The 144179-nt window shown below is 38.2% G+C and overlaps 3 protein-coding genes, 2 long non-coding RNA genes and 1 pseudogene across 6 annotated transcripts; 4 read left to right on the plus strand and 2 right to left on the minus strand.

Moving 5' to 3' along the window:
* Positions 1–21153: 21153 nt before the first annotated feature.
* LOC311279440 (adhesion G protein-coupled receptor E3-like) lies at positions 21154–100597 on the plus strand (annotated as a pseudogene). The gene is made up of 12 exons (XR_014630265.1): positions 21154–21174; positions 26403–26474; positions 26639–26828; positions 31182–31301; positions 98039–98220; positions 98330–98491; positions 98567–98773; positions 98851–99083; positions 99298–99364; positions 99448–99514; positions 99725–99887; positions 100465–100597. The product of XR_014630265.1 is annotated as an adhesion G protein-coupled receptor E3-like (transcript).
* LOC311286481 (adhesion G protein-coupled receptor E1-like) lies at positions 31780–39539 on the plus strand (the record flags this gene model as incomplete). Its single annotated transcript, XM_084402695.1, has 4 exons — positions 31780–32158; positions 32236–32468; positions 36623–36785; positions 39483–39539. Exons 1-4 carry the CDS (start codon positions 31928–31930, stop codon positions 39537–39539), a joined length of 684 nt encoding a protein of 227 aa, XP_084258821.1. The 5' UTR covers positions 31780–31927.
* Positions 44183–47476, minus strand: LOC311280779. Its single transcript, XR_014625727.1, has 6 exons — positions 47203–47476; positions 46341–46394; positions 45843–45921; positions 45550–45705; positions 44901–44993; positions 44183–44787 (listed from the first exon to the last, which is right to left on the minus strand). It is a non-coding gene; the product is annotated as an uncharacterized lncRNA (long non-coding RNA).
* On the minus strand, positions 52391–57967 carry LOC311286483 (putative adhesion G protein-coupled receptor E4P; the record flags this gene model as incomplete). The annotated part of the gene is made up of 9 exons (XM_084402697.1): positions 52391–52549; positions 52813–52975; positions 53053–53144; positions 53242–53308; positions 53390–53600; positions 54409–54415; positions 54493–54628; positions 56156–56414; positions 57964–57967. 9 exons carry the CDS (start codon positions 57965–57967, stop codon positions 52391–52393), a joined length of 1098 nt encoding a protein of 365 aa, XP_084258823.1.
* LOC311286114 lies at positions 94284–95280 on the plus strand. The gene is made up of 3 exons (XR_014626490.1): positions 94284–94362; positions 94851–94925; positions 95176–95280. It is a non-coding gene; the product is annotated as an uncharacterized lncRNA (long non-coding RNA).
* A 26522-nt stretch (positions 100598–127119) lies between the features above and the next one.
* Positions 127120–130057, plus strand: LOC311285376 (uncharacterized protein). Its single transcript, XM_084401009.1, has 9 exons — positions 127120–128161; positions 128658–128718; positions 128788–128838; positions 128920–128964; positions 129049–129113; positions 129194–129302; positions 129394–129432; positions 129547–129600; positions 129736–130057. The coding sequence occupies exons 5-9, from the start codon at positions 129055–129057 to the stop codon at positions 130024–130026; spliced, it is 552 nt and encodes a 183-aa protein (XP_084257135.1). The 5' UTR covers positions 127120–128161; positions 128658–128718; positions 128788–128838; positions 128920–128964; positions 129049–129054; the 3' UTR covers positions 130027–130057.
* Positions 130058–144179: the final 14122 nt, after the last annotated feature.

Consider the following 144179-nt stretch of genomic DNA (forward strand, 5'->3'; position numbering starts at 1 on the left):
ATCAGAACAACTTTTAAGAATTTTTGGATTATATTGAAAATGCTGAAAATCTTTTGCTGTAGAATCACAGTGATGCTGTAGTCAACAATATACATTTAAGTCTGAGATTAGATTCTAAATGAGGTCAGTGATTCAGGTTAAATTATGATTATGTCAAAACATAACCAACACCACCTGATCAACTATTCTCTTTGTTCATCTGGCAGTTATAACTCAAATACAACAGCCAAACAAATTCTAAAGTTAATGATTTAAGGGTCAAGAGCCCAACTAAAGCAAACACTGATCTCCATAACGGTGTCTTAAAAAATTCAATTTTCTCCTTCCGTGATTCTGCTTGTTAATATCAGGTGTCTTCAATAATGGTCAATCATCACTCAATGAATCACTTAATTATATCATTAACTTCAACACTCTTGAGTCTGGAGTCATATAAACTTCCAGGAGAGTTCAATTAACACGGGAGTTTTTGCTGTTGGACCTCAAGGTACATATATGTAACTTTTTGAGGATCAAAAAGCATTAAAAGTTACATATATGTACCGTTTCTTTTAAAGGTTAAGGTACAATATTGTACCCTTGAGGGTACAGCCCCAGTGACAAGCCATTGTACCCCTAAAGGTACAATTATGTACTTTATTTTCTGAGAGTGTATGTAGAGCCAGCCCTGATTGGCTGCTTGAATCTCAATTTAAAAGAATGTCCAGTTTACGGTCTTTCTTTCTTTTGGCCATCGGTGGAGAAGAAGTCATAGCACGGTTACTCATGGTTCTTACAGGACTTTCAACCGAGAAGGTGCTTCAGAAAATATCAGAAGCAGGCATAGAAGTAACCGTTGTCGAGATGAAAGGACATGAAATGGACTTTCAGGCAAATGACATTTACTCAGATGATAATAATTTATATGTCACAGTTAGACATTGAGTTTAAAATGAAATGTTGGAAAATGTGAAAATGAAAAGGATTTAATAAATTCTGATTTTAATTCAGTGTGTGTGTAATATATATATATATATATATATATATATATATATATATATATATATCATTGTTGTCAACGATTGTACCCTGTCAAAGCCAATTTTGTACCATTTTTGAAGGGTCCATTTTTGTATTGTTAAATAAAGGTACAAAATTGTCACCACAGGTACAAGATTGGTCTCTTAAGGTACAAATCACAAGGGTACAAATATGTACCCTATGCCAAGGGTACAATATTGTACCCTTGAGGGTACAGCCCCAGTGACAAGCCATTGTACCCCTAAAAGTACAATTATGTACTTTATTTTCTGAGAGTGTACGTGTAATCACAATAATTTATTTATTGTGAAAATGTCAAAACCGGTACCAAAAGTCGTTCACATGACGATGTGTTGCAGTCACGGTCCTCTCTTTCAGTATATAATAGTTTTGAATGAGGTACAGAGCAGAATTTAAGTTATTAATCCATGAAAATGTTAATCCGGCTTCGCTCTGTGTGAAGGCGCTCGCGCTTCTCCATTTCCAGGGTGGCCGCGGGTCCTTAAAAAGTCTTAAAATGTCTTAAATAAAGTTTTCCTAATAAAAGGCCTTAAAAAGTATTAAAATGTCTTAAATTCAGATTCGATAGGTCTTAAATATTTCTGGTCACGTAACCGCAAAAATTTCTCCAGTCTGACGGACCTAATGTCCGTCAAATAACCAGTGAAGCATCGAATCGCGAGAATGATTCAGATTTTATTACATAAACAGCTATTGATAATGATAATGTAGGCTTTTTCTGGTAACGCTGTTTCGTTATTTCAAATGTAGGCGCGTTGCGCGTGGCAAGCGCGCTCATAATGTAAGAGACGCCGGCGCGACCACAACATTGCCCAACATCAAATGGCAAACGTAATGCAAGCGGAATGAAACTGCTCGTTATTGTGTGGTTGAAGGACCGTTTATCAGTTTGGACCAGTGCAGCGCGAGCCGATCGTGATCATGCGACACTGTTACTACACAGCGCTAATAAGAGATGCAGTAAAGAAATCATTTGAATTCGCCACTGAAGTAATAACATCGCTGCAAGATCTAGTGAGAAACATTCATATTTCTCCGTTATTAACGGATCAAACAGCGCTGACGTGGAAACCAGGAAGAAACATTGTGCCGTGAATGAACTACCAGTGTCCACAGATCAGCAACGTTCACCATGGCTTTACTGTAGTAACACTAACTGCAACCATGGACGTTTGGCAGGAATAGTAAGCTATAATGCCTTCAAGTAACACGTCGGTTTTATTTTGACATTATGAATACAATTGCTGCCCTCAAATGTTAATCTGAACTAAAATACCGGTAAACCTTTGTTTATAACTACTACAATATGACATTTCATTTTTTCCAAGGAGCTGTTTTGTTTTATATGCTCCTAAGAAGAGTCAATTATAGCTCTAGAATTGCTCAAAGTAAAAAAAAAAAAAAATCATACTTTATGATGTTAGTTTTAATATAAAAAAAGAATAAAAAATTTAAATCAAGGAAATTTCTCTGCCATTTATTTCTTTATGCTGTATCAAAAACGTACCGAACCGAACTGTGACACAAGTGTATCGTATCGAACTGAACCGTGAATTTTGTGAACCGTTACACCCCTAATATATATGCATGTAATATAATGTGTATTTCCATCACAGGTTTGGTCTTAAATTTCATTCAAAGTGGCATTAAAAAGGTCTTAAAAAGTCTTAAATTTAACTTGTTCATATCTGTAGACACCCTGATTTCAAATATAGTTTACCGACTGAAATACGACATGTCGCAATCTGTGACGAACATAGACGAACAGGCGAGAGCCAATGAGCGTTTGATATCACTGCCGTAAAACATGTCGTAATGCTTCTTGAGGGCGCAATTTTTGAATTTGAATTCATCATCACGACCCAGCCAGCACAGCCATGTGGGGCCCAAATGGGTTTGACCTGGGCTATCTAACTGGGACCCAGCCAGTTTTGTCCTCGGTTTCCATGTAGGCCCCACATGGGTTTGCCCAGATGAAATGAACACTGCTTAGTGTGCACAGTACAGGCTGTTTAATGTAACACTGAATCAGTGTTGGAGGTAATGAGATAATTAAGTGATTGAATAATGATTGTGTATTATTGACGAACACCTGCTGTTAACAAGCATAATCACTGAAGGAAAGAGAAACACAAGAACTACTTCCAGCCACAACCTTGGATGAAATCAACTGAAGATAAAATACATTACATCTCTCAAGATCTGATTAAACAACTCCACAAACAGCATTACCAGCTTCACTTATTACTAACCAGACTGACTTTATTTATGTCAGACATCTACAGAAAATAATTAAGAAGAGGTTTAGATGTTGATTACTTATTTGAAAGTAATAGTTTGATTTGATGTTACCACTGTGGCGATCAGTGTGTGCTTTAGTCAGGCTCTTGACTTTTTAACATTAGTTTTTCTCAGGCAGCTGTGTCTGTTTGTTATGGCGAGAACAGCAAGAGAAAATATAATCAGATGCTGTAAGCTGATTGATGATAAGAGTATAATCATCATATAGTGGCTTAGCTCATTGATTATGTGTGAGGTTTATATGTTATATGGTAGTATGTCATTCATTTTGTTTATTGTTGTGATTCTACAGCAAAAAAATAATAGAATTTAATCAGAACATCAAATGATTTTTAAAACCCCATTTACACATGTTGGAATACTGAAAGTTCTACTTGCACACAGACATCAAGAATCAGCATATGAATCTCAACAATGGTGACATGCTTCATGCTGCAGCATGCTGCAATGCATTCTGAGTGCATCATACGAAACTTATCCATGGCTCCCAGAATGCATTGCACCATGAAGCATGTCACCATTGTTGAGATTCATATGCTGATTCTTGATGTCTGTGTGCAAGTAGAACTTTCAGTAGTCCAACATGTGTAAATGGGGTTTTAAAAATCATTTGATGTTCTGATTAAATTCTATTATTTTTTTGCTGTAGAATCACAACAATAAATAAAATGAATAACATACTACCCGTATAATCCTCACACATAATATCAGTGAGTTAAGCCAATATATGATGATTATATTCTTATCATCAATCAGCTTACAGCATTTGATTATATTTTCTCTTGCTGTTCTCGCCATAACAAACAGACACAGCTGCCTGAGAAAAACTAATGTTAAAAAGTCAAGAGCCTGACTAAAGCACACACTGATCGCCACAGTGGTAACATCAAATCAAACTATTACTTTCAAATAAGTAATCAACATCTAAACCTCTTCTTAATTATTTTCTGTAGATGTCTGACATAAATAAAGTCAGTCTGGTTAGTAATAAGTGAAGCTGGTAATGCTGTTTGTGGAGTTGTTTAATCAGATCTTGAGAGATGTAATGTATTTTATCTTCAGTTGATTTCATCCAAGGTTGTGGCTGGAAGTAGTTCTTGTGTTTCTCTTTCCTTCAGTGATTCTGCTTGTTAACAGCAGGTGTTCGTCAATAATACACAATCATTATTCAATCACTTAATTATCTCATTACCTCCAACACTGATTCAGTGTTACATTAAACAGCCTGTACTGTGCACACTAAGCAGTGTTCATTTCATCTGGGCAAACCCATGTGGGGCCTACATGGAAACCGAGGACAAAACTGGCTGGGTCCCAGTTAGATAGCCCAGGTCAAACCCATTTGGGCCCCACATGGCTGTGCTGGCTGGGGAGCGCGGATCCGCGGGATTTGACAGTTACAGACTGCGCTGTTGTTAAAGCCTGTGAAATGGAGATGAAGATCACTCACTGGATAAAGGGCTGAATTTGGATCTCTTTCTTGCAAACGTATGGATTCTAAAGATTTGGATTATATCAAGTAGGCTATAATAAAATTGATGTCTTTTGTGAATTTATGTTGGGTTTTGGTGTATTATTGTTCTATTGGAGAAAACGCATTTTGTGTCTCACTGTAAATAAACTAAATATTAAAATGGTTAAACGATTAAATAAGCAGGGGTGCAAACAGCGCGCTTTTCGGCGCCTCCCGCTTTTTTCACGTCAGTTTGGGTGACTTGTGTGAATCGTGCAGATCCGAAGAGTTTTTTTTTTAGGGGGGGGTTTGAGAGAGTCTGATTATAATTTAACCAACAGTAATTCTGGATTGCGTCCACCGACAAGTAAATAGGAAATAAGCGAATCAGAACACTGCGCGCCAAACCAGCAGTATGTGCGCAAGCGTGAACCACTAGTGTTTCTGTCTCACTCTGGATCTGCCACTGCATCACATTTCTCTCTGCGTGGCGTGGAGTGTCCGTTTTTATGTCGGCTCTCATGTTAACTGGTTAGAGCTTGTGTTAGAGCACAATGTCTGCGTGACACACACACACACTTATCGAGCCGCGGCGAAACCGCGTGCTAGAAATAGAACCGCAACCGACGCCTATTTTTCACGCGACACGCAAGAGTGTTGGAAGTTTTCAGACAAAATAGAAGGCGCAAATACATATTAATAAATTACATTTTGATGCTTGAAAATCTCTCGGTTTTGACAAATGCATAATTGTAATTTAACAAATAGGCCTAATTATCGATTTTCAAATATTGCCCCTGTCAATAGGCCTACAGAACGAAATATTCTGTAGCCTATTTTGCCGTCAATACTGCCGACGTTGTCTTTGCTGTATCAGGCTATATATATTATGTTTAACATCCAAATGTAGATGGTCTGTCGGCGCACAGAGCCACGCAGTCGCAGACAGCACGTGAAGTTCGTGAACACCGAATTCCCTTTTCTTTCTTTTCTATTTGTGTTTGAACCATAGACTGTAAAAAAATAGGCTTGAACAGACATGTGCACGAAAAAATAAGCCAGTGTCCGTCTCAACGAGTTTCCCCGTAAACGCAGTCAAAATAAAACGGATGCGTGTCATTACCGGTATTAGATATGTGCATTCGTCTTAAAGGGACAGCACCCAATATACCTGCAGCTGTTTGTGTCACCAAAGTTAATCAAACAACAAAAGAGAAAGAGAAAAATCACGTTTTGTCAAAAGATAAACTGTATTAATACTTAATACAGTTAATTTACCTGAAAAACATAAAGCACTGCTTTATTTCTCGTGTATTTGTGTTTTATTGTATTTATATTTGTATTTTGTTTATTAGTTTCTATGCAGATGCACTAGGCCTACCCTACACAATTACCCCAATCATCCTAGAATTATTAATTCTTTACAAAAAGAGCTATTCAAATCATCAGGTGAAATTGTTTTCAGGAAGTAGCAGTAAAGCAAGAAGAAGTAGTGCAAGATAGTTTTTCTAAATTTAATTTGACTCTATGTGCCTATAGGGGTGGGTTGGGGATGGTGGCAATGTAGTATCTGGATATTTGCCGCGGGACGAGGGCTTCGATTACCTCTCTCTTTTTTGACCATACATGTGTTTGCACCCCTGATAAGGTACTTTAAAGGTTTTAAAGTGTATTCTTGTTTAACTGCATGCTAATCCTCCGAAACGAGTTTGCAGCAGAAGGCACGAACAGAGCGAAATGTTATTAGTCTATTTCTTGAGTAAACTGCATAAATGCGACTGAAAATGTAATTGATAAGACATTTGAATGCAATAGAGTCAAAACATTAATGCCACGATTTTAATATGAATAAATAAGAATGCGTATATGTACGTCGGTATAGAGTTGTTCATACGTAAATAATTTCTGTTTTTGTGCTGTTATGCAAACATTTTACGTTTTAGTGCTGTAAATACTATACGTTTCTCTGTGTATAAAACGTAAGTAAATGTACGTATGGTAGAATTACACTTTACGTAAAAATACACACGTATTCTCATGAGATCACGTTGAACATTCTCAGTAAGTAAAGTGAAACTGGAACGTTACTGTAAAAGGAAACCTTTTTTTTTTTCATGGAATTACTGGGATCTTACCCTATAATCTGTAATAGCTACTGTTACGTAGCTATAACAGATTATAGTGTAAAATCCCAGTAATTCCATGGAAATAAAAAGGCTTCCTTTTACAGTACAGTTTCACATACTTACTGAGTAAATTGTCATGTTTTCCTTGGTAACGTTGCAGGACATACGAGGTAAAAAATTGTGACTATATGGAAAAGGGGAATGATCAGGTTATATGGTACAATTCTGGTAATACCATGGAAATAAACAAGGCTTCATTTTACAGTACAGCTGCACTTTACTTACTGAGTAAATTGTCATGTTTTCCTTGGTAACGTTGCAGGACATACTAGAAAAAAAAAAAAAAAAAATGGAAAAGGGAATGATATGGTACAATTCCGGTAATACCATGTAAATAAACAAGGCTTCATTTTACAGTACAGTTTCACTTTACTTACTGAGTAAATTGTCATGTTTTCCTTGGTAACGTTGCAGGACATATGAGGTAAAAGAAATTGTGACTATATGGAAAAGGGGAATGATCAGGTTATATGGTACAATTCCGGTAATACCATGGAAATAAACAAGGCTTCATTGTACAGTACAGCTGCACTTTACTTACTGAGTAAATTGTCATGTTTTCCTTGGTAACGTTGCAGGACATATGAGGTAAAAGAAATTGTGACTATATGGAAAAGGGGAATGATCAGATTATATGGTACAATTCCGGTAATACCATGGAAATAAACAAGGCTTCATTTTACAGTACAGCTACACTTTACTTACCAAGTAAATTGTCATGTTTTCCTTGGTAACGTTGCAGGACATACTAGGAAAACAAATAAATAAAAATGTGACTATGGAAAAGGGAATGATATATTCCGGTAATACCATGGAAATAAACAAGGCTTCATTTTACAGTACAGTTTCACTTTACTTACTGAGTAAATTGTCATGTTTTCCTTGGTAACGTTGCAGGACAAATGAGGTAAAAAATTGTGACTATATGGAAAAGTGAATGATCAAGTTACATGGTACAATTCCAATAATACCATGGAAATAAACAAGGCTTCATTTTACAGTACAGTTTCACTTTACTTACTGAGTAAATTGTCATGTTTTCCTTGGTAACGTTGCAGGACATATGAGGTAAAAAATTGTGACTATATGGAAAAGGGAATGATCAAGTTATATGGTACAATTCCGGTAATACCATGGAAATAAACAAGGCTTAATTTTACAGTACAGTTACACTTTACTTACTGAGTAAATTGTAAAAACATCTGCAAGAACATACCCAGTATTTAAGATGTGCCATGACATTAGGGAAAACTGTTCCTGCGGGGTATAGTTACCAGGTAAGTGTAAGGTAAATTATTTGACAAATCCTCTATAAATGGGTGTAGCAATGAACAACAACTATGTAAGACAAGGTAATTTATTGGAAACTAACTACGTCTTAATTTCAAGATAGTAATAAATAAACATGGACTGTTACCAACATAACCCTACACAGCAAAATCCCCAGTGTTAAATTAACACTCCTCAGTGTTTATATGTGTCCACACTACAGGGTGTTAAAAATTAACACTGAAGCAGTGTTGAAGTTAATGAGATAATTAAGTTAACACTGGAAGCAGTGTTGAAGTTAATGCGATAATTAAGTGATTAATTAAGTGATGATTGGCCATTAGTGGTGACACCTGATGATAACAAGCAGACTCACTGAAGGAAAGAGAAACAAGAACAGAAAAGAGAAACACAAGAACTACTGACTTCGAGCCATTATTGCACTTATTATTTTACCAGTTTGACTTTATTTCTGTCATACATCTACACACGTTCTTATTTACATTTAACAGTAGTTTAGATGGTAATGTTTTATGGAATGTTTCGTTTCATGTCACCATTATGGTGGTCAGTGGTTGCTTTAGTTGGGCTCTTGACACTTTATTATTTAACATTAGTATTTCTCTGTCTGCTCCATCTCTGTGTTTATAAAGCATATGTGTTGTGGCAAGAGAAACTATGATTTGGGCTGTGTTTCCTGAAAACATTGCAAGCCTAATTTGATCGTATAGACCATTTATTGCAGTTGGTCTGCGATCAAGTTAAGTTTAAGATGCTTTTGGAAACTCAGCCCTGGTTATGTTTCAATGATGAAATTACTAGTGACCTGATTCATTAATGTCACCCAGCATTATAAACTGATTATCTAATTGTTTTATAAATTTTTCACTACAGTAGTTACTTCCAGCAATGTTTTAAAGAGCTGAAGGATTTAAAATCACACACAGACATCAAGAATCTACATATGAATCTCAACAATGGTGACAATCAAACAAATGCTTAATGTTGCAATGCATGATGGGAGCCACCAATCAGAACGCATCAATGGCTGACATCATGCATTGCAGCATGAATAAATTATGCAGCTGAATTGTCCTGTAATTTTCATTGTTTGCTTTTATTTTGCTGTTGTTTTGTTATGACTTTAGTAGCTTGTTTTGTGATGTTCAGAGTTGATCTGTTTGTCACTAGTTTGTTTATTGTCACCATTGTTGAGATTCATATGCTGATTCTTGATGTCTGTGTGTTTAAACAGTAACTTCTTTGCACAAAGTATTTTCAAAATTTTTGATATTGCTGTTGGATCTCAAACTGTAGAATCTCAGAGCTGTAATCACCAATACTAAAACAAGACATCAAGCATATAGTCAAAAATTTAGACTCTGAATGACATCAGTGAATCAGGACACTACATGATAACGTTTTTATCATCAAAACATATTGTGAGCAGGTCATGTTTTCTCTTGCAGTAACAAATGTGCTTTATAAACACAGAGTTGTAGCAACCAGAGAAAAACATATATTAAAAAATAAAAAGGGTCAAGAGCCCAACTAAAGCAAACACTGATCACCATAATGGTAACTTGAAAAGAAAAATTCCATAAAATATTACCGTCTAAACTTCTGTTGAATCTCAAGAACTTTTGTCGATGTATGACAGAAATAAAGTCAAACTGGTAATAATAAGTGCAACAATGTGTAATGACTCGAAGTCAGTTGTAGTTCTTGTGTTTCTCTTTTTTCTGTTATTGTTTTTTCTCTTTCCGTCAATGATTCTGCTTGTTATCATCAGGTGTCACCACTAATGGCCAATCATCACTTAATTAATCACTTAATTATCTCATTAACTTCAACACTGCTTCAGTGTTAACTTAATTATCTCATTAACTTCAACACTGCTTCGGTGTTAATTTTTAACACCCTGTAGTGTGGACACATATAAACACTGAGGAGTGTTAATTTAACACTGGGGATTTTGCTGTGTAGGATAACTACAAACCTAACTTGAATTGATGGGTAATACTGGAGGTGTTTCTAAAAATAGTCTGCCTACATTCTGAGGAAGTACACAATTAAATCGGAGTTATTACCAACCTAAACAGGTAACAAGTACACAGTACTTTGTTGAGTTGATATTTAACAGTGGTGGTTTTTTATGGGGGTAAATTGATGCCAAAACCATTGAAAATGGACAGACTAAAAGTCACAAATAGATATTACAACTTGTAAACACAAAAGACAATCTACAAATAGATTAAAAATCCGCAAACAAAGTCCTCATGATCCACAAATGTAAAACAAGATCTACAAATAGATACAAAGTCCTCAAACAAACTCTTTGTGATCCACAAATATAAAGCATGATCTACAAAAAGATTAAAAATCCACAAATAAACACATCCTGATTCACAAATAGAAATCAGTGACTTGAACTTGAAAACCAGAATTTGAATGAATGTAAAGTGACTTGTTTGCAGGTGAAGATCATGTTCTGTTTGTAGATTGTGTCACATTTGTTTTCAGAATTCTGACACTATTGTTTCGCTGTTGTGACAAAATAATGCCATAATCATTGAAAATGAAGAGACTATGAGTCAAAAATGCATATTACAATTTGTAAACACAAAACAAGATCTACAAATCAATTTAAAATCTGCAAACAAACTCCTCAAAATCTGCAAATGTAAAACACAATCTGTAAATAGATTCCAAATCTGCAAACAAACTCCTCATGATCCGCAAATGTAAAACAAGATCTACAAATAGATAAAAAATCCACAAACAGACTCTTCATGACATACAAATATAAAATGCGATCTACAAATAGATTTAAAATCCACAAACAGACTCTTCATGACATACAAATATAAAATGCGATCTACAAATAGATTTAACCTCCTGAGACCCGAGAGCTTGCCTGGTGTGCATTTTATAATTGTTCTTGCTATTTGGGATAAGTTGGACCTAATAAGTATAATAACTAAAATTTGTTTTTGTACTGGAAGTAGTTTTTGCAGAAAATGATGTCCTCATGCGAGGACAGTGGGTCTATGTTTTACCATTAAGATGTCCTCATGCAAGGACAGTGGGTCTATAATTTACCATTTTACTAGCAATTATGTGAAGTGTCAGTACAAATGAAGTGATAAACACTTGACAAAATCTTTACTATTATATATTATTATTTACTATTATAAAATTTTATAATAGTACTGGTAATGGCCAGCAGGGAGCAGTAGAAGGCCACTTATTGGCTCACTTTCATTTTGAAATTCTTGATTTTTACCAGTTTTCTGCACTACAGCAAACCAGTTTTTCCATGTTAACTCAATAATTCATGCTTACACACACACACACACACACACACACACACACACACACACACACACACACACACACATACACACACAGACAAATGTTGTTTTTTCAATGCTATTGTGATCCGTCTAAAAATTCCCAAGTTTAGCTAACCACATGGTAGAATAAATAACGTAATATAGTCCCAATGTCCTCAAACGAGTACTTCACATTTACTGATGTCCTGGAGTGCTACTATTACTAAAATATGTCAATTTTAATCCCCATATGATGATGGAGACAGTATTGTACATAAATACATTTGTTTCATTCATATAATTTGAATAGATTTTTTACCTGGGTCATTTTTCTTTCGGGAAGTGTTTTGCTGATATTTTGCTGATTTTCCAGCCATTTTCTTCTCACTGACATTGGTGTAATGTTGTTATATCACCACAAGATGGTGTGGGCAGTGTCCCTAAATGTGGCCAACATGTCTAAGATTTACAAATTTGACTATCATTGTGTCAAGAGGCAAAAATGTAATGTCCTCATATGAGGACGCAGGGACTCAGGAGGATAAAATCCGCAAACAAACTCTTTATGATTCACAAATAGAAATCAGTGACTTGTACTTGACAACCAGAATTTGAATGAATGCAAAGTGATTTGTCTGCGCATGAGGGTCATTATTTGTTTGTAGATTGTGTTGCATTTGTTTTCAGAATTTTGGCACAACTGTTTCGCTGTTTTTCCCATTAAAAAATCTACAAATGCCCTCCTCACAATTTGCAAACAAAAACAGTCTAACTTGTATTTTCAAACCACTGTAAAAAGACATTCTTACACATTCTGTGCAAAGCTCAGCATGCAAGTGTTGAATCTGTGTTTGCAGATCACAGGGCATTCACAGATCCCTCTGCACACGTCTACAGATCTTTTTGGCACTATCTTTCCGCAGAGTGTGTGACTACGATCCACACGTGTAGTCAGCCAATCAGGGGTATTGCTTCAATGTGATGTCACGCCCCCTCAATACGCCCTTTTCAAAATAAGAGTCGACACTTCTCGGATGGGTGGGCTGGGCTCACTGCCATTTACTGTTGCCGGTGTTGCAGCCTACCGAAATCGACTCCCCGGACAAATCGCACTCCCCCTCGCCTGCACGCGCAATCGAGTTTATGCACTTCCTTTGCTATATCCGTTTATTGATCGATTTTTCACACAGCAAGCACCCAGATCCTGCATGGAAGCATAGACGTTGGAATAGGGGGGGGCTGTTGACATAAAAGCAGACATAAAAAAAATGACATAAAAGCAGATCATCATTCATTCATTCAGCGCTGTTGTTGGTGCGATGTGTCACGTGACAAGCAATGACGCGTCACCAGTTCAAAACTGAGTCCCAAAAGTCCGCTTAAGAAGCATAACACGTAGGCTACAGACTCCATGATTCGCTCTTTTGTTGTTCTGTTTTCTTTCAGGATCAAAAATACAACAAATGAAAGCGTTTATCTGTATTTCCGACTGATGAGAACTATGCATATACATTCATAAATCAGTCAATTTTGTATTTTATTATGAGATATTTTATTCTAATGTGATCAGTGACTCAAGCACTGATGGACCAAAGAGCGCGCATTTTGACATTTGCTGTAAAAACTTGACATATAAATTCTCAGAAAATGCATTTAATACCAATATATTGAAACGTCTGTTTATATACTCCATTAATAAAGGAGTCCAGACATTGGAAAAATATCAGTCCACATGCGTTTTATATTTAATTTGAGGGAAATAGACATGCATGCACTTTTAGGAAGCAAAATATTTTTTAGTAATTCTGTCAATTACATTAAGGTTATTACATTGTCTGCTATATATTTGCTTCTTATTTATTAAATACGAGCAATTGATTGATAAAACATTGATCAAAATTAAGATAAAATTTATACAAAACGAAAATCTTTTAAAAAGAGTTTTCTATAAAACAAAACTTAATCAAGTCGTCAAAATCATGTTTTACCAAAAACAGCGCCGTTGCTAGGAGGGCGCCAGCGCCTCTGCCTCGCGAGTGTATGATAGCCCTGAAGACGCCTAGCAATGATATACCTTTAGTGGTAGTATACATTTAGTTAAGTTATACCTTAAGAGTCTTTGTAGCGCGCTAATGTTATCGGAAATGCAGCCCAGGTATGATGCGTATGATGCGTAATGGAGATTCCAAAGCGCTCTTCTTTGGTCAGAACCACGGAGAGCGATCGCGGATAGGTCCGTCCTATGCACTGAAACTTTTAACAATGCAACAAAATATTTAAAAAGCATCAAGCTATTAAAATGATGTATACGCACAGATAATATAACAGTAGGCTATATAAGTCAATATTTTTTATTAGGTTAAGCAGTGATTGGATAATTATTATTATAATTTTTTTTATTTAACGTTTTTAATTTAAGGCCCACCCTTAAGAGTCTTAAGAGAGACAGAGGCTGTCCGGTACTGTCTGAAATTGTTAACTCTGTGGCGATGCATGTGCAAAAAAGATTTAACTAATCATAAAGTCAATCAGGATACATAACACAGACATACACTAACACACACCCCCCACCCCACCCCAAGAATTATTACTATTTTATAACTATTTTAGACACATTCATAATCATTACTTTTACCGGTTCTTTGTGGCAAGCTTTATGCGTGCGGTCGTGCGCTTGAGTGCGGCTATATTAGGCCTACGTAAATGCTCATTATCCTTTAAATTAATATAAAGGGGCGATTTGTCCACGAATAGCTAGTCAACTAGAAAAAAATGTAGTCGGAGGCAGCCCTTATTCCACATATTTTCGAACCAGCAGGCCATTCTGGGTTGAGCGAGCGACCCTGCGGAATGAGCGAGCGGAGGGAATATTCAGAAATGCGCTCTCCACTCAAGAGCTCTGATTGGAACAAACCCGAACCTCACTGTCTACTGAACTTGCGCAGAAACATCAAAATAGACCTAATCAGCTTTTTAAAATTGTTTTTAAAACTAAACATTTAGACGATTTTAGCACAAATTATGATCTTATTGCCGATTTTTTATAATTCTTGACAAAATTAGAATATAGGCTATTAAAAGATTGCAGTTGCCTACTGAAATTTAAACAAAATATAATTGAAAAATATTTTGTTGTGTTTATTAGAAGTAAAACTAGTAAAATTATGTATTCTTTATTATAGCTTAATTCGGTTATTCTGTTCTATTAAATCATACTAAATCCTGATAACGCGGTGTGTATGAGCTGTAAAGTGTATGGTATAGGCCTATATTGAATTGGTGAAGCCAACGTAAATTTATATAAAACATTTTATGATATATCAATTACTATATATATATATATATATATACAGTATATATATAAATCACATCACATTACAAGTTAAAATTTCAATAAAAATATTAGGCTACCTTCAATCTCAAAGTTGTGCGCTTTTTTTCGCAGTGTGTTTTTTTCTGTCTTGCTCAACCCATCAGGGTATGTTCCATGGGACTTGTAGGAAAAAAATCTTCGTAAATCCCAGGATCCATTGGAAAAACAACGTGATAATTAAGTGTGCAAACAAGGTAAAATTAGCTATGCCTGGAATGAATTAGCGCTCGCGATTTTCACAAGTGCACATCCGCCCTGTTGATGAATTCGACATTCAGCCAATTTCTAAGTAAAACTATATGTATATTTTTAATTATTCGTAAATTAATATATAAGAGTATAGGCTATTATATGAACTATTATTAAAATATATATATATAAAAAAAAAATCTATCATAATACTAATATAGCCTAAAATTTATTTTTATCATAAAACCAATTTCCAAGTAAACCATATTTTTTTAATTATTATTATATTTATTATATTAATATAATAATATTAATATAATATATCATAAAACTAATTTCTAAGTAAAACTATATATAGGCTACATATATTTTAATTATTATAAAATTATTATATGAATTATTATTAAAATATTTTAAAATAAAAAAATATATCGGATATTAAAAATATATATATATAATCATAAAATTATTAAATACATTTTATTTGGATGTAGTAACATGTACAGTACACTCACATAAAATGAGTTACAATCAACTGATTTCACCAGTCCGCTTTTTAATGCTGTCAAAATCCCACTCCCCCTGCTAAACCTGTCACCACACAATCTCTAAACCAAGATGTGACAGCGGCAGTAGTGTGGTGAGTCTATGACCTTATACACCTGTGCTGGTGATGAGGGGAGTGTGATTTCACCAGTCCTGTATTTTAATGGTGTGAAAATCCCACTCCCCCTGCTAAACCCATCTTGTTTTATAGCAGGTTTTTTTAAAGGGCCCCTGACCGCAAAGTAACTGCTCCAGCTATTTTAATTGTATATCCATAAGATGTAAAATTGAAAGAATGAAATAAATAAATAATGCTTTTTGGGGCCCTAATGTGCTGGAAAATAACTAGGCCTATTAATAAAAAATAAAAAAAAAATGTCTAAGGTTTCTTTACATTCTTAGCTTTAAGTGTCAATTATCACTAATAATTTGTTTCATTTCTATTTTTAAGACACAGTTAAGCAAAAAACAAACAAACAAAAAGACAGGTATTTGCCTCATATATATAGCCTACAATATGTATTTCATGAACTCTTAAAGCCTATCTTCGTGAAAAAAGGTTAAATATTATTATTTTTAATGACATTCCAATGACATGGGGAGAGTAATACAATATGTTCCTATGAACCACAGCGTGTTTAACACACAAACGATAAATTCAGTTAAATTAAGTGAAATTAACAGTTTTGTTTTGATAGCTGGTAGCTTTATTTCTTACCCGTCGAAGTTTATAGTTTGAATCGATCTGCCATGTTTTTTTGTTTGTTTGTGTTTGTTTTTTGCATCTTTTATTAACACTAGTTCACTTTCTGATAATTTATTTAAGTGTAGACAAAGCTTCCATGCAGGATCTGGGTGCTTGCTTTGTGAAAAATCGATCGATAAACGGATATAGCAAAGGAAGTGCATAAACTCGCTTGCGCGTGCAGGCGAGGGGGAGTGCGATTTGTCCGGGGAGACGGATTTCGGTAGGCTACAACACCGGCAACGGTAAATGGCAGTGAGCCCAGCCCACCCATCCGAGAAGTGTCGACTCTTATTTTGAAAAGGGCGTATTGAGGGGGCGTGACATCACATTGAAGCAATACCCCTGATTGGCTGACTACACGTGTGGATCGTAGTCACACACTCTGCGGAAAGATAGTGCCAAAAAGATCTGTAGACGTGTGCAGAGGGATCTGTGAATGCCCTGTGATCTGAAAACACAGATTCAACACTTGCATGCTGAGCTTTGCACAGAATGTGTAAGAATGTCTTTTTACAGTGGTTTGAAAATACAAGTTAGACTGTGTTTGTTTGCAAATTGTGAGGAGGGCATTTGTAGATTTTTTAATGGGAAAAACAGCGAAACAGTTGTGCCAAAATTCTGAAAACAAATGCAACACAATCTACAAACAAATAATGACCCTCATGCGCAGACAAATCACTTTGCATTCATTCAAATTCTGGTTGTCAAGTACAAGTCACTGATTTCTATTTGTGAATCATAAAGAGTTTGTTTGCGGATTTTAAATCTATTTGTAGATCGCATTTTATATTTGTATGTCATGAAGAGTCTGTTTGTGGATTTTTTATCTATTTGTAGATCTTGTTTTACATTTGCGGATCATGAGTTTGTTTGCAGATTTGGAATCTATTTACAGATTGTGTTTTACATTTGCAGATTATGAGGAGTTTGTTTGCAGATTTTAAATTGATTTGTAGATCTTGTTTTGTGTTTACAAATTGTAATATGCATTTTTGACTCATAGTCTCTTCATTTTCAATGATTATGGCATTATTTTGTCACAACAGCGAAACAATAGTGTCAGAATTCTGAAAACAAATGCGACACAATCTACAAAGAGAACATGATCTTCACCTGCAAACAAGTCACTTTACATTCATTCAAATTCTGGTTTTCAAGTTCAAGTCACTGATTTCTATTTGTGAATCAGGATGTGTTTATTTGTGGATTTTTTATCTTTTTGTAGATCATGCTTTATATTTGTGGATCACAAAGAGTTTGTTTGAGGACTTTGTATCTATTTGTAGATCTTGTTTTACATTTGTGGATCATGAGGACTTTGTTTGCGGATTTTTAATCTATTTGTAGATTGTCTTTTGTGTTTACAAGTTGTAATATCTATTTGTGACTTTTAGTCTGTCCATTTTCAATGGTTTTGGCATCAATTTACCCCCATAGTTTTTTCCCTGGTAGTTTCTCTGTAATTGCATACTAATCACCTTAAGTAATTACACACTAAAATACTATAATTTACCATATGCTTACCAGGTAAATACTTAGTAGTTTCTCTGCATTTACATACTTGTTACCTGTGGTAATTACCAATAACCAACTAAAACTTACCATATATTTACCAGGTAAATACCTAGTAATTAGTTTGTAGTTTCTCTGCATTTACATACTTGTTACCTGTGGTAATTACCAGAGGTGGAGAGTCCAGGGGTCAGAAAGTAAAAGTCCTGCCATATATTTATTCCACCCATGAACTCACACAGCAAACACTCCAGTGTTAAATGAATTCTCCTGTGAGTTTATTTGGCTCCAGACTCAAGAGTGTTAAAGTTAATGAGATAATTAAGTGATTGTTTGAGTGATGATTGAGCATTATTGAAGACACCTGATGTTAACAAGCAGAATTACTGAAGGAGAAAATCTCTTTTTTAAGTTGCCATTATGGTGATCAGTGTTTGCTTTAGTTGGGCTCTTGACCCTTAAACTAATAACTTTAGATTTTGTTTGGCTGTTGTATCTGGGTTATAACTCTCAGATGAACAAAGAGAAACGTTGATCAGGTGGTGTTGGTTATGTTTTGACATAATCATAATTTGACCTGAATCACAAAACTCATTTAGAGAGTTAAGTTTACCTTGTTGATTATAGCTGCCTGTGATTCTAATATTATGCCATGTTAATCATTTTCAATGTAATCGGAAAGATTTCTTGAAAGTTGTTCTGATCAAAAAACTTTGAAAAATTATATTATTTGGACACACTGACACCAAGAATCAGCCTGTGATTCTCAACAATGGTGACAATAATAAAGCATGTTGCAGTGCATTCTGGGTGCCACCAATCAAAACTCATCCATGGCTCCCATCATGCATTGCGGTATGAATAAATTATGATCTGAATTGTCTTGTTTTCCTAATTGAATATTCTTTATAGAAAGCAGAGGCGCGCGAACCAATGAGAGCGATTGGCGCCCTGCCAGACTCGAGCGCGCCAACTTGGGCGTGACAGGAGAGTATAAATACCGAGAAAACTCGCCATATGACAGGTCTAATCGACTGAAGCGAAAAACACCTGATGTAGAAAAATAGCACGGCAAGGCAACGCAGTACTCGTTCCCTTATCTCTAAGGGAACCGAGGTTACGTAAGTAACCAAGTACGTTCCCTTACGAGAACGTTCTCTCGTACTGCGTTGCAAACGCTGTGGGAACACATTTTAAAACGCTGTGCTATTAGTCTAGTGGCTACCCTGAGAGTCCAGGGAGAGCCGGGACTATGACAGAGTAGCCAAATACCACAGACCAGAACATCGGGCCAAAAGATATTCATAATGTGTCCTTAGAGCTGGACCGAGGGGCCAGACACCTAAGTATAAGACCCACGTGACTCGGGGTGACAACCATGTGTCAGAGTCAACACTAGCCTGGATCCACAGAGCCAGGGCCTAGATGGAGAGAACTTGTGCCTGCAAAGCAGGGACCTCTAAGTTATAAAATCGAACAAATGTGGACTGAGCGGACCAGCCGGCCGCCGCACAAATGTCTTCGATAGGGATACCACTGGACCAAGCCCACGAGGAGGCCATGCCTCTAGTAGAGTGAGCTCTAACACCTAAGGGACAAGGGAGGCCCAGTGAGCTATATGCCAGAGCAATGGCGTCGACTATCCATCTGGATAGCGTGAGTTTCGTGACCGGAAGACCCTTGGTCCGGCCCCCGAAACATATAAAGAGCTGTTCAGACTGTCTGAAAGAGGCCGAACGCTCCAGATAAACTCTCAGAGCTCTGATGGGGCAGAGTGTGTGAGCATCACTGTCATCTCCCGTGACTGGGAGAGCCGACAGAGAAATAACCTGGGCTCTGAACGGAGTTGAGAGCACCTTAGGTACATATCCGTGTCTTGGTCTAAGGATGACCTTAGAGTCGTTAGGGCCAAACTCAAGACAGGAAGGGCTTGTAGAAAGCGCTTGTAAGTCCCCTACTCTTTTAACTGACGCCAGTGCTAACAGCAGGGCGGTTTTCAGGGAGAGGGTTTTTAGATCAGCCGATCGAAGTGGTTCAAAGGGAGGTCCTTTAAGAGCCCGTAGAACCAGGGAAAGGTCCCAAATCGGCACTGAAGGTGGTCGAGACGGGTTAAGCCTTCTGGCTCCTTTAAGGAAGCGAACTACAAGGTCGTTTTTACCCAAAGAAGACCCGGCTACTAGTACATGAAATGCCGCAATGGCTGCCACGTACACCTTGAGCGTGGAGGGGGAGCGTCCCGCGTCCAGCATCTCCTGGAGGAAGGATAGTACCGTGGGTACTTCACAAGTGTGTGGGTCGAGGTTCCGAGCTAAACACCAGCTGGAGAACACTGACCATTTGAGGTGGTAGAGACGTGTCCATAATCGTGTTTAGGACACCCTCTGGGAGGCCCTGGGGTACCCGTTGAGTGGCCAAACATGTAGGGCCCACAAGTCGGGACGGGGGTGCCAGATCGTCCTGTTCGCCTGAGTCAGGAGGTCGCTCCTCAGAGGAACTGGCCATGGGTCCACTACAGACAGTTGCATCAGCTCTGGGAACCAAGTCTGGGTTCTCCAGAGGGGGGCTACTAAGAGGACTGCACACTTCGTGTTCCTGATCCGTTCGATGACCTTAGGTAGCATCGAGACCGGAGGAAACGCATAAAGAGGAAGGTTGGGCCATTCGTCATTCATTTCGAGGCAGTTTATGTGTAGGCGTTTCTCCGAGCTCGACCAGAGACCGGAGGCAGGCCTGCCCTCGTACAGGGCTCCCCAACCGGAGTTGGAAGCATCTGTCAAAATGACCCTCCTTTCTGAAACCACACCCATGCTTATGCCCTGTTGATACCAGCTGGCAACTTTCCAGGGGGCCAGAGCTTGAATACAGCGCTGGTCCACCCTGATATTCAAAAGGCCTGAGCGCCAGGCATGGGGTGGTACCTGAGGTGCTAGCCACAGCTGAAGAGGATGCATACGCAGTAGGCCTAATTGGAGTACTGATGATGCCGAGGCCATCAGGCCCAAAATCCTCTGAAACGTTCGGAGGGGAACAAAGGAGCCCTCTGTGAACGACGCGGCGAGCTGCTGAATTGATAGAGCACGGGCCGAGGTGGGCCATGCTCTCATAAGTACGGAGTCGAGAACTGTTCCCAGGAACGTGATACGTTGGCTGGGCAACAGAATACTCTTGGAAAAATTCACTCTGAGCCCTAGGCATTCCAGATGGCTGTGGAGCCAGGCTTTGTGAGTATGGGACTCCGCCTCTGACTGAGTCAGTACCCACATAGCAACATTGTGTCGGCCCAGATCCGGCCCACATCTGGCACACGTGGAAAGATGATCTGGCCCACATGCAGCGTGGAATTACGGCACTTGGGTGGACCACTCCTGTTTGCCAGATCTGGGCCACAACCAGGCCATAGCAATGCCACATGTCAGCCAAGAGCAAAGAAATAAACCAGAACTGGACCTTATCTGAGCCACACAATCTGTCTATATTAAATATGAAGTTATCTCAGCCTTAATAAGCCTGTTAACAAAAAGAATCACTGAAAGAAAGAAGAGAACAGAAAAAAGAGACGAGCAGAAACACAAGAACTACAACTGACTTCAGACACAGTCTAAGATGAAATCAACTGAAGAGAAAAGAAGACATTAAATCTGTAAAGATCTCAGCAGAGGAGGATTAAACAACTCCACAAACAGCATTACCAGCTTCACTTATTACTAACCAGACTGACTTTATTTCTGTCAGACTTCTACAGAAGTTTTTATTGAGAATTAACAGAGCTTTAACTCTAATGTGTTTCATTTGAAGTCACCATAACAGTGATTAGTGTTTCCATTAGTTGGGCTCGTAACTCTTATTATATATTTTGTCTTCTTTGGCTGCTGTGACAGTGTGTTTGTCAAACACTTTTGAAGCAGCAAAGAAAGCTAAAGTGAAACGAGATCAGGTGATGATGATTACCTGATTATGGTTTTATAATCATCATGAAGTAACCTGTTTCACGGATCTCTTTGGAATCTAACAATTATGTTGTTCTATTAACATCTTCACATCACAAACCCTGTGTTACTGCAGCATGAGGTCCAGCAATATTATAACAATCAGTTAAAAGACTTTAACAAACATGAGCATGAAAAATTACTGTTCGATGACAAACACAGACATCAATAATCAGTGTATGAATCTCAACAATGGTGACAATCAAAAGTACCTTGCTGCAATGCATGCTGGGTACCATCATTGTACAAAACTCCCAGCATGCATTGCAACATGAATAAATTATGCAGCTGAAATGTCCTATTATTTTAATTCTAAATATGTGCTTTTATTTTTTTGCTGTTGTTTTTGTTGTGACATTTAGTAGCTTTTCAGTGATGTTCTGAATTAATCTAAAAAATATATATATATTGTCACCCTTGCTGAGATTCATGTGCTGATTTTTGATATCTCTGTGTGTCACCGTGGACTTTTTTTTGTGCTCATGTTTGTTAAAATCTTCGAACTGATTGTTATAATATTGCTGGACCTCACGCTGCAGTAACACAGGGTTTGTGATGAGAATATATTATTGGTACAACACAATTGTTAGATTGAAATTACCTCAGTGAAACAGGTTATTTCATGATGATTATAAAACCATCAACAGGTAATCATCAGCACCTGATCTAATTTCACTTTAGCTTTCTTTGCTGCTGCAAATGTGTTTGACAAACACACTGTCACAGCGGCCAAAGAAGACAAAAGGTATAATAAAAGTTAAGAGCCCAACTAATGGAAACACTATTCACTGTTATGGTGACTTCAAATGAAACACATTAGAGTTAAAGCTCTGTTAATTCTCAATAAAAACTTCTGTAGAAGTCTGACAGAAATAAAGTCAGTCTGGTTAGTAATAAGTGAAGCTGGTAATGCTGTTTGTGGAGTTGTTTAATCCTCCTCTGCTGAGATCTTCACAGATTTAATGTCTTCTTTTCTCTTCAGTTGATTTCATCTTAGACTGTGTCTGAAGTCAGTTGTAGTTCTTGTGTTTCTGCTCGTCTCTTTTTTCTGTTCTCTTCTTTCTTTCAGTGATTCTTTTTGTTAACAGGCTTATTCAGGCTGAGATGACTTCATATTTAATATAGACAGATTGTGTGGCTCAGATAAGGTCCAGTTCTGGTTTATTTCTTTGCTCTTGGTTGACATGTGGCATTGCTATGGCCTGCTTGTGGCCCAGATTTGGCAAACAGGAGTGGCCCACCCAAGTGCCGTCATTCCACGCTGCATGTGGGCCAGATCATCTTTCCATGTGTGCCAGATGTGGGCCGGATCTGGGCCGACACCATGTTGCTATGTGGGTATCAGGCTTGTGCAAAATTCAGAATTTGAGAATTGGCCTCCATTCAATTCATGAATTTGAATTTGAATTGAATTTACTCCGCCCCACAGGACATTGAATTGAATTTGAATTGGAATGACAGGAAGTGGAATTAAATTCATGGCAATTCAAAGAAATTCCACTCAGTCACACAACAGAAAGAATGTGTTGAGTCTCACATGCATTCAGTGTTAGGAAGGTTATTTTGGAAATGTTTTTGCTTATTACTGTTATTAGTTACCCATTATAAATGTGGTTTGGATTACTTTATTTGGATAACTTCATCAATGCAAAGCAATTTCGTTTTAAGTTAACTAATTGAATTAAACATTTTACCTCAGTAATACAACTAAATACAATTACATTAATTTTGTAATTTATTAACAGAAATTTCATTTCACGTAACTATTTACTCCTCAAAAAAAATTTCCTCAAAAATACATTTTGTTCTAAAATAGATATTGATCAAATTCTTGAAATAAATTACCCCCTCAATGTTGTTTAATTCGTTTTTTTTTTTTTTACATTGCTTTTAACATTCATCGCTGGGGGAAAACATATCCTTTTAATGTAATCTGTACAAGTAGTTCAAACTAATATCATTTATAATGCAATCATATCTGACGTAAAGCTTCATTGTTAAACACTTCACTTAAAATATGTATATGAATTTCTTTGAATTTTTATTGAATTGCAATTCTGCTTCCTTTAATTCAAATTCGAATTGTAATTCTAGATCCTGTTTTTGACATCAATTCAAATTCAATTCAAATTCAAGAATTGAATTGGAATTAAGGAGTCATTCTCAATTCAATTCTGAATTGTGCACAAGCCTGATTTCAGCCACCACTTTCTTGGGAACAGATACAAGTGTTGGTGTATTATGTAAAAGTGCACAAAAGAGGAAAACACAATGTCATTACAATGAACTACACTCGGGAAAAATGTGATCAATAACTCATGGCAAAATATTTTTACATTGACATAAGTTTCTCAGGTTTCACTTTTTCGGTTTTTCGGTTCCTTGCCACTGTTCCCTTTGGCTTGCTCAGTTGAGGATATTCTGGGGATATCTAATTTGATTTTACCAATAAATTCCACTAGAAACAAACCTTGTTGTATTATTTTAATTTAATACTGTGAAGCTGCTTTGATACAATCTGTATTGTGAAAAGCGCTATACAAATATACTTGACTTGACTTGACTTGACTTGACTTTCACAAGTCAAAGCAATTCATCATTACTCAAGATTTAACACACTGTAAAAAAAAAAAAAACATCCCCAAGTCAAAATTTTCGAGTGACTGGTCACATCTAAATTTTTTCAATTAGTCTGACGTATTATTTCTCATTGAGCCAATGTTAACAGACTATTGCAACAAGAATTGCACTTGGGCCAATTAAAAAATTTAGATGTGACCAGTCACTAGAACATTTTGACTTGGAGAGGTTAGAATTTTTTTACAGTGCAGTTGAAATGACTATACAGCCTTAATTTAATGCAGCAAAAATTATTTTACAGTGTAGGCTACTTTCTTTCTTTTTTCAGCCTTTTTCTTGGTTGCTTTTAGAAACAGACACCCATTTATTTAACAGTGCCTTTTATAAAAGAGACTATAATATAACAAAAAATTACCATTATGTAGAATATTTTTGTACTTCACTTTTATTTGTCCCCATGTTCTAGTGTGGTGACTCTGACATTACAATGAACAAAGTAATTATGCAATTATTAAAATACAAAAATATAGGCTAATAAGTGATAAAAACATCTTAAATTGTCTGCTACTTTTTGCCAGCCCTCTCTCCTGGCTTTTGCAGACTTTGAGGTGTTCCCTGGCGTTTTGATTAAACATTAAAATTCCGAATAAACTTCGACTATTAGTTCTTGCTCTGCTGAGGAGAAAAACTGAGCGCGCTCTTTGGCCACGCTGAACAGCCAATAGCAGCGTTGCTGATCAATGTTTCTACTATCGATACATATCCCCTTTTAACCAGCACATGAACGCGCAGTTATCTCAGATGACTCAATCCAGCGATACTAATCATATCCGGCAAGTGTGTTCGAAGAACCTAATTAGCCAGATCATGATTAGCACGATGATATCATCCTGGATGTGTAATTTGATCTCGGATGTTTAAGCAACGTACGAAGAACGGGCCTCAGGTTCAGAAAGTAAAAGTCCTTCTCATTATTTTGTTCCAATCACCTGGATTTGCTAATTCAGCAGGAGAGAGAACTAATTAGTGAAATCAGCTGCACAGCAAAAACTCCAGTGTTAAAATGAACACTCCTGGGAGTTTATTTGGCTCCAGATTCAAGAGTGTTAAAGTTAATGAGCTAATTAAGTGATTGATTGAGTGATGATTGACCATTATAACCTCTCAGGAGAGTTCATTTAATACTGGAGTTTTTGCTGTGTGAGTTCATGGGTGGAATAAACATATGGCAGGACTTTTACTTTCTGACCCCTGGACTTTCCACCTCTGAAACTGAAGCAATAGATATGTGTGTAATCTGAAATATGAATGTGCTTTTCTAATAATTGCTGATGGTTTATAGGGGCATTCAGTCCATATAAGCTGTGAATACTCTGCATACAAAAGCCAATTGAAAGAATGAGTTTGTGGACTCGCTAATTAATTAACACTATAAATTACTACAAATTCCCTTGCTATTTGAGGTGTAACATAAAGCTTACATAATAAAATGTTGGAAATACGTGACTGTTTGTCATACATTTATTTGCCATTTATTTGAATATTTAATGCACAGAGAAATCTGTCCACAAAGCTGTCCATTTCAACCACACATTCTCATTACTTCTTTTACAAACATAAACTTTTATTACAGTACTTCTGTTAGTTTGGATACAAACACTGTTCACAGTAGCGAGCAAAATACAGAAAAGCACCTTTGGAAAAGTATTTTCATTTACACCAGTAGGTGGCGACAAATGTTTAAAAAAATATATGTCATTGAATCATTTTTTTAAAGAAATTCGTTCAGAAACACTCTGTCTCATTTCAGAGGCACTCTGCATACCCGGTTAAAGTCATCGCTCACACATCATCAAATTCTGTCTTCTCAATTTTGATTTCAGAGTCCGACTGAATGCCTTCAAAATCTTCTTGAGCAGATCGAGAACATTACAGCTCAAGAGCTTCCTTTGACTGTAAGTCTTCAAGATATATATTTATTTTTTTAAATAATCAAATCAAATGTAATTGTCAGTTACATGATTGACATCGCAGGTCTGATTAATTGGCTTTTTTAATATTTACATTACATTACATACATACATTTACAGTAAAAAAAAAATTCTTATCATTAAATTAGACTGTGACCAACATTTTGAAAATGGTCCTCAACGCTTCAGGAAAGATTTTAGAGTCTTCATCATCAGTCAGCCCAGCTGAACTAGCCTCCAATGGGAACCGTGTGTTAAAAGCCAACGAGAAACTCATCTCTACATTGGTGAAGCCGACAAACACAAGTGACAGTGTCAGTTTTACTCTTGCTGCTGTTGGTGAGTGGAGAAACTGTTATTATTGATGATGAAACTGAGATTATATATGATATCAGGGAGTTTATATAGTCTAGAGCAGGGGTTCTCAACTCTGGACCACGAGATCCACTTTCCTGTGCTGCGTTCCAGTCCACTTTTAGACACGCACTTGCAAACTTCCCTAAGCACTTCCCCTCGGGGGAATCCCCGCCGCCATTTTGAAGTGCGTTCCACTTCGTGAAGTGGACGAGGGAAGTTTATATGGACAGAACCTCGTTCCCTCGATTTTGACAGAGGGAGCGAGTCTACTTCATATGTACACTTCAGGCACCTATATGTCCCACAATGCAGTACGATTGTGACGTCACCACAAATCTCGTCTAATCACCACCACAACAAACAACTCTATGATATATTAATTATATATATTTTTTTATTTAAAACAACCCAAACACACCTAAACATTTGGATGCTTCATTAAACAAATTCTTAAAGGAAAAAATTTTTAAATAATAAATCAACTCCACAGCTGATTCCAAGTGATCAAGGGCTTATACGTTTCAATTCGGTCCACCGCAGTTTCCGCCAGTAGTGGGCACTCGTGCATCGTAAGCAATGACGTACATCCGAGTGAACGAGATGGAGGGAAGTTAGCGAGTGAAGGGCATGACAATTTTGGACTGGAACGCAGCCCTGGAGTTTAGCTCCAACCCTAATCAAACACACCTGAGCAAGCTAATCAATGTCTTCATGATTACTACAACGTTACAGGCACATAGCAAAATCCCCAGTGTTAAAACTGTGCACTGCTCAGCAGAGGTGGAAAGTCCAGGGTCAGAATGTAAAAGTCCTTGTTTATTTCACCCATGAACTCACACAGCAAAAACTCCAGTGTTAAATGAACTCTCCTGGGAGTTTATTTGGCTCCAGACTCAAGAGTGTTAAAGTTAATGAGATAATTTAGTGATTGATTGAGTGATAATTGAGCATTATTGAAGACACCTGATGTTAACAAGCAGAATCACCAAAGTAATCATCATTTGACCTGAATCACAAAACTCATTTAAGAGAATTAGGTTTACCTTGTTGATTACAGCAGTCTGTGATTCTACAGTATACTATTTTCAGCATTTTCAATATAATCAAAAAGATTTCTTAAAAGTTTTTCTGATCAAACGGCTTTGAAAAAGTACTTTATTTGGACACACAGACATCAAGATTCAACCTGTGATTCACAACAATGGTGACAATAATAAAGCATGTTGCAGTGCATTCGGGGAGCCACCAATCAAAACTCATTCATGGCTCCCATCATGCATCGCAGTATGAATAAATTATTATCTGAATTGTCTTAGTAATTTCCTTTACCTAATTGAATATTCTTTTTGTCACCATTGTTGAGATTCATACACTGATTCTTGATGTCTGTGTGTGCCTTACAGAAAGATTTTCTTAATATATATCAGAACAGCTTTTAAGAAATCATTTGGATAATATTGAAAAATCTGGATCTTATTCTGTAGAATCATTGTGATGCTGTAATGACCAATATACATTTAAGTCAGAGATTAGACTCTAAATGAGTTCAGTGATTCAGGTCAAATGATGATTATGTTAATATAACCAACACCACCTGATCAACTTTTTCTCTTTGTTCAACTGGCTGTTATAACTCAATTACAGCAGCCAAACTAAATCTAAAGTTAAAAATTTAAAGGTCAACTGCCCAACTAAATCAAACACCGATCTCCATAATGGTGACATAATGGTGATTTTTCTCCTTCAGTGATTCTGCTTGTTAACATCAGGTATCTTCAATAATGGTCAATCATCACTCAATCAATCACTTAATTAGCTCATTAACTTTAAAGGAGCCGTATGTAAGATTGTGGCCAAAACTGGTACTGCAATCACTTTAAACTTACTGTAGAACAGTGTATCCCCTCCCCCCTGACTCGAGGTTGCCAGATAGGCTGCAGGATCCAGCACAAACGTTTGTAGCTGCAGCTGTGGTAACTAGAGCTGAGCTGGCAACCCGGATACCGAAACACTACTGACTTCGTGATTGGAAGATAGGTGGAGGGTGGCGCTTCAGGCCAAAACACAACATGACAACATCAGCATCAGTTGAGGGCTGCAACTATCACTTTTAAATGACAATATCCTGGCCGGACTACTGTTGTCAGTGATATAAGTATTTGAAATGAACATGATTTCTTAATGTCTAGTGACATATCAGGGCCATTTTATGATTAATTGAAATACATTTCTTACATACAGTCCCTTTAACACTCTTGAGTCTGGAGCAGAGGTGGAAAGTCCAGGTTCAGAAAGTAAAAGTCATCCTCAGTATTTTGTTCCAATCACCTGGATTTGCTAATTCAGCCAGGAGAGAGAACTAATTAGTGAAATCAGCTGACTGAGTTTATGGGTGGAATAAACATATGGCAGGACTTTTACTCTTTGGCCCCCGGATTACCCACCTCTGCTAATATGTACCTTTGAGGGACTTATGGCACTTTTCCACTGCATGGTACGGCTCGGTTCGGCTCGGAACGGTTCGGCTCGCTTCGCTTTTCCACTGCGTGGTACGACTCGACTCAGTACGGCACGGTTCGGCTCGCTGAATTAGCAAATCCAGGTGATTGGAACAAAATACTGAGGAGGACTTTTACTTTCTGAACCTGGAGTTTCCACCTCTGCTGCTCAGAGTACATAATCTCCCTGTTAAAGGGAGTCATAAAACTCAGTGTTAAAGTTAATGAGATAATTAAGTGATTAATTAAGAGATGATTGAGCATTAGTGATGAACACCCGCTTCAGCCACAGCCTTAGGGTCTGTTTACACGACACCGTTTTCAACTAAAAATGTTAAACTTTTGGCCGTTCGTTTCCACGATAACAAAGAGTCAGTTTGGGTGCTTGAAAATGCAAAGTTTTGAAAACTCAAAGGAAACACTTAAGGGTTTTAAGCATATCGTTGTCGTGTAAACGCACCCTAAGATGAATCAACTGAAGATAAAAGAAGACATTACATCTCTCAAGATCTCAGCAGAGGAGGATTAAATAACTCAAACAGCATTACCAGATTGACTTAATTTAACTCTGGGGATTTTGCTGTGTACAAAGTAAACTGATTACCGTAAATCCTCTAATAAAGGCCCGGGCCTTTATTTTACTCAAGCGCATCGCGGCCCAGGCCTTTATTGGAAGGAGGCCATAATTAGAGACAGGCCTTTATTTGTATTTGAGCAAAACGGACTACCAGTAGAATGAATAAAAACTAGATTTTGTGTCTATTTTAACCTATAAAATACTAGGTTAATTGATTGAAAACTAAAAAAATTATTTATATTATATTTATTTGTTGTTAATGTTCTGTATGCATACAGAACATTAACAACAAATAAATATAATATAAATAATATTTTTTGTGAAAAGCAATGATTCATTTTGAAACAGTATTTGTTCCAGCAGTAGTAACGTTAGCTCCACAACAGCACGCATCTGTGCATTCATTGATTTCATTCATTCATTCACACACTAGAAACGCGTGTCTTTTTGCATGTAACTTACAGACACTTTTGCGATTAGAACAAAGCAAATAGAACTGACCTATTTCTCAGCTGGATCCGTTGCTCCTCGAAATAATACTTCCAAGCACTTCTGAGGTAAATTTTCCAGGATTATTAATACTTAGATAGATGTGTGTTATCCAGCTGATTGTGGGTGTTCAGGTTTGCGTGGATCGCCTCAGATTATTTGCGTTTGAATAACGCACGCTCTCCGTAATTAAGAGATCAAAGTCAACAGAGTATTTTGAAACTCGTTTGCACTTAAGAAAAAAAAGCGAGCCTATCGTGCCAGTGCGATTGTCGATCCCAGGGGGTTAAAAAATAGATTTTCGCCAAAAATCCTCTTTGGCTCCGCAGCTGCCATGGTAAACAACATTAGCCTACCGGTGACTGAATTCTCACGTGCGAGTCAAGAGCGAAGTGATTGACATGACCAGGCTACCATAGCTATGGCTTGGATTCATTAGCAAACATTGCCCCCCTGTGGTATTTGCATGTTACTATCACAAGCATAATGTTGTGGCCTGCCCAGAAAAACGTTGTATCTAATAATAGCCCCGGCCACTATTAGAGACCGGCCTTTATTTACCTCCGCCAACAGCGAGACCGGCCAATGTTAGAGACCCGGCCACTAATGGAATACAGGCCACTATTAGAGGATTTACGGTAGTTCAAACTAGTAATTTGATGAAATAGTTATTTTGTTTTAGTCTTTTTATTGTTTTGTTTTTTTGCACATTTGTGCAAATTCAATCAACTTTAATAAAAACAAAACATAACTGCTTATTTTCTAAATCAGAGGTTGAAGTCTTCATGGTTGGACCCAATGTCACCTTAGATAAAATCCCTCGACTTGACACGACAAATTCTTCTGTGGACATCGATCTCATTGGGATCGCCAAGAACAACAATGAAACAAGTATGCGAGATGTGTTTTAATACAACATTTTTAATTAAACATTTTTAGAAGATTTATCACTAAACCACATTCACCAAAGGTTTTTATTGTGTTGAATACAAGTTTCTTCTGTTTCTGTCACACAGGATCAGCTGCTGTGGGTTTCATGAGTTATAACACAATGGAGAATCTACTGAAGCCAGACTTCTTCAACACATCAAATGACACGATTAAAACCATGATGTCCACTGTGATCTCAGCTACTCTTCCCAAAACCACCAACACTAAACTCACCAAACCAGTCAACTTCACCCTCAAACACATCAGAGTGAGAGACTGAAATGTGTTTTTGTCCAACCTGAGAACTGATGAACATCTGAAAACATCTAATATTCAGTGTTATATTTTCTGCTTGTTCTTTCTTCTTTTTGCAGGAGTTTGACCCCAACGGTTCCCTGTCCTGTGTGTACTGGAATATCAGCGAGTGGATTGTAGATGGTTGTTCTGTTTTAAAGACCAACAGCAGCTACACCGTGTGTTCCTGTGTTCATCTGTCCACATTCGCTCTCATCATGCAAACCAGCCGCCCATCAGAGGTACGAGAACATTTATAGTGAGCATTGAAGAACAGCACAGATTTGGCACTCATGTACTCTGACATGTTTTCTCAGAGCGACTCACTGCTGGACCTGTTGAATTTGGTGTGTGTGATCGTGGGGCTGGTGTTCTTCAGTTTGGCCCTGTTGACCTTTGCCCTTTGTCAGTGGAGTCCTGGAGTGAATAATGTGGCTCGAATCAACCTCTGCATCAGTCTGCTGTTGGCTCACCTTCTGTTCCTGCTCACACAACAGTTCCTGAGCCTCATACGCCCTCATCAGGTGAGAATGATGAAGGAGCCCTACAGCTCAGCACAGTCTCACTGAGAATCATCATAACCGTCTCTCATGATCTCCAGGTGTTGTGTGCCGTGATATCAGGTGTGCTGCACTTCCTCTTTCTCTCCGGCTTTGTGTGGATGTTCATTGAAGCTGTGCTGCTCTTCATCTGTGTGAAGAACCTATCACAGATCAGCTCCAAAAAGAGGGAGGTGCTTAGCAGTGGATACCTGTGTGTGATTGGATATACGGTTGCTCTGGTTGTGGTGGCCGTGTCTGTCGGGCTGCTTCCTGAAGGATACGGCAGCGAACAGTGAGTTGTTGTTGTTGAAAGTCAATTTGATTACAAGCAAATAAGGCAGCTCTGGACTTTTGTGACATTTTTGTCATCTGATAAAATACAAGTCTATATGCACTTATAAGACATGACCTGAACGAACCATCACTCATAAAATTTACAATCACTCATTAACATCTCGTTACTACATCATGGCTTCTCCATGACTTCTTTAGTAAAAACTCTCCCCAAAACATTTTTCGGGTCCTAAGGTTTTATACTCAAATGTTTGTCCAGCCTCCTGGATGAGTTCTGACCAATTAGACACTCTCTTTATTTGAGAGGTGGCATTTTCTTCACCTCTCATCGTCAATCATGCGTTATCTGTGATCTCCTTACTCTCCAGCTCTAGCAGAGAGTACAGAGTGTACAGTTTAGACATGATTCCTATTATAAGAATACGAAATATTTTACACAGATTTCAATCAAGCCATCTTTTGAATTAAGAACATACGATCGTACTGATAGGAAATAAGACACACTTTCATTCAAACATCTAATAGTTATAACAGTTACATGGCTTCTATGTGATTAAGCATAATAGACAAATATATAGGTTTTAGACACAATATAGAATTATGTAGTTGAACGATGTTTGATAAGTCCATCAAGAATTTGTTTTGGGATGATTTTATGTATTTTTATATGTAAAGTCTCAGTCTCTGTGGTTTTAAGAGATGTCAACCCTGGGGTCGTTCAGAGTTCCTTAAAGACCCACTCCGATGAAAATCATGTTTTTCTAGGTGTTAACATGTTCTTGTGGCATTTTTCTGATGTTAGAGGACATATCTTGAGAAAAATAAGTTCAAAGTTGTATTTCTGAGTATTTCTGCATTCAAATGGCTGTGAATCAGTAGCAGACGCTAAAATGCCAGCTAAAATAGACTGGAGTTGTGACGTAGTAACTCCACTGGGCGGTGCCACAAGCTCATACTCCCCTCCGCCCCCGCCCGCGCGGCTCAGGTTCTGAGGAGTAGAGAAGACGATGGCGGATCAACACCTATGTGCGGTAGCGGGTTGCAACGCTAACTGTACGTTCACACCGCCGCCGACTTGAGCGGCAAAGAAGCTCTGGCCGCCCTGTCAAGGACGCTTGTCAAAAAGTACGAGGAAGCTTGTTGACGCTTTGGCCGCTCTGACGTAGCAGCATTCTATGTTCGATCATGGGAGAAGAGAAGTGTCACACCATGAAAAGTAAACAAAATAAACAAGCAATACATTGACACTAGAAACCTTTTATAATGACAGCATTTGTATAACCGTTTTGGTCACATTATTATTTATTATTATTAATAGTGAGTGCGCGCGCGCGGCCGAGGCTCTCTCTCTCTCTGTTATCTCTCTGCGTTCTTATATGCCCTGTCAAGCGCGCCCTGTTAAACTGGCAGGACTTAAAAACACATGCAAATGATAAACTTTCACTCTGATGGTTAAACTGCAATTAATCCGATAATGATAGGAAACCCAGCAACGGCGATGATCAGCTTCTCCTCCGTTTTCTCGGAAGCTCAAATCGGCGGCGGTGTGAACGAGGGGGAGGGTCGTCTCCGTGCCAACGGCTACGCCCACAACGCAGAGGCGAATTGCTAATGAGCTACTGCCGCTCTGCTGAAGCAAAGTCCCAGAAAACGGCACAGGTTTTGTGATTTTGGCTAAAAACGGCATAATCATCATTTAAAGACCACTGAGAATGTTTAAAAATAGCTCAAAATATGATCGGAGTGGGACTTTAAGAAGAAGGAACATTTTACTCTCCTGAGCAGTTGCACAGCAAAAACTCCAGTGTTAAATTAACACTCCTGGGAGTGTATATGAGTCCACACTCAAAAGTGTAAAGTGTTAAAATATGAGTGTTAAATTAACACTCAAGAGTGTTAAAGTTAATGAGATAATTAAGTGATTAATTTAGTGATGATTGAGCATTATTGAAGACACCTGATGTTAACAAGCAGAATCACTGAAGGAGGAAATCACTAATTGTAAGTTACCATTAAGGTGATGGGTGTTTGCTTTAGTTGGGCTCTTGACCCTTATATGTTTACTTTAAATTTTGCTTGTCTGCTGTTATTGATTTATAACAGTCAGATGAACAAAGAGACAATGTGATCTGATGGTGTTGGTTATGTTTTGACATAGTCATGTTGTGATCTGTAAAACAAAACTTATTGAGATGGCTTAACTTGTTAGTTACAGCAGCTCTGTGATTCTACAGCATATGATTTTCAGTATTTTTCATATAATCCAAAAATATTTCATAACCATTGTTCTGATCAAAAGACTTTCAAATGAATTTATTTAGAAACACAGACATCAATAATCAGCCTGCGAATCTCAACAATGGTGACAATAATAAAGCATGTTGCAGTCGCTGCCACCAATCACAACTCATTAATGGCTCCCATCATGCATTGCGGTATGAATAAATTATGATCTGAATTGTCTGTGTAATTTACTTTTCCTAACTGAATATTCTGCTCGTCACCATTGTTGAGATGCAGAGACTGAATCTTGACGTCTGTGTGTGCCTAAAAGAAAGATTTTTTTTTTTTTTTAAACAACTTTTAAGAAATCCTTTGTATTATATCTAAAATTCTGGATATTTGTGCAGATTCACAGTTATGCTGTAATCAACAACATAAATCTAAGTCAGAAATAAGGATCTTAATGAGTTCAGTGATCAAGTTCAAATGATGATTTTCATAATATAACCAACACCAGCAGATCACTTTTTCTCTTTGTTCATCGGGCAGTTATAAGATACAACAGCCAAACAAAATCTAAAGTAAATGTATAAGTGTCAAGAGCCCGACTAAAGCAAACAACCATCACCATAACGGTGGCTTACAATTTGTGATTTTCTCCTTCAGTGATTCTGCTTGTTAACATCAGGTGTCTTCAATAATGATCAATCATTACTAAATTAATCACTTAATTAGCTCATTAACTTTAACACTCTTGAGTGTTAATTTAACACTCATATTTTAACACTTTACACTATTGAGTGTGGACTCATATACACTCCCAGGAGTGTTAATTTAACACTGGAGTTTTTGCTGTGTGGAAGTACACTGTTTTGTTTTGTTTTTTAGAGTGCAAAATCCGTATATTTAACAGTATTTTACTGTAAAAAAAATCCTGTAGAGCTATTACAGTTTTTTTCCGTTGCTTTTTTAAATTCTTTTTACCATTATTTTATTTATTTTTTTACAGTGCATGCTAGGAGCCACCACAGAATCAATCTCATAGCTACCATCATGCATTGCGGCAATAAGTTTGTCACCAATGTTGAGATTCAAACACTCATTCTTGATATCTGTGTGTATTCAGATGATGTTACTTCTCAAAAAAAAAAATTGTGATCAGTTATTCATAATTTTTTCAAAGTAGCACACCAGTGTTGAAACTCTAGCTGTGTATTAAAGGGGCTACATGTAATAAATTATGTGAAATTGTTAACACATAACCTATTAAATCGGACACTTGACTTTGATTGAGATCAGTGAATGAGATAATTACATGATGAATACATCATCATTAAGTAGCCCTTATCACCTGATCATGTTTTCTATTACTGTTCTTCCACAATAAAGAAAAAAAATAATAATAAAGTGTCAAATCATAAATATATAAACAGCAGTATTCATTTAACACAGAGGATTTTGCTGTACACTTTTTTTGGCACACACTATTTCAGAGTTACCCACAAGATTAAAATCTGTAATATTTCAGCACTCAACACCAGAAATAGCAGTTTTGACATTCTTCTAGTTCTTATATTGTGTTTTCCTCTAAACAGCTGCTGGATTAAAATGGATAAAGGTTTTATCTGGAGTTTTCTGGGTCCTGTTTGTGTCATATTAGCAGTAAGCACATTTCTTATTTCTCATGATTTTAATTAATATTAAAGGGAAAACAAGGTGATTCATTATTATTGTTCTACTTTTCAGTTAAACATGATTCTCTTCATCAACATCATCATCAGTCTGAACTCAACTCTCAAAAATCTGAACGCTGAAGTTTCACAGATGAAACAAACCAAGTAATAAACATTCAGATTCAAACACTATAATACATATATATATATATATTTAATAAATAAATATCTGTTAATTTTCTTTCTTTCTCTGAAGTGTTATGACAGTTAAAACACTGGCTCAGTTTGTGGTTCTTGGTTGCTCCTGGATTCTGGGTTTCTTCACTAATGGCAGGAAGGAGCTGGAGATCCTCTTCCTGATCTTGAACTCCCAGCAGGGAACCTTCATCTTCCTGGTCTATTGTGTCCTCAATGATGAGGTCAGACATCACTCAATTTACCACCATATTCCATTCAAAACTGAATATGAAAGATACTGTATGAACTGAATTACAACTGTTCTTATTTCGGTAATCCACGTCTTTTATTGAGAAATGTCGGAGCCGGTTTTTTTTATCTGTTACTATTCTTCCATTTCATTCCTGTGACGGAACGTTCAATTGAGTCAAAAACTCCAACTGTCAAATTCTATATTAAACAGACTGATCTGTCTGTCTGATTGCATGGTATTCATATTTTCAAACTCATAGCTTTTAAAATGACTTCAAACTTTTAGACCTGGCTTTCTCAAGCTTTTTTCTATTTTGTTCTCTGTAATTAGGTCCATTATTGTTGGATTCTCTGATAAAGAGGCACAACAAGCTGCACTGACATATAACAACCCAGCAAACATTTCAATGTGGGCCCCATGTGGGCATAACTATTTAACATAAGTTCTTCTTCCTCCATGGTACATGGTTTCTGCTTGGGCAACCCAAATGGGGCCCATATCAATTTTTCCATCGGATCCACATGGGCCCCATGTACACAGCAAAATCCCCAGTGTTAAATTAACACTCAGTGTACATATTTGTCCACACTACAGGGTGTTGAAACTAACACTGAAGCAGTGTTGAAGTTAATGAGATAATTAAGTGATACATTAGGTGATAATTGAATATTATAGAAGACAGCTGATGATAACAAGCAGAATCACTGAAACAACAAGAACAGAAAAAAGAGAAGAGATGCGCAGAAACACAAGAACTATGGCTGATTTCCAGCCATAGCCTTAGGCCTCGTTTACCCTGTCAGTGAAATGTGACCCAATTCTGATTTTGCTCATATGTGACACAGATCGGATGTGTTCCGTGTAAACAGGAAAAAAAACGCATGCATTCGGATATTTCGAGATCGGTTTCAGGCCTCGTTCATATCTGGAAATAAATCAGATATAAATGAGATATGTGCCAATGCGACCGTCATGTAAACAGGCAGACGGGAATCTGAGGCATTAGGCTGGCTCTGTGGTCTGATGACAAGAGGAACCCCAACGCCCATCTGCAAAGGGACGGATGGTCCGACGAAACCTTGTGTCGTCGTAGGAGAGGAATGTGGGCAAACATTGACACAACATATCAAAGGTTGGCTTGCTCATCCTAAAATTTCAGACCGACTACTATCTAATGAAAGTGCGTATCTACAGCACAAATTTTATTTCTTGTGCAATTTACATATTTCTTGTGCATAACCCATATGGTATACACTTAATGGCATGTAATACACACGCACTCCACACCCCTAATCCTACCCAATGGGTTTACAGTGCGTATCATGCATGCAGAAACTATTTTTGCAGTATAAATGGTACGAGAAATAAAATTAGTGGTATAGATATACGCACTTTCCCCGTATCCCATCCTGAGATCTCTCTCGCACACAATAACTGAAGCATGCACAGGCTGCAATGATGGCACTTTTCGTCCGCCTCAAATTCATGGTTATGTTTGGCAAACTTCGCATAATCTGTGCAAGAACCCCCTTTAAGCATGTACAATGTTTCAGATAGTAGGCCTATGTCAAGTGTAAACACATGAATCGGACATGGGTCACAATTGAAAGAACGTGTAAACGGATGGTCAAAAAAATGTAGGCAACAATCGGATATAGGCAACAAATCAGAATTGGGCATCAAGACCTGCAGTGTAAACGGGGCCCTAGATGAAATCAACTGAAGATAAAAGAAGACATTAAATCTGTGAAGATCTCAGCAGAGGAGGATTAAACAACTCCACAAACAGCATTACCAGCTTCACTTATTACTAACCAGACTGACTTTATTTCTGTCACACGTCTACAGAAGTTTGTATGTGTTCTTAAGTCAGTTGTAGTTTATTTATTTTTTTCTGTTCTTGTTGTTTCAGTGATTCTGCATGTTATCATCAGCTGTCTTCAATAATGGTCTATTATCACTTAATTATCTCATTAACTTCAACACTGCTTCAGTGTTACTTTCAACACTCTGTAGTGTGGACACATGTACAGTATATGTACACTGAGGAGTGTTAATTTAACACTGGGAATTTTGCTGGGGGTTGGTGAAAATTAGGCCCCATTTAATAATTTCTTTAAAGATTCCAGTCTGTCAAATAATGATAAAAAAAAAGTCCAGTAAATTAACAGTAAAATACTCAATTTCCATTTGCCATAACAAGTGTGTCTTATAAACACACAGTTAAAGCAGCCAGAGAAAAAACTATTGTTAAAGAGTCAATGGTCAAGAGCCCAACTAAAAAAAACGCCATAATTGCCCATTGCAGGGTCCAAGTGACAGCCCATCAAAAACCCACATGTTGGCTGGGGTCTGATCTGTCTGTCTGACTGCATGGCATTAATGATTTCAAACTCCAAGCTTTTAAAACTTCTTCAAACATTTAGGCCCGGCTTTTTCAACCTCTTTTCTATTTTGTCCTCAGTAATTAGTTCAGCCATTTTATGATCCTGCTCTGTGGGAAAATGTTTCACTCTCTCCAAAGACAGTATTCGGAAGAAAATGATCAGTGTTTACTTCGGAAAGTCTCTTAAAATACTATTTCTTTCCTGTTTATTATAAAGAAATTCCACTGTGGTTGATGAGTTTCAGAGGTTAAATGGATGTCATGAAGTCACTCAGCTTCTCTCGTCTCATTCTTGTCCAGGTCAGACAGCAGTTCAGGAAGTTCTTCAGATGTCTTTGCTGTGTCAAACAACACTGAGGACTACAGCAATCACGATCAGGAAATAAAAAGTGTCATTATTATACGTGTATTTTATAAAAGAATAGATGTTTTTTTTTTTTTTTTTTTTTTTTTACTGACACGTAGGTCACCCATACTCTGAATTTGTCCTCTGCATTTAACCTTTTCAAGTTAGTGAACACACATTCCCTGACAGCAGACCAACATTGAATCAAGGTTGAAACTTAACATTGATAGATAAATAGATCAAGATGGACATAAAATCGATATTTGTTCAACTTAAATTAAATCACTTTTTACACATTTACACATTTTACATCGAATCAACATTGAAACAATAACAAATCAATCTTGCTTCATGTACAACAGGATCTTAAATAAATCTTAAATAAATATAACAATTTCTTTGCCGGTGAATCACGTCCGTTTTGACATCTTTCAAGCAGAATTGACATAATGAGAATTGATAGAAAAAAAATCAAACTGGTTTGTAATTAGTGAAGATGGCAAAGCTGTTTTTGGAGTTGTTTATTCAACAGTTTTGGAGTTTTTTTTTTTTTTTTTAATGTTATTTTCAGCCCTTCATGGCCTCTGATTGAAATAAATCAAAAAGGACATGATTTTACTTTATTACCCAGTTTGTGGAAAATTGTCTCTTCACCATAGAATACATCACAGACAATATGCAAATATAAATAAGACATACAACTCTATTTTAAAAATTATATACTGGCATAAAATCCTGCTGTACACAAAGCAAGATTGATTTGATGTTGTTTCAATGTTGATTCAGTGTAAATAAAATGATTTAATTTAAGTTGAACAAAATGAACTTTCTGCAAATGATAGAAAAACATGTTGTATGGGTGTGTTATTTTATTGCTGTCAATGTTATTGGTGTAAAGCTGAAAAACGTCTCAATTACTGATGTAACAAACAAAACAACCATAAGATGTTGTTTTGAACCGACACTAGGGGTCGCTCTTGAGAGCCCCAATAAATTCTGATGTATCCAGAAAAGGCCAATGAAATTGGCGAGCAATGCCTTGCACATACGGGTATAAAAGAGGCCAGCGTGACACTGCTTATTTAGGTTTGTTCTCAGGAGACGAGACAGTGTGTCAACACTCAGCAGCAGTTCAGAGTTGTACTACGACCCCTATTCGACAGCGAACATGCCTAGTGGCATCTGGTCAATAGAAAAAATTGCTCCCCTCTTCTTTCCAGGTGGGGGTTCTCAGTGGCCTGTTAACGGGCTGGCTGTACCACCTTTCTGCAAGAGGAACGTTGTTTGGGTCTGGCTGCCGGTCCAGGCGCTTGAAACTAGACCAGAGTAGCCTTCGCAGGGGGCCACCCTTAGTGACGGGCAGCCGGGGCTTGTTGCCTCGGGGGTGCAGAGATGGGATCCGAACCGAGCCAAGGCATGATTGTGTTTGATGGCCTCCATCTGCTTTTTTACTGTCAAGAACTGCTGGGCAAATTCTTTGACAATGCCGGCTGAAAAGGCCACCTTGGGAGATGATCTCGCATCCCCATCAGGTTCAGCCACAAGTGGCGCTCCTCGACCACCAAAGTGGACATCGCCCAACCCAGAGACTGTGCAGTCACTTTTGTAGCCCCGAGGGCATAATCAGTGGCCATAGGCAGTTCCTGCATCTTATCTGGATCGGGACCACCCTCGTGCAGATCTCTTGTAGGCTTGAGACCCTGCCTCTTTAATCATGAAAGTAAAAGTGCTCTTTTCCCTCTATCTTTACCCTATCTAATATATAAGTGTGAACTTGTGAAATACCCGTATGTCCTGGGCGTGGCCAACTATGCAAATTTTGCTTGCCGATATCATTGGCCTATTCTGAATATGTGAGGTTATTTGGTCAATCAAGAGCGACACCTAGTGTCAGTTTGACACTGTTTTATTTAAACATGCGGGATTTTCTTGGTGGAGGGTTAAAAGCATAATTTTATAGATTCTTCGATAATCAAACTATTTTTTTCTGTTAAATGTTGCGAATTAAACAAAAAAATGTGAGTGAATGTGTGCATGGTAAAGGGAAATTAATTTACATTGTATGGAATCCTAGTTAAGTTGTAAAGTTTGTTAATCTTACACAATTTTTTTTGTGTAAGGAGTCTTCTCGTCTGCTGTAAAGAGAGAGGGCCAGAGTTTTTTTTGGTGTAGTGATATACATTTAAAACTAAACTATAAAAATAATTTACTGAACAGCTAAGGTCTAAAAAAAAACAAAAAAACAATGACAAAACAGAATCACTTTCAATTTATCAAAAAAAAAAAAATTTAAATGAGTAGATTGGATTTTGCTTTGTTTAGGTCACAGTTAAGTCTTTCTTATATTATTGTAATGTATTGTAATGTTTTTTTTTATTTTTATTTTTTACAAAATACCTTAATAAACTAAAATAATAAACAATAATGTAATAATTGTGTTTTAAAACATGATTTTTTCACATCCCACAAAAGAAAAAAGCTCCATAGACTGAGTCTGATTTGAGAAGAATACCCTAGAAATATGAATTATTAAATCCAGCCATCTTCCACAGAATTTTTGCATTTAAATGTAACATAAATAACCCATAGAACGGCATATGCACATTTTCTATATATATATCCATCTATCCATCCATCCATCCATATGAAAGTATCTCTCTATATATATACAATTTTATATATACAATTATAATGGCAAAAATGAGGGGATACGAACAACAGGTATAGGCCAATCAAAAAAGGTTATTTATTGTAAACCAAAAACTATTAACTTTAAACAAAGAAAAAGGAATGAGGTGTGAGAATGTCAAATTGAAAGGTGTATGTAAAGTGCAGGGATGCGTGAATCTGTGTGTATGAACATGACTGAGTGGAAACTAAGTAAAACTACAAAGGAACAAACAAAACAGGATCATACCAGGAGGAGCAGAGAGAGGGGAAAGAGTGGTTAGTGAAGCAGTTTAAATACCCTGAGCTGTAGGAAACTCAGAAGCGAAGACCAGGAGACTTGGTTATTTCTTCAGCAGGATTCTTTATTGAGAACACAAGCTGTCGTAGCTGCAGTCATCAAATCTAACTAAGGGAACTTTACATGGTATCTTATAGGCATTCAGTGGGCTGTCCTTAACCCTCTGGGGTCTGATGTGTTTTTGGGGTCCTTGAGATGTTCTGACATGCCCTGACATTTGTGCTTTTTTCAGTTGCTTATAAACATATTAATGGCAAAGATGTAATTACACTCTATTTAGCACAAACAGGGCTACCATAATATGTGAGCAACATGTGTGTACATGTTTGTATTTTTGATAGAATAATGTTTACGCATGGTTATTGAAAAAACTAAAAATGAAAGTTTCTGAAATAAGGCCAAAAAACACATACTACCGTATACCCGAATATAAGACGAGTTTTTTGTCCTAAAAATAGGCTGAAGAATGGGGGGTCGTCTTATATTCGCGATATAGACAAAATCACGGGGGAAAGGGAGAAAGCAGGGGGAAACAGTAGAGGGCGCCAACACGATAGGCTACGTAATTACTCTATCTATTTTTATTCATCTCAGTATAGCAAAATAGTTTGCTACACTGTAAAAAGTGAACAGTTGGATCAACTTAAAAAAATTACTTCAATTGGTAACACCTAAAGAAATTAAGTTTTCTCAACTTAAATTATCACGTTTTATCAACTTCATTTCACTAGGTTAATCACACTTATATTATTTGAGTTCATTCAATCCTATTATTTACATTAGTCTAACTTAATTTCTAATACAGTTGGATCAACTTAAAAAAATTACTTCAATTGGTAACACCTAAAAAAATTATGTTTCCTCAACTTAAATAATTATATTTTCTCAACTTAATTTCACTAGGTCAATCACACAAGACTCAAATTGCTTTAGAGATATTTATTACCATTAATTCATTTATACGCTAACAGTGTTTTCCATATTACAAATTTTGGCACAACAAATATGAACAGTTTGTAATGATTTCTCAATGAAATTTCATTTACTGACACACTTTACATCCATAACAGTCTTTTTGCAAAGTTGTCTTTGCAATGCATATATTTATAAAAAGATATATAATATAAAATAAAAATATAAAAAGTGGTTATGCCCTTTATAATAGGATTAGTTCACCCCAAAATGAAAATTTCCTAATAATTTACTCACCCCAATGCCATCCAAGATATCCATGTCTTTCTTTCCTCAGTGGGAGAGAAATTATGTTTTTTGAGGAAAACATTTCTGGATTTTTCTTCTAACAACGGACTTCATTGGTGACCATCGTATTTAAGTCCAAATCAATGCAGTTTCAAAAGTCTTTGAAGTGTTTAAACGGGCTGTACGCGATCACAGCTGAAGAAGAGTTTGTTATCTAGGAAATTTTCATTTTGGGGTGAACCAATCCTTTAAATGAGCCACCTAAAAACAATTAAAGGGATAGTTCACTCAAAAATGGTTCAAGTTGTTCCAAACCTGTATGAGTTTCTTTCTTCTGCTGAACACAAAAGAAGATGTGTTGAAAAATGTTGGTAACCAGACAGTTGACCATACCCATTGACTTCCAGCAGGAAAAAAAACAGACTGAAAGTCAATGGGTACGGTCAACTGTCTGGTTACCAACATTTTTCAACACATCTTCTTTTGTGTTCAGCAGAAGAAAGAAACTCATACAGGTTTGGAACAACTTGAACCATTAAGTGTATTTAGAAGTGCTTTAGAACAGCTTACAGGTAATGCACTAAACTGAGCCATGTTTTTATACCCTTTCACCAATGTAAAGGGAACCAATCACCTACAGATTCGAACAACTACACATTCATACTAGACATATGACTGAACAAATGGATAGTCTCACAAACATAAGAACACATGAAACAAACTAAAACAGAGACATTCTTTCAAACACATATGCACATTCAAACATTACTGCGAGTTCACTGTAGTCTCCTGAAAAGACTTTGAACTTTGAGTGACATCTTGTGCTGATCGAGCTGCAAGAGAACTTTCTGGAATACCTCGAATGTAAAGCGAAGTGGTTTTGGATAAGCCAGATTGATGATGTATATCATCCCGAGAAGCAAGGCACAAGCTGATGTGAACGAAGGCAGTTCATTCAAAACTTTAACACCCTCGATGACGACACCTATGTCAGCCGGTGGTTAGTGATGTTCTCCACCCTCCTTCCGAATAACATACACCGCCATGGTGAGCTGCTCCATCTCACCCTCACAATCATCTTGTTGGTTCTCCTAAAGTAGTGTACATAATTTTTTTTTTACATTTTTCGTTCATAACTACAAAACACAAATTTGTACTTTCTGAAAAATTAAATAAAAATAGAATATGCGGACTTTCAACTCACAAGGCACTCCTTGATAAGATCTTGCGGATTTTCCCCCAGGAAAACGATTAGGGCCTTCAGGACACACTCTCTTTTCACGTGAATGTTTTCAGTCTGTGAAAAAGCAATTGATAAAAAAATTATTTTTCTTATTTTAAAAATTCAGAGTAATCTGTAATAGAGAATAGAGAAAAGTCCTCTGTGATTCATATTATGCAAGTCAATGGCTACAGTCACTTTGAGAGTCAAAAATAATAATTCTTGCATAGACCGATCGTTTCGCTTCATAAAACCTCAATGAATTGTCAGGACCCACAGGTATTAATTTTGTTTTGCCTCTGTTTTACTTTTTTTAATTTTTTTTACTCTTTTTGACTTACATTAAATGAATCACAATGGACCACAGTTTCAGGTAAAAAAAAAAAAAAAACTTCTTTACGGTTCTACTGAAGAAAAAAAAGTCACCTACATCTTGGATAGTAAATTAACAGCATTTGTTTATTTTATGAGTGAACTATCACTTTTAAATTGTCCATTTTGATTGGGTGGTGATGACAATTTCAAATTTCTATGCTATAAAACAAGTATTTAACAATTAAATGTTACTGTTAAACATACTGTGACTAAAATAAGATTGTGTAGTTGATATTAATTTAAAACACAGACGTACCCGATCCAAAATGTGAAAAATTGCAACAGTCTTCTCACAGGTTGCTCCTCCTTTGGAACGTATTACTCCGATTAGTTGACTCATGTATACATCTAACTGTGCAAAGAACGTGTCTTCCAGTGGAACCGCCGTAAGTCTATGGAACTCTGCACTGATCTGAAATCAGAAAAAAACAACAACAAAAAAACACTGTCAACAACAGTCTCAAACTGCACATGCAAAATTGTATTATATCAACTCAAATAATGTATTTAGCCAGTAAAACTAGAACTTTAACTTATTTTTTCAATTACCTCGTAATGTCTGAAAAGCGCAGGCCACCTCGCCCTGAAATCCCTGACACTGAGCTCCTGGTTCACTACCTCCTGCCATCTGTAAGCAAACGTAAATATTTTATAACACAAACTCCTTTCAATGCAAGTCTGACACAAGAAAAACTGACACAAACACTGTTTAAATTTGGTATTGTTCATATTAAATCAGCTAGTACTTGTGCACCTTTTACATGCACAATACTGTATGTCACGTCATGTACCGTAATCATTTTGAGCTTCAAAATTGGTTTACACTGTATGTACTAACAAAAGAGATATTTTTCTGAAAACCAAATAAGGCACATGCATTCAGAATGTCATAAGGGTGAGTTAATGCAAATTTTAGTTGGAAAATTCTTAATGAGGATAAAATGCAAGTCAATAACATTAGATGTAATTTACTCAAACATATCCAACATTAGTAATTAATATTATCTATTATAGAATAAATTACTTAAAATAATAGAAATTACTTACCATGTAACGTTATAGCAAAGTGTCCTCCTTAAATATTAAAAAAAGCTTTCGGTTCTAAGGGGAGTAAAATTTTGTAAGTTAGTATTTAAGTGGTAGAAAATGGTTTGCTACAAGTCAAGTAATTAATTAATTAATTGTGAAAATACTAACGTTACTATTTCTACAAATAGAAATCATAATTTTCTACTAAAGAAAACCCTGACATTTTTTCCTGGATGAAGCTAGCACAGAAGCACAATGAGTGCGTCTCAATCCGCTCCCTAGTTCAGTAACTTAGTCAGGGCACTGATCAGGGAATCAGGCAATGGGCTGACTCCCTGATCAGTGCCCTGATTGCTTAACTAGGGAGCTGATTGAGACGCACTCAATGACTTTAATCATCATCATATTTCTGGGCGAAAAAATTTATCGATGAATAAATCAGAGCTAGCAAACGTTTTCAAAGACAAATAAAAGAACAGACAAACATTACTTTAAAAGCATACTCAATATTTTACTGCAGGAAATCAAATTCAAGCATTTTATCCCACTCCCCGAGCACTTCCCGCCCAAAGCATTTCCAATATCTCGCGCGGCACAGACGGTTAAGGAGGCATCAATTTAAAAAAATAATTTTATACACACACTACCAAGATCCAAACTGAACACATTTTTATAAAACAAACGAGTAAATGCAACATATTGTATACATAGAACATGTTCAGTAACGCTATATCGCAAACGTACGTTAAAAAATTCGGTTAATTACGATTTCGTTAGTATTCATGTTCACAAACAACATTAATTAACTCATAAACAACTAAAACACACGTCCAAAAGTTGCATTTTCGAGTATATTAATTAAAATAAACTTCCAACCTACCTTTTTCATCCGAGTCCGGAGAGAAAGAAAATGGCGGTTGTCAGTTGAGGAACAGAAGTTGAAATCAGGCTCGTGCGTCATGACGTCAGAAAAAAACGTCTGACGCGGAGATCCCTTTAAAGGGAAATTATACTTTGGGTGAAAGTGAGATATTTGAGTGTCTGTGAATTTCTCTGTGCTCAAGTTGAATGAATGTACAATAATCAATTACGATTAGGAAAGCAGAAATACTAAATAAATAGACTCAAATAGTTCTAGTAATCCAACTTAGACCCATGTTCACTTTTTACAGTGTAGTAGATAGATAGCAAACTAGTAGATGTGTTCATGTAAAAATAACGTTTACTAATGTAAGTGCAAGTGTTAACGAAAGGCACAGATGCGCGCTGTTGTTTACTACAGCTGTAGTAAACATCTGTGCCGTTCATTCATTCACACACAGACACGCGATTCATATTCCAACAGTCTTTTTACGTTTACCAACACTATTGCATATCACGATTAGAACAAAGCACTTAAGAATAAAAAACTTACGACAGTCCTCTGAATAGCTGAATAGCGATGTGAAACTAAATTATTCCTAAGGATTATTCCTCACTGCGAAGCAAGACGACATAAAGTGCACGAGTCTGATTAAACTCGCGGTGTGTTTTATCCAGCTGATGTGGGCGTTGACACGTTTGCATGGATTGCCTCAGATCATTTGCGTTTGAATAGCGCACGCTCTGCGTGGGCGTGGTTACTTAATGAGCTATAATGAGCTGAGATGAGAACGACTGACATCTCTCTCTTTTCCCTTTTCATGGTCACGCTGGCAACATGCAGATATGTTTTCGCTTCGGAGCCAAGAGTTTTCTTCACTCCTACAAGCCATTCTGAATCATCTTCACTCTACGAGACGAGCAGTGTGTTGGTGTGACGGCGCGTTCCAGCGAGATTGCATTGCCTGCTGTTGATCTGTGCAGTGATCTGCCGACAGTGTGTGTGTTTCTCCCTGGGCGCTTCAGCACTCTGCTGAGCTTTTTCCTCTCTCTAAAAGAGCTGCACGCGGCACGTCATTTTCAGACGGCTCGCTCGTGTGTTTACTGGATGTGGGCGCGTGATTCATCTGCCTAACGGTCACGAGCGTGTTGGGCTTAATCACTCTTGGTAGCGCTCGTGGATGAGTCATGTTTTCATTGCGGGAACATGACCATCGCAATGTTTATAGATCGAGACTCAATGATCTCCGTGTGGGTAGAGTCCCCTCTGCCACACCCCAATCTATCTCTTCCTCAAGAGGGGATACTTTGGCTGGTGGCCAGGGTGATCTGAGGGTTACGGTGTGGCAAAATACCGACGAGCATTCCTCGGGCCACGCCCCCCTCCACATCGCAAACCGTGGGGCTTCCGTGTGTGCCTGGTTCCTCTCAGGGACCCAGTGTTTTCTTTCGGGGCTCCAGCAGATGGTGTCACGTCACTCACAGCATCACAAGTTGGGCTTGATTCCTCTGGAAATGAGGATTCGACTGCGTTGCCTCCCTCGGGAGTGTCAGCGTTAGTCGAGTCAGATCCAGAGCTGATGGCCATGCTTTCCTGGGCAGCTGAAAGCATCGGTTGGAGTGGCGTCGCCCTCCCCCCGAGCGCTGTAGGCTTATGATTGGTTCCTGGGCACGCGTTGCTCTTCAGCACTCGCTCCCAGTGCCTTTCTCCCGGACGTGCATCAGGACGCCTCCGGCTCTCGAGAGTCCCCGTGACTTATCGCGGCCCATGGGCGTCCTCCGCCTTCGCTGCACTCGATCGCGTGGCGATCATCTCTGTCACTATCGTGGCACAGGTGCTGTGTGTCGCCTTCACCTTCGAGGCAGTGCTGACTCGGGAGTTCTCTCAGACCAGGCCACCGTGGAACGCTGGTCCTTCCTTTGCCAACACTGACAGAACGCGGAAACTCGACCACGCCCCCACGCAGGGACGCTAGGCCTCCCATGTCCGGGCTGGTCGATCCGCCACGCACAATACTGACCTCGCTCTATGGGCGACATCGGTACCTGCGTGATCTCTGGGCCAGGTGATGTCCACAGGTGTGGTCCAGGAATGGGCTCAGCCAGGTTGATGTGAGGGGGTCTGAGAATTCATTTTCTCAGCTCCTCCATGTCCCAGGCTGGGCTTCTCGGCGGTGTGGTTGAGGACTGTACCCTAAAGTCTTCGACCCCCCAGAAGCAGACTACGTCTCAACAACATTTGGGCTCTGAGTGCAAACCCTATGCTCGGTTTTATACAATTTGTGTGACATTTTGGCTTCAAAATGTCACAAATCAATTGTGGATTTTTGCAGTGGTCAGCAATGTGTAATTACACAGTTTAATTCTCACCACATCGCCTGCTTTCCCCATAAGCCTATCCAGGACTTCTTGTGACTGCTCATGAATTGGAATAGCACGTTTTCCCACTCCTGTACAGTGAATCTGTCCGAGTCATCACCTCTAAATATTGGTGGTTCTTTTACATTGGATTGCATCACTAATTTGACATTAGACAGCGTCATCTCAGTTGGATGTTTAGAATTACTGCTATGTGCACTTCTAACAGATCGTAGTTGAGCAGTAATGGACTGACCCAATTTCTCAGCTATTTCACTAATAAGTGAACCCAGATAAATCCAATTAACCAAAACCCAGATTTTGGTTAATTGGATTTGCCATGGCACGGTCTACATATCTTGTGGAAGTCAGAACGGGTGTATCAAATGCCCTGTTATTAGACCCTGGTGTTCTGGGTTCAGAAGGTATTTTGAAAAGACCCCTTCCCCTCACAAATTGGCTACTTAGGTCAAATGTCACATTGTCATTCTCCTCAGTAATGTAACTAACACCCTCTGCCATGTTTCTGTATTGTAACAGTTAATTAACTTCAACTTAAAGCTAGGGTAGGTAGGATTTTTATAACATTTTATATTTTCTAATTTGTTTAAACTGTCTTTATATACCAATACATAATTAAAATGTAAGTGCTCTGAAAAAGAGAGTATAAAAATCGAGTGACTGTAGACCTTTTAATCTGCAATAAACACAGCTCATTATTTCCATTCACTCCCACCCTCTCCCTTCTGAGCTCCTTCCAAAGCCACGCCCCCAAAACACATGAACGCGCGACGCCAAACGCTCAGGCTGGAACAAGACACATTTATTTACCTGAGACGAGTGGAGAGGAAGGAGCACAGTGCATGCAGTGACATCATGTCAGAATCACATGTAATAAAATACCTAACTTTATCACTATAAATATAAACAAATAAGATTTATTTTAGTACTCACTATCAAGCTAGCATATCGATACTGGTAAAGTTTAAAATATAGGCTACTTTGTTTGATTCGGTAACGAGCTATATTTATAGCTAACGAGCTATATTTAGAAGGCAAAGCTAAAAACAGGTTGCATTGATACACGTTTTTCCATTACCATCAGTTACACTGTGATGAAGGTGAATTTCGTGTAAGATTCATAACATATACGGTGTTTTGCATGTAAGAGTTTCCATGATGAAAGCATTGTTGACTCTGATGAGGACTAACGTTACAGTCCGGTGACAAGTACCTCATCGTCGGTTCGAGGACAGGTCCGGGGTCGAGGGCGAAGCAGAGGAGGTCGTTCAAGAGTGCGGGCAGGGTCCGAGGAAGTAGTTTTTGCCTTGTTTGCCTTCGCTGACTGAATATGCAGGTGCTTTGAATTTTGAATGCTCTTTCTCTGCCATAATTTTACTCTTCGTAGGTTCCGCACATCTCTTGACTTGCACTCCTCAAATCAAACGGGTGCGCGCGCATATGGGCAGATCTAGCAAAAGGGGTGGTAGCCATGGTTGCGAGAGTGAGTGACAGCACGAGACATGAAGGCATCTGATTGGTTCTTTACACTCGGACCGAGTGGCAGTGATTGGTCAGAGTTTTTACTGTCCTGCAGCTGCTACAGAGGTCTGATTGTTTTCATTCCTTTTTCTGAACACATAATGTATTGACTACTCTCAGGATGGAAGGACCATTTCACCCAGTATAAAAAAAAAAAGTGTTTCTGAACAGGATTACCTACCCTAGCTTTAACAATAAACAAATTATAAAATAATATAATATTGTTCTGAACAGCATAAGCCAATAATAATTATCAATCAGTAAATAAATTGGTTGAAAGTCCGAATTCAAGTTGATGATGCGTTTTCTGAGGGGAAAAAACTAAAAACAGTCCACTTTACTTCATATAAAATATGATGTCCTTCAGTCCTTGAAAAAAATATCTAAAACCAGTCACTACAGCCTCCCACGGCGAACGAACAGGTGTCGATCTTCAGATGGATCCTTAAAAGGTCACGGCACCATTGTAACCGGCCCCTCGTGATGGGACGTTGACTCTGTGTTGTGTGTATAGAACAAATGGACACCAAACTTCTATAGCTGGCTCTTTATTTCCTGGACAATAAAGAGCAGGACAAACAAAGAATTAATCAATAAACATGCATTCTGTAGCTTCTCTCAAAACTCCATCTTTGGCTCTGTGAGCCACGAGACATCCTCATCATTAGCTTAGCTTGAACTGAGAGAAGCGAGAACGCGCCCAAACTTAATGTCCCCGTGAACCGGAAGTTACAAACAACTTTTCTCCAGTGTTGTGACGTATTTCCAAGTGAAACGGAATATTGAATAGAGGGCAAGGTTTTACTTTAGCGCTCCTCCTCTCCATCTCTGACTGATAGCAAACTAACGGTTTGAGAGATAAATCATTTATAATAAACACTACAATATTACATATAAAAATACTATTTGTAACATTTTATTTCATGGCAACTTTAAATGTCTCTTAAAGGGGCAGTACGCTTCATTACCAAATTGTAAACTCAAACTATTCATACCAATGTAATTAAATCAAAAGACAATACAATGAAATCAAACAATATATTCAAAATAAAAGAATCAGAGTTCATAGAATAAGAAAAAGGGAGATTTTGAGTGAAAAGAATAATGCTAATTTTACATTTGTTACACTAAGGAAAAATAGGTCACAGGACAGAACCAAATACACAATGAAGGGGGAAACAAAGAACATACATTTTACAGGTTGTGTTGTTTTACATTAAATTGAAAAGCACTGTTCAAATTGTTCCAATAAGGAATTTCTCAATATCTCACTCATTTAAATAAACAGGAAAACAAGAGTTGGTGATTTACATTGACATACACTGGACAACTTTTTCACTGTTATAATACATTTCTTTTTTTTTAAATTCTTTATAAGGATTTATGGCCTTTGTCTCATGTCTCATCTGGACATTTTTGCTGACTGGAAGAACAGCTCTCCACCAATTCCTGTACTGTTGCCTGACCTGCACAAGAAGAGAAAGTCAGTCAAATTGGGTTATTTCACAAGACAAATGATGACTAGATCAATGAATAGACTGACTTAAATTCTTTTGGAACAGCCTTTCTGTTGGAAGTGTGCCTATATGGCCTAAAATGCTTTATAAAAGGCAGTTAACTGGGTTTTGGAACAGTGCTGCAGTCTCTCAGGTGTGAAAATAAGATGGAACTCATATGAATTATGTGAAGCATATAGAAGATTATCTGGTAGAGTAACATGATGTCTGACCTCATTATTGAAGACACAATAGACCAGGAAGATGAAGGTTCCCTGCTGGGAGTTCAAGATCAGGAAGAGGATCTCCAGCTCCTTCCTGCCATTAGTGAAGAAACCCAGAATCCAGGAGCAACCAAGAATCACAAACTGAGCCAGTGTTTTAAATGTCATAATCCTGCAGAGAAAGAGAAAGAAAAATATTTAATGTGTCTTGATTGACTATTTGTTATTTTAAATCAGATTGTTTGTTACTTGGTTTGTTTCATCTGTGAAACTTCAGGGTTCAGATTTTTCAAAGTCAAGTTCAGACTGATGATGATGTTGATGAAAAGAATCACATTTAACTGCACAGTAAGAGAAAAAAAAAGGTAATTAATTATTAATCAGTGTTTTCCTTTTAATACAAAGTCATGAGATAAAAGAAATAAGAAATGTGCTTACTGCAATTATGACCACAACAGGTCCCAGAAAACTCCAGAAAAAACCTTTATCCATTTTAAACCAGCAACTGTTTGGAAGACGATACAGTCAAAAAATATCAATAAACAAACATGGATGAAGATCTCTGAGTCACTCAAACAAAACTCACTGTTCACTTCCATAGCCTTTAGGATCCACCGCAGCAGACACGGCCACCACAACCAGAGGAACCGTATATCCAATCACACACAGGAATCCACTGCTAAGTACAGTCCTCTTTTTGGAGCTGATCTGTGATAGGTTCTTCACACAGATGAAGAGCAGCACAGCTTCAATGAACATCCACACAAAGCCGGAGAGAAAGAGGAAGTGCAGCACACCTGGGGCATGTTCAAGTTCAAAACGGTGCGCAACGTTTTGCTACGGTTTCCGGGTTGAACGTCATGTTTCCTGGAAACGGCGTGCACCGGTGTGCAACGGGGTTTGAGATACGTTTTCTCTTGTTTGGTGGGTGTGTCAGAACTGCAGTCCAATCAGCAGCAACATGTATATAAAGCATGCAGTATTAAAGTGAACCTCGCACAATGGGTTCAAGAAAAGTAATTTACAAATGTGTTTGATGCAGCTCGGTATACGCAACAACTGAGGATATTAGAAGACATGTTTGTCGAAAGTTTTATTGTAAAAAATATAGGATATCAATAATGATGTAGTTGTTTATATTTTTAGCTTCATTGCAAGTGTATTGGTATAGAAATAAACAATGGTAATTAAGTGCTTTTCCTAAAAATGAGAAAGAAAATACAGGGTATTAAAACAGTATGACCTACAAATAAAGTCAGTATGTGAGGCTAAATAGATGTGTTTTAGTCTGAATTAGGTAAGATGTGTGCTTCCATTTCAGTTTCCACAAATCCCTTCACTCGATTGGGATGTTCTCTTTTGTTCTGGGCGGCAAGTGCAGTAACTGTAACATCGGGCATATTTTGTAGTATTAAACACATATTTATACCGACTTCATCAGGCTCAGAAAATTCTTCACAAAGAACACAAAGAATGGCCTTCTCAGCTGCCATAGTTGCAACTCTTGCGTCATCAGAACAGTGTGTTCAACGCATCACCGTTTCTGTTTAAAAAACGCTGTGCAACGTTTTGTCGGGGCTGAACGCAGCCCTGATATCACGGCACACAACACCTGGAGATCATGAGAGACGGTTATGATGATTCTCAGTGAGACTGTGCTGAGCTGTAGGGCTCCTTCATCATTCTTACCTGATGAGGGCGTATGAGGCTCAGGAACTGTTGTGTGAGCAGGAACAGAAGGTGAGCCAACAGAAGACTGATGCAGAGGTTGATTCGAGCCACATTATTCACTCCAGGGCTGCGTCCGAAACCGCATACTTCCCTACTATATAGTATGGAAAAAGCAGTAGGCGAGCGAATAAGTATGTCCGAATCCTTAGTATCCATAAAAGAGTAGGCGAGAATTACCAGAGTGACGTACTAATTATCGCGAGATTCGGGCGTACATATACTTATAGTGCGTCCGAATATTCCTACTTTCCTACTATATAGTAGGGGAAAACAGTACGTGAACGGAGTAGTATGTCCGAAACCTCAGTACTCATAAAAGAGTAGGCGAGACGTTCCCGGATGGCTTACTGCTTTGTAATGGATTATTTTCACAATTAATATCGTTCCAAGCTATTTTATATCCTACCCAGGACGTAAAATAGCCCCGCGATAACTACAGAGCCTAATTCTATAGTTGTGCCATTTAAGAGTTAGATGATCAGTCTTTACAACTTCGTATTCTATTATAAAGATAATAAACTACACTCATAATAGTTGACCATAAGAATAGTTCATTAGAATGACAATAGATGTCCCCGTTGTAATATAAGTCTATCTTTTTAGGTGCCCTTGAATCGTGTTTGTTATACAACAATAACCCTGTCGTAACTGCCTCTTTGGCTAGGCTTGCTAAATCAATCAAATATCACAGTGCATATATTTTCTTTTTAGAAAAGAGATGCTCACCTATCCTGTGATGTCTTTCTTCAGTTGTGGGTCTTCCTGATCCCGTGTGAAGAAAGAGACAGTACTCAAAAATCCAAGTTCCAGTCCAATGATTATAATAAATGTTTAACAATATTTATTAAAAGAATCAAAGTAAAAAGAATACTTGTTACAGATTATAATATAAGTACTAGTCTAACAGAGGAATATTTAGCTAGAGCATATGGCTTCTTGCGCTCGGAAAAGCTGGAGTTCCGAGTGGAGGATGCAAGGATGAGCGACGAATCTTTTTGGTCCTCTTCCTTTTATAGTCCGATTTCAGGTGTCCTCATCAGATTTACTGTAAGGCACACATGATCTCAATATTACATGAACAACTGCTGTTCTCAGCTTGTCTCTAACAACTTCCTCGATATCCGCATGACTGTCCAGTTCAGCGGTGCTTTCCCAGAAGATACAATAGCCTTTCTGTATATATAGACAAAGAAACCTTCTCATCGCTCTCTCATGTGATTCTGAAAGTAGTAGCAATGGGCAAAAACTCTTAATTCAATACAGTAATGTTAAACAGTCATGTGTTTTAGTAACCCAGAAAGCGCATCTGCAGCATTATTAGTTACAGGCTTTTTATTATGACCCTTCCTGCGCTGCCTCCTATTTTGGGGGTTGGGTGAAGTGAATGAAATGCCACCCTCAGATGGAACCTCGTGATTTATCATTACACCCCCTTTTGGCATTGAATGAGCTTCTTTAATCCTTCTGGTTTTGTTTAATCTAGGTTTTCGTTTCAGTTTACCCACAAAATCTCTTACACCAAATCTATCCATTTTGCTTACAAAATCAGTACAATAAACACTTGGGGTAAGGCCGTCAAATTCTATCTGGTACAGGCGGTGACTGATTCCATCATTTTTACATATCATCACTTTTAATGAGTTGGCTTGATCCTGGCTCATCCCAGCTTGAAGACACCAGGTTCTCAGACTCTGGATAACCTTCTGCCTCTCCCATGGTTTGAGTGCCGACTGCCACTGAAACTCCTGTGGTTTTCGCCAGACTTTGAGCAGTTTGTCCAGATTTATCTGGTTTACTGCGAAGATTAGTCCTCTTTCGGCCAAGTCCAAAGTTAGTGGTACTACCATCCACTTTCCCGGGGCCTTTGATATCAGGACTTCCTGTGGGGACATATACACAGCTATATTTGAATTTCTGTCTAGCACCTATGGGTTGGCTGAGGTTATCCGAAATCCAATGCCTGTAAACAATCCCTATTATTTGTTTCAAGCCTCCATTTTTCTTTTTCTTTTGATATACTCTTGTTTTTAAGTGATATGTGGTAGCCGTATAATTATTCATTGATCCAGCCTGTACTGCGAGAATTTCACTGGCCTTACAACATTTAAATTTCATTGCCATGCACCATTTGATATAACTCTTTGAAACCCATGGGCCGTTACGGTCCATTCTTCTTCCTCGTTGAGTTACAGTCACTTGTCCAATTTTATCCATTGTTACATTTTGGATTGCAGTACAATTTGAACAGAGGTCTTGCCATTGATTCATCAAAAAACATCTTATTCTTAAGCCTCCTGGAAGCTTTCCACATATAACACAGTTTGTCTGTTTTTTAACCACATTTCTTGTTCCACACATTTCATCTGAGATGTAGTCGTAGAATCTTTTCCTCTGGCTTTCAGGAGTTGAACCCTATTTGCAAGTTACAAAAGGGTTTGTCAGCTCAATGTTGAGACAATATTCTTTACCGGCTTTTATCAGTTTTGTTACATAAACCCAATCATTACTAACTATCATTAGTGCTATACCACACATTACATAATCATCATAGTAGTTTGTAATCACCATTATCATAAGTGTAGTTGTAATTACAATTATTTAATGTACAGTTCTTTTTTACACCTTCAATTTCTACTCTCCTTGTGGAAAGTATTATAAGATACAAAATCACCAATAGTGTAGAAAAGAGTACTATGTACTTTACAGATTGGATTTTTTAAGATAATACTTTAGTAAACCACATGAACCAAGTATTATCTTAAGTAATTTCAATCTGGTCATGCCTCTAAGTCCAAAAATGGATTTTACCTTAGGGCTTTTCACAACTTGTCCAATTATCATGCTTGCCAGATTTTAGCCTTTTCTCCAATTTAAATGAGGCTATGTTACATATTGCAATTGGGATTTGTTATAACCCTTGTAAACCCCCTATCAACAATATCCAATAAAAGATCAAAATTACATTGTAGATTATAATTTGAAATTTATTTACCGGCATTTCAGGACAAGTTGTCACACTGGAATTGTTTCCCCAATTTTGTCTGGTTGTTGGAGCCATTTGTTCAGGTTTCTCACAAATTGCTTAGTCGGTTGATCTGTTCGGTCGGATGGATTTCAGGAGAATGAATTGATTTTACGAGCTCCTAACTTTTATGTTCGTAAGTAATTTAGCCGTAGGCATTTCTCCTTCACTCTCATTCTCGGATTCTGAAAGATCAGCTGACAGTCGAATCTTCCTATATTTGGCTTGGGCAGCTAACTGTCTTAGTTTTCTACAATGTATGCATATTTTTACTAATTTAATTAGGATGCCTATTACTACAATGATTACCATTGTTCCTCCTATGCAGTAGAGTACAGTTTTTATTATTTCCCATGTGTCTGTCATTATATCCCACACATTCTGGGCCACTTCTTTAATTTTCTCACCCATATCTACAAATGCTGTTTTCACTATCTTCCCGATCAATTTGATAAGAGTTACTTCAGAAGGGCTTCTGGTTTTTGACCAATAGTCCAATCGATGTACCCAATGCCCCCCAATACTCTCCGATTCCGTTAAATCATCGATTGGATGTAATAATTCTTTCCACTCACTTATATATTTAATATAAGGCATAATAGCACAAATTTTTCTTATCTGGTTTTCACCAACCATCTGTTTCAGAATCAGGGGGGTGATCTGTAGATTTTCTTTTGCCCAGAGGGCGCCTTCCATGGCTTCGAAGCCACATGACATGTGATTTCTATCAATGTTACCCTTTGTGTTCCTAGCTCCATACGATTGCATTATGGGAGCACTGAAAGTCATGTGTTGCCAGTTGTCAAATAGGCTCCCTTTGCATAAATATGTTGTTTCTACCCTGTCACTCCAGAATTCGGTTTTATAATTATCCGTCCTTTTACCTACCATTAATACTTCTGTTCCCAAGTCGAATTCTTTAACACACTTAAGTTTATATGCTATCCTCTTTCCTTTTGAAGATTTTACAATATCGAAATTGTCTCGTCTGCTGCAGGGTCCTCCATACCAACTTGTGACATTAAATTTTTTCCTGAAGTCCCCTTGAGTGGGTCTAATATATACTTTACTCCGAGTCCCCCATGAATAACTATCTGGGTCAGATACTTTTTAGTAATAACCACTTTCCCATTGACCTATTCTTTGGGATTTATAGGAGTTTAAAATTTTGTGTGAACCTAGATACTTCATGTGCACTGGCCATATAAGATTAGCTTTTTTCCTTCCAGTATTTAAATCTTTAATATCTTGATGCCTTCCGTGATATCTTATGTACCCATCAGGTCTTTTAGTGATGGTGTAGTGTTTCAACGCTTCTCCTCCTTGCATCATATATAACAACAATGCACTTCTGTATTGTTGATCTATTACTTTTGTTGTTAGATATTTTGCTATTCCGGAAGTAGTTATAAGTTTTTCTGGGATTCCTGAATTTGGAAAATACTCTAGCGTATAAGGATGTCTGTAATTTCCATTCGCTCTTCTCTTTCCTTCTAATGTGGCTTTCACGGTCCATGTAGTTCTATCTGTTTCACTACCTGTTCCTTGTGTGAAATTATAATTCTTCCTTATCCATTTGTGCCACATGGTAATAGTGTCTTTTTCATATTTTTCCATAAGGGTCTGATTCCATGGAGCTTCAGCTTTTATGACACAATACCAAACTTTTTTGGTCGGATTTAATTTATGAGCACACTGCTTTTTGTGATCAATTGTTGATCTGTCTTTGTTACTTGGCCAGATCATTTTTCCTATCCATGAACAATTTGACACCTTATTACACATCGGTGTGGCCATAGGCCTATTATAGCAGTTTATCCACTCCATGGTTTTTGCGGGAATTATTGGTTTGTTTTCATGGACTGAATGAATTATAACTTTATCTCCGAATTCCTTCATACGAAGCCAACGATCTATTGGTTTTGGCCCTGCGCGTTGTGCTGCAGGTGTCAGTGGACTTAAATTTGGTGATTCTATTCCTTCGGTGTTCTCCACATCATCAACCACTTCTAATTTACCTCGGTTCTCTTTGTCTAATATTTTTAGTCTTTTTATATTGGCTTTCCTTGTCTCACAGTCCCATTCTAAAGTTGAGATTGTTTTTCCATACGAATATGTCCACCATACTAAGTCAAAGTTTTTCACACTAATGTTTCTGGCTGCAGTAATGTCTATTTCTTGCCCTTTTAATAATACATGTGTTTGATTTAGTAATTCTAGCTTATTCCATTTTATTACAGTTATCCCTTGCTCAGTCGTCGGACCGTAATCTGCAGCTGCACTTAGAAAACTTCCTTCACTAGTACAATTCCAGTATTCTGGATCTATATCTGTTATCCAGTTTCTTATTAGCTTAGCATTATTTTCAGGATTGTATAATGTTCCTGCTAAAATCAAAGGTGAACCTTTAACCATTATTGTTTGATTATAGCAGTGTAATTTAACTATCTTTTCTATTTTAGTACAAGGGTAGACAGTATAAACGTCCTCTGTCTCATTTGTTCCGAATCCAGCCAGGATGCATACAAAGAGAATGAAAGCCATACTTATTCCTATTAATATCTCCTGGAAAGTCTCTGTCCTCTCTCGATGTAGTGTTCTGTAGATGGTTTTCAGTCTCTGTGTCCTTCCCCCCCTAGGCATTTTTGGCTGTGGATTAGAGAACAAAAGGATTGCCTGTCTGACCCTAGAAGTGTTTTTTGAGCAGCCAGTCTCGAAACTTTTGTTTAAAAGGTTTAACTTCTGTCATCCACTCAATATTAAAACCCTGTATGGCGAATCCGATGTTCATGTAACCTCTGGTGCAACATAGATTCACCACCAGTTTTTTAATTATGGATGCATCGTTTTCTTCATATTTAATCTTATAACAAGCTTCCCCAGTCATAATTATTTGACTTCTGGACATTCTTGTGATGTCTGTTTCCCTTACGCCCATTTCCCATGTCCTGGTTTCGTAGTTATAGTCTGTAATTATGAAGGTCATGTTCTTAATTTCATTAATAATAAGTTGTTCGGCTGAGCTGCATTCATACTGACCCTGTCTTTTTACAAAGATAGTTTTGTTTGGTTCATTCAGATTATGTGAGATAACTCTCTCCCATGAATCCAAACAAGTGATTTGTTCCAGAATCTGGCCTAACACGGAACCTTTCTCCAGCTGGTCCGTATAGGAGGGATTTCCTAATCCTGACAATTCACAATATCGATATAGCCATGCTAGTTCGTTTTCCTCCATTAATTGTATAGGATTGCTGACCCATGCTGTCATAATCTTCCCTTGTGAAACACATCCCATGGCTAATTTAGATTTACGGGTTAGCCAGACTTCTTTCTTACTGACAGTTTGGACCCATTGTCGTTCTTCTAGCTTTTCACATCTGTTACATAGTTTTAATTCTGATTCATTAAATGTACAGGAACATTTTGTGCCTAGTAAAATTATTTTTTCTTGACATAATTTACATGTTCGGCAGACACAAGTGGTTTCTCCTCTTTGTATCTTTTGAATGACCCATTTTTGTTTACCTAGTCTGCAGTTTCCGCATACAGAAATCTCTCCCAAGGCGCAGTCGCCGATTCTACCTTCAGGATTGTACCAGGGGAAAAGGTTATGCTCCCCCATGGTAGAGAGTGTTTTTAAGCTCATTTTGGTCGGTCGAGTCTCGTTCGGACCTTCCCAAAGTAATTCTGCTATGTCTGCTGCTTCACAAATACAACAGCTTGTGAAGGGTATCAATTTACTTATGGTACCTTCAGGGCAATCTTCATGCCATTTTTTGACTCTTAGCAGTGCATATGCCTCATTTTGGCATTTGACCCATCCTGTTTTGGATCCAATAATGGACTCAAATACTACCTTTTTCATCATTACGCTTTGATTAGGTCCCTTAAAGACCAAATGCCGTTATTTTCTAATTGTACAGTTGTGTTCGAAGTGACTTTTGTAACCGTATCCACGGTTCCAGTTTTATGTCTAAATCTTTTACCTCTGATTTTATGCAGTATAATTACTTTATCGCCTACCTTAAACGGATTGGCGTTATAACTTTCCTGCTCGGGTTGATCTTCGATTTTGAGTTCACTCGGTTTGATTCTGTAATTTAGAAAATGTGTGCATTGATCAATCAAAGAATCCCACTCTCCTACGTGTTCGTTCTTGATGAAAAATTGTTTAATTTGTTTAACAGCGTTTTCCGCTATCCCGTTAGATTCCGGTGTGTACTTCACACTTTTAATTAATTTTACTCCGATTTTATCGCAATATTCTTCCACTTCCTTTCCTGTCAGATTTGGAGCATTGTCACCCTTAATTTTATTTGGTGGTCCTCTGAACCTTATCCATTCTCTTAGTGCTTGTACGACTACTGAACTAGTAGCTTGTTTGCATGGGTAAATCTGCAAAAAGTTAGAACAACTATCTACAATTACTAGGAAATAACAGTTTTTTAATTTACTTTGAGGGCGGATTGGGCCAGCCCAGTCTAGACATATCTCTTCATTTTCTTTATCTGTCTTTATTTTACCATATTCATTAAACCTGCTGTTCATTACTTTCCTACATTCAGGACATTTTTTCCTGATTGTAAGGTAGGTAGCTTTTAGATTTTGTACATTAAGACCTGTGGCTTTACAATACTTTGCTAAATAAGCTAGACTAGGGTGCATTAGATCTTTGTGAAGTTTGTCAACAATTTTATCCTCACTTGCCTTAGTGATAACTTTAATAGTTTTTGTTGTTCTAATCGTCTTATGTCTAATATATTTGTCCACTTCAGCGTTACCTTTGGCAGCTGATGTAGTTTGTACTGTGTGACTGCTTTGGTGCAGCACTTGTGGTTTAATTTCTTCTAATAATATTGCTATTTCTTTCCACAAACTATCCTGTTTTAATGGCTTTCCCTTGGCGGTGCAAAAGCCATTCAGTTTCCAAGTGGACACATGCTCTGTCAGTGCCTTGTAAACATAATCACTATCTGTCACGATTAGCGGTTCTGTTGTTGATGTCGATTTCATATGCCTTAAGGCTTCTAACACGGCTGTCACTTCAGCCAGTTGTGCTGAGTCTTCCTTAGACAATTGCCCCTTTTGTTTGAAAACTATTTTTCCTTTTTCTTTTCTAATGAAACCCCACCAAACTTCCTCATTTTTCTTAGAGCCATCTGTAAAATAACAAATATTAGCCCCTTTTGGGATTTCTGTTATTTTGTCTTTTTTATTCAGTTTACTTTGTCCAAAATTGATTTGAGTATCATGTACACTCTAAAAAATGCTGGGTTATTTTTTAAACCCAAATGCTGGGTTGAGCATTTTGACTATGTTGCTGGGTTATTTTCTCAGGAATCAGCTGACAATGACCCAGCATTTGGGTTTGTTTTGGAAATTTTGACCCAGCGCTTACCTCCTCGCGAGTCGCGCGCTTTTGTCCACACACACTATTCACTACGTCAACAGGAGGACGAGAGGTTCAAGCAGGAGCGAGCATAAAGGTGAGCAACCCTGTTTTATTAAAACTATCCTAACGTTAAGTAACGTTAGTCAAAGAAGTCAGAAAGTCAACAAGAAGTTATGTTGAAATGAGCTATGAATTTTTGACGACGGACCAAATGCTCTAGTCTAGATTTTGCGTCTGTCGAACTAGCGACCGTTATGCTAACATTACGTTACACATAACATTCATTATTTTTACACGGTCTGTCATCAATTATTCCAATTATAACACGGTCACAATGTCTGAGTACAGTTGGTGTCTGTTTTATCTCCAGAAATGTTGCGGGTTACTTGACTCGGCGGTGTTGGATGGATGCAGTGTAACGTCACTGGCTAGTGGCTGGATATGGTAAAGAAGCTGTAAGTCTAACGTTACCTATTATTTAACTGTTTTTGTTAGTCATTTTCGAAAGGTAGCTTTACATAAAATATTTTCTTATGCTGCAGTATGTTCTCTGTGTTTGGGTGCGTGCGCCTTAGTTCAATTTGGCTAAGCATTTCTGCAGAAAACAGTGATGTCATCGTCCAGCTCAGTACAATTCTTATCAAAAACTGTCTTTGTTCATTTGAAGTCAGTTCAGTGTTGCTTCAGTTACGTTCAGAAACTATGTGAAGATAATCAAAGTAGTTACTGAAGTACAATTTGGTCTTAAACCGGCTCTGAAAAAAAGAGTCATTCAGTTCAGTTCAGTTATCTTCTGATATTGTCAGTGCAATTAAATCAATAATATTGTTGAAAACTAAGTGCCCCTAACTAAGCAAGCCAGAGACAACAGTGGCAAGGAACCCACACTCCATCAGGTGACAGAATGGAGAGGAAAAAAAACCTTAGGAGGAACCAAGCTTATGTATTAAATAGCCTAATACAATTTATTATTTTGGTTTGTCATGCAATTTGGTTCACAATCATTAAAATAACTAACTATGATGATCATTGAATCGTGAATGAATTAAAAAAAAAAAAAAAACTGTCAGGAAGAATAAACATTAACAACATTTATTTATTATTTTTACTTATCTTGAAACTGCAATCAAATAAGTCAATGGGCGCAATGCCCTCAGGCGATTGTTATACCGATAGACTAATACATTGGAATGAATAAAAAATATTCTATGAAATATCTACAGGTGATTTTATAAAATATTTTTTTAATTATCCACAAAATTAACATTTCTTCTGTTTACAGTCTTGTGAATTAACAACAGTTAATTAAGCTGTCAAAAATTATTTTTTAAGTAATGATTCAATAAAATGATTTATATATATTTTTTTTTAATTAACTGGAGCCAGCATAAAAATTAATTTTAAAAGCATTGTATAAGACATGCTAACTTTGTAAAGATATTACTAATCAGATGTTTCCTTCTTTTCTTTTACAGCAATGGACATTTTTGTTCAACAAAAACTCCTCAACTGGAATCTTGAGTGCCTCATTGAAAAATTGCTGGTAAATATGTGATGAACAATTTTGCATTTCAAATTCTCTTTCTTTGTAGGTAATCTTTTTTTCACAGTTGCATCAAGTGCCAACCCTAAACTCTAGAGTTTGCTACACCATTCACAATAAGCTCAAAAACATGAATGGCCAATTTACATGTACAAGTACCAAAGTACAAGCACATGACAAGACTTAATGTCAAACCATGTAGGGTGAATTTAAACCAGTTATATTGTAGGGCTGGCATAGGGTACCACTTCTGTGCTTAGTCGTTGTCAGTGTAATTTCATAGATAGCCTTGTTTGTTTGCCCCTTTCTTGGTTTAAGGCAGTGGTTCTCAAATGTCCTGGGACCCCCCATAATTTTGGATGTCTCCCTCATCAGACACACCCAATTTAAATTTTGCAGTCTGTACTAATGAGCTGAATCAGGTGTGTTAAATGAGGGAGAGATACAAAATGTGCAGTGGTATGGGGTCCCCAGGACGGGTTTGAGAAGCACTGCTTTAAGGGATAGCTCACCTGAAAAGGAAAATTCTGTCGTCATTTACTCACCCTCATGTTATTACAAACCTGAATGACTTTCTTCTCCTGAACACAAAAGAAGATATTTGAAAAAATGTTGGTAACAAAACGGTTAACAGTAACTTTTATAGTACTTTTTTCCTATTATGGAAGTCAGTGGCTACCGTCAACTATCTTGTTACTGACATTCTTTAAAAAATCTTTTTGTGTTCAGCAGAAGAAAGTAACTTGTACAGGTCTGGAACAACGTGAGGGTGAGTAAATGAGGCGAGTAAATTTGACATGAGGGTTAGTAAATTTGCATTTTAAGGTGAACTATACCTTTAATAACACTAAATGTTTTCAGATTACCACAGTACGTATTTAACTGTTATATATTTAAGCTAATTTCACTCATTCTAAGTTGACCTTAGTTAGAAATGCACTTTGCTTAATTTAAAAGCTGATGACCGAACAAATTCTAATTTGCCATTTTTCTATTCTTAGATTCCAAAGGCATACTAGCACTTACAATCCTGCCTGTCATTCCCCCGCCTGTACAAGATTGGCCACAAAACCTTTCGGCCAACTATTCAAGAGGCAAGAACCTCATTCATTGATGTACAACCGGTAAGTAAAACAATAGGGGACAAAAAGAGCAGGCTCATTTCTTTACACCTGTTTGTAGGGCTGCACGATAAATCGTTTTAATCGTTTATGGTTATTGCTGCTTGGATCTGACACGCATTTCATTTTCTCACAACTCTTTAAAGCAGTGGTTCTCAACTCCAGTCCTCGGGACCCACTGCTCTGCACATTTTGTATGTCTCCCTTATTTAACACACCTGAATCAGATCATCAGCTCGTCAGGAGAGACTCCATGAACTGAACTGAGTGTGTTAGATAAGAGAGACATACAAAATGTGCAGAGCAGCGGGTCCCGAGGACTGGAGTTGAGAACCACTGCTTTAAAGGATTAGTTCACCCCAAAATGAAAATTTCCTAATAATTTACTCACCCCAATGTCTTCCAAGATATCCATGTCTTTCTTTCTTCAGTGGAAGAGAAATTAAGTTTTTTGAGGAAAACATTTGAGGATTATTCTACACAGAATGGACTTTAATGACAACCAACTATCCCAACATTCAAAGAAGGTTCAAATGTCCGTCTCAATGCAGCTTCAGAGTCTCTACCATTTAAGTCCATTCTGTGTAGAATTGAAATGAAATGTTTTCCTCAAAAAAACTTAATTTATTTTCCACTGAAGAAAGAAAGACATGGATATCTTGGAAGACATTGGGGTGAGTAAATGATGAGGAAATTTATATTTTGGGGTGAACTAATTCTTTAAGTTAATTTAAGACGGTATTTAACTAATTTAAGACTGATCTTATGAAAACCTAAGACACACTTTTAAATAATTATCTGTGTCTGATATTGTCTTTTCCTCATTTAGTCTGGAACCAACATGGTGCTTTTTACCTGGAAAGGCAGAGAGAAGCAAAGCCCTTCCCCTTTGTCTTGGAGCTTGGAATGGCTGGACAGTTTTTTGGTGAATGGGGAAACTCTGGAACAGTTGACTCAGTTTTTTTTTATTTTTTTTATTTTTTTATCTTTTTGTGAAGATAATTTTTAGCTAGGCTATTTTACAGTTTATAGGTATAGAGTTTCATGTTTTTATTTTGCTACACATGACTAAATGATTGCTTATTTAAAATGAATTGTAATGTATGTACTGTACTTACTGTTTATACGCAGAGTTTTTATGTGCCTCCCATTTTTGCTGCACAGGACTAAATGATTGCTTATTTAAGTGAATTGCAATGTATGTACTTATGTGTTTTTTATTGTATTCTTTGTGAAGAGAATCTTTAGCTATAGGCTATTTTACAGTTTATAAGTGTAGAGTTTTGAATTTTGAGAATCTTACCATTTTATAATCTTTTAACATACCAACATTTTAGCACAAATGATTTTTGTGGGCCTCCGTTTATGTTGCAGATGTCTAACTGTTTTTTTAACATGAATGTATTTGATTATATTAATTTCCTGGAATAAACACTTTAATTGAATCAATAAACAGTAGTGTTATTATTGTTATTAATTTTATTATTTTTTTTTTATTAATGTTTTTTATTATTATTATCTAAAATGAATAACCTGTAGCATGGGGGTTGTTTGACCCAGCACTGATTAAAAACAACCCAGCAGATGGGTTAATGTATAAAAACCCAACCTGCTGGGTCAAAATAACCCAGCATGTGTTCTGTCCAATATTTACCCAGCGCTGGGTTGTCAAATAACCCAAATTGGGTTGTTTTTAACCCAGCATTTTTTAGAGTGTAGCAATTTAGTCCACTTTGCCCATGTGAATTGATGAATCTTGGGTGCTTCGCTCACTAGGTTTTTGGATTCTCTCACTAGCTGAGCAATGCCTTCACCTTTCGATTCTACAATTATCTGTTGCTCAAGGGCTAGGGTTTTAATTGGTATCAAGCATTTAGCAATACTGGCTAAGATCCCAGCTAACAGGGAACGTTCCCACAACTTTCACTAACGTTCTTTAAAAGTTGTGTAAATGTTAGCACAAAACGTTAGTAAAATAATGTTTTCGGAACGTTCATACAACGTTATTAACGTTCTTGTAACGTTGAGTAAAAAACGTTCTTAGAACAATGTTCTTGGAACGTCTTTATGACGTTATTTGTGATTGATGAACGTTCTCATAACGTTGATAGAAAACGTTCTTAGAACAAGGTTCTTGGAACGTCTTTATGTCGTTATTTATGATTTATGAAAGTTCTCATAACGTTGATAGAAAACGTTCTTAGAACAAGGTTCTTGGAACGTCTTTATTACGTTATTTTTTATTTGATTAACGTTCTCATAACGTTGATAGAAAACATTCTTAGAACAAGGTTCTTGGAACGTCTTTTTGACGTTATTTGTGATTGATGAACGTTCTCATAATGTTGATAGAAAACGTTCTTAGAACAAGGTTCTTGGAACGTCTTTTTGACGTTATTTGTGATTGATGAACGTTCTCATAATGTTGATAGAAAACGTTCTTAGAACAAGGTTCTTGGAACGTCTTTTTTACGTTATTTTTGATTTGATTAACGTTCTCATAACGTTGATAGAAAACGTTCTTAGAACAAGGTTCTTGGAACGTCTTTTTGACGTTATTTATGATTGATGAACGTTCTCATAATGTTGATAGAAAACGTTCTTAGAACAAGGTTCTTGGAACATCTTTATGACGTTATGTTGTGATGGATGAACGTTCTCATAACGTTGATAGAAAACGTTCTTAGAACAAGGTTCTTGGAACGTCTTTATGACGTTATTTATGATTGATGAAAGTTCTCATAACGTTGATAGAAAACGTTCTTAGAACAAGGTTCTTGGAACGTCTTTTTGACGTTATTTTTGATTTGATTAACGTTCTCATAACGTTGATAGAAAACGTTCTTAGAACAAGGTTCTTGGAACGTCTTTTTGACGTTATTTGTGATTGATGAACGTTCTCATAATGTTGATAGAAAACGTTCTTAGAACAAGGTTCTTGGAACATCTTTTTGACATTATTTGTGATTGATGAACGTTCTCATAATGTTGATAGAAAACGTTCTTAGAACAAGGTTCTTGGAACGTCTTTTTGACGTTATTTTTGATTTGATTAACGTTCTCATAACGTTTATAGAAAACGTTCTTAGAACAAGGTTCTTGGAACGTCTTTTTGACGTTATTTGTGATTGATGAACGTTCTCATAATGTTGATAGAAAACGTTCTTAGAACAAGGTTCTTGGAACATCTTTATGACGTTATGTTGTGATGGATGAACGTTCTCATAACGTTGATAGAAAACGTTCTTAGAACAAGGTTCTTGGAACGTCTTTATGACGTTATTTATGATTGATGAAAGTTCTCATAACGTTGATAGAAAACGTTCTTAGAACAAGGTTCTTGGAACGTCTTTTTGACGTTATTTGTGATTGATGAATGTTCTCATAATGTTGATAGAAAACGTTCTTAGAACAAGGTTCTTGGAACATCTTTATGACGTTATGTTGTGATGGATGAACGTTCTCATAATGGTGATAGAAAACGTTCTTAGAACAAGGTTCTTGGAACGTTTTTTTGACGTTTTTTGTGATTGATGAACGTTCTCATAATGTTGATAGAAAACATTCTTAGAACAAGGTTCTTGGAACGTCTTTATGACGTTATGTTGTGATGGATGAACGTTCTCATAATGTTGATAGAAAACGTTCTTAGAACAAGGTTCTTGGAACATCTTTATGATGTTATATTGTGATGGATGAACGTTCTCATAATGTTGATAGAAAACATTCTTAGAACAAGGTTCTTGGAACGTCTTTTTGACGTTATTTGTGATTGATTAAAGTTCTCATAATGTTGATAGAAAACATTCTTAGAACAAGGTTCTTGGAACGTCTTTATGAAGTTATGTTGTGATGGATGAACGTTCTCATAACGTTGATAGAAAACGTTCTTAGAACAAGGTTCTTGGAACGTCTTTATGACGTTATTTATGATTGATGAAAGTTCTCATAACGTTGATAGAAAACGTTCTTAGAACAAGGTTCTTGGAACGTCTTTTTGACGTTATTTGTGATTGATGAACGTTCTCATAATGTTGATAGAAAAAGTTCTTAGAACAAGGTTCTTGGAACATCTTTATGACGTTATGTTGTGATGGATGAACGTTCTCATAATGTTGATAGAAAACGTTCTTAGAACAAGGTTCTCGGAACGTCTTTATGACGTTATTTATGATTGATGAAAGTTCTCATCACGTTGATAGAAAACGTTCTTAGAACAAGGTTCTTGGAACGTGTTTTTGACGTTATTTGTGATTGATGAACGTTCTCATAATGTTGATAAAAAACGTTCTTAGAACAAGGTTCTTGGAACGTCTTTATGAAGTTATGTTGTGATGGATGAACGTTCTCATAATGTTGATAGAAAACGTTCTTAGAACAAGGTTCTTGGAACGTCTTTTTGACATTATTTTTAATTTGCTTAACATTCTTATAACGTTGATAGAAAACGTTCTTAGAACAAGGTTCTTGGAACGTCTTTTTGACGTTATTTGTGATTGATGAACGTTCTCATAACATTGATAGAAAACATTCTTAGAACAAGGTTCTTGGAACGTCTTTTTGACATTGTGTTGTGATGGATGAACGTTCTCATAATGTTGATAGAAAACGTTCTTAGAACAAGGTTCTTGGAACGTTTTTTTGACGTTATTTGTGATTGATGAACGTTCTCATAATGTTGATAGAAAACATTCTTAGAACAAGGTTCTTGGAACGTCTTTATGACGTTATGTTGTGATGGATGAACGTTCTCATAATGTTGATAGAAAACGTTCTTAGAACAAGGTTCTTGGAACATCTTTATGATGTTATATTGTGATGGATGAACGTTCTCATAATGTTGATAGAAAACATTCTTAGAACAAGGTTCTTGGAACGTCTTTTTGACGTTATTTGTGATTGATTAAAGTTCTCATAATGTTGATAGAAAACATTCTTAGAACAAGGTTCTTGGAACGTCTTTATGAAGTTATGTTGTGATGGATGAACGTTCTCATAACGTTGATAGAAAACGTTCTTAGAACAAGGTTCTTGGAACGTCTTTTTGACGTTATTTGTGATTTGATGAAAGTTCTCATAACGTTGATAGAAAACGTTCTTAGAACAAGGTTCTTGGAACATCTTTATGACATTATGTTGTGATAGATGAACGTTCTCATAACGTTGATAGAAAACATTCTTAGAACAAGGTTCTAGGAACGTCTTTTTGACGTTATTTGTGATTTGATGAAAGTTCTCATAACGTTGAGAGAAAACGTTATTAGAACAAGGTTCTTGGAACGTCTTTATGACATTATGTTGTGATGGATGAACGTTCTAATAACGTTGATAGAAAACATTCTTAGAACAAGGTTCTTGGAACGTCTTTATGATGTTATGTTGTGATGGATGAACATTATCATAATGTTGATAGAAAACATTCTTAGAACAAGGTTCTTGGAACGTCTTTTTGACGTTATTTCTGATCGATGAAAGTTCTCATAATGTTGATAGAAAACGTTCTTAGAACAAGGTTCTTGGAACGTCTTTATGACGTTATGTTGTGATGGATGAACATTCTCATAATGTTGATAGAAAACATTCTTAGAACAAGGTTCTTGGAACGTCTTTTTGACGTTATTTCTGATCGATGAAAGTTCTCATAATGTTGATAGAAAACGTTCTTAGAACAAGGTTCTTGGAACGTCTTTATGACGTTATGTTGTGATGGATGAACATTCTCATAATGTTGATAGAAAACATTCTTAGAACAAGGTTCTTGGAACGTCTTTTTGACGTTATTTGTGATGGATGAACGTTCTAATAACGTTGATAGAAAACATTCTTAGAACAAGGTTCTTGGAACGTCTTTATGATGTTATGTTGTGATGGATGAACATTATCATAATGTTGATAGAAAACATTCTTAGAACAAGGTTCTTGGAACGTCTTTTTGACGTTATTTCTGATCGATGAAAGTTCTCATAATGTTGATAGAAAACGTTCTTAGAACAAGGTTCTTGGAACGTCTTTATGACGTTATGTTGTGATGGATGAACATTCTCATAATGTTGATAGAAAACATTCTTAGAACAAGGTTCTTGGAACGTCTTTTTGACGTTATTTGTGATTGATGAACGTTCTCATAACATTGATAGAAAACGTTCTTAGAACAAGGTTCTTGGAACGTCTTTATGACGTTATGTTGTGATGGATGAACATTCTCATAATGTTGATAGAAAACATTCTTAGAACAAGGTTCTTGGAACGTCTTTTTGACGTTATTTGTGATTGATGAAAGTTCTCATAATGTTGATAGAAAACTTCTTAGAACAAGGTTCTTGGAACGTCTTTATGAAGTTATGTTGTGATGGATGAACATTCTCATAACGTTGATAGAAAACGTTCTTAGAACAAGGTCCTTGGAACGTCTTTTTGACGTTATTTGTGATTGATGAACGTTCTCATAACGTTGATAGAAAACGTTCTTAGAACAAGGTTCTTGGAACGTCTTTATGACGTTATGTTGTGATGGATGAACATTCTCATAATGTTAATAGAAAACATTCTTAGAACAAGGTTCTTGGAACGTCTTTTTGACGTTATTTGTGATTGATGAAAGTTCTCATAATGTTGATAGAAAACGTTCTTAGAACAAGGTTCTTGGAACGTCTTTATGATGTTATGTGGTGATTGAGGAAAGTTCTCATAACGTTGATAGAAAACGTTCTTAGAACAAGGTCCTTGGAACGTCTTTTTGACGTTATTTGTGATTGATGAACGTTCTCATAACGTTGATGGAAAACGTTCTTAGAACAAGGTTCTTGGAACGTCTTTTTGGCGTTATGTTGTGATGGATGAACATTCTCATAATGTTGATAGAAAACATTCTTAGAACAAGGTTCTTGGAACATCTTTATGACATTATTTTTGATTGATGAAAGTTCTCATAACGTTGATAGAAAAAGTTCTTAGAACAACATTCTCAGAACGTCCTTATAATGTTATTAGTATTTTCTGAATGTTATATTTAGGCTATCATAAAGCGTTCTGGGAACATGTTGTTTGCCGAACATTCTCAATGTTAAGTACACTCGTTAACAAATGTGCGCTTCTTAACATTAGTTTACAATCACTAGATTTGTATAATGACTATATATATAAATATAAACATTTTAAACATCACAGTAGTATATAACACCACCCCAATAAACCAGCTCTATATAGCCTATTAATAAATTAATATTAACTAGTGCAAAATGCCTGTGCAAAATCAGTTTTTTTTAGTGTTTTTAGTAATTGTTGTTTTGGTGTGTTTGAGTGCTCATTGTTACAATTACACAGCAAAAGTTCAGTGACATTTTTATTTGTGAATGTTAGAAAGCAAATACTGATCCTGAAATAATGACATAAATAAATGTGGAAAATTGAACTACATGATGCAGGGAGCGGACTACACAGTGAGCTACTACAAATGATGCCCGTGAAAGAGATTGTGAACGCAATGAATAGGATATGTTTTGTTGGTTAATAGCATAAGCTACTATTACACAGTAGTGATAACGTTAAGCACCAGAATGAAATAAAATATTCAGAAGTTAACAGCATAGCTGAATTACAGATTCAGTTAACATCCACTAATGAGTAAGCGTGATGATTCAGGGAGCAGGCTACACAGTGAACTCAGAGGAAACGCTACCCTTGAGCAAACAGTGTGTGAATAGGTTACTACAAATGATGGGAAAGTGCCCGTGCAAATTCAGTTTTTGTGTGTGTTTTTAATAATTGTTGTTTTGGTGTGTTTGAGTGCTCATTGTTACAATTACACAGCAAAAGTTCAGTGACATTTTTATTTATACATGGAAGAAAGCACCAAGTAAAATTTGACTATACGATTTAGGGAGCAGGCTACAGTGAACTCCGAGAAAAGCTGCATAAAATACAATATTCAGAAGTAAACAGTGTAGCTGACAGAGTGTTTGCCAGAATGTTAATTTTTAGACAATTACCTTCTTTTACGGATATAGTTAACAATATCTTTTGCATTTCTAATCCAAACAACGTCAAACTTTACACTGACTACACTTACTTGTGCCCGTAGCAAAAAACCTGTCAAGTTTGAAAAAATGTTGTTAACAGACAGACAGACAGACCTTCCTATAATTTGGATTGATGTATAGATAGATATGCTATTCACATATGTGAAGCACTGTTAAATATATTGAAATACATTTTGAAAATATATTATTTCAAAAATACATTGAACATAAACCTTTTAAATGGTTCCTCATGTTACATCTTTAAATATGTGTAGCCTACATATTGTGTATATTTCACAAAATATATTCATGCCTTTTATCATGTTTAGTTTTTAATAAATGTTTTTGCAATTTTATTTCTACACCACGTTAACCATTTATAAAGCTATATAATATATTACATTATATTATAATATAATATATAAATATAGCCTATTAACCTATTATATAAATGATTTTGTAAACATTGTTTTACACTCATACCGTTTACAGTTTGGTGATGGCCACTAGCCATACACTTAATAATGTTAACCTCACATTTCAGGATATTTTATATGATTATCAAATAATTCCCTCCATCAATTCTTCTTTTATGTAAATGCTGTGTGAGCGTGACTTCTACGTCTTTTAATTGGTGCGCGCACTCGAGTTGCATTTGAACCAGATTTGAACTGGAGTTACCATGGAAACGGGCGGGGAGCTCAACACTGACGACCACACCAGTCTCTGCTGACGACAAGCAGCAACTCCGTCTCTCACTGTTGTCTCTTCGCTAATTTCAGGTAAGTTTAGTCACCAAAATTAAACAAATTGTACATAAAAATGTTTCTGACACATTCTTTCATGTAAATGATACGCTTCCGTTGAATATTTACTTTATAGAAATGGTTTTAGTGTCTTCGGGAAAAGTCCGTTAGCGTCTCAACTTTTAGGCTAACTTAACGTCAACTAACTTTACCTTAGAAGTAAGGTTAGGTTGATTAGACTTTAGCTGCTAAGTTTAGGCTTTAGGCTTTTAATCTTATGTGTTGATTAGAGGTTTTGTAAAGGTTTTGCTGGCATTTTTTCAATGTGAATGGAAGTAAACTATATTATCTTAAAAGTAATTAGGCTGTACAATGAAAGTTTTATATACCTACTTCCATAGTATGGCAAATTAGTACAAATTAGAAAAGTTTAGCAGGTACAGAATTTTGATGCACGTTATTTTATTTTCCCCTCAATGATAGTTTTAATTTTCAGGTGTAGCTAATCCTTTACAATGTGTTATTGAACCTTTCCATTGTATAACATTTGTAAGCTACATTTTAATCTTGTGCGGTTTAATATTTATAGGACTCAAAGCACAGCCTAAATAACTTAAGGGTTAACATTTATTGAGTAGTCACAATGTTATTATTAAATGTTTATGAAATAATAAATCACCATTAGTAACATCAGTCAATCTGTTCACTTTATAGACGGGGCATGAAGAGACTGGACCACAGCACGAAGAGACTGGACCACAGTGCTAGTTTGGCACCCCCACACTACTTATATTTAAGGGTTAGTTCACCCAAAAATGTTTATTCTGTCAGTAATTATACACCGTCATGTTGTTCCATTCCCTTAAAGGATTAGTTCACCCCTGAATGAAAATTTCCTAATAATTTACTCACCCCAATGCCTTCTAAGATATCTATAGCCCCGTTTACATGCACACTTTTTAGCTATTCTGAATGAGATCGTTCTGATTGACGGATTCCGGTTGACTGTTTACATGTGATGTTATCTAAACCGATCAGGTGTTTACATGTGCTGACGCTTCCAATCAAAATCATTTTGTGACATGCGCACACACAGCTTGTCTGCCGGATCTGGAAGCTCATTATTTCCCACGTTTTCAATCCTGTCAAGATGGTGCATCACTTAGGGGCTGTTTACACCTGGCCACTTCAAGCGTTTTCTCAGATCGGATAGCTATCCGATCGTGAAAAGACCAGGTGTAAATGCCCTCCAAAACGCATTCGAGACGGATTTGAATCCGATCGCTCAAACCACTTCAGGAGGTGGTCTGGGCCGCATTCCAGACGAAACTGGACAAGTGTAAATGCATCTGGTTGTTGAAACCACATATGTAAATTGCATTCCTCCCAAAAATGCTAAAATAACGTGTGAGAGCGTGTTATAGGCTATATGTAATGTTATAGTCAGACGACGCTACTGGAACACGCGCGTCACCGCAGCTGAGCATCTCTTCATCAAGCCAACGTGCAAACTATCGCAAATCAAAGTGAAAGTAAATCGCAGAACATACAATCATCATCATTAAAAGTAAAGAAACGAAATGATCTTACCAGGGCTGTTGCCGCTCTCTCTTATTGCGGTCTTTGATTTTGAAATGTTAGCTGATGATCAATAAAATGCAGCTCATATCTGTTGCTTTCGGTGACGTGCACTCCATTAAATCTGCATATAGCGCGGGAATTGAAGATCGGATTTAAATCCGTTTCGTAAAAACACATTTATGTGACCAGGTGTAAATGGAATCGTTTTGATAAATCAGATAGCTATCCGATCTGAGAAAACGCATGAAGTGGCCAGGTGTAAACAGCCCCTAAATCATCGCGTTAGTTGTACATTAGGCATTAACCGCGTTTCCAATGTCGGGCCAGTGCGAGCCAGGGCTTTAAACGGGCCTTGCCAGGCTAATAGCCTCAGGCCAGTAACGTTCTCACCGTGCCCAAAATCTGCTGCGTTTCCACTGTCGGACCAGAAGCTCCACAGTGCTTCACTAACACGCCCGTAACACACCTCTCTGGAACAACGACACACTAACCCATCATTTCACCAATAAAATGGAAGTTTTATCAGAAAACTAATCAGAAAGAAATCACTGGAAACAGCGTGAACGCAAAACAAGAGCGACCGTTTGCTGGCATTTTTGTTGTTTAATTGAATATTTAAAACCCAAGAATAGATGTTTTACCACAGGTTTACAATAAAAGCGATACATTGATCATAATGAATTAATTTGTGTCAAAATTGCACATTAGTCACACAGAAATAAAGTGGTTTACCGCTTATGACGTTTGTGAACGTTCACAAAAGAAAGAGGACACACAATTATTCAGTCGCGTCTGTTTCTGTTTATTTTGTAGCCTAGTTACAGGACATTTACATCACATTTAGAAAGAATGATAATTTCTACAAATATGCCACCATAAATTTGACCTAAGGAGCTTTAGCACTCTCTCCCAGAAGGATACAGTTATATTTAAAAGGGGATAGTCCAGTATAAAGAGATAAAATAAAAACAGGATTAAGATAACTTACGATTTGTCTGATTTCTTCAAGCGTTCATATACCATGTTTACTATGGTAATGGTTAGCGCGCATAGTTTTTTGCATCAGGTATAAATATTTCCTACCTTATACGGTGATCAGAATCCACAAAGGATCACAAACAGAAGGCGTAATGTTAGCTGACAGAATTATCTGGCGCAAAACCAGGCATGCGCAGAAAGACGTACACTCAAAGTAATCGGATCAGCTCGTTTACATGGTGTAATCTTTCGTTTGATCGGTTCATGAAAAGGTTTATTTAGGGCTGAACGATTAATTGCATTTGCGATAATATCGCGATATGATGAAACGCGATTTTCTAACCGCAAAAGCTGCGATTAAACTTTGGTCACGTGACACGCGTCAGCAGTAAAGCATGCTGCACTACGCCTACGGAGGAAACATCAACTTGGCACGCTACACATATAGACCTGGCATAGGCTACAGGAAAGAACAGTTTGTGTTTAATTTATGTGATATTGTGTTATAGATTCTCTCCAACGATTTTGTATCTATTCAGATAATTCAGAATAGAGTCTGATCTTAGTTTTAAACACAGATACGTGATGACGCTGCGTGTGCTTTATAAACAGCAATATTCTGCTTGCTTCTAATTCCTCTGTCTCACACACACGCACACACGACACCACTCGAACCTTCCGAAAAATAATCTTTCATAAAGTTCGGAGAAGTTGAAGCGAATTACAAGGACATTCGCGGGCTGCATTGCACAAGATGCGCTATAAGATACGCATCACGCGTGCTTTGCTTGATGTTACTCTTGTAGTCTCGCCCGCCGGCGCCGGTATTTTCCTTACAAATGCTCTACGAAGGCATCATATGTCTTTTGGAATACAGTTGGCTTATATATTAAAAATATGAAAATCACTGACAGAAGCTGCTTTCAGTTTCAAATACTCACGCGCGCTTTGCGAAGAGCGCTTGAGCATGCGGCTGTGAGCGACTCCGTCTACGTGGTTAAATGTACTTGCATCTCAAAATGCTTTTATGACGCGAAATTAATGTAAACGCAGTTAAGTTATTTTAACAGACAGGACAAACCACATCTTATATTTCAAAAGAGATGAAAACGTTCAGACAGCCTACCCTTAAATACTGAAAGCACTCATTGTTTATTGCTTGTAATGTTTTTAATGTTTTTATTTTATTTGCTTTTATGTTTTGGAGCTATATTAGTCAAAATTCTTAAGTTGTATTATTTAGTTTTTTTAATGTGTATTTTTTTTTAAAAGTAGCCTACTTATAATTATAAATATTTTAAGTTTTATTAATAAAAAAAAAAAAAGATTCCCATCCTATTTTACAGTGATGTATTGCTTGTTTTTGTTGAAATAATAGAAAAGATAAAGAGCTTAAAAATAATCGCATATTAAATCGCAATCGCAATATTGGTAAAAATAATCGCAATTAGATTATTTTCCAAAATCGTTCAGCCCTAGGTTTATTCCACCCCCTTCAATCCGACTGAAATTTCAATCGGTTTGAGCATTTTACTATTTGAACTACTATTCATATTCAGCAGACTGTTATTCATATACTATTCATATTCACTGAATACTATTACTATATATAATAGCAAACAATACTATTTGAACTATCCTCCTACGTACGGTCGCATTGTAAACAGTGGGGCGATACTTCTGCCGGCGTGACCTTTCAACGTGATGACGTAGTTCCCTGTCCGTTTGTTGATTAGCTCAATCCGAACTATTGAAGGTAAAAAGTCTATAAATTATTTAAAAAATTTGAAAACGGCCTATCGTTTCACTAGATAACAACCTCTTCTTCAGCTGTGATCGCGTACAGCCTGTTTAAACACTTCAAAGACTTTTGAAACTGCATTGATTTGGACATAAAAACGATGGTAAACAATGAAGTCTGTTGTTAGAAGAAAAATCCAGAAATGTTTTCCTCGAAAAACATAATTTCTCTCCCACTGAGGATAGAAAGACATAGATATCTTGGAAGGCATTGGGGTGAGTAAATTATTAGGAAATTTTCATTTAGGGGTGAACTAATCCTTTTAAAGGATAATTCCGGTATTTAGCACTTTTGAGTCTCTTTTCTGGTTTGTTTTGGATGAACTAGAGTGGTGGACACAGAAATGTTGACGATGGGTCCTGTCTCGACTTTTTGACTAGTTTAAAATCGCTTTTGTCCGCTTCAGAGTGGCTGGCTACGGGCATGCACGAACATGTCCTTAAAACAACCTTTAAAGTTAGTTTTCAAAACTGTGCAACTCACAGAGTGGTTAGTGGTGTTCGTTGATGATTAAAAACAAATATATCGGCACAATGTATGATTTCAATCCGTGTTATTTGCTATAGTGGAACTATTTTTTCAGATAACTCACAACCACGTATAAACTTCCGCTCGATATTTGAGTCTGAAGCTCAGTAATATCATCGAGCAATGAGTCCTCCAACAGAAATCAATGGGATTTTACAAAATGTCAAATAAAACACGACAGAAACTGTATTTCGCTACGCTACTTGTTTTGGAACATCAACGACCACCACTAGCCACTCGGTGAGTTGCACAGTTTTGGAAACGAGCGTTGAGGGTTGTTTTAAGGACATGTTCGTGCATGCCGGTAGCCAGCGACTCTGAAGCTGTCAAAGGCGATTTGTCCACCACTCTAGTTCATCCAAAACAAACCAGAAAAGAGACTCAAAGTGCTAAATACTGGAATTATCCCTTAAAGGGATAGTTCACTTTGAAACTAAATTTTGGTATGTTTTAGCTTACCTCAAGGGCATCCAAGATGTAGGTGTCTTTTTTTCCGCAGTAGTTTCAATTTTGATATTTTTAGGTCAAACCGTTCTTGTCTGATAGTCCTATAAATGCAGGTCTGTGGTCACTGACTACGTTTACATGCAGCCAATAACCCGGTCGCGCACGGCCATGTAAACACCGGCAAAAACCCGGATATTATACCTGGGGTACCCCTTTTCTAACCCGAATGTTTGGTCATGTAAACGCGTATCGGCATATCCCCATCAAAAGGAACATTGATTTGTGTTCTGCGCATGTTCTATTCGCAAGGAATCTTGGTCTTTTGAGTAGAGACGGTGCATACAAAACCCCACGTGCAGTACACCGGAAGTAAACAAGAAATAGAGGTAAACATGGCGAGACGCAGCACAGCACCACACTTTTGGAGCGAGGAGGAAAGCGCAAACAAAGGCGATCGCTATCTGCCCCGAACTATTCATTATCCGCGTGCTGCTGCTGTTGTTGTTGTCTTTGGATACAGGAAGAAGAATCGGAAATGACGCATATTGCGTCTTAAGGTTGTCCGTACGTCCAGACGCTAACCGTGCGTCGCCGTTTACATCGGGATATTCGTCAATTCCATGTAGGAGTAACTCTCTCTGCTCACGCATGTAAACGGGTAATTCCGAATGTTTCAGAAACCCAAATAGTGACCTTAACCCGACCATAACCCGAATTTTAACAGCTTGTAAACGTAGTCACTGTCTCAAAGAGCATGCACAGAGTCCAAATTAAACAATTTCCCATCGTCCAAATTAAACAATTCCCCATTGTAAGTACACATTGATGCCTAAGACACGAAACGAGCGGTTTGTGTGAGAAAACGAACAGTATTTCTATCGTTTTTAACTCTTGTACACAGCCACGTCCAAGTGATCTGAGGGCATAGATATATATATCGTCGCTGCCCGATGAAAATCACGTATGTCCAAAACGGTTACTTTTCAGGAAGTGAAAAAAACACTAATTTAAAAGCATATGAACGTAGCGTTGTCATACTTGGTACGGCATCTTTAAATGAAGCCATATCCTTGCCAGTGTAGTATGAACAAAACTTAATGAAGTGGTCAAAATCATGTCTGACCCGTCTCAAATTGTGCATCCTATTACTCGTGCTGTTCACTTTTCATACTTTCAACAGCATACTAGACCTACAGACTCTATTTGTACAAACTGCTGCACATTCATTTAATTCTGAATTTTGCACACACAAGTTGAAAGGCTTCAAATCAAGTTCACGGATGATTGTGCGTCCATTTATTAATCATTATGATACTAAAATTCTCTGGCTATGCTATGTACAAAAAATACAGCCATTTCTGTTTTTTTCTTTTAAACAAAAAAAAAAAAAAAAAAACAAGCTGCACCTTTTTTTTACATTTCATCTTTCATTCCGAAATCGAATTATGAATGGACGAAAAAGTACACGGACCCAACATGTAGGCTATGAGCCTTTTTACCCGTTATCAATCTAAATTAATCTCGTTTTTAATTTAACTTAATTTCGTTTTTCTTTATTTAAATTTCGTTGTTCTTTATTTAATTTTCATTTTTTTCTTTATTTAATTTTCGTTTTTCTTTATTTAAATGTAATTTTTTTTTTTTTGTAAATTTAGTTTTTTCTTTATTTAAATTTAATTTTTCTTTTTTTAAATTTAGTTTTTTTCTTTATTTAAATTTTGTTTTTCTTTATTTAAAATTCGTTATTCTTTATTTAAATCTACCCTTTACTGTGTCAGTAATTTATTAGTCAGAAAAATATTAGACTACCTTAAAAGTATTGCTTAAGTTAACAGACCCGTGCGTTAACATCTCAACAATAAACAGTGACAATTACTTCGTCTAGACCATTTACTGGTAAATAACAGTTGTGAATATATTGCGAATATATAATAAACTTGAACAGTTGTCAAAAACGTTTGCTGATACTTTACCTCACAGAGTTATTCGGCTATCCAATGCTGAGCTTCCAGAGACGCTTTTACCGCGAGATGCCTCCACAAGGCGGGAGATACGCGGCGTGATTGACAGCATTGACACCAAATGGATATACGTGAAAATCAGATGACATGATTTCACAACTTTTCATTGGTCATTTAGATATGTGAAGCATACTGTAGACGGAAATGAACCTGGACATTCTATCCGTCGAAAAATCTCAAAATCGGCAAAATGGACATACGCGGTTTTCATTGGACAGCGACGATATGTATATATATATATATATATATATACTAGAATAGATGTCGCCTTGCCTACGGCATTCGTTCCAATGAACTGCCGTAGCCAAGGCGACATCTAGTGTATATATCTATGCACCAGTCTGCGCACACGTCACACACCAGGATGCGCTCCTGCCCTCAGATCACTTGGACATGGCTGTGTATAAGAGGTAAAAAAAACGATATAAATACGGGTCGTTTTCTCACACAAACCACTCTTTTCGTGTCTTAGGCCATCAATATGTACTTACGATGGGGAATTGTTTAATTTGGACAATGTTTTAATTTGGACTCTGTGCATGCTCTTTGAGACAGTAACCATAGACCTGCATGATATGACTGACAGACAAGAACGGTTTGACCTAAAAATATCAAAATTGAAACTACTGTGGAAACAAAGACACCTACATCTTGGATGCCCTTGAGGTAAGCTAAAACATACCAAAATTTAATTTCAAAGTGAACTCCCTTTAAGACTTCCGTTCATCTTCAGAGCACAAATTAAGATATTTTTGATGAAATATGAGAGCTGGCTCACTCCTCCATAGGCTTCTAGGTAGGGCTGGGTGATATGGAAAAAAAAAATCTAGGTTTTTACATAAGGTTTGACCGATTTCGATTTCGATTTTTTTTTATTGTGTAACTAGTCAACTTAAAACATTACAACAACATGACTTAAGTAACATTCTCTTTGTAAGTAACTTGAAAAAACATTTGGTTAAGGAACATTGTATTTTTAATGGCCATTAGGGCCCTATGAAATCCGTTTTATTTTTTCTCAAATTCCGTTTAATTTTTTTTCAAATTCCGTTTTTTCAGATTTATTTTTAGCCCTTTCGGATTTCTTGGATTTGCTTGCTTGCTTTTCACTTCTAAGCAGTATTGACCTTTAAAAATTCAGTTACACAAACTCACAATTCAGCTTTTTTATTTAAATTGTTAATATATTCAGCAAAGCACATTCTAAGTTCTCCAAAATTCAGCCAAACCTTCAACAAATCTCTGGCCAAAAAAAACAGTAACATGAAGGTAACAATTACAAGGTAGGATTGATGAATATTAAATTTTTTTAATTTTTCACAAAGAATGTTTTATAAAAAGATAAACCTCACATATTTAAGCCTTTAAGTCAAAAAAAGATAAATTACTTACATTTACAAATACAATGCATATTAGCTTATATTTTATTGTTTATAGTAAAATTCGGTTCGATTTTCCCGTGGCGTCTGACGTTAATGCAACCATGCCCTGCGCTCTACACAACGACAAAGTTTTAGTAGCTAATTGATTTCCACCACCGAAAAACGCTTGCTGTAGCTCTGCTACAAGATTTATTTACGGAGAAGAGAAAAACACCTTTAGTGTTTGTGGTGCACCCCCATCCTTCATGTTGACTGAGCTTTCAATGTTGTTACGGAAAGGGTGAAGTTGATATGTTGGTTCTTGTCACACGAACTGCGGTGCGCTTGCGGCATTCTGAAAAGTTGAGGTGTTTTCATCTCGCTGTGCCTGGAAATAATGAGCGTGTCGCTTCAATTTTGAGCGCGCTTACCGCGCACCTACATTTAAAAATAACGAACTTGAGCGCGCAAAAGACACGACAAGTGAACGGCGCCTTGACGAGCTAGTTACCTACAATCAGGCCACGGAGACCCCTGTCATAGACAGTAAAAGATACGCAGCAATTGTTAAAATAGTCCAAGTGACTGGCTCAACCAGTTCATCAAGCGACAACAATCAATTTTGTGTGCAACAATAACAACTTTATTCAACTATTAATTTTTTTATGTGTGGGCCACTGAGTGAGTTCACAAAAGTGCCGCACTACATCCGAGACCCATCTGCGTCATCTTCTCAGTTCTCGCTGCTCTTGTGAACTCTAGGGCTGGGACGATACAACTATCTCCCGATTCGATACTATCACGATACTTGGGTGCTGATACTACTGGTATTATGATTTTGTCTTTTCGTAGTGATTTTTTACTGCACGAATCGTAACTACCACAATGTTAACAGAAAATACTGTTTTAAGTATAACGAGTGGTTCCCTACATTATTACAGGACGTGTGCAGGTCAAGAAGTTCCATGAACGCAAACATCCAAAGCGAATATTGAATTAAATTGTCTTTCACGTCTTGCGCTTGTACGGGTGAATTCACACAAAATTAGGTAAATTGCCAGTCTTGGCTAGTATCCTATAGTAAACAAAGTCGGTTATATCTCAAATGAACGTAGCCATGTTAAAATGCGGTGCGTGCGTTCGGTCTTAAAGGGGCAGCAGTCTAATAAACCTGATGCTGTGTTTTAATGTTAATCAAACAAAGGACAAAGAAATACTCACTGCTCTTGACTAAATAGGCTACCCTTTTCAACTTTACAAAAATATTAATCTATATATAATTTATACAGTAATGAATATGCTTTTTTTCACATTTGATTACTTTATTCAAATTACTGTGCCTGTTAGATCTACCCGAAAAAATCTAAAAACACTGTTTATTTCATTTGTAGCCTTTCTTTGTTCTATTGTATTTATTTGTCCTATTTTTAATTCGATTGTTTGTTCTCATTTTGTGACTGACTGCTAACTTGTTTTAAATTCACATTAATTAGGATGGTAGTTTTTGTTGTCAAAATTGGATTAGCCTAAATAATTGATATTTCACTTTTGACAAACATTTGAACAAATGATTTTGAAGAACAAATTAAGCCAACTAATATGATTTATATTCTTTTGGTTTATCTACTAATACATTTAAAAATTACAAATGCAGTGAAAATTCAGGTATCGGTTACGGTATCGGTATCGGCAAGTACCAAAAATCTAAGTATCGGTATCGGACTCGTTCTGCAAAAAGTGGTATCGGGACATCCCTAATCGATTTCACATTTTTTTTTAAAGATGAATCGTGCAGCTCTATTGTCTTATCTCTCTCCCAGTATATGAGTAGCGTGAGGGCTTTTCAATGCATTCAATCTCATGTCGCTTTTACGCATCCACTTGAAAGGGATATTACGTTACTCGACACTCAAAATTTAACAACACATTTCATCCTTTGTTGGAACGAAAGTGACTTACTTCGGTCAACCTCATCTATAAGCAAGGACAAAAATAAAGCAATTTAATTTGAATTAATATTGATTCTGTAATAAAAAAAAAAAAAATTTAAGATCGTTTAAAAAAAAAACAACGCGATACCTAGGTGAATCGATTTTTTTTCTCCCAGCACTAGTGAAGTCACTCAGAGCCCCATACGGAAGAAAATTAAAGGGTTAGTTCACCCAAAAATGAAAATTCTGTCAGTAATTACTCACCCTCATGTTGTTCCAACCGCGTAAGACCTTCGTTCATCTTCGGAACACAAATTAAGATATTTTTGATGAAATCTGAGAGCTGATCACTCCTCCGTAGGCTGCTATGTGACCGAAACGTGCTGGCCCAGAAAAGTTATTAAAGAGATCGTTAATATAGTCCAAGTGACTCCAGTGGCTCAATCTTAAGTATATCAAGCGACGAGAATACTTTTTGTGCGCAAAAACAAACAAAAATAACGACTTTATTCCACTATTCATTTCCTTCTCTCTGGACCTCTAGTTGGTTCGCGTAGTATTTTTGCACAGCGCGTCTGTGCTACACGTCACCACGTAGGCTCACTATTGGCCGACGCTGGTCATGTGTGTGATGCGTGATGACGTGCAACACAGACGCGCAGCGCAAAAACACTACGAGGTCCAGAGAGAAGGAAATGAAAAGTGGAATAGTCGTTATTTTTGTTTGTTTTTGCGCACAAAAAGTATTCTCGTCGCTTGATATACTTAAGATTGAGCCACTGGAGTCACTTGGACTATATTAACGATCACTTTAATAACTTTTCTGGGCCAGCAAGTTTCGGTCACATAGCAGCCTACGGAGGAGTGAGACATGGCTCAGATTTCATCAAAAATATCTTAATTTGTGTTCCGAAGATGAACGAAGGTCTTACGCGGTTGGAACAACATGAGGGTGAGTAATTACTGACAGAATTTTCATTTTTGGGTGAACTAACCCTTTAATAGTTGAATAAAGTCTTTATTTTGTTTTGTTTTTTGTGTACAAAAATTGTTGTCGTCGCTTGATAAACTCGCCAGAATAAAATTGCCTTGAAGCCTATGGAGGAGTGAGCCAGCTCTCATATTACATCAAAAATATCTTAATTTGTGTTCTGAAGATGAACGGGAGTCTTACGGGTAGTGTTGTCAAAAGACCCGGTACTTCGGTACCAAGTCGGTACTATTTTTTTTTTAAACGTCACGGTACCAGGTTTTCTCAAACCCGGTACTTGATGCGCGTGCATGCCCGAAGCGCGTGCAGTTGCGTCCTCTTCATAAAAGCACTGATGGCGATCGGCGGTGCTGCTGCTGATGTGGTGCTGATGTTTTTGCGCGTGCAGATACGTTATTTCAAATGGCGCGCGGCAAGCGCGCTCATAATAGAAGCGGCGCGCTCGCTTTTCCATGCGCGTTCATGGATGCATAGCAACGACAGACGCCACGGGAGTACAAACGCTTGTGCGAACTGCGCTCTCCATGACGACGAGGAAGTGTGACATAGGCCTATTAATTGATTTCTAGCCCTTGCATTAGCTTTACTACTAGATATATTTATGGAGATGAGAAATAAAAAGCCGTCATTAATATCAGTCCGTCAGAAAAGCAGTTCTAGTCTTATTCTTGGCTGGATAACTCTTAGCAGGTTTAAAAAGCCCTTTTAAAGTTAAATATGAATACAGTTTTGGATTAAATAAAAGTATAGTCAAGTCAAATAAAACATATTTTATCTCCTGTATAGTTTGGTAATGCTACAATAAGATACCATTCATTAACATCACTTAATGCGTTATCTAACATAACACATTGAGTGAACAATATATTTTTACAACATTAATTCATGTTTGTGAATGTTATTTAATACAAACACTTGATTGGTCATGTTTGTTCACTTCATTCATTGTGCATTAAATAATGTTAACAGAAATAATGTTAACTTTTGATTTCAAAAATGTATTTTTAAATTAACCCCTAAAGGAGAATAATTGCGACAGTATATAACTAGGCTATTGTTTTTTTGTTAGGTCATTTTATCTAATGTTATCTAACAAATGGAATCTTATTGTAAAGTGTTTTTAATACTACAGTTTCCATCTTTGTAACTGTGATATACACTTTAATATAATTATGTAAATTTCATCTAAATTAAGCTTTGGTACCGAGAACCGTGGATTTTCACTGGTATCGGTACCGAATACTGAAATTTTGGTACCGTGACAACACTACTTACGGGGTTAGAATAACATGAGGGTGAGTAATTACTGACAGATTTTTTTGGTGAACTAACCCTTAAACACCGTTTTCATTTCATTTAAATGTTTATATGAAAATATTTGTTGTTGTTGTTTTTTTAAGCTATAATGTAGCGTTTAAAATGTATGATAATCATATGAAATTTTCTGCTTTTTGATGTGCTGTAAAAGTGTGCACTTATAATTCACATGGTTGTGTTAATAAAAAAATAAAGTTGGACGAATAGTGCAGAATTTTTTTTCTAACCTTAAAATAACATTTGAACTTGAAAGAAAGTGGACATTTTATCGTTCTTTGAATGTTGTATTGATAATAACATTTTGGGGGAAAGAACGTTGCAGGAACGTTATGCTTACCTTAAGATGATGTTCCAGCAACGTTATGCCAATGTTCCGGCAATGTTATGCTAACCTTAAGATAACGTTGCATGAACGTAATGCTAACCTTAAGATAATGTTCCATGAACGTTATGCTAACCTTAAGAATGTTCCAGCAATGTTGTGATAACGTTCCGGCAATGTTATGCTAACCTTAAGATAACGTTCCAGCAACATTATGCAAACCTTAAGATAACGTTCCAGCAACAGTATGCAAACCTTAAGATAACGTTTCAGCAACGTTATGCAAACCTTAATTAAGATAATGTTCCAGCAATGTTGTGCTAACGTTCCAGCAATGTTATGCTAACCTTAAGATAACGTTCAAGCAACGTTATGCAAACCTTACGATAATGTTCCAGCAATGTTGTGCTAACAATCCAGCAACGCTATACTAACCTTAAGATAACATTCCAGCAATGTTATGCAAACCTTAAGATAACGTTCCAGCAACGTTATGCAAACCTTAAGATAATGTTCCAGCAATGTTGTGCTAACGTTCCGGCAATGTTATGCTAACCTTAAGATAACGTTCCAGCAACATTATGCAAACCTTAAGATAACGTTCCAGCAACAGTATGCAAACCTTAAGATAACGTTCCAGCAACGTTATGCAAACCTTAATTAAGATAATGTTCCAGCAATGTTGTGCTAACGTTCCAGCAATGTTATGCTAACCTTAAGATAACGTTCAAGCAATGTTATGCAAACCTTACGATAATGTTCCAGCAATGTTGTGCTAACATTCCAGCAACGCTATACTAACCTTAAGATAACATTCCAGCAATGTTATGCAAACCTTAAGATAACGTTCCAGCAACGTTATGCAAACCTTAAGATAATGTTCCAGCAACGTTATGCTAACCTTAAGATAACGTTCCAGCAACGTTATGCAAACCTTAAGATAATGTTCCGGCAATGTTGTGCTAACGTTCCAGCAATGTTATGCTAACCTTAAGATAATGTTCCAGCAACATTATGCAAATCTTAAGACAATGTTCCAGCAACGTTATGCTAACGTTCCGGCAATATTATGCTAACCTTAAGAGAACATTCCAGCAACATTATGCTAACATTCCAGCAATGTCTTTACTAACATTAAGATACCATTCTAGCAACGTTTCGCAAACTGGACATTTCAACATTTTTAGAACGTTTCAAGTCAACGTTCTTAGCAAACCTTAAGACAATGTTCCAGCAACGTTATGCTAACGTTCCGGCAACGTTATGCTAACCTTAAGATAACGTTCCAGCAACATTATGCTAACGTTTCAGCAATGTATTTTCTAACATTAAGATAACATTCCGGCAACGTTAAGCAAACTGGACATTTCAACATTTTTAGAACGTTTCAAGTCAACGTTCCCACAACGTTCTTAGCAAACCTTAAGACAATGTTCCAGCAACGTTATGCTAATGTTCCGGCAACGTTATGCTAACCTTAAGATAACGTTCCAGCAACATTATGCTAACGTTTCAGCAATGTTTTTTCTAACATTAAGATAACATTCCGGCAACGTTAAGCAAACTGGACATTTCAACATTTTTAGAACGTTTAAGTCAACGTTCCCACAACGTTCTTAGGACATATTTTTGTTAGCTGGGATGTCAGTTGCTGACTTTGGTTCTTGTTTTAGCTGATTTGCAGGTTTTGGGTATGACATGAATTGAATTGGATTTTTCCTATCTTTTTCATTATACAATACCAATTCTATTTCATCAGCAGTATTTTCAACACTTACTACTAGGTTTTGATCTGGTTCTCGTCTTGCTATTTTAGAGTCCAGTGCTAAGTCAATTAATTTTAGCCTAATATTTTCTAATTCATTGTTCCAATTGAATTCATTTCCTTTTGTGGCCCCATAAAGAGGTTTAGCTAATTTTGCATATCCTGGTATCAGATCCCTGATAAAATTCATGTGTCCCATGAAACTTTGTAAACCTTTTAGGCTTTTTGGGATGTTTTGTCTCATATCCTCCAATTTTTCTCTGGTAGTTTTTGAGAGTCCTCTATCCTTTCCTGATGTTGCAAAACCTAAAAAATCTACTTCTTCTTTTCCTATTTCGATCTTTTTGTAGCTGGGCTTAAAACCTGCTGTGATCAATCTAGTGAGCACTTCATCTACAATTTTCAGGTGTTCCTCGGGGTCATCGTTTATAATTAAAAGGTCATCAATGTAAACTGTTACAGGTAAATGTTTCATTAGCGTGACGACTATTGATTGAAAAGCGTTTGGGCTATTTAAATAGCCTTGGGGGAGCCTTGTGTAACAATAGGCTTTTGATCGGCAGGTAAACGCAGTTTTAGCCATACTGTTTTCAGTCAATGGAACCGTCCAAAATCTGTTTGCTAGGTCAATTTTAGTCAATATTCTACCTTTAGGTAAACCATTGGTCACATCTTTTGCATTAATTAAGTATCTCCTATCTGGTTCCGATACTTTATTCAAAGATTTGAAATTATTGACGGCCTGTAGTGGTGAATTAGTGATTGCGTTTTGTATTTCTTTAATTACTCCTAATTTTTCTAATTCCTTAATAGTCTCTTCAATTTCAGGTAAAGCTTTTTTATTAATTGGGTATTGCCTTTGTGGTTTATGCACACCTCCCTTTATTTCATATTCATATTCTTTTCCTAATAGGCCTACATCATTTTTAAATTTAGCTGCTCCGTGTTTATGTTTTTCCAGGATTTCTCTTAATTTGTTTTTATCAAGTATGGTTTCCTGTACCATTCTCTGTATCTCGCCGTTAAGGTCAACCATTTTCATCCATCTGATTGTTAATTCTTTATCAATTCTACCTACAATTTTAGTTGCATCTCGTAATGTCATTAGGTTTTCTGACTGGTTAGGAATAATGGCCATGTCTTTCCATAAATACCAGTCTGTATCAATTGGGCCTTGAGTTTTATTAAAACTGTATACCCTCATCCTACCTTTTTGTTTTATGGCATCTACAGTTAAGTCTGTAAGGCAACTGATCTCGGCTCCTGTATCTAAAATAAAGGTCCTTCCATTATATTCTATATAAAAGAAACCGTCATGTTCTATAACTAGATCAGATTGGATGGCTGCTTTTCCTTTATGGCTGTCCTATGTTTGCTTTTGTTCAACTTGGCTATGTCTCACATATTTAGGCTTAGGTTGTTCCTTACTGTACGATTTTCCTACAGTCATTTTTTGTTTTGTTCTTTGTTCCCTGATTTTGTTCTGCTGTTCAGGAGATAGTTTCTCCCATTCATCTCTAGAAACATAGGTAGAGTTAGTTTGCTTATTGGCATTCTTTATGAATGATGGTTTTTGTTCCCAGCTAGGCTTTCTCTGAATTCCTCGGCTTTGAGATCTGCCTCTTCTCTGAAAGTCTGCTGGTCTGAATTGGTGTCCTTGATCTCTCAAGGTTTTGGGCTGCCCAAAATATCTGGGTCCTTGTTGAGCATCACGGACTTGTGATTTGATTCTCTCTGATCGTCTTAGACTTGGCTGCCTGTTATTACTTTGGAAATTTGAATCCTGATTTCCTTTTTTCTCCATCTCTATTTTTGATTTTCTATCATATCTTACTGCATATTTTTGTATATCCTTCCAATCTGTCTCGTATCCCCAAGATTTTAACTCTTTTAGACCTGGAAGATCCTTATCAAATTGCAGCATCTCTTCTACAGTTTCTGATGTGCTTTTCCCTTCAAGGGCTCTATTTTTGCAGAATATTAACATTCCTGTGTTTCTTATTTCTCTAAGTCTTTTTTCATACGTTTCTTTTTTAGTTTCTCCTGAAATGTTTCTTTGGTGTAGAGAAACATCATTTATTCCTAGATTTAATCCCAGTAATTCATTAATCATTAGTTCTATATCTTCATCAAGGATGTTAAGTTTCCTTCCTAGTTGCACTATTCTTTGACTGTTTCTCATGTTATCAGCTGGATCAAACTTCATTCCATTGAACATCCCTATTTCTGTAGCTGTTATCATGTGTTTAGGGCCAACCCTAGTTCTTCTTTCCAAATTTTGTCTAAAGTCATCTCTTGAAAAAACAGACTCGCTGGATACAGAGTCTTCATAGTAGTCACATTGTTCTTTATAGGCTCTCGCCTGAGGGCTATGTCCTTCTTGTTTCTTCGCCTTTACAGAGGAAGCTGCTATTTCAGCTAAGTTTATGCCTAGCCCCCCCTCTTCGGGTTTTTGGTCTTCCCTCTCTTCTTCAGTGTACTGTTTATCATGTCTAATTATTATATTCTCTGGTGAAGTTTCTGGTAAAGATCTCCTATAATATATAGGATTTTTTGATTCATTTAAAACTTCTTTTCTGAGTTCAAATATGTCTCCCATAATGGGATCTCTACCACTCCTTCCTCTATTCTCTGAGAGGGTCAAGCGGAGCAGCAATGACAGAGATTTTTGACAAGAGTCTTTTTGTTCTGCAAGCATATCGTATTTAGCCTTTATGCTTGTGTCATTCATGTCCAAAATCTCATCAGATGTTGGTCCAGTTGCTGCTAAGAACATTCTTTGCATGTATTCAGGTTCTCTTTTGAGTTTCTCTTTTAAGTTATGCCCTGGTCTTGTTAGAGTTTTTCTCCCTGCAAGATCTATGTGTTCTCTGGCATGACTACTACTCTTTCTTTCACGAGACAACGGTCTTGAATTTTTACTCTGTTTCTCTGTGGAATGGGTTCGTCCCATTGGCAGACTACACTTTCTTCACCATCCCATTCAGTTTCTTCAGCCTCGGTGGTTTTATCTTCACCTCTATTTCTTGGATGAACAGATTTATTTTTACTTTTTAAAGTATGAATTAATTCATTTGCCAGCGGTATGTATTGAAGTACAGGACTAGCTTCTCTAAAGTCTAATCTTTTTTGAGTGCTAGTGCCAGGCTTCTCTACATCAGAATAGTAAATTTCTGTATCATGAGAATCCCTGCGTTTTCTTTGAGGCATAGCTGTTCCATCATACATAACTCTAGTTTTACCATAGAATACCTCTATACTGGAATCTGTGGTCGGTTTGTATGTTACTTCCATTCCAGGATCAAAGTGAACTTTAATTTTGTCCCCTTTTAATCTGGTGTCATTAATTCGTTCTATAATGGCCCTTACATCTACTGCTAAAGTGCAGATGAATTCCTGTCCATTATTTATTTCACAGTCTCCGATATACCAATTCTCATCTTTTTCTTTAGCTTTTTTCTGCTTTTGAAAATTATCACGTTTAGTTATAGTGATATGGTATATTGATTCTTGTTGAGGAGCTGGACATACATTTAAATCCATTGGTATTTGAGCCATTTGAGTCATTTGGGTCTTTTATTTGGAAATTTTTTTTCCGGTTTCATGTTTCCAAAGCGCGGTTTCGCTTTGTCTTTTAATAGAGCGTCCTCTATTTATTTGTGCGAATTTATTTTGGGTCATTCAATCTGATTGATTATATTCACTTATTTTTCCGGGTTTTATAATTCTAAGACCGACGAGCCCCCATGTAATGGATTATTTTCACAATTAATATCGTTCCAAGCTATTTTATATCCTACCCAGGACGTAAAATAGCCCCGCGATAACTACAGAGCCTAATTCTATAGTTGTGCCATTTAAGAGTTAGATGATCAGTCTTTACAACTTCGTATTCTATTATAAAGATAATAAACTACACTCATAATAGTTGACCATAAGAATAGTTCATTAGAATGACAATAGATGTCCCCGTTGTAATATAAGTCTATCTTTTTAGGTGCCCTTGAATCGTGTTTGTTATACAACAATAACCCTGTCGTAACTGCCTCTTTGGCTAGGCTTGCTAAATCAATCAAATATCACAGTGCATATATTTTCTTTTTAGAAAAGAGATGCTCACCTATCCTGTGATGTCTTTCTTCAGTTGTGGGTCTTCCTGATCCCGTGTGAAGAAAGAGACAGTACTCAAAAATCCAAGTTCCAGTCCAATGATTATAATAAATGTTTAACAATATTTATTAAAAGAATCAAAGTAAAAAGAATACTTGTTACAGATTATAATATAAGTACTAGTCTAACAGAGGAATATTTAGCTAGAGCATATGGCTTCTTGCGCTCGGAAAAGCTGGAGTTCCGAGTGGAGGATGCAAGGATGAGCGACGAATCTTTTTGGTCCTCTTCCTTTTATAGTCCGATTTCAGGTGTCCTCATCAGATTTACTGTAAGGCACACATGATCTCAATATTACATGAACAACTGCTGTTCTCAGCTTGTCTCTAACAACTTCCTCGATATCCGCATGACTGTCCAGTTCAGCGGTGCTTTCCCAGAAGATACAATAGCCTCTCTGTATATATAGACAAAGAAACCTTCTCATCGCTCTCTCATGTGATTCTGAAAGTAGTAGCAATGGGCAAAAACTCTTAATTCAATACAGTAATGTTAAACAGTCATGTGTTTTAGTAACCCAGAAAGCGCATCTGCAGCATTATTAGTTACAGGCTTTTTATTATGACCCTTCCTGCGCTGCCTCCTATTTTGGGGGTTGGGTGAAGTGAATGAAATGCCACCCTCAGATGGAACCTCGTGATTTATCATTACAGCTTCAACCCAGATTTTGAAGAGTTCGAAGATGAATACTTTTCTATCCCAGGAGGCCACGCGAGAGGATACGTCCTTATCAAACATCGCAGAGATCAGCGACGCGGGTGCTTTCAAATGTGAGTAAACACGGGTCCTTGTGTTAAAATTGCATGTGTTGAACTACTGTAGAGTAAACTGTTGAATTGTTGAAGGTGTAAAGACATTACACAGTGTAGTATAGTTGTGATTTTGCTGTAAAAACACGTTTTATTATGTATAACGTTAGCTAACAGGCGAGCTCCAGTAAGGACACGTAAGTTACGTCTCTAAAGTGGATTTACATAAACCATATACATCCTAAAGACGCTTATTTTAAATGTCTATTTACATCTGACAGGAAAATCTTCAGTAAGTATTGCAGAAGAGCACATCACAACATGAAAACATCTGAGTGATGATTGTGTGCTATTATGTAGAACAAATCTATAAAGTAACTAAACATAAGTTATCTATTTTATTTGTCCATTAGTACTGTTGATAAATTGAGGAACATTTATGTTGGATAAAAAGTTAAAACAAGCTCATAAATCACAGAGGTAATGTGAATCTTGTCTGGATGTTACAGGGTCAGATGAACAGATGTGTTTTTATCCGGTGGAGAGTGGCTCATGAAGCTGAATGCTGCCATCAAAGGCTTTGAGTGAGTATACCACAGAAATTAATAACAATAACTAATTATTGTAATTTCAAACAGAGCTATTACAGCACTTTTCTGATTCTTGATTTCTGTGCATTAGCTGCACAGCTTTTGTGGTGGAGCAGGACCTGCAAGGGAAGATGATGGCGGCGTTTGTGAAAAAAAGTGGTTTTGTCTTCTGAATAATACTGAAATCATATGACATTGTGTGGTTAAAATGACTGCTTTTGTGTTATGTTTGTGCATTTTGTAGAATCTGAAATGTCAGCAGGCTGGTGTGAGTGCTGAGGATGAGGAGCCCAGAGCTGAATCCTGGAGATGGTGCCATGAGTCCCTCCATCACTCCACCTGCCCTTACAAGACCAGCCCTTACGAGTCCCTCCATCACTCCACCTGCCCTTACGAGACCCTCCATCACTCCACCTGCCCTTATTGCCTCAGATTGTGAAGCACAACACAACACGCAACAACCTCAGGGCCTTCAGCCTTCATACATGATTGTAGTTTGAATAAAGCTTTGTTTCATGTGTTGACTTGTATATGCATTTGTTTATTGTGTGATGGTGACTTTCATTCATTCTTTTACTAATTTATTAATATTTCTCATTGTTGTCAGTAAATACAATATAATTATTTAATTAATGCTTTATTTAATTGTTTGAATGCAAATGTAGATATGTTCACTATATACTTTTTACTACTATTTTCAGTAAAAAGTAATATAATTAAGTATTGGTCAGCATTTATCGTTGTTATTTTTGTATGTTTTGGGGTGGGATATCAATGCAATTCATTCTGTGGTAATATTAATTTTTAACTCTTATTATATCTTTTGTCTTTTTCTAGCCGCTGTGACAGTGTGTTTGTCAAACACATTTACAGCAGCAAAGAAAGCTAAAGTGAAATGAGATCAGGTGATGATGGTTACCTGTTGATGGTTTTATAATCGTCATGAAATAAACTGATTAACTGATGTCTTTTGAATCTAACAATTATATTATCACATTAATATTTTTCCACAACAAAAACTCTGTGTTACTGCATAGATTGCTGGATGTGGATGAAGGGGGGGTTTGTGAACATTATGGAGCAAATTATTTAAGACACACACAGACATCAAGAATTAGCATATGAATCTCAATAATGGTGACATGCTTCCAGCAGCAATGCATGCTGGGAGCCACCATATTATAAAACGAATGGCTCCCAACATGCATTGCAGCATGAAGCATGTAACCATTGTTGTGATTCATAAGCTGATTCTTGATGTTAGTGTGTGTGTGCGTGTGGTTTATTTTCTCGCAATGTATTTAAAAGTTAAAATTCTGAATGTTTGATCTTTGAAAAAAAAAATATTGATGGTAGAAATCTGTTGATAACAAGTTACTTCTTTTGTTCAGTTATGACATTTGTCAAACTTTTTCTTTATGATGAAATATACATCATACACTCACCTAAAGGATTATTAGGAACACCATACTAATACTGTGTTTGACCCCCTTTCACCTTCAGAATTGCCTTAATTCTACGTGGCATTGATTCAACAAGGTGCTGAAAGCATTCTTTAGAAATGTTGGCCCATATTGATAGGATAGCATCTTGCAGTTGATGGAGATTTGTGGGATGCACATCCAGAGCACGAAGCTCCCGTTCCACCACATCCCAAAGATGCTCTATTGGGTTGAGATCTGGTGACTGTGGGGGCCATTTTAGTACGGTGAACTCATTGTCATGTTCAAGAAACCAATTTGAAATGATTCGAGCTTTGTGACATGGTGCATTATCCTGCTGGAAGTAGCCATCAGAGGATGGGTACATGGTGGTCATAAAGGGATGGACATGGTCAGAAACAATGCTCAGGTAGGCCGTGGCATTTAAACGATGCCCAATTGGTACTAAGGAGCCTAAAGTGTGCCAAGAAAACATCCCCCACACCATTACACCACCACCACCAGCCTGCACAGTGGTAACAAGGCATGATGGATCCATGTTCTCATTCTGTTTATGCCAAATTCTGACTCTGACCATCTGAATGTCTCAACAGAAATCGAGACTCATCAGACCAGGCAACATTTTTCCAGTCTTCAACTGTCCAGTTTTGGTGAGCTCGTGCAAATTGTAGCCTCTTTTTCCTATTTGTAGTGGAGATGAGTGGTACCCAGTGGGGTTTTCTGCTCTTGTAGCCCATCCGCCTCAAGGTTGTGCGTGTTGTGGCTTCACAAATGCTTTGCTGCATACCTCGGTTGTAACGAGTGGTTATTTCAGTCAAAGTTGCTCTTCTATCAGCTTGAATCAGTCGGCCCATTCTCCTCTGACCTCTAGCATCAACAAGGCATTTTCACCCACAGGACTGCCGCATACTGGATGTTTTTCCCTTTTCACACCATTCTTTGTAAACCCTAGAAATGGTTGTGCGTGAAAATCCCAGTAACTGAGCAGATTGTGAAATACTCAGACCGGCCCGTCTGGCACCAACAACCATGCCACGCTCAAAATTGCTTAAATCACCTTTTCTTCCCATTCTGACATTCAGTTTGGAGTTCAGGAGATTGTCTTGACCAGGACCACACCCCTAAATGCATTGAAGCAACTGCCATGTGATTGGTTGATTAGATAATTGCATTCATGAGAAATTGAGCAGGTGTTCCTAATAATCCTTTAGGTAAGTGTATATTAGTTTATGGTTTTCTTCGTAACACATGATGTGTTTCAGTAAACACTGTTACAAAGACAACAATTAACATACGTTTTTTTATAAATTGTTAAACCACCCAACTAGAGGAAACACTGATCACCATAATGGTGACCATACATTTTCAAGTTATTATACAAGTTATTGCTTAGCTTCAACACTAGTCTGTTTTTTTTTCCCTCCGGTCTCGACTTGGTCTTGACTTGGTCTCGGTCTTGGTCTCGACTTGGTCTGTCTTGGTCTTGGTCTTGTCTTGGTCTCGATACCCTCTGGTCTTGGTAGTGTCTTGGTCTCGGTTTAGGCGGTCTTGACTACAAGTCTAGTTACCACTAAGCCACATTTGCTTATTATAATTATATATTTTTTATTGTTGTTGTTATTATTGTTGTAGTATTGCATGTAAGCTTCTGTTTCTGTCACACAGGATCAGCTGCTGTGGGTTTCATGAGTTATAACACAATGGAGAATCTACTGAAGACAGACTTCTTCAACACATCAAATGACACGATTAAAACCATGATGTCCACTGTGATCTCAGCTACTCTTCCCAAAACCACCAACACTAAACTCACCAAACCAGTCAACTTCACCCTCAAACACATCAGAGTGAGAGACTGAAATGTGTTTTTGTCCAGCCTGAGAACTGATGAACATCTGAAAACATCTAATATTCAGTGTTGTTATATTTTCTGCATGTTCTTTCTTCTTTCTGCAGGAGTTTGACCCCAACGGTTCTCTGTCCTGTGTGTACTGGAATATCAGTGAGTGGATTGTAGATGGTTGTTCTGTTTTAGAGACCAACAGCAGCTACACTGTGTGTTCCTGTGTTCATCTGTCCACATTCGCTCTCATCATGCAAACCAGCCGCCCATCAGAGGTACGAGAACATTTATAGTGAGCATTGAAGAACAGCACAGATTTGGCACTCATGTACTCTGACATGTTTTCTCAGAGCGACTCACTGCTGGAGCTGTTGAATTTGGTGTGTGTGATCGTGGGGCTGGTGTTCTTCAGTTTGGCCCTGTTGACCTTTGCCCTTTGTCAGTGGAGTCCTGGAGTGAATAATGTGGCTCGAATCAACCTCTGCCTGAGTCTGCTGTTGGCTCACCTTCTGTTCCTGCTCACACAACAGTTCCTGAGCCTCATACGCCCTCATCAGGTGAGAATGATGAAGGAGCCCTACAGCTCAGCACAGTCTCACTGAGAATCATCATAACCGTCTCTCATGATCTCCAGGTGTTGTGTGCCGTGATATCAGGTGTGCTGCACTTCCTCTTTCTCTCCGGCTTTGTGTGGATGTTCATTGAAGCTGTGCTGCTCTTCATCTGTGTGAAGAACCTATCACAGATCAGCTCCAAAAAGAGGGAGGTGCTTAGCAGTGGATACCTGTGTGTGATTGGATATATGGTTGCTCTGGTTGTGGTGGGCGTGTCTGTCGGGCTGCTTCCTGAAGGATACGGCAGCGAACAGTGAGTTGTTGTTGTTGTTGTGTTTTTAGGTTCATTTGATTAGAGGGAAATAAAGCAGCTTGGGGCTTTTGTGACATTTCTTATCTGATAAAAAATTAATTTTTACACACACTGTAAAAGCACATACAAGATTAAAAAGACTAAAACAGTCAACACCAGACATAGTTTTTTTGACACATTAATTCAGTTTTGATATGATGTTTCCTCTAAACAGTTGCTGGATTAAAATGGATAAAGGTTTTATCTGGAGTTTTCTGGGTCCTGTTTGTGTCATACTAGCAGTAAGCACATTTCTTATTTCTTATGAATTTAATTTATATTAAAGAGAAAACAAAGTGATTAATTATTCTTTTCTACTTTTCAGTTAAACATGATTCTCTTCATCAACATCATCATCAATCTGAACTCAACTCACAGATGAAACAAACCAAGTAACAAACATTCAGATTCAAACACTATAATACATATATATATATACATATATATATATATAAACATATATATATATATATATATATATATATATACACACACACACACAGTATATATATATATATATATATATATATATATATATATATATATATATATATATATATATATATATTAAATATCTGTTAATTTTCTTTCTTTCTCTGCAGGATTATGGTATTTAAAACACTGGCTCAGTTTGTGGTTCTTGGTTGCTCCTGGATTCTGGGTTTCTTCACTAATGGCAGGAAGGAGCTGGAGATCCTCTTCCTGATCTTGAACTCCCAGCAGGGAACCTTCATCTTCCTGGTCTATTGTGTCCTCAATAATGAGGTCAGACATCACTCAATTTACCACTCAATTTACCACCATATTCCATTCAAAACTGAATATGAAAGAATATTACAGTTGTTTTCATGTCTTGGCAACCTGTGACTTTTATAGAGACTTTTTATAGAGAAATGTCAGAGTCAGTTGTTTTAATCTGTTACTATTCTTCCATTTCCTTCCTGTGATGGAATATTCAAATGAGCCAAAATTATTCTAACTCCAACTGTCAGAATATAAATACAAAATGTCTTTGATACGTCTGTCTGTCTTCATGCATTACTCCTCTCAAACTCCAAGTTTTTAAACTACTACTTCAAACTTCAGTGTTTAAAATATTTTTTTTCCTCCGTAATTAGTTCAGCCATTTTATCATCACACTCCATAGGAAAACCGTTTCAGTCTCTTCAGAGAAAGTATATAAAAGTAAATCTATATTTACTTGTGAAAATGCAAATCTAGTCTCTTTAAACATGTTTTCTTACGTGTTTATTATAAGGAAATTCCACTGTGGTTGATGAGTTTCAGAGGTTAAATGGATGTCATGAAGTCACTCAGCTCCTCTCGTCTCATTCTTGTCCAGGTCAGACAGCAGTTCAGGAAGTTCTTCACATGTCTTTGCTGTGTCAAACAACACTGAGGACTACAGCAATCACGATCAGGAAATAAAAAGTGCCATTATTATACGTGTATTTTATATAACAGAGAGAATGTTTTGGGAATTTTAAATTCATAATTCAACTTGAATGATAGGAAAACATGTAATACGAGTGCCTTATTTTATAGCTTGTTAATGTTATTGATGTAAAGCTCTTAAATTGTATTTAGTCTTTTGTAAACACATGATTTTTTGGGGTGAAAAGCATAATTTTACAGATTCTTCAGAATAATTAAGCTGAAATGTTTTCAAGTAAATGTTGGCAAAAAAAAAAAAAAAACAAAAAAAAAAAAAAAAAAAACTGTTTCATGTGTGCATGGTGAAGGGAAATAAATGAATTTACATTCCGAGTTGTAAAGTTATAAATTTGTCAATCTTGCAAAATTATAGTTTTGTTTGTGAAGGTCAGAAAGCTGTTTCTTTTTGTAATGACCCATTTTACAGTACACTACTTTAATTGTCTCGTACAAAATATGTCATAAATGTATTTTCAAGAGGGAGGGCCAGAGGATTTATCGGTATAGTGTGTAACGACTGAGACAAGTCAGACACAAGTATTTGTTATAGTTTAACAAATGATATTTAAAACTCACTCTGGGATCTGTGGCCCCATCCCCCCAAACAGGGCAAGAAGGTCTTAGTTACCATGACCAGTAGAGTAGAACCTTTAAACTTACCGCTAGTCTGCTCGCCCCAGAAGCAACGTGAGAACATGCCCAGCTTTCTCTCTCTCTCTCTCACTCTCATTCGTTATGCGTTTGTCTTGTATTGTGTTACTGGTCGTACTCTGTATATACATTTATTCCGTGTGTAATTGTAGGTTGTAGTTTCGTTTATTAAAACCCATTATATTCTTGATTGTCTCTGTCTGCTGCTCACATTACAAAGTCCCTTAAATGTTAGATCTAAGCTACAAGCTTTACATTTGTTGATACTTTAATTAGTATTTTTATAGAACAGGGAAGTTATTTTTCATGGCCAGAAAAATAGCCTTTTCGCGAGAGTCTATAAAAGGATAACTTTTGCTGAGAATTGATAGAGGGATCTTAGGGCCAGTTTGCAGGACAAACAGTTTGTTTGATAACTAAATTAATTTCATTAAGGGTTATCTCATATAATCGATCTGTAATAAGACTATTGATATATGAATGAGTAATTATAATTCGTTGTGATTGATTATTCATATACAATCGATCTATTTTCAACTTCGATAATTTAATGTAACTGTATATGCAATACATGAATCATACCCCTGATTCATTATTAATATCCCCTTTATTTGAGCTAGTGTCCTTACACATTCCAAGAACATAAAAATGTCCAGTTTCCTTAATGTTACTAGAATGTTATTTATAGGTTAGTGTGATGTTCTTGAAACATTCTTTAAATCATTCTTTAAATCATTCAAACACCTGATGTGAGCAAGCACTAAAAGAAAGAGTAATAAGAACACAAACTGCAACTTTATTCAGACACAGCCTTAGATGAAATGACGATAAAATACATGAACTCTCTGAAGATCTGATTAAACAACTCCACAATCAGCATTACCAGCTTCACTTATTACTAACCAGACTGACTTTACTTCTGTCACGTCTACAGAAGATCTTATTGAGAATTAACAGAGGTTTAGATGTTGATGTCTTAGGCATTTCGTTTGAGATCACCATCATGGAGATCAGTGTTTGCAGTGTTTTTAGCTGTGCTCTTGACCCTTGAGTTTCATTAAGATTGAGTTTTATCAGTTATTGCAGGTGTTTATGGAGAACATTTCTGCGTTCCAGATAGATAGATAGATAGATAGATAGATAGATAGATAGATAGATAGATAGATAGATAGATCATCATATAGACAGACCATCAAAACAATGTTAAATCAGCATTGATGTGTACTTTTTTGACTCAACATCACTTTTGCTCCCACAATTAATGTTGAAAATGTTTTAAGATGTCATCCAAAAATCAATGGTAATGGCATTGAATCAATGTTACAATGTGATGTAATATGGAAATAAAAGACAATAAATCTCTCAATATCTCAGCAGAAGGTTTTTTTTTTTTGACAATTAACAGAGGTTTAGATGTTGATGTTTTATTGCAAATTTGTGGTCACCATTATGGCAATCAGTGTTTCATTTAGTTGGGCAGTTTGACTTTTAGCTTTTATGTGATTGTGTGATCTTTGCAATAAATCAAACACTGATGCAAAAAAAGCCCAAAACAAAGATAATCAGGTGAAATCATTTTCATCACCATATTTTACTAATTTTACCACTGACGAAAAGTGATAATTTGTTAATAATACGTTATATTCACAAACAATACTTTCTTGCCACATATCAGATTTTCTGAATTTTGATTTTTAAAATACATTAAAGGAAAAATAATTTTAGATATACATGCCGACATCAAGAATCAGCATATGAATCTCAACAACGGTGACATGCTTCATTCTGCAATCCATGTTGGGAGCCACCATAGTATAAAACCAGCATGCATGAAGCATGTCATCATTGTTGAGATTCATATGCTGATTCTTGATGTCTAAAAAAAGAAGATTTCTACTATATATTTAAAAATACTGAACATTTGGTCTGTTGCAAGAAAGCAATAACCACTTTTGTGCATGGGTAAAGTTAATAAACTATTCTACTTCTAATTATGCTGAAAACAGTTTCACCTGATTATCTGTGTTTCTGTCTTTTTTGCAACAAATTATGTTCTGGTAAACATTTAGAAAGACCAGAAACTCACAAAAGTCAAACTGTCCAACTAAAGCAAAAACCGATCACCATAATGGTGATCAAACAATTTTAATAAAACAAATTACTAAACCTCTGTTAATTCTCAAATAAATAAATAAATAAATAAATAAATAAATAAATAAACCTTCTGCTGAGATCTTGAGAAATGTTTTGTTTCCTTTTATTTGCAGTTGATTTCAGGCTGTGTGGCTTTAAGTCAGTTATAGTTGTTGTTTCATTTTCTGAGAGTGCAAACATGATGTTAAACCAACATCTCATTGTAACATTGACTCAACGCCATTACCATTGATTATTGGATGAAATTCCAACATTTTTTCAACATTAATTGCTGGAACAAAAAATATGTTGATTCAATGCAGTTAACATTGACACATTAACATTATTTTGATGATTGCTATCTATCTGGGACCCTAATCAAACACACCTGAACCAGCTAATCAATGTCTTCAGGATTACTGGAAAGCTACAGACAGGAGAGTTTATCAGGGTTGGAGCTAAACTCTGCAGGACAGTGGCCCTCCAGGACCGAGTTTGCCCATCCCTGATCTAGATGCTGAAAAATAAGTTGCTTTGTTGTGTATTTGTTGATTTTTTACCCCTGTTGAATCAACTTAGCTCAACAAGTAAATGGTTAAATAATAATAGTAATAAAAATACTTTTGTATGAGTTTAACATTAGGGTTAACTTGAGTTGACTCTTTTACTCTGCGGTGGATTTGCATATGTGATACAGATACAACATGTAAAGTAGTGAGATGAAACACTGATTATTTCTCTAATCCAAGGTTCCTGCTTTCAAAACATTGTCAAAAGGCACATTAAAGGTAGGGTTCCTGTTCAGAAACACTTTTTTTTTATACTGGGTGAAATGGTCCTTCCATCCTGAGAGTAGTCAATACATTATGTGTTCAGAAAAAGGAATGAAAAAAATCTGACCTCTGTAGCAGCTGCAGGACAGTAAAAACTCTGACCAATCACTGCCATTCGGTGCGAATGTAAAGAACCAATCAGATGCCTTCATGTCTCGTGCTGTCACTCACTCTCGCAACCAAGGCTACCACCCCTGTTGCTAGATCTGCCCATATGCGCGCGCACCCGTTTGATTTGACGAGTGCAAGTCAAGAGATGCGCGGAACCTACGAAGAGTAAAATTATGGCAGAGAAAGAGCATTCAAAACCTTGAACCGACGATGAGGTAACTTACTTGTCACCGGACTGTAACGTTAGTCCTCATCAGAGTCAACAATGCTTTCATCATGGAAACTCTTACATGCAAAATGTATGACCCGTATATGTTATGAATCTAACACGAAATTCACCTTCATCACAGTGTAACTGATGGTAATGGAAAAACGTGTATCAATGCAACCTGTTTTTAGCTTTGCCTTATAAATATAGCTCGTTACCGAATCAAACAAAGTAGCCTATATTTTAAACTTTACCAGTATCAATATGCTAGCTTGATAGTGAGTACTAAAAGAAATCTTATTTGTTTATATTCATAGTGATAAAGTTAGGTATTTTATTACATGTGATTCTGACATGATGTCACTGCATGCACTGCGCTCCTTCCTCTCCACTCGTCTCAGGTAAATAAATGCGTCTTCCAGCTGAGCCTGAGCATTTGGCGTCGCGCGTTCATGTGTTTTGGGGGCGTGGCTTTGGAAGGAGCTCAGAAGGGAGGGGGTGGAGTGAATGGAAATAATGAGCTGTGTTTATTGCAGATTAAAAGCTACGTAATATGCTATCAGTTTCTGATGCAGAAAAGTTAGTTCATGCATTCATGACCTCGAGACTAGATTACTGTAATGCTTTATTAGCCGGTTGTCCTGCATCCTCAATTAACAAGCTACAGTTAGTCCAAAATGCCGCCGCTAGAGTTCTTACTAGATCAAGAAAATATGATCATATAACACCGATTTTATCATCACTGCATTGGTTACCTATAAAGTTCCGTATTAATTACAAGGTATTGCTACTGACTTATAAAGCCCTAAACGGCTTAGCTCCAGTCTATTTAACCGATCTTCTATCGCCCTATAATCCATCGCGCTCTTTAAGATCACTAAATTCAAGGCTTTTGGTCATACCTAGGATATCCAGAACCACCAAAGGAGGGAGAGCATTTTCACATTTAGCTCCAAAACTCTGGAATAGCCTTCCTGATACTGTTCGTTGCTCAGACTCGCTCTCCCAGTTTAAAACTAGATTAAAGTCGCATCTCTTCAGCCAGGCATTCATATAATATTTTTAATCTTACAGTTCAAATTACAATCCGGCCTCTAGTTAATAAACGCCAGAGGAGAACTGGCCCCCGACTGAGCCTGGGTTCTCCCAAGGTTTTTTTTTCTCCATTGGGTCACCTGATGGAGTTTTAGGACACTATTAGGTCACTTGATGGAGTTTTTCGGTTCCTTGCCACTGTTGCCTTTGGCTTGCTCAGTTGGGGATATTCTGGGGATATCTAATTTGATTTTATCAATAAATTCCACTAGAAACAAACCTTGTTGTATTATTTTAATTTAATACTGTGAAGCTGCTTTGATACAATCTGTATTGTGAAAAGCGCTATACAAATATACTTGACTTGACTTGACTTAAAAGGTCTACAGTCACTCGATTTTTATACTCTCTTTTTCAGAGCACTTACATTTTAATTATGTATTGGTATATAAAGACAGTTTAAACAAATTAGAAAATATAAAATTTTATAAAAATCCTACCTACCCTAGCTTTAAAGATAAAATTGGCATAATTTACTCAGCCTTTTGTCATTCCAAATCTGTATGATTTTCAATATTGTCCTTCAAGTGGTTCATGTTTAAAATCAGATAATTGACAAAAATAACTCCATGTTGTATTAGTTTGTTTGAGAAATTTGAGTGATGATTGAGCATTATTGAAGACACCTGATGTTAACAAGCAGAATCACTGAAGGAGAAAATCTATTTTTAATTTACCATTATGGTGATCAGTGTTGGCTATAGTTGGGCTCTTGACCCTTAAACTCAGATACTACTACCAAACTAAATCTAACGTTATGAGTTATAACTCTCAGATGAACAAATAGAAAAGTTGATAAGGTGGCATTGGTTATGTTTTGACAATCACCATGTGACCTGAATCATAAAACTCATTTAGAGAGTTAGGTTTATGTTGTTGATTACAGCAGCCTGTGGTTCTACAGTGTACTATTTTCAGCATTTTCAATAAATTATTAAAGTCTTTTGATCAGAACAACTTTTAAGATTTTTTTTTTTAAGTATTTTATTTGGACACACTGACACCAATAATCAGCCTGTGATTCTCAACAATGTTGACAATAATAAAGCTTGTTGCACTGCATTCTGGGTGCCACCAATCAAAACTCATTCATGACTCCCATCATGAATAAATTATGATCTGAATTGTCTTAGTAATTTCCTTTTCCTAATTTAATATTCTTTTTTATCACCATTGTTGAGATTCATACACTGATTCCTGATGTTTGTGTGTGGCTTAAAGAAAGATTTTTTTAAATATATATATCAAATCAACTTTTAAGAAATCATTTGGATTATGTTGAAAAATCTGGATATTATTCTGTAGAATCACTGTGACGTTGTAATTACCAATATACATTTAAGTCAGAGATTAGACTCTAAATGAGTTCAGTGATTCAGATCAAATTATGATTATGTTCAAATATAACCAACACCACCTGTTCACCTTTTCTTTTTGTTCATCTGGCTGTTATAACTCAGATACAACAGCCAAACAAAATCTAAAGTTACACATTTAAAGGTCAATTGTGATTTTTTATCAATCAGTGATTCTGCTTGTTAAAATCAGGTGTCTTCAATAATGGTCAATCATCACTCAATCAATCACTTAATTAGCTCATTAACTTTAACACTCTTGAGTGTTAATTTAACACTCATATTTTAACACTTTAACACTCTTGAGTCTGGAGCCATATAAACTCCCAGGAGAGTTCATTTAACACTGGAGTTTTTGCTGTGCAGTAAAAACCCCAGTGTTAAATCAACACTGCTCAGAGCACATACACAGACTCTACTCTACAGAGTGTTAAAATTAACACTGAAGCAGTGTTGAAGTTAATGAGATAATTAAGTGATTAATTAAGTGATGATTGGCCATTAGTGGTGACACCTGATGATAACAAGCAGAATCACTGAAGGAAAGAGAAACAAGAACAGAAAAAAGAGAAACACAAGAACTACTGAATTTGAACCATTATTGCACTTATTATTTTACCAGTGACTAGTGACCTGATTCATTGATGTCACCCCTCATTATAAACTGATTATCCAAATGCTTTATTAATTTTTCACTACAGTAACTACTTCCAGGAATGTTTTAGGAATTTGAAGATTTTAAAATCACACAGAGACATCAAGAATCTACATATGAATCTCAACAATGGTGACAACAATTGCTTTATATGCTTTATTTTCGCATCGGGACGTTACCTCCCGATCAGGACTCGGATATATATGTATATATATTCTCATTATTTTTTAACACATATATAGTTATGCGGTGGCACAGAGTTACGCCGGTTTCAAACTGCACGCGCGTAAGCAGCGCAGGAGCAGTGCGTATGGTGAGCAGGAGCAGGACACGCGCGTTTTGCTTTCACACTGGCAGTGTTTGTCACGCGCGGCTGAACCGCGGGTTGTGTAGGCTACAGACAGAGTACTCTATAACGGATAAGTTGGCATTGCTTTTTTTCGTTTTCAAATATATTTAAGAGAAAAGACTTTTGAAGAAGCTTATTTTATTAATAATTTCATATAACTTTTGGTTCATCTTTGTTTTTATTGTTATGGCAACAAGTTTGTTTTTGGACTTTTTTTTTTTTTTTACATTGCTGTTGGTCATTTGATTGACTGTTTAAAACACAATAGATATCATCAATGCACTTTTTGGATAAAACTGCGGTGTATTTTGGCCATGATCAATGTATTGTCACTTTAATTCAGCAAAAGCGGCGCAGCAAAAATAGACTCGGCGCCGAAACGATCGCGGCACTTCTGCTCTGCTCTACGCACTGCCGCGCCACCTCTGCGCGCGGTGTGAATGCTGTAAAGACTAGTTTAATCTGTTAACATGGGCGGCGTAAAAAATACGCACTGCACGCTCTGCTAACAGTGCAGTGTGAAACCGGCGTAAGAGTTAGGAGTGCAGTTCCTAAAAGCACATTACTGGCTTTGCAAACACTGTAGCACTTTTATTTTTTATTTGTTTACATACCTGCCGGGTGTTTTAAGTTGAGGTGCTATTTGTTTATATATTAGCCTAGACTTTTTTATATTTACTGTTGCACTAAAGTCCAAAAGTGAAGAATTTATTTATTACTTGATTGTTCAAGCTACCTCACAGAAGTGCTCTGTTTGTTAACAGAGTTGTTGAATGTTAAAATAAGGTGAATTAAATAAAAAATAAAGAACATCCTGGATCTGTTTTTTCGCTCTTCTTTATTCTTTTTTTTATGTATTAAGTATCGGATCGGGACTCGGTATCGGCAGATACTCAAAATCAAATGACTCGGGCTCGGACTCGAGGGCAAAAAAACCTGATCGGGACATCCCTAGTTTGAATAGTTATGCTGATTGGATTGAGACTGGTAACACGCTGGAGTCTAGGGCGGGTTCCTTAACCTGTATACTTCATTTACATGCTTTGTTCAACCTCAATGTAAATCCCTCCCCCTAAATGTATATAAAATTGCAAGGCAACTTTCTTTAGATTAGACTGTTGGATGAACTGCAGCAACGCACAGCGAAGTCCTCAATAAAGAATAACTTCTGCTTGAACGCGATCCCAACGTCTCCTGGTCTCTGCTTTGAAGAAAGAAAAAGATCCCAACAGTTTTGGTGCCGTGACCCGGATAGAATTCCAGCTTCCTCACCTGAATAAAGATTGAAAACTTCAAGCTTAAACAAAGTTCTGCTTTCCAGACTGCATCTTTTGGAATCTAGAGCGAAACTTCCAGCTGAACAAAGATTTCCAGACTGAATCTTCTGAATCCAGATTGAAACTTCAAGCTCAACAAAGATCTGACTATGTTCCAGACAGAATCTTTCTGTACAAACAAGGGTTGGTGAGTGCTACTCTATACAAAAGAACCGTTAAAGACCAGTAAAAAAGTTATATCCTCTGCTCCATCAGAGAAGAGTTAACAGACAGCTACAGTGTTTTGTTAAAGTTTTCTTTTAGAGAAGAAATTTATCCTCTGCTTTAAAGGGAAGATTAGCGTAAAGTGCTAGTAATTTGTGTTATCCTTTGCTTTGGCAAGGAAGGTTAACAATAGTTGATCTGTGTTAACATGTGTACCCTCTGTTGATCAGAAAAGGTTTAGTGTTTTTGATTGTGTGGTAACAAAGAAACTCACAAAATGGTTAGAAGGAATGCTAGGCTGATTCCAACAACTGAGAAAGGTGGACTACACAGCAAAATCCCCAGTGTTAAATGAACACTCCTCAGTGTACATACTGTATGTGTCCACACTACAGAGTGTTAAAATTAACACTGAAGCAGTGTTGAAGTTAATGAGATAATTAAGTTAACACTGAAGCAGTGTTGAAGTTAATGAGATAATTAAGTGATTAATTAAGTGATGATTGGCCATTAGTGGTGACACCTGATGATAACAAGCAGACTCACTGAAGGAAAGAGAAACAAGAACAGAAAAAAGAGAAACACAAGAACTACTGAATTTGAACCATTATTGCACTTATTATTTTATATTAGTGACTAGTGACCTGATTCATTGATGTCACCCCTCATTATAAACTGATTATCCAAATGCTTTATTAATTTTTCACTACAGTAACTACTTTCAGGAATGTTTTAGGAATTTGAAGGTTTTAAAATCACACAGAGACATCAAGAATCTACATATGAATCTCAACAATGGTGACAATCAAACAAATGCTTAATGTTGCAGTGCATGATGGCAGCCACCAATCAGAACGCATCAATGGCTCACATCATGCATTGCAGCATGAATAAATAATGCAGCTGAATTGTCCTGTCATTTTCATTGTTTGCTTTTATTTTGCTATTGTTTTGTTCTGACTTTAGTAGCTTGTTTTGTGATGTTCAGAGTTGATCTGCTTGTCACTAGTTTGTTTATTGTCACCATTGTTGAGATTCATATGCTGATTCTTGATGTCTGTGTGTTTAAACACAATAACTTCTTTGCTCAAAGTATTTTCAAAATTTTTCATATTGCTGTTGGATCTCAAACTGTAGAATCTCAGAGCTATAATCACCAATACTAAAATGAGACATCAAGCACATAGTCAAAGATTCATACTGATAATGTCATTTTTATCAAAACATATTGTGAGCAGGTCATGTTTTCTCTTGCAGTAACAAATGTGCTTTATAAACAGAATGTTGGAACAGTCAGAGAAAAACTAATATTAAAAAATGAAAAGTGTCAAGAGCCCAACTAAAGCAAACACTGACCACCATAATGGTAACTTGAAAAGAAAAATTCCATAAAACATTACCGTCTAAACTTCTGTTGAATCTCAAGAACTTTTGTCGATGTATGACAGAAATACAGAAATTAAGTCAAACTGGTAATAATAAGTGCAACAATGTGTAATGACTCAAAGTCAGTTGTAGTTCTTGTGTTTCTCTTTTTTTCTGTTATTGTTTTTTTCTCTTTCCGCCAATGATTCTGCTTATTAACATCAGGTATCTTCAATAATGCTTAATCATCACTTAATTAATCACTTAATTATCTCATTAACTTCAACACTGCTTCAGTGTTAACTTAATTATCTCATTAACTTCAACACTGCTTCAGTGTTCATTTTAACACCCTGTAGTGTGGACACATATGTACACTGAGGAGTGTTAATTTAACACTGGGGATTTTGCTGTGCACTTTTTGAGCACAATAATATGATATAAAGGTCTAAGGATAGAGACAAAAAACATAGTAATTTTATAGTAAATAGTAATTTTTTTAATCTCCTTTAAAGCAAATGTACCATGTTTTTAGAAATGTGATCTTTGTATTCACTTCATATGTTTTTGGTGTGGTTTCTGTCTAAATTTGAATGTTAATTTGAATTTTAGCAGGAAGGGTTGACTAAATATGTTTTTTTTTTTCTCATTGGATGAACAGATAACGGTCATTTAATCTTCTGACACACATATTTCTGTAGTCAGTCTAGTTGGGTGAAGAAACTCATATCAGGTGAGTCTCTCTTTACTTAAATGAGAATTAAATGCTTTAGTGTTTCTATCAATCTACACGTTTTTGCAGTTTTGTCATTAATAGCTGTTTGTGATACTGTAGACTACATGTTTCACAGTATTTATGGGAGAAATTTAGTGAAAGCAAATGTAAAATTCAGTGAAAGTTTTGCTGCTATTAGATTAATGCTCTGCTTTTAACATGATCGACACAGTATTCTGGTCTCCATTATGGAGAGTTGTGTTGGACTATGAGGCGCTTCTTTAAAACACTGATAACAGACCAACATTGAATCAAAATTGATATTTAACATTGATTTTTTTCATCAGGTTTGCACTTTGAAATAATTTTTCAATTATAAAGAATAGACCAAGATGGACATTAAAATAAAATCACTTATTTTACATTGAATCAACATTTAAACAATAACGAATCAATCTTGTTTCAGGTACAACCCAATCGTAATTAAATCTTAAATAAATAGAACAAATCTTACTTTATTTCTATGCTGGTGAATCACGTCTGTTTTTACATCTTTCAAGCAGAGACTATGTTTAATTTCATTTAGAAAGTGTGTTATATTATTAATGCATTTTACGGCAATCAGTATTAACTGTAGATATCTGTGAAATAATCAGAGAATCTGATCACAACCTCTATGTACAATTCATATGTATGACACGAGTCAACAATCTGAGTTTGAGGGATGGACGGGACTGTTGGGAATGTTGGGATTATCCATGCTGGGTTCGCGTCGATCTGAGAAAAATAGGGAGAAGGAAATTAAACATAATTGTGTGGAAAGTTGTATTTGAATTTGAGGAAGGAAAACTGTGGACTTTCATATTTCCTCATAAGAATGATGGACAGATAACTTGTCTATATCATCTCAACACACACACTTTTTCTTCAGTCAGTCGTGTCGGGTGATGATCTCTGTATATCAGATTATATTAGGTAAGATCTTCTTTCTGCTCATAATGATCCTCATCACTCTCTTATGTCAAAAACATGTATTGATGTAATGTAGTTACAGTTGATGTGTGTAGTTATAATTGATTTGTGTGTAGTTATTGAGTAATTGATTGGTGTAGTTCAAGTTCAGTAAATCTGGCTTTGACGAACATTCTAACTACTTAAGGATGAAACTTCATGAATAACTCCAGAGCACTTGTGAATCTTAATTTCTAGGAAAACAACAGAGCATTATTTAATACGACGACTGATTTGTCTAAACGCCAGTGAGGAGTAGGTTTAGGGGTGGGGTCAGGGGTAGATCATTCGTACGAATTAGCCAATAGTCACCTCATAAAATATGAGGAATTGATCAAGTTGTTTCATCCTTTATTGCATTGTGCTTGACAATAATGGTTTTAAAAGTCTCAATTTGAACTTTCATCCAAAATCATAAATGCTGTGGAATGTTTTACATGTGTGTTTGAAACTAAGAGAAAACAGCTTTTTATAAGTCATGTGTCAATGCAATGGCTAATTTGTTTATTCTCTAACTGTAAAGGAAACTCGTCCTCTGAACTGGTTTGTGGATAAACAGAAATAAACTGATAATGGCTTCCTTTCATAAAGGTGAGTATTCTTCTTGTGTTTAAAGGTTCCCTTACGAGAACGTTCTCTCGTACTGCGTTGCAAACGCTGTGGGAAAACTCCTTTTCTCGAGAATATTGAAGCCTTTATTTTAAAACGCATTGCTGCAGCATAAGCGAGAGCATCAGGCTCGCGCGAGCTAGCTGATAGGCTATGCTGCATGCAACTGCACGAACCAATGGCGAGAGAGCAGAGGCGCACGAACCAATCAGAGAGCTTGGCGCCCTGCCATACTCGAGCGCGCCAAATAGGGCGTGGCAGAAGAGTATAAATACAGAGAAATCTCGCCATAAAACAGATCTAATCTCCTTCAGCTTCGAGACTCACCTCTTCGCTGAAATCTCCAGAGAGAAGCCGCTCGTCGTTGAGAAGCCCTTCAGCGGAACAGCTTCAGGTTTTGGCAGATCATCCTCGCAGATCGCCGGCTGAGCGTTTCCCTGTGGCATCCGACGAGTATCCTTTTTGCACTATCTAAAAGAGCATACCGCTGTTTTCACAGCGCGCGAACAGCGTTGTTTCAAATGTCTGTTTGCGAGTCCTGCGGGGTTTCCCTGCATGTGTCTGACAGACACACACTGTGCGCGGTCTGTCTCGGTCCTGAGCACACCGAGGCAGCGCTCACTAAAGGCGGCTGTCCACACTGCGACAGCATGACCATGGCGGTTCTCCGGTCACGTCTCGCCCTCGCTACTTCAGAGGGCGAACCCGCTTCACTTCCGTCTTCGGCGCCCCACGAGCCCCGTAGGAAGAAGCGACGAGATCAGAGGATCCCCGAAAGCGGTGAGGTTGAAGAGCTCACGCCGGGTCTCTCCCCGCGTGCTTCACCCGCCTCCCAATCCCCGGTTCTGTTCGCGAGAAGCGACCAACGGCCCTCTCTCGAAGCGGCGGGACTCGTTTCTTTTGGCGGATCGGCGGATGAGGATGACGCTGTTTCTGTGGCGGCATCCGAGAGCGAGGAATGGTCGGGCTCTGTGGACCCCGCCCCCTCTTCTCTGAGCGATCGTCCTGACACACGTGCGAACATCGACGCCGAACTTTTCCGTGTCATGTCTCGCGCTGTCGACGAACTAGGACTCAACTGGCTTTCCCCAGCTGAACCTGCAAGAGGCCGCCTCGACGAGTGGTACCTGCCGGGCCGCCAACAGGCCCCCCGTCAGCGCGCCGCTCCTTTTCTGCCGGAGGTCCACGAGGAGCTCACTAAAAGCTGGCGCGCGCCCTTTTCAGCGCGAACGCGCGCTTCCGCTTCTCACACACTCTCCTCTGTCGACGGCGCTGAAGAGAAGGGCTACGTGTCTCTTCCCCCCATCGAAGAAGCGGTCGCCGTCCATTTATGTCCTCCCACTGCAGGCAGTTGGAGGTCTAAGATGACGCTGCCGTCTAAGCCCTGCAGGGCCACTTCAGCTTTGGCCGCCCGTGCCTACGCCACCGCTGGCCAAGCTGCCTCGGGGATTCACGCCATGGCCACACTTCAGGCGTTCCAGGCCAAACTCCTCCGCTCCATGGATGAGTCAGGCCCTCTCCCGGACACCCTGAAAGACCTCCGTAGCGCTTCAGACTTGGCGCTTCGGGCCACGAAGACCACCGCTCAAGCTCTCGGCCGCAGCATGGCCAGTTTGATTGTGCTTGAGCGCCACCTGTGGCTTAACTTGACGGAGATCAAGGACGCAGATAGAACCGCCTTCTTAGACTCTCCGATCTCCACATCTGGTCTCTTCGGCCCATCTGTCAATGGCTTCGCGGAGCGCTTCACCGAAGCACAGAAGGCTTCTAGTGCTATGAAGCACTTTCTCCCCAAACGCTCCAGCTCGGCTTCACGGCGTCCCAAGAGCGCGCCGCGGCCAGAGAAGTCAGTTCCTCAGGTTCATCAGCCCCGCCCAGCGGCTGAGACCGGTCAGCGCTTAAAGCCAGCGAAACGTTACCCTTTCCCTAAGCGCCAGGGACCCAGACCGAAGCTCACGCTCGACCTCGAGCCGAAGAAGCCGTCCTAACTGGCAGAAAGAGGGGTTCATGTCCCGCCGCGGCCGGACCAGCCCCGAAGATCGCTCGAACACTGCTCACAGCCCCCTCTTCAGTTCAGGCGGCTGGAGTAGTTTTAAATGCAGAAATAGGGCCTGCTATCTGTCATGCACCTCTGCACACAAACGCTGTTTTAACAGCGACCCACAAAAAGCACAAATCGAGCAAAATTTCACTTTCATGTCTAGTCGAGCCCCCGTCTCCGGGCGCTCAGTCTTCAGATATGATCATACCTCTGGTTCATCGGGCTCTGGCATGGCAGGCCATACCCGGAGTCTCAGAGTGGGTAATGAACATCATAAAGCGCGGTTACTCGCTTCAGTTCTCCCGCAGACCACCACGCTTTCGAGCGGTTATTCAAACTTCAGTAAGGAGCACACTAGTTCATGTCCTCCGCACCGAAGTACAGGGTCTGCTGGCAAAGGGGGCTATCGAGAGAGTTCCCGCTGCACTAAGCGAGTCAGGGTTTTACAGCCGTTACTTCCTCGTTCCGAAGAAGGACGGCGGCTTAAGACCCATTTTAGATCTCAGGCATCTGAACAAAGCCCTCATGACACGGCCGTTCAGAATGCTTACAACCAAACACATCCTGGCGCAAATTCGCCCAGGCGATTGGTTCTTTTCAGTGGATCTAAAAGACGCGTACTTTCACATCCAAGTGAACCCCCACCACAGGCCATTCTTGAGATTCGCCTTCGAGGGGCAGACATACCAGTACACAGTTCTACCTTTTGGACTGGCACTGGCACCTCGTACGTTCACGAAATGCATGGATGCAGCTCTCTCCCCCCTGAGACAGCGGGGAATGCGCATCCTGAACTACCTCGACGACTGGCTCATTTTGACTCAGTCAGAGGCGGAGTCCAATACTCACAAAGCCTGGCTTCTCAGTCATTTAGAATGCCTGGGGCTCAGGGTGAACTTCTCCAAGAGTATTCTGTCCCCCAGTCAGCGTATTACGTTCCTGGGAACAGTTCTAGACTCCGTACTTATGAGAGCGTGGCCCACTTCTACCCGCGCTCTCTCAATCCAACAGCTCGCCGCGTCGTTCACGAAGGGCACTCATGTACCCCTTCGAACGTATCAGAGGATTTTGGGCCTTATGGCTTCGGCAGCTTCAGTACTCCAACTAGGTCTACTGCGCATGCGTCCTCTTCAGCTGTGGCTAGCACCTCGGGTACCCCCTCACGCTTGGCGTACAGGTATCCTGAACATCAGGGTGGACCAGCATTGCATTCTAGCACTGGCCCCTTGGATGAACGCCAGCTGGTATCAGCAGGGCGTGAGCATGGGAGTGGTCTCAGAAAGGAGGGTCATTTCGACAGATGCCTCCAACTCAGGTTGGGGAGCCCTGTACGAGGGCAGGCCTGCCTCCGGCCTCTGGTCGAGCTCGGAGAAACGCCTACACATAAACTGCCTCGAGATGAGAGCAGTTTTTCTGGCCCTAAAAACCTTCCTTCCACACCTGGCAGGACACCATGTCTTGGTCCGGACGGACAACATGTCAGTGGTGTCCTACATAAATCGCCAGGGCGGTCTCAGATCCCGCAATCTGCTCGCCATAGCTACCCAGCTGCTACTTTGGGCTCAAACCAATCTGCGCTCGCTCAGAGCAGCTCACGTGCCGGGCACGTTGAATACAGGAGCAGACATGCTCTCTCGGGGCAACGTTCCCCCAGAGGAATGGTCTCTCCACCCCCAGACAGTTCTCCTATTATGGGAAATCTTCGGACAGGCAGAGGTAGACCTCTTCGCCTCAGAAGACAACTGTCACTGCCCAATCTTCTTTTCGAAGAAAAAGGACGCGCTGGCCCACGACTGGCCCAATCGTCCCCTTTACGCGTTTCCTCCGGTCTCGATGCTGCCTCAGGTCATCGAACGGATCAGGAACACGGGGTGTGCGATCCTCTTGATAGCTCCTCTCTGGCGGTCCCAATCTTGGTTCCCAGAGCTGATGCAGCTGTCAGTTTCAGACCCTTGGCCAATTCCTCTGAGGAGCGACTTATTGGCTCAAGCGAACAGAAGGATATGGCACCCCCGTCCCGACTTGTGGGCCCTTCATGCCTGGCCGCTCAACGGCTACCCCAGGACCTCCCAGAGGGCGTCCTGAATACTATTCTGGAGGCTAGAGCTCCGTCTACTAGACGTCTCTACCACCTTAAATGGTCAGTGTTTTCCAGCTGGTGTCAGGCTCGAAACCTCGACCCTCACTCTTGTGAAGTACCGTTGGTTCTTTCCTTTCTCCAGGAGCTGTTGGACGCGGGACGTTCCCCGTCCACACTCAAAGTTTACGTGGCAGCCATCGCGGCTTTTCACGTTTTGGTGGCTGGCTCTTCTCTGGGAAAATGCGACCTTATTGTTCGCTTCCTTAAAGGAGCCAGGAGGCTCAACCCGCCTCGGCCTCCCTCAGTGCCGGCCTGGGATCTTTCTCTGGTTCTACGGGCCCTCAAGGGACCCCCCTTTGAACCCTTGGGGTCCACGGACCTAAAGTCCCTTTCCCTGAAAACTGCTCTGTTACTGGCACTGGCGTCAGTCAAAAGAGTAGGGGACTTACATGCGCTTTCCATAAGCGCTTCCTGTCTTGAGTTTGGCCCCAACGACTCTAAAGTCCTTTTGAAGCCAAAACACGGTTACGTGCCTAAGGTGCTCTCTACTCCGTTCAGAGCGCAGGTAATTTCGCTGTCGGCCCTCCCAGTTTCGGGAGAAGACAGTGATGCTCATACGCTCTGCCCTGTTAGAGCGTTGAGATTATACTTGGAGCGTTCGGCCTCGTTTAGGCAGTCCGAACAGCTCTTTGTCTGTTTCGGGGGCCGAACCAAAGGGTTGCCGGTCACGAAACTCACGCTATCCAGATGGATAGTTGATGCTATTGCTTTAGCATACACCTCACTGGGCCTTCCTTGCCCCATGGGTGTCAGAGCTCACTCCACGAGAGGCATCGCCTCCTCGTGGGCTTGGACTAGTGGTGTCTCTATTGAAGACATTTGTGCGGCGGCAGGCTGGTCAGCTCCGTCCACATTTGCGAGATTTTATAACTTAGAGGTCCCTGCTTTACAAGCACGGGTTCTCTCAATCTAACCTCGGCTCTCCGATCCGGGTTAAATTTCTAAGTTGTATGGGAACTTTACATGGGCTGGCCCCTTCGCCCTAGCCTATGTACACACCAAGTATCTTTAGACCCGATGTTCTGGTCTGTGGTATTCTGGCTACTTTCTATCCCGGAAATTCCTGGATTAGAGTAGCCACGAGACTTAGCACGGCGTTTTAAAAAGTGTTCCCACAGCGTTTGCAACGCAGTACGAGAGAACGTTCTCGTAAGGGAACGTACTTGGTTACTTACGTAACCTCGGTTCCCTTAGAGATAAGGGAACGAGTACTGCGTTGCCCTGCCGTGCTATCCTCGAACATCAGGTATTTTCGTCCAGTCGATTAGACCTGTTTTATGGCGAGATTTCTCTGTATTTATACTCTTCTGCCACGCCCTATTTGGCGCGCTCGAGTATGGCAGGGCGCCAAGCTCTCTGATTGGTTCGTGCGCCTCTGCTCTCTCGCCATTGGTTCGTGCAGTTGCATGCAGCATAGCCTATCAGCTAGCTCGCGCGAGCCTGATGCTCTCGCTTATGCTGCAGCAATGCGTTTTAAAATAAAGGCTTCAATATTCTCGAGAAAAGGAGTTTTCCCACAGCGTTTGCAACGCAGTACTCGTTCCCTTATCTCTAAGGGAACCGAGGTTACGTAAGTAACCAAGTACGTTTACTCTCATCACCCCAAAAACCTTATGAACTGTGAATGTATGATGAAAGTAGTTTTCTCAGACTCAATCCAATACAATTTCAGTATTTTAATGACTTTCTTCATATTTCAGGTTTTATAAAAACTCATCCTCTCATCTCTGCTATTCTGTGTAAGTTTAAACAGTGTTTTTTGCTTTTTGTCTGTATGCTGATGTAATGACCAGTGAATCAGATCTGGTTTATCCTTCACGTCACTTCACACAGTAAATTCCCCGGTGTTGAATTACCATTGCTCAGTGTTCATAAGGGAAACTCCAGCAGAGTGTTCAAAGAAACACAGAAGCAGTGTTAGAGTTAATGAGATAATTAAGTGATTAATTGAGTGATGATCTGGGTGCCACCAATCAAAACTCATTCATGGCTCCCATCATGCATTGCTGCATGAATAAATAATGAGCTTATGTTCAGAGTTGATCTGTTTGTCACCATTGTTGAGATTCATACGCTAATTATTGATGTCTGTGTGTGCCTACATAACATACTTTTTAAGAAGGTTTCTTTTTTGTAATCGATTTGTTCATTTGGATTTCATTGAAAAGGCTAAAAATGGTGTGTTCGACAAGGACAGTGCTGCTATAATTCGTAAGGTAAACTTAACTCAGAAATTATGCTCTCAATGAGTTCAGTGATTCAGGCCAACTAATGATTATGTTAAAACAACCAACACCATCAGATCACCTTTGCTCTTTGTTTATCTGACTGTTATAACTGAATTACAGCTGCCAAACACAATATAAAGTCCAACTAAACTTAACACCGATCCCATAATGGTAACATACAATTACAGTTTTCTCCTTCAGTGATTCTGCTTGTTAACATCAGATGTCTTCAATAATGCTCAATCCTCACTCAATCAATCACTTAATTATCTCATTAACTTTAACACTGCTTCGGTGTTACTTATAACACCCCGAGTGTGGACTCATATAAACACTAAGCAGTGTTAATTTAACACTGGGGATTTTGCTGTGTGTTTGGTTTTTATTGAATAAGTGTTTCTTTTGGTTGTGCAATCTTAGCTTTTTATATCCGTATGACACCCACATCATACTTCATATAGATACTGTAGAGCTGCAATGGTGCTTTTTTTGTTAGTTTGAACAGAAAAGGCTTGAGAGTTTCATAATGTTGAAAAGATGTGTGAGAATAATAATAAATTCTAGGATAGACAATACAATATTCTGTGAAAGAAAAAGTCATGATGACAGAACTTTCATTTTTGTGTGAACTATTATTTTAAGTACAAGCTTATATCCCTCTATGGTACGCAATATGATATCAGTGAGAAAAAAAAAATGTTTGTTATGTTTTTCCTGATTAAAAATGGACACTATAACAATATCAATAAACATTATCATAATTTTTTTTATTAATTTATTAATTAAAAGTTTGTTGCCTCAAGGCAACATTGTACCACAATGGACAAATTTAAACATTTCACATTTTCATGAAGAAAAAATTTATATATTTATTGAAAACATAATTTTTTTTAACTAAACACTTGAACAAACATATTTATCAAGTTTTTAATGAATTGCACATTTAATATTTAATAAAAAGTAACATTTATTATCCAGCTGTTGCCCTCAGGCAACATTGTACCATAGTGGAACGCAAGTACTACAAACCATCATATCATCAAGTTATCATATCAAAACATTACAATCGGTGTTGTTTCACGGTAAAACATTAACAATCACCATAACCTTATGCTAATATGAGCCTCATCATAACTCTGCTGTCTCTCCGGTAGAGGAGCCAGGCCTCAACAACAGCAAGATCAAACATATGGAAGACCTCCCTGGCCGACCTAATGACCCGCGTGGGGTCAGGGGGGGCCTGACGGGAGCCCCCCGATTATCTGAGACCCCCAGAAGTAGTGCCGCCTTCATCCTCAGTTTGGCGCCACTCGCCCCTGTCCCACTAACCCACTATTTGTCCGATTGCCCACTATAGTGGCCAAATGTTTTTTTTAAGTTTTTGAAAATACTTCTTTTCTTACCAATGAAGGTGACTCAGATTTTTTGTAACTGATTATCTGGACAGAAATTAGTGAAAAATGCCCTTTTCAGTGGAGAAAATATGGAGCCATGTGACATGTGCACGTGTGCTGAAAAAGGGACCAAAATGGACCCCTGTGGGTCATGTGGCCACTCTTTTGCATTTTCATCGGTTAGTATTTGAGTTCCCCTCCCCTTAGAGAGCATTGATCAATTAAATTTTATTACGTTTTTATTATTAAAAAGCTAAAATAGACTGTTGCCTGGAGGCAACACCGTACCATAGAGTGATATTTATATATGTTTATTTGTCTATTTTATTGTGTCCTAAACATGTTGATTCATTTGTATTCATAATTTTTTTTTTTTGATGTCTTAAGGCTGTACTTGGCCTTTTCAACTGTCTCACCGGTGACGACTGCAATAGGTAATGTACACTGAAAATATGTTTTGTCATTTCAACTTAGAAAATTTAATTCATGTGGAAACACCCACAATAACTGGTTGAAATGTTGAAATGAAATCAAAATCAAGTTTACGGATTATAACTGATTTCAACCAACCAGAGAACAACGGGGGGTGTTGGAAGCAAGATTTTTGAAAGGGGGGTGTTCAGGTGTTAATGGGGGGTGTTCACGATATATAACGCAAATTTTTGTTCATTTACTTTTATTAATTTTAAGCATTTAGTAATTTATTTGTAATAAATACTTTAAGTGGGGTATTTAAAAAGTGTTAGGACTATGTATATGTTAAATTATGTTGTAAAACATATGCGCAGAGTGTGATGTCATATTGTGTGTGCACGCATGTCTATGGTGCGCGTGAAAGAATACGTCAGCAGCGCTAAAAAACAAAACAAAAAAAAACAACATTCGTCCAGCCGCTATACTCCTGACCGCAAGTCCACTGTCAGTGTTGTATGTAGGCACTAGGCAGGTTTTTTGTGTTCATTTCTATTGCATTACGATTGAAAGCAGTATCAATAATGTCAAAAATATGATGTGCAGTCAAGTTCAGGTGTGTGTATGCTGTTTAAATGAGTGTTCTCATTTGTGAAGTGATTCTTCTTCCAGTTTAATGCGACATGTAGACTAAGCTATGTATCGTTACTTTTGCAACGACTCTATTATTTTTCCAGTCATAGACCAGCGCTCAAGCACTGACTAGAATCCAGCGCTGACAAGAATCAGCATTCACGTGCTCAAAAATGTGACTAGAATCACGCAGTGGAGGAATGGAAAGTTCACAAGCCATTAAAAAGTATTGACTTAAGAAACACATATTTTTTTCAAATATTTTCAATAAATCATGTTCCTACAGAAGCCCTGAAACACAACTTAAAAAAAATAAAAAAAATCCGTCAAAAAAAATAAAAAAATAATTTGGAGATTAAAGTCGAAACAATTCGAGATTAAAGTCGAAACAATTCGAGATTAAAGTCGAAACATTTCGAGAATAAAGTCGAAATATTTCGAGATTAAAATCGAAACATTACCACAATACAGTCTTCTGTAGAAGTTGCGTGTGTGCATTCATAACGGCGCGCGTACACTGGTGCTTAGGTGCGTGTTTCCAATTCTGAATTTTTGTGTGTGTGTGTGTGTGTCTGTGTAAAGAAATGCGCTTGTGAAGTCGAACTGCCTCGGACATGGATCTACACAAAATAGTAGCTTTTTACTTTTATCTGGGCTTTCAACAAAAAGAAAATTCGACAGGTGCCGAATCTACCAACATGCATTATCATGGCGTCGCCTATAGACGAGCACAGACTCCGCCGGAGTAGGTACACAATCTGGTCGAAACTTTATGTGGCAGTGTTTTGACGTGTTTTCGTGCTCGTCTATAATAGGCAACACTATCTGGGTTGAGAACACTTAACAGTAACCGCACTGATTCCCTCTTCACCGTTCTGGATACATTTTAAGTGCATCATTCTGTATCCAATCATTTGGCCGGATCCCGTTATTTCCTCAAATATAATAACCACTGGTGGTGGTTGAGGAGAGATTCCCTGAAATGAAAAACATTTTTTTTTTACTGAAAAGCATGCAGTTAATTACATGCATGATTTGCTGTGACTATACATTACTGCATCAGCAACTAAACAGTTACTGTCAGTTAAATAAAGCAACATGCAGCATTTCATCAGTGTTTCTCTGCTCATCCTGGACTGAAGCACAGACTCTACTCTTCAACACAATGGTGACACATGAAACACACCTTACAGAAACACTTTAAACCCCAACAGAACATTAAACACTACCAGATCTCTCAGGATCTCAGCATCTTCACTTATTACAACCCAGACTTTATTTCTTTCATACTAACATTAAGTAAAATGCAAATGTGGTTTGGCATTTGCCAATTTTACTCGAGTAACTCTTTCCTTTACTTTAAACAACGTCTTCTACTTGTTTAAAAGGTAAGGAAATAGATTTGCTGTAAGTCGAAGCTTGTCTAAGCATACAAGGTTATGTCCATCTCATGCATAAATATTTACTTTTCAGCGAGTGGAACAATTTTGATCACTAGGTAGCTCTGCTTGTAGAGGCAGCCAAAATTTAGATGAATTACATAAATCTAACAATAATTGGTAAGGCCTTTACATTGCAGAATGTGGGCATCACCCAAGTCTATGTGTACACTGTAAAAAAGAATACATTGATTTTATTAATATCTAATTAATAAAAATGAGGCAACAGATTACAAGCAATATTATTTATTAAATTTAACAAATTAGAATTAAGTAATAATTAATCAAATGAATTCCTTAAAAGTTGACCATTTAAAATGAGTAAAATGTACAAAATATCTTTTATTGCCAACATTGAAGACACCTGGTGTTAACAAGCAGAATCACTGAAGGAGAAAAACATAATTAAAGTCACCATTATGGAGATCAGTGTGTAGCTGTGTCCCAAAGTGAAGGCTGCGTCCTTCGAAGGCCGTATTTGAAGGCCGGATGGCCGTATTTGAAGGCCGATTGCGTCACCGCGGCGCGACGAAGGACGTCCCAATTCAAAGGCTGCATCCTTGGAAGGTCGCATTTGAAGGCCGATTGCGTCACCGCGGCTCGATGAAGGCTGTCCCAATTCAATTCTCCATCCTTCGAAGGCCGTATTCGAAGGCCAGTTGCGTCATCGCGCCGCGACGAAGGCTTCCCTGATTCAAAAGCGACGCCAAATGCACCCTTCGTTTCCCCGTGAAAAGAAGGATACATAAATGGACACTTAGCGGCCTATTCTACCCCATAAGTCATTGCGCGCCGTTGACGACAGCATTTATTTATTTATTTTTAAAGGCGGCCGAGACTAGAGATCGGTGGTGGACAGCAAATTCACATTTAAATGTAAGTATTATGTTTTCATTTACTTAAATAGCTAGCGAAACCAGAGTTACATTTTCTTATAAACTTCTTAACTCCTTCGTCACCATTGCATGGCTTCATTTATCAGGTAGTTTTAGGCAAAACTTTTGGTAATGACGTTATTAGTTTAACGACCTATTTGTAATATTTGCACTTGTGTATTATAAGAAATATCACTCACCCAATAAAGCCCAAAACAATAAGAAAAGCAGTAGATAAGGCAATGGGGTTTCACTTTTATGTGTTTTTGTAGTGCTGTCATGCAAGCTATGTGGTTTTAACCAAATTTTAGTATACAGAAATATGATTTCTTAAGTATTTTGTATGCATGTCTTGATGTGTCATATTTTGCACTGTTAACAATACACTTAAGATTGCTCCTCTGTGTTAAGTACCCTTTTCTGCTTTTTTAGAACAATTCAGGAAAAAATGGGTCTATATATATATATAAAGAACAGTAATACACACATCTTTGCTGAAATGTATTGTCCTGTTGTTGTTAACAAGCCATGGTTCATTTGCTCTGCCTTTAGGATTGCAAGTGTCCTGGGACAGGAGAGGGTGTGAGTGGGAAACCCACTGCTGCAACTTGGCCCTGGTTTGTCCTTATGGATGAGGTGTTGGGACAGATGCATTGCACCAACCCCCCTGTCCTCATCGCCTCAATCCCTGAGGACACACCAGGGCCGAGTTCAGTAGTGGGTGCCCACGGTGAGGAGGAGCCAGGGGCAGCAGCACCAGTAGCACCAGCAGGAGCACCAGCACAAAGGCGGCGAGACAGGACGAGTTTTTGGACTTGATCAGAGAAGAAATGCAACTACAGAGGGAGGCAGAGGCGAGGAGTGCACAGGAAAGAAGGGAGAGGATGGACAGGCTGTTTTCTCTTCTTGAGAGAATGATTGAAAAATATATATATATTCTACATATTCTTGTTTAACTTTTTTCACTTTTATTTTTTAAAAGAAAAATTATGTACATTTATTTTTATGCAACTTTAATTGTGTAAATAAAAGAGAATGAATTGTTCTGGACATTATTTATTTTTGTAATGACAGTAATACTTTCTGCATGAAACAAATTCTATACCTTTTTATTTTTTCAAATAAAATTGGTAAATGAAAATAATTTCTTCTTTAGGCTACATTAAAGTACTTTTTCCAACTATTTACAAAATACGTTAAACATATCAAAATCAACATAAACATTTAATTTTACAATACATAAAATAAGAAAAAATTGATGTAGACTCTATTGAGCTGAGCTGCTGGACCGGGATGGGCTGCCCCTGGTAAGGCCTCCTGCTGGTGGGACATCATCTGGGATGGTCTCCAGAGTGTTAAAGTGCATATTTCCACTATCCACTAAGTTGTCTACCAACAGGTTTGCAGGGCTGATTCAATCGACGGCTTTCTGAAAAAAGTACTTTTAATAACTACTGCATTTATATTAGGCTACTACTGCATTACTGCGTAGGCTATGTTGCATTTTACTTCTGTATATTTTCAATATACAGTAATATCTGGTTGTTACATTATATACTTTTGTGTAGTGTAATGTAATCACATTGTGATGTGAGGGAAAAAAGTACTTCAGGTTACTTCACATTTGTAAGTGAATACTTAACTAAATATGCAGTTCCGAAAACTTGAAAAATGTAGGCTTATTGTCACAATATTAACAAATTGTTGCTAACTACAGCAGCGTCCCATATCAAAGGGCGCATCTGACGCGCTCGGACCGGTCTAGCCTACGAAGGATTGTTCTTGTCGCCTGGCAACCGTGACAGCTGCAGATGACGAGCGCGAGAAATACTGGACTTTTTATATTAAATTGGGTTTTGTATTCAAACAGGGCTAAACCGAAAATACATGATCCGGCAGCGCCGGGGCACACCATGACCTCCAGTAAAATATAAAACATAAAAATGACAATAGCCAATTCTGGCTCCATAGCTGTTTACTCAGTTATCAAAATGAATGATCAGGATAGCAGCTGTCCTCTCGCACCGTTGCTTGGCGCCAGGAGCGGTGATCGGGAACACCTGGTTGCACAATTAGGAAATCCTAGGAAGGCTACATGGTGCGTCCTTCAGAGGACGCATAGGCTGCATCCTTGAAGTCTGCGTCCTTCGAAGGATGCAGCCTTCAACATTGGGACACAGCTATTACCACTGCAGTTTATGCCCTTCCTTGAAGCCAACCACCCTGAAAAAAATAAAACTACATTGGGAAGCCCATTTTAATAAAGCAGTTGTCTTCCAAGGTAGGTGCATTACACTATTGGACTGTAATTGTAGGTGCACAAGCACATTCGTACATATTTTTCCTTCAAATAAACACTAGAAGGTACTGCTCTGAAACAGTTCTCTAAACTGTTGTGTTCACTTGCAAATTGCTGTTCACAGACTTGCAATGCTTTTGTCCATATTTGGTAAAAAAAAAAAAAAGCCAATAGTGTAAACAGTAAATTTTTTAAACTTTTTGTTCTTAAGCTTGAAACACAATTTACACCTTAACAAAGCTTTTCTTGTGCATGTAAATTTAATTTACGCTTACAATCTTATGTACTCTCCCCCAATTTTATTTTACGTATGTAAATCTTTTTGGGTTATATATTGATGGGTTTTATAAACAGTAGTCAACATTTGAAGTGGATCAAAAAAGTTCATAAAAATTGTTCTAAGACAAGACCGGGTATTGTTGTGGTTTTAGGACAACTTTAATTAAAGTTTTTGATCCACTTCAAATGTTGACTACTGTAATTGTATGTTTTTAACTTTGGTGCATTGGTATTGTTTTTCATACTGTGCTTTATCTACAGGAAAAAGAATATGTCGTTGCCATCTGCCCTGCAGAGTTGAGGCTCATTACCATTGTCCCAATTGCAGTAAAACTGTTCTGAGGAGATATGTTATGGAAGCTCACTTAAAAATATAATCATCAAATGTACCCCTTCAATCCTCTAAAACTTCAGCTGGAGTAGTTAATTTACCCTCAACATCAGTATCTACAGCGACACCTGCAGTGGTTAATTTGTCCTCAACATCAGTATCTACAGCGACACCTGCAGTGGTTAATTTGTCCTCAACATCAGCTGCACTGTCCTCACTGCCATCTACAGCGACCCCTGCGGTGGTTCATTTGTCCTCAACATCAGCTGCACTGTCCTCACTGCCATCTACAGCGACACCTGCGGTGGTTCATTTGTCCTCAACATCAGCTGCACTGTCCTCACTGCCATCTACAGCGACACCTGCGGTGGTTCATTTGTCCTCAACATCAGCTGCACTGTCCTCACTGCCATCTACAGCGACCCCTGCGGTGGTTCATTTGTCCTCAACATCAGCTGCACTGTCCTCACTGCCATCTACAGCGACCCCTGCGGTGGTTCATTTGTCCTCAACATCAGCTGCACTGTCCTCACTGCCATCTACAGCGACACCTGCGGTGGTTCATTTGTCCTCAACATCAGCTGCACTGTCCTCACTGCCATCTACAGCGACCCCTGCGGTGGTTCATTTGTCCTCAACATCAGCTGCACTGTCCTCACTGCCATCTACAGCGACCCCTGCGGTGGTTCATTTGTCCTCAACATCAGCTGCACTGTCCTCACTGCCATCTACAGCGACCCCTGCGGTGGTTCATTTGTCCTCAACATCAGCTGCACTGTCCTCACTGCCATCTACAGCGACCCCTGCGGTGGTTCATTTGTCCTCAACATCAGCTGCACTGTCCTCACTGCCATCTACAGCGACCCCTGCGGTGGTTCATTTGTCCTCAACATCAGCTGCACTGTCCTCACTGCCATCTACAGCGACCCCTGCGGTGGTTCATTTGTTTTTCGACTGTATGAAGGTTTGTACTAGTTCTAATGTGCTTCAGGTTTCTCAGACCTTTTTTGCATTAGTGATGATTTCAGATTTAAACACCTTTGTTTCATTGTGACAGCTTATGGTCTGAGAAACCTGTGTTATTTAACAATGCTTGCATGTTCAGTTGTTCACTAATAGTCACAGTTCTGTGACTTATTTCATGAAGTTCATAGTATTGTATGTATTTTTCAGATGTTGTTTTCCTATATTATGCATGATGGTTTGTTCTCATTGTGTTGTTGAACGGGTTTCTCAGAGGTTACTGAGAGTACTAGGGGATCCCTATCTGATTCAAGCTTGTTTTGTAATCAATATCATGCTAATAATATCTATATAGTTGCAGGCCATATTTAAAAATGTATGGAACCCCTGGCTCTTTCACTGATCCCAGTTTGAGAAACTGTTCTACAGATTTAAATGTGAAAAGTTATTAAGAAAAAACTGCTAATGTTAAAATGAACACAATCTGTAATCGACAGGGATATTGCGAACCGGTTAATGCCTGGAAAATGGGCTGAAAAGACAGGCCTTGATTTAGAGGTAAATTTGATCAAGTCTCTCTGTTACTTATTGAAATTTTAGTCACTAATGTATTTTTCTATATTAAAGGGGTTTCCAGGGCAACCATATGGTAATGACTGCGGTGTCTTCATGTTAATGGTAAGATTGATTTTTGTTTGTTAGTCATCTGGCTGTTTTTAATTCTCTTTTGCCTCATCATGTTTTTTCCCCCCTGTATAGTCTGCATTTTACCTGGTGATGGATTCCTGATTTGACTACACAATTGTGAGTACTTGTTTACAATAATGTTGAGTCAGTGTGATTTTAAAATGCAAAGTGGTAATAATTACCCCATAATGTTTTGTGCAGCTGGACATGCCAGAACTGCGGAAATGGTGGTGTGTGATGTTGATGGAGAACTATGGTCTGGATAGGTACAGTATTTCTTTCTTTCTTTTTTTGGATATAAACAAATAAATATCGGAAAAATGAGTAATATTGTCATGCTTTACAGCCATGGAAAGGTTTTTGCACACTTTACTGAGGAGTCTAAAACCTTCCTAAGGGGTGATCAACAGCCAGTTTTTAGACTAAAGAAAAGGAAGTTTGAGGAGACCTCTCAGGTGAAAGCTTATACTAGGGAATATAACACTTAAAATGTCATATTACTTTGTGAATGTTTGATTTGCTTATGCTGTGGTGTTTGACTAACAGGCAGAGCCACAACATCAGGTTCAAGAATTATCATCACAGGTATGTACTGTGTAGTTGGTACTAAAAAAAGCTAATTATCTTTAAATAAAAAGTTATAAAGTTAACACCGACTTAAATTAAATATTAATTTATTTGTATTTTATATATTTTTAGGCAGATGTACTGCATCCTGTGTTGGAGGATACACCACTAGAATCATCACAAGAGGTACACTGTTTTGTTACATGACTAGCAACAAAGTCATAATAATTGAAAATAGTTGTTGGTTTGCTTTGGTTTTTGTTGTCAATGTGTTTGGTTTATCACAGTTGTATCTCCCTTGTTCTCTGTGTTTTTTCACAGAGTCGATTGATGCCAGATTTGAAGATAGCCAGCAAGTGGTGTTTGGATCAGTCAAGTGTGCTGCTTGGTTCTGTTCAGGTGCCCAAAGTACTGTGTATGGAGGAACAAGACGTTGCGGAAGCAATTGAGAGATTAGAGAAGGCTGAGTTTCCAGAGGACAGAATAGATGCTCTGGAACCCTTTTGCTTCATCTTTACCGAAATGAATGACATGGAAATGTTTCTTGAACATGTAGTTGATGTTATGAAATTAAAGGTAAATTGTCGAACTGCAATAGAGGAAAGCGCATAATGTGCCAGTGTGTTTTTGTTTTTTATATATGGAAGGGGTAAAAAGTGGTTTCTTTCTATTGTACTAATTGTATATTGTGTATTTGTACGTTGTTTAATTGCAAATTGACATTTACAATAAAAATAAATGAATTACATATTTTAATGGTATTAACATTTACAATGAAAAAAAAAAATTCATTTTTTGTTTTTAAATTGTATAAACCTGATTGTTCCTTTGTATCCTTGATGGTCATTCGCTTTGCTAGTATAATAATACGATATTTGCCTACTTGAATGTCAAATGAAAAATATAACAATATTTTGATGAACGCAAGCTACAAAATATAACTTTTGAGGAAGATTTAGGAGGCGCTATAGCACGTAAGTCATACCTGTCAACCCTCCCATTTTTCCCGGGATTCTTGCTATCCCGCTATCATCCCGTTTAAATATTTCCCGTATTTTTAATCTTTCCATTAGTATATAAAAAAAATCGCAACAGCAGCATCCCGAGGATGGATGAACATGAGAGATGGCATTGGAGACTATGCAATAGTCCCCCCCCCCCCCCCCCCCCCCCCGTACGTATGACGTAAGTACTTTAATGATCTGCTGGAAACATATTTCCGGTTAATTCGTGTCGATTGCAAGTGACGTCACTTGCAGAGGAAGCGCTGGTGTCTGAGAGTGCAAGTCTGAGAGTGCAAGTGCAGGTCTGCAGCCAGACCCTATTGCCTCCTGAGAGGAGCTCGCCGGTTCACCCGCGCTGCCGCCTGCTTCACGAGTCTATCACCCCCGGACAACGGCCGCTGTCTGCCGTCGTTTCCGTCGCGGGTGAGCCTGATGATGTGGCATTTACAGAGGAGGACAGCTGCTCTATCCTAGAGTCAGGCAGTGAGGATTGGTCGAGCTCTGTTGATCTCGCACCCCCTGCTCGTGAGTCGTCTGGGAAACGGGCTAATATTTTACCTGAAGCTTCACGAAGAACTCGCGAAATCCTGGTCTGCACCCTTTTCAGCCAGAGTGAAAACTTCTGTTTCTGCAGCATTCTCCGTTCGATGATGCTAAAAACAGAGGATACCACTCTCTTCCTGCAGTAAGAGGAAGCTGTAGCTGCTTATCTTTGCCCGCCCTCCACTGGACGGCGCGCTAAGACTGCGCTCCCCTCTAAAGCCTGCCGCACCACTTCAGTTTCTGCACGGCCGCGCTTACACCGCCGCTGGACAGGCTGCAGCTGCGTTGCACACAATGGCCATGCTACAGGTTTTCCAAGCCAACCTTCTCTGCAAACTCGATGAGGAAGGACTGGAAGCTGTAAGCGTTTCAGATTTGAGAAGCGCAACAGACCTCGCTCTTCGTGCTACTAAATCTGCTGCACAGGCCATAGGGTGGATTATGGTCTCTCTCACTGTTGCTGAGAGACACCTGTGGTTAGCATTTCCAAAGCGCGCTAGCTCCGCGACAGGTCGCTCTAAACAGCCGTCTGCTCGAAGCTCACAGTTTTCTGTAAAAACGAAACCAAAACACATACGGTCACAGACCAAAGGTGTGTTCAGTGCTTCTCATGTGCCCGCTGTGTCGCGCTCACATGCACTCACAGTCCGGCCATGGCCAATGGTGCTACGAGTGTAGAAAAAATGCCCACTATAACGTGCTCATTCCTACACACAAACACAGCTCTTCACACAGAGCTCGCGCTCATAAAATCGACTCAGGTCGATCGCGCATTAAATGCAGTGAATGTGCCCACAGCCCAGTGCCCACATACACTGCACACTGCATGTCTCCCGGTTTCTGTAAAAACGAAACCAAAACACACACGGTCACAGACCCAGGTTGTGTTCAGTGTTTCCCCTGTGCCCGCTGTAGCGCGCCCACATGCACTCACAGACATGTCAAACCCCGAAGGGTCTCGCCCACTCGCCTCCTCTCAGCTACTCGCTGTGACAGAGTTGAGCGCGAGCAGGCTGCCCGCTGTTATCAGCGCGCCCCCCGCCTCGTCTGCCGCCACACTGTCACGGCCAGAGCGCAGATTTTGTTCAACCCCTAGCTATTCATGCGACTGCATGGGCACAGCTTCCCGGGGTGTCAGAATGGGTGCTGAACATTATAAAAAGAGGCTATTCGCTACAGTTTGCTCGACGCCCTCGCCGCTGCGAGGCGCGAGTCGAAACTACGGTGAAAACGGAAGTAGCTCATCTACTTCGAGCCGAAATAGCGAAACTACTGAGCAAAGGGGCCATAGAACCCCTATCTTTAGCTCAGAGTGAAGGAGGCCTGTACAGCAGATATTTCCTGGTGCCCAAAAAAGACGGGGGTCTCAGACCCATCTTAGATCTAAGACGGCTGAACAAAGCGCTTTCAAAGCGCCCGTTCAGAATGATCACGACCAGACAAATCCTCTCGCAAGTTCGCCAGGGGGACTGGTTTGCGTCAATAGATCTGAAAGACGCGTATTTCCAGATACAAATAGCGTCTCGTCACAGGCGATTTTTGAGATTCGCCTTCGAGGGCCAGGCATATCAGGATACAGTCCTACCGTTCGGCCTGTCTTTAGCACCCCGTACATTCACGAAGTGCATGGACGCGGCCCTCGCTCCCCTGAAAATTCGGGGAATGCGAGTTTTGAACTACTTGGACGATTGGCTAGTTCTGGCTCAGTCTCGAACAGAGCTCATAGAACACACTACCATTTTGCTCGAGCAGCCAGGAGTCGGCCAGGGGTGGCCACGGCGCAACCGAGTGTAGGACAGGCGGCCAGCAGCGCGGGCCAGCACTGGTACGCAGGCGTGTGGTGGGGAACAGAGCGGCATAGCCGGTCTGTGTACAAAAACACTCTTCCCTTGGTGCCATACCAGAAATATTTGCCAGTACGTGAATGTGGTCTGCGCATGAGCGACTGGGCAGAACATACATGCCACTTATACTGACAACAGTTTAGCCTGCAAGGCGGGAACTTCCAGGTTATAAAACCTCATGAATGTTGATGGGGAGGCCCAACCCGCCGCCATACAAATATCGTGGATAGAAATTCCACTGGACCAGGCCCACGAAGAGGCCATGCCTCTAGTGGAGTGGGCTCTGATACCCAAAAGGGCACTGCAGGTGTTTGGAGGCGTAAGCTGCTGCACACTTACTGCACTTGAAACACATACGGCGTGAGCCGTGCAACCAGACATTATGCTCTTTTTGAGATTTCTCTGGGTCGCCGTAAGAACGGCGGTTGTGTGCAGGCGAGAAGGTAGATTTACCGGCTCGTTGGCTGCGAAGTAAATGTCTGCAGTAGCCGTGGCAATGGGGACTGGCAGAGCGTGAAGCTTTGACTGTGGTCCGGCCGCAGCGGGACTCAGCCGTCGCTTCTTTTCTCGGGCTAGGAGGACTTAGCGGGCTCAGGTTTCACCGTAATCCTCTGTAGGGGTCCCCGCGATCCCGTGTACCGCTGGGCCGAACAGACCGGTGGGGGAGAGGGGGGCGTTGAGAAACACCGCGCGCTCAGATTCCCTCATGTCGGCGAGCGTCAGCCAGAGATGCCTCTCAGTAACAGTCAGAGAGGCCATGCACCGTCCGATGGCCTGGGCAGCGGATTTCGTGGCGCGAAGGGAAAGGTCCGTCGCGCTTCGTAAATCCGTGATGGAAGCAGATTCAGAGCCTTTCTCGTCCAAATCGCGGAGAAGATTGGCTTGTAGAATCTGTAGCACGGCCATAGAGTGAAGGGCAGATGCAGCCTGTCCGACGAGGGCTGAAGTGGTCCTGCAAGCCTTAGATGGGAGGGCAGCCTTTGAGTGGCAACCAGAAGGCGGGCAAAGGTGCGCTGCAACCGCCTCTTCCACGGGGGGAATGGCATTATATCCCTTTTCAGCGGCGCCGTCAACTTGTGAGAGCGTCGGTGAAGCGTGGGAAGAGACTCTCGCGGAGAAAGGTGCATTCCACGATTTAGAGAGCTCGCTGTGGAGCTCTGGCAGGAAGGGTGCAGTTCTGGACGCTGGCGAGCGGCGGCGGCGATGTAGGAAGCAGCCGTCGAGTCTGTTGGGTGCTGGCTCCTTAGGAGGAGACCACTCGAGGCCCAGCTGGTCAACGGCCCTGGTGAGGAGGCGCAAAAGCTCCGCGTCCTCGCCTGCTCGAGTGCGGCCGGAATCCTGGACTGTAGAGGAGGCGGTAGACCACTCCTCGCTGTCAGAGGCCAGGATAGAACACGGTGACGGCGCGGGCGGGAGCCGGCGGTTGAGCGGCCGGAAGGGGGGGCTTGAGGGAGGGGCTCCGGCGAGCTTCTAAGCGCCTCATCAGTCTCCGGTGGTCTCTGTGAGCGGCGCTTCTTCCTGCGCGGCGTAGCAGAGACAGGCGGAGAGACAACTTGGTCGAAAACCTGATAGGGTGTGACGTCACACAGGGCTCACTGGTAGGCTTAAGCAGTTGCCGCCGGGCAGCCAATGAGCACGCTCATACAGCCTGCCATGGTCTGCCGGCTTCTGCACTGCGTTGACAATGAATACAAAATTAAGGATAATTTTTTGGCTTCAGATCTCGAAGAAAGATAACTTTCCCGTAGCGTAAGCAACTTACGCAATACGAGAGAACCTCTCGTAAGAGAACACTATTTTCGAACGGATACAGTGTTCAGTGTCACATGATCCTTCAGAAATGATTCTTAAAATCTTATTTATTATCAATGTTGGAAACAGTTGTGCTGCTAAATAGTTTTTTATAACCTATATAAAAAGAACAGCATTTATTTAAAACATAAATCTTTTGTAACAATATACACTACTGTTCAAAAGTTTGGGGTCAGTCATTTTTTCTTTTTTTCTTTTTCATGCAACTTTCATGAAGTTAAATCACTAAAAGCATTCCTTCCACTTGAAAAAAAAAGTCCCTGACCGTGAACAACAACGTTCCAATGTGTAATGGCGCTTTTCCACTGCATGGTACGGTACGGCTCGGTTCGGTACGGCACGCTTTGGCGCTTTTCCACTGCATGGTACGGTACGGCTCGGTTCAGTACGGCTCACTTATGACGCATTTCCACTGCATGGTACGGTACGGTACGGCTCGCTTCGGCTCGCTTTAAATGGTACCACCTCTGTTGAGGTTCCAAGCGTACCGTACCGATACTAAAATGTGACGTGGAAACACTGCAGATCACTGATTGGTCAGACAGAATCATCACTACCAGCGTCATTGTATTTACAACACGAGACACTAAACCCGCTAGATTTAAATAGCCAGTAGACAACAGCCAACGCTGTAGCGCCTGTTTTAAAAGTATTTGCTTAAAAAAAATAGTATAAACTTAAAAAAAAGAAATGGCTGAATCGTGGTCATTGGACGAGGTGCAGACGTTCTGCAACGTGCAGACGTTGGTTGCCGAGGAGCGGATGGGGAAACCCGGAATGAAAAATTCGCATTTAATATGATGATGTCATGGCAGTAGAGACGGCAACTATAACGATCAGTCCCACCCACTTTGAAGCGGTACTAACTGCAGTGGAAAAGCAACCGAGCTAAAGCGAACCGAACCGTGCCGTACCGAGCCGAGTCGTACCACACAGTGGAAAAGCGAAGCGAGCCGAACCGTTCCGTGCCGAGTCGAACCGTACCGAGCCGAACTGAGCCGTACCATGCAGTGGAAAAGCGCCATAATATGCATGAAAGCTCAAATAAAAACAACAAACCGTTCTCAAACTTTGGGTGTAAGGTTTAAGGGTGTTGCTAAGGGCGCAGTGATAAATAGAACCGTTGGGTGGAGCGGTTATAGCCGTGTTTTATCATGAATAAAGCACAGCTATTAACCAATCAGAATCAAGGATTGGAACTAACCGTTTTATAAGAACAACTAAACATCTAAGTCCAGTGCAAATATTGTATATATCTGAAAAATAACAACTTTTATCTGAGGGTGAGTAGATTTCGGACAACATGTGGTCATGTTGTTTTTAAATGCTGCCTGTGAGTTAAACAAAGAATGTATGAACAAAGTCACCAGATCTAAATGGTGGAGAGCTGTTCTTCCAAACAACAGAGTCAGAACAAATGTCCAGATGAGACATGAGCCAATAAAGGTCACAAATCCTTACCAAGAATCAAATCAAAACAGTATTATAAAAGTGAAAAGGTTGTCCACTGTATGTCTATGTGAATCACCAACTCTTGTTTTCATTTTATTTAAATGAGTGAGATGTTCAAATCTATTTTCTCTTGTGAAATTGGATATTTTACTCTAGTTGTACTATTTGTACACAATTTTGTTCTTTATTGGACCATTTAAATACTGGTTTTCAACTTAAAGGTGCCATGTGTAAAAATTGAGGTAAAAATATCCAAAAAATGAGCTACACGCATCAAAAGAATGAGAAGAAATAAGGGCGATGATGTCATTAAAAAAATGACAAGTTATAGTGCTGCAGAGATATCAACCTGAATTAGCATGCTAAATTACTAGCCACGGCCCGACAGGTGTCGTAATACCAGTTTCGGCCATGGGAGGCAGTATGCGGGCAACATAACCACCACCAGCCCAACTGCAATACACGAATAACTCGCACGGCTTGTGGGCGTACTTGAACCTGATGTCAATCGTGTGGAAAATACAGCCCACTACTACATTTCAGTTCAGGGAAGAGAGCGGAAGAATGGCTGAAGCCCTTGGCAAGAGACCCTTACCACCACCACACCCACCCGCTGCAGGGATAAAACGCGCTCGGAATCGCAAATAAAATCTGATAAAAAAAGGAACAGAACCAGAGTAAACATTGGCACTGCTTTCCATCGCTGGAGACAACTAATGGACATGAAAGAAATGAGGTTCGACTCCGAACTTGCAACATTTCTGTATACTGTTTATTATAACAACCTATATTATGTTTATTAAATGGCTTTCCTGAGGTAAATCTGACATAATTGTTCTCCAGCTATGTTATTGACCTCTTCACGCTGATAAAAAACACTGATTGGTCGATATTATGTATGAGGAATACATTTCGGTAAGTTGTAGCCTACTGTATCTTTCAACAGTGTTCGTGTTTTTTAGCTACTAGAGATGATCGGTTCACGTGCGCTAGGGATCTGTCACGTAACATTTACAAGCGCCAAAACGGTATTTATTGTTTGAATTGCGTAATAAAATTGACGGAATCTGAGAGCTGAGATTTTTTTTTATATCATAACTAACCTGCTCTGTCTAGTCTGTCGGTCTCCGTGTCCTCTTTGCTTCGCGATTTTTCTGTGCGCGAGAAAATTGATGTGTGGCGTGAGAGCGTGTGAAAAGTGTCAATTGCGTGTGTCTCACGGTGAATGCGTGATAGTTGGCAGCTCTGGTTATGTTGGTGCTAGCTTGGTCAACATCAGCGAATGCTGTCTGTCAAATTAATGTAATTCAAACTAACGATAAAAATGTAATATGAACAAAACAAATATGAACATAATTCACTGGTAAAGGTGAAGGGGAGTAGCTTGAAGATGTCATATTCATACTCTAGAGTAGACACACTTTCTGGAGGTATACTGCCCCCATCTGGTATGGAATGTGGAGTATGAATTGATTTTTTTTACACAAGGCACCTTTAATGTCATACAACAACCCTTTATTGTCTTGTAAAGGATACATGAAAGATGTTCAGTATATTCCTGAAATTATGTAAATAATGTTTGACGAAAACACACTGCTAAAAGCCACAGTTTTTGTATATGTGAGGTCTGTGTGTTCTAGACTGAATGCAAATGAATCTTCCTTGAAGGCCGTAGTGATCAGTTTACTGTTCAGAGGTTTCTCTTTAGACTACAATTACTGACTAAAATAGCTATAAAAGGACTTTGGGAGCACTATTAAGAGATTAATGAACTTGAAATCAGCTTCTCACTGAAGTGAATCAGACTTTCCAGTGCATGAACAGTGACACATGAGTCTTTTAATCTGCTAAATATAAATATTAAATCAATCCGTCTTTCACATATAAAAAAATGCAACACAAGAGTAACGTCAATTAAACAAAGTATTTATCCATTTTAAATGGACAGAAATTCTGGTCACAAAGTCTTAGCATATACTGTCAGTTGTTGCTCCACTATTTGAATGAACTTTTTTTTTGTTGCCTTTGTAGTTTTTATTGCATCTATTATTCAGAGTTTGAGGGATGGATGAGACTTGAAATGTCCATTGAATTGAGGAAGTTAAGAAGAGAATGTTGGGAAGTTTAGAAAAAAAACCTAATGATTAATTAGCCTACCAGCAGATACCAACGTTACAGCAACATCACAGTCCATTTGGAGTCCTTAAGGGTAAACCTGATAAAAACCTGATATTGAATTACACATCAGATGCTGTAGAAGGTGACTAAAAATACACTGTATGGGAACTAGACATGTGAGTTATTGTTATGTAAATATTTTATTTAAATTTGAATATGACGAGGTAACAGTGAACTTATGAGAGTGATGGACAGATAACTTCTCTATAAACATCTCAACACACACAAATATCTTGTTCAGTCAGTCGTGTCGGGTGAGGATCACTGCATATCAGCTTATATCAGGTAAGATCTTATTTATGCTCATAATGATTCTCATAAGTCTCTTTAAATCAAACACACTGTGGGCATGTGATGTGTGATCATGGACTGAGTAGTTATTTGTGGAGAGTTTTAGCTGAGTAATTCTATTCATATTCTGACAAGGTCAGGACTTTTAAACCCTTGTGCACCTTTAGAAATCAAAGTTGTAAATACAAAGATCATTGAAGTGTCTTTTGCAAGACAATCCTATTTCAGTCTTCAAAATTGTGTTTAATTCAGTGTGTTACCTGATGCTTTGTAATTATTCAAGAGCTTCACTGGCAGATTATGTGTGAAAACTATGTCAGTGCACTTGTAGATCTAAATATATTTTTTACATATTTTGTCTTTGAGACAACATTTCTGCAATCTGTTTAGGCTTCAAAATCAACAATGTTCAGGACACATATGGTTCCATAGACCGTTTAAGTAACACTGAAGCAAAGTTAATGAGATAATTAAGTGGTTAATTAAGTGATGATTGAGCATTAGAGATGAACACCTGCTGATAACAAGCAGAATCACTGAAGGAAAGAGAAACACAATATGTTTTGTCTTTTTTGGCTGCTGTGAACTTCTGTAGATGTGTGACAGAAATAAAGTCAGTCTGGTTAGTAATAAGTGAAGCTGGTAATGCTGTTTGTGGAGTTGTTTAATCCTCCTCTGCTGAGATCTTCACAGATTTAATGTCTTCTTTTCTCTTCAGTTGATTTCATCTAAGACTGTGGCTGAAGTCAGTTGTAGTTCTTGTGTTTCTGCTCGTCTCTTTTTCTGTTCTCTTCTTTCCTTCAGTGATTCTGCTTGTTAACAGGCTTATTAAGGCTGAGATGACTCCATATTTAATATACACAGATTTTGTGGCTCAGATAAGGTCCAGTTCTGGTTTATTTCTTTGCTCTTGGCTGACATGTGGCCCAGATCTAGCAAACAGTGGGCCGGATCTGGGACGTCAAAATGTTGCTATGTGGGAAGCAGATAGGAACATGAGTGACACACTGAAAGAGACACCTTTGTGTCTGTCTCTCTGTGTGTGATCATGTTCTTTCCACATTGCACTTAAGTTCTAGTACCAGGCCTTAAAGGGATAGTTCACTTTGAAATTAATTTTTGATATGTTTTAGCTTACCTCAAGGGCATCCAAGATGTAGATGTCTTTGTTTCCGCAGTAGTTTCAATTTTGATATTTTTAGGTCAGACCGTTCTTGTCTGTCAGTCATATAATGCAGGTCTATGGTCACTGGCTCAAAACACAAGCGCAGAGTCCAAATTAAAACAATTCCCCACGTCCAAATGAAACAATTCCCCATCATAAGTACACATTGATGGCCTAAGACACGAAACGAGCGGTTTGTGTGAGAAAACGAACAGTATTTATATCGTTGTTATCTCTTGAAAACAGCACACGTCCAAATGATCTGACGGCGCGGGCGGGTATAGATATATACATAGATGTCGCCTTGGCTACTGCAGTTCATTGGAACGAAACCGTAGCCAAGGCGACATCTATGTATATATCTATACCCGCCCGTGCCCTCAGATCATTTGGACGTGTGCTGTTTTCAAGAGATAACAACGATATAAATACTGTTCGTTTTCTCACACAAACCGCTCGTTTCGTGTCTTAGGCCATCAATGTGTACTTATGATGGGGAATTGTTTTAATTTGGACTCTGTGCTTGTGTTTTGAGCCAGTGACCATCGACCTGCATTATATGACTGACAGACAAGAACGGTTTGACCTAAAAATATCAAAATTGAAACTACTGCGGAAACAAAGACACCTACATCTTGGATGCCCTTAAGGTAAGCTAAAACATATCAAAAATTAATTTCAAAGTGAACTATCCCTTTAATTTACATGTGAAAATTTGTTAGACTTATGCAGAAATTCTCTCTCTCTCTCTCTCTCTCTCTCTCTCTCTCTCTCTCTCTCTCTCTCTCTCTCTCTCTCTCTCTCTCTCTCTCTCTCTCTCTCTCTCTCTCTCTCTCTCAGAATTTTCAGATTTATGCTGGAATTAATTATTTTATTTGGCAATTTCTATAAAAATGCTGTCCATTTAAGTTCTAGTACCAGGGCTTGTGTTCTGGATTTATTTTTTTGACAAATGAAAAATAAAGCCTATTTTTTTTTTCTTATTTATTATTATTATTTTTTTCATTAATTTCAATGTGGGGTCATATTGACCCCAAATACCACAAGTGTGAATTATTTTTTTATTTTTTTAATAGACCCCATAGACCCCAAGGACTGGATTTAATTATCTCATTTAAAATCCTCAATAGCAACGTTTCATTCTTTTAAATCTATACATGTTTAAATCTGTCCTCGCTTATAACTCTTTCAACATGTAAATTGTTGTAAACATGTAAAGTGTTTGAAACAGAAAGGGAAACAAATAAAAGTCATGCATCGATGCCAAAGCTCATTTGTTTGTTTCCTCTGAAATTTAAAGGAAATTCGTCCTCTGATTGTGGCTTTTGGATAAAGAGAAATACATCGGACTACCAAAATTGTCAATGGCTTCCTCCATTCATAAAGGTGATTTTTCTTGTCATGATTAAGACATGTAAAGACTACTTAATGCTGACCAAACATCTTTTATGAACAAATATATAATGAATGTATTTTTCTCAAACTCAAAATTGCAGTGAGATCCAATACATTGTTTATTTTTATTACATTTTTTTCTTCATATTTCATCACAGGTTATGTAAGAGCACTGACTATCACCTCTATTATGCTGAGTAAGTATAAACTAGTTTATATAATGTTATACTGTATATTTATATAGGATACTTAAGTAGTGTTTTTGCTTTTGGCTTCACACTGACCGGTTACACTTCACTTCTGTATGCTGACAAAGAAGGAGAGAAAGCTCCATGTAACACATAAATTATGTTGTTTGAGTTACATGTTTGTTAAAGGATTAGTTCACCTCAAAATGAAAATTTCCTGATAATTTACTCACCCCAATGCCATCCAAGATGTCCATGTCTTTCTTTCTTCAGTGGAAGAGAAATTCAGTTTTTTGAGGAAAACATTTCAGGATTTTTCTCTAAACAATGGAGTTCAATGGCAACAAGAATGTTGAAGTTCAAATCAATGCCGTTTCAAAAGGGCTCTGAAGTGTTTCAAAGGGCTCTGCACGATCCCAGCTGAGGAATGGGGTCTTATCTGGCGAAACGATCGGTCATTTTCTAAAAATAAAATAAAAATGTATATACTTTTTAACCACAATTGTTCATCTTGCACTCTCAGAAAAAAAGGTACAAAAGCTGTCAATGTGGTGGTACCTTTTCAAAAGGTACACTTTTGTACCTTAAGAGTGCATATTAGTCCCTCAAATGTACATATTGGTAACAAAAGTGTACATATTAGTACCTAAATGGTACATATTAGTATCATATATATATCAATATATTAGTATTAGCGTCATGTCATCACGTTGGAAAGGTCACGAGTCACGTCATCTTTCTAAGTTATTTGTCTGTGTACTGGTTCAAAACCCAGCAGGCACAGGATATAGACTACAGCGTCGGTCAGACGTTGGATTTTGGTTGAAAATGAAAGTCGGGTTGACGTCTAAATCCAATGTTTCGTTGACGTCAAGCTCCAACGTTGGGCAGTCGTTGAATTTTGGTTGGAATAAACCAAACAAAAAGGTGAAATGCATGGCCGTACACTTATTACCAGCTTCACTTAAAACTAACCAGATTTACTTTATTTAATTTCTGGTTTAAAGAAATCATTATTTTGTATTTTAAAATCACCATGATGGTGGTTAGCGTTTGCTTTAGTTGTGCTCTTGACCCTTGACTCTTTAATATAAAAAAAATTCTGGTTCGCACAAATTGTGTGTTTATAAAGCACAATTGTTGTAGCTAAAAAAGCCATGAGAAAATGAGATCAGGTGATGTTGGCTGTTTTTTGATGATGATATCATCATGTTAATGCCTGAATTCCTGATCTTATTCAGTGTCTGATGCTTTGATTATATGGGACTTATGGTTTTAATATTGTCTTATTCATAATCTAAATGGTTTGATTCTGCAGCATATCTAGCAGTGTTATTTATCAAATGATATACTTGGTTTTTAAAAACTATTTAGTGCACAAAAACCTTTCATCTATGACAGTACTTAGACGCACACAGACATCAAGAAACAGCATATGAATCTCAACAATGGTGACAATCAAACAAAATATCAGATAATCAGATCAACTCTGAGCATAAAACAAGCTACAAAAAATCCAGCTGCATAATTTATTAAAGCCGCAATGCATGCTGGGAGATATGGGTGCGTTTTGATTGGTGGTACCCAGCATGCACTGCAGCATGAAGCATTTCATTGATTGTCACCATTGTTGAGAGTCATACACTGATTCTTGATGTCTAAGTAATAATGTAGAGGGAAAAGTTTAATTCACTAAATGTTTTTAAAATCCTTTATATTATTTGATAAACAACATTGCTCTCATGCTGTAAAATTAAAAGGCTTCTATTATAAAACAACATTAAAAACACAAGTCCAATATAATCAAAGCATTAGACACTGAATAAAATCAGGGATTCAGGCAATTACATGATGATGACTTCATCAATAAACAACTAACGTCACCTGATTTCATTTTCTCATGGCTTTTTTTTTGCCATAACAAATGTGCTTTATAAACACACAATTATAGCAGCCAAAGAACATTTAATACTTAAAAGTCAAGGGTCAAGAGCACAACTAAAGCAAACGTTAACCACTATCATGGGTTGTATTTAAAATACAACTATTGATTTCATTAAAATGGAAATTAAATAAAGTCAGTCTGGTTAGTAATAAGTGAAGCTGGTAATGCTGTTTGTGGAGTTGTTTACTCCTCCTCTGCTGAGATCTTCACAGATTTAATGTGCTGCCATGCATGTCACATGTTTTTGCGGCGCTTATTCCAACCAAAATTCAACATCTGTCTGACGTTGGAGCTTGACGACAAATAAACGTTGGGTTTAGACGTCAACCTGACTTTCATTTTCAACCAAAATATGACGTCTGACTGACGTTGGATTAGTTGGAGTCCAGCGTCTTCCTGACATCACATTGACGTACTGTGCCTGCTGGGAAAGGTAGGGAAGGGTGAAAAATTCCATCTCATTTTCTCTTCCAACTTCAAAATTGTCCGACATCTTTTTATTTATTTATTATTATTATATTCTTCTTCTTTTCGTGACCTTTCCAACATGATGATGTTATACATGGCGCGTCGCAGATGAGCACAAGACGATAAATTGTGGTTAAAAAGTATATACATTTTTTCTTTTTCTTTTTTAAATGACCGATTGTTTCGCCAGATACGTGTCCTCAGCTGAGATCGTGCAGAGCCCTTTGAAGCACTTCAGAGCCCTTTGAAACAGCATTGATTTGAACTTTACCATTCTGGTTGCCATTGAACTCCATTGTTTAGAGAAAAATCCTGAAATGTTTTCCTCAAAAAAACTTAATTTCTTTTCCACTGAAATTATTGGTCAGTTTTGACTATTATTTCAATGTGTCATTTGTTAATTTATACAATTAATTTTCAGATGTCTTGAGACTTCATTTGGTGATTTCAACTGTCACACCAGAGATGACCACAACTGGT

The sequence above is a fragment of the Rutilus rutilus genome (genome assembly GCF_951802725.1).
Source record: "Rutilus rutilus genome assembly, chromosome: 2".
Classification (NCBI taxonomy): Eukaryota; Metazoa; Chordata; class Actinopteri; order Cypriniformes; family Leuciscidae; genus Rutilus; species Rutilus rutilus.

Excerpts from the sequence above, each read along its gene's own strand:
- LOC311285376 (XM_084401009.1), top strand. The coding sequence starts at position 129,055 with ATGCCAGAACTGCGGAAATGGTGGTGTGTGATGTTGATGGAGAACTAT. Across the intron at positions 129,114-129,193 it reads GAGAACTATGGTCTGGATAG|CCATGGAAAGGTTTTTGCAC; the intron begins GTACAGTATTTC and ends CATGCTTTACAG. Across the intron at positions 129,433-129,546 it reads TTCAAGAATTATCATCACAG|GCAGATGTACTGCATCCTGT; the intron begins GTATGTACTGTG and ends ATATATTTTTAG.